General features: G+C 37.1%; 2 protein-coding genes across 2 annotated transcripts; both read right to left on the reverse strand.

Moving 5' to 3' along the window:
* Positions 1 to 12,909: 12,909 nt before the first annotated feature.
* LOC117335065 (neuronal acetylcholine receptor subunit alpha-10-like) lies at positions 12,910 to 72,409 on the reverse strand. The gene is made up of 5 exons (XM_033894986.1): positions 72,187 to 72,409; positions 29,643 to 29,687; positions 27,374 to 27,483; positions 21,500 to 22,035; positions 12,910 to 14,395 (listed from the first exon to the last, which is right to left on the reverse strand). The coding sequence occupies exons 1-5, from the start codon at positions 72,400 to 72,402 to the stop codon at positions 13,719 to 13,721; spliced, it is 1,584 nt and encodes a 527-aa protein (XP_033750877.1). The 5' UTR covers positions 72,403 to 72,409; the 3' UTR covers positions 12,910 to 13,718.
* Positions 72,410 to 106,641: 34,232 nt separating this feature from the next.
* Positions 106,642 to 116,953, reverse strand: LOC117334771 (cell surface glycoprotein 1-like). The gene is made up of 4 exons (XM_033894570.1): positions 116,884 to 116,953; positions 112,283 to 113,378; positions 107,903 to 108,761; positions 106,642 to 106,686 (listed from the first exon to the last, which is right to left on the reverse strand). The coding sequence occupies exons 1-4, from the start codon at positions 116,951 to 116,953 to the stop codon at positions 106,642 to 106,644; spliced, it is 2,070 nt and encodes a 689-aa protein (XP_033750461.1).
* Between the last annotated feature and the right edge of the window lie 27,226 nt (positions 116,954 to 144,179).

A 144,179-nucleotide genomic window follows, 5' to 3' on the forward strand; every position in this document is an offset into this window, starting at 1 on the left:
GACTTCTAGTGGTCTGTATGGCAGTGCGTAACGCTCGGTAGACGTGACATACAGTACACTGTTTATGTTGACTGGTGTCCTATAACCAGCTGTGATGTCACCATGTCAGACAAAGGTATCACCTCCTCAACAATACGTCACTTGATTACATGTCGTTGTCAGGGGCGATAATTCATAATTTGTTCTTGTGAAATGATGAATCGGAGTGCTTTCAGATCACAACTGAACCATTGTCACCGGGACACAAGGACTGAATGTTAGGTGTCGGTCGTTATGTTTGTTTTACATTACTGTTTTACTCGGGAAAAGTTATTTTCACACAAAATAAATCGGTGATGCCAAAACCGCTTTTACGTCATTTAACGGAAACTGCAGAGCAGCATTTTCCCTATTGGCTCATATGAACATTAGTTTAAAAAAAATTCTTTCTACAACGAAATTTCAAACTTCAATTAGAGTGTGCCATGAAGTATTGTCTATACTACTGGTCAGTAACTTAAGCTATACGACATTTATAAATGACAATGTCAAGTGAAATTATGACAGCCCAACAAATTCTTCTATGTCTGTCAGTTTAATACGAAATCGCGTGTAATGGTTATTTCGAAAATATCATAGAGCTTTCAAACTTGGTGTAAGTGAATTCGGAGGACCTACCAGATGTACAGGCGAGTAGTTAAATGATAATTAAAACCGACTCAGAATTATTTTGGATTGTAATGTAACAAATAGACGTCTATCTTAACTAACCGTACCAAGTTATAAGCATTTGATTGACACAAACGACCAGACTGAGACTAGGCTTCGAAAAGGCGAGGGTCCAATCGGGCCAATGAGAACAAGCAATGTTGAGTAAGATGAATGGTCAAGTGATATATTTGGATGTCACTTACGGTAAGAATTGTAATGAAGACTTTTACTAACTGTTCATATCTTTTTCTCTAACTAACAGCTATAGACTCGTTTGTTTTAGCGTTCATAAAAATAAATGTACCACTGGTTTGTCTTAATTATGGTGTTACGTTAGGGCCGGATTTCCAATATCGCTCTTTCGACTTAAACGTGAAGGGGCGAAAACAGGGAACACCATACGCAATGCCTCATTAAACAAACAAGGATGCTGAGTATTGCTAGAGATATATAAGCCCCCTACCGGCCCCCGCTAAAACGAGCAACAGTGACCTAGACCCTGAATACCAAAACCATGAAACTTGAATCTGATCTGTAGCTAAACCTACTTAGATTACATACCAACTTTAACCATCATAGCTTGAAGCATTGCTGAGAAAAGTGCAGAAAACTGAGTGGACGGACGGACGGACGGACGGACGGGGAAGAAACCTACATGTATAGTCTCCGCGGTTTTACCCGGAGGGGACATATAAAAACTGTTGTCTGACATGCATTGACACGTCTACGTTCACTACAGATAAACATTTTCCACAAATATCCCTGATCAGTGCAGACATAACATCTCCATTCAAGGAATCCCTTGTATGTAACGAAAACACGATGACCTTACTTCCTCCCGTCGTCTTAGACGTAGATAGATACTCATCAAGGTCACGGTTCTCTACTCTATAAAAATAGTATCTTATAGACCCGAGGCCGAAAAATCTGAGAATGGATATTTGGATTTCATTCAAGGACAGCTATGCTCGTTATATACATTCAAAGAATAGCTGTTACCAAAACATTAACGTAGAACAGATAGTATCATTAACGTAATATGTATCAGCGGGTTCCGATTAATTCACTGGCGTAAGACAGCCGAAGTAGCTTTAAAACATTATTAATGAACATTTAATAATCTATATGTGTGTGGTTACATACCGTACTCGTTTGAAGCAGTAATTTGATCATTGTGAGGTCATGCCAAGGTTGCGTAATTTCCCTTGGTACAGAAATATTCTTTATATAATTTTCATTTTCAATGTTTAGAACACCTTTGTATGATTAAAAAAAATCCTCACATATATTGTTAACTATGAAAAAAAATCGTTATCAAAAAGGTATCACTGGGGTCAGATAAGCATCAATGCAGTTGTAAATCGGAGGACATGTTCAAAGGACAGCGGAACAAAAGTTTTATCAACTGTGCGTTGACATGTGCGAGGTGAACCATAATATACAGGAATGATTGTGACATCAAGATGGAGGTTATAGAATAACTGTCATCGAGTTGGAGTTAGATACTAAATTATGTATCATCTCTACCTTTCTACCATCAGTGGAAAAATTTAAATACGATACGTGAGGTCCTTTACAAATAGTACTTCAATAAAGGGAGATTTCAATCTCTCTGCGTAGGATCCCGAGTAACGATATAAACAATATTCCTAAACTATTTTTGTAAAGAAAACCAGTTATACAACAACCAGGTGGGACATCTATAGGACCTGAAAGTTTACCGAGATGACCACAGGAATACCCGATAGAACTGAAATTTGAATGGATGTCCCTCCTGGTAATAAAGCGATGCGCCACCAAGCAAAAAATTACGTAAACTTGCCTGCAAAAAAGAAATAGAGAAAGTTTACTATATTATGGCAGCAAAAAGAGACGCGCATATTTCCCATAGGTTATAACTAGTTATATAGAAAGGGCCAATGGCACCACCAGTACAAAGCAACTAAAGGTCGAAGGTATGACACTTGACGATGCTGATCAGATCAAAGATGGATTGGCAAATTATTTCCAAAAAATTAGCCTTACCGCTGCAACATGATCTATTCCATGAAGGACATTAGAGATATTTGGAAGGGGAATATGATAATAGGATCATTGAAAGGCAAACTCGACATCATACAAGCCAGCATGGCTGAAATCAAAACTGTACTCTCTAGGTTACACAACAAGGCCCCCAATACCCATTCTATGGTATGACTGGAGAACATCTCTTTGGTTTGGTTTATTTTGATTACCGTCCTATTAACAGCCAGGGTCATTTAAGGACGTGCCAGGTTTTGGAGGCAGAGGAAAGTACCCGGAGAAAAACCTCCGCCTACGGTCAGTACCTGGCAACTGCCCCACGTAGGTTTCGAACTCTCAACCTAGAGGTGGAGAGCTAGTGATAAAGTGTCGGGACACCTTAACCACTCGGCCACCTGGCAGGGGGAATATACTGTATACCATTAAAGTGAAAATTGACTCAATGCTACAGATGAAGCAGGTACCAGATAATCCCAAGCTTGGCCTTCTTACTCCAGTACAAAGACAGGTACCACAGTTCAGCCAGGATACTATCGAGGGATTACAGTTACCCTAGTGACACTAAAGATACAAGAACACGTGATAAAGAACAGGCATTACCCTCTGACAACGATGAATTACTGCTCACTACCTTAGACTCACAGAAGATGTTCGATGTAGTAACCCATGATCTACTGTAGCATCAAGAGTGATGAGGATCACTCTCAGGAGTTATCTAAACAGAACGCTCGCTTTAATCGCTACAACAATCCCTTACGACTACAGTTAGAGGGGACATACCAAGGAGCCATGATCGGAACCATACACATTCCGCACGTCACCTGTACTGAAGACCTTATCCTACTTTTGCACACAAATGTAGAATTGAGGGAAATGGTCAACACAGTGGAATAGTTCAACAATAGAAATCGATATCTAATAATTATACCACATGAAACGTTTTGTCTTCCAGTATCACTCCAGCCGAAACATCATTCGGCAAATCCTCCAAAGGAATGGAAATATCTGCTGAAGGAACATATCAGTAGAAAACTGTGGCATAACACGATTCACTGAAAGAAAATTCCAACTCCAGGAGAAGATCGAGAGGACTGTTTACCTTGTCATAGCATGCCTACACGGCAAGACTGTAGACTCAGCCAAGCATTAAATTAAAGGATTCATTTGGACATCACTAGAATCCTCTACGGCCTGTAGCCGCAGCTTCTAAACAAGACAAATCTGCAAAAGCTAGACAAAATCAGAGGAAGCGTATGCGACAAATACATCAGCTCGTTGACAAAACGCAATCGCTGACAGTTCCTGGCCATGTTTGAGTCATCCCATCACGGCCTCTCATCTGTTAAGCTACACACCAGAGACACACAAGTGGAGACGCCTCTTCAATGACGTCATTAATGCAAAAGTGAAACCTGATTGGAGAAAAAAAGGTCAGGGGAAACCGGAAATATTTAAACCCTGAAGTTTTAAAAGTTAGAAGGTCACATCAAATGTATTCAACGACAAACCAAACCCACACAGAGAACAAAGAGATAAGAGCAGAAACAGGCATCAATTCGTACTGGACCTACAGTCAAACCGAGCTAGATAAGTGATTCGTACTGGACCTACAGTCAAACCGAGCTAGATAAACCAATTTGAAGTTGATTCGTACTGCAACTTATGTGGCTCCCAAGCTAAAGCAATACCCCACTTCATTTCTGGATGCAAGAGACTGGGGGACATCAGACATAACTTCAAAAGAACTCACCAAGTTCATTGGACCAACAAAACAACATCTCCTGGAGGACCCAGCTAGCTTCATCCCTGATCAATGTATACACGGTAAAGACAGAGACGACCCGGTACGTTATAATCTAGAGAGAACTAGGTACTCGGCTTCACTTTATCCCTGAACAATTGATTATGTTAATCCCTCTCCTCTCCCAAGTGATTTGATCAATGATCCTAGCTACTCATGACTGGAATATCATTCATGATGGTCGAATGATATGGATACACTTGTAAATATGTCCACATCCTCAATGTAAATTACGTGTGCATAGGCGTGTTTAAACGTATTCTAAAGAACCTCGCTAAACCAACCATCTGACCTCTTGGGCGTCTTGGGTACTCCGCCCAATAAGCGAAGGAAACTGAGCTGGACATGGCACATATAAAAGTAACGTAATGTTGGACAGTAATTCCGGATTCGTTATTCGGAATAACGACTTGCTGTCAAACTTTACCCTGCTACTGTATACGAAGTGACAAGCCACAATACAGTAACGTCAAGATTAAAACAAAATCAGAATAAATACAGAAGTTTTAAAGATTTTTTTTCAGTTTTGACCAGATGAACTTACCAAGTTAATTATTAACATAGAAATATAATACGTGAAGGGAAAAGCTGGTGTTACTAAACAAGTTTATGTAGTTTTCAGTACAAATGTATACTTGTTATTAATTACACGTGTATAGTATTGAGACAAATGTGTATGTAGTATTTGTTAGTTTAATAAGTCATCGGTAGTTTGTTTGATAAGCCATTGGTAGTTTGTTTGATAATCCATTGGTAGTTTGTTTGATAATCCATTGGTAGTTTGTTTGATAAGCCATTGGTAGTTTGTTTGATAATCCATTGGTAGTTTGTTTGATAAGCCATTGGTAGTTTGTTTGATAAGCCATTAGTAGTTTGTTTGATAATCCATTGGTAGTTTGTTTGATAAGCCATTGGTAGTTTGTTTGATAATCCATTGGTAGTTTGTTTGATAAGCCATTGGTAGTTTGTTTGATAAGCCATTAGTAGTTTGTTTGATAAGCCATTGGTAGTTTGTTTGATAAGCGAAAGGTTGTTTTTTTCGGTATGTGCTTCTAAAAATATATCAATTATCTTGTGTTTCTATGCGCATATTAATTGGTAATTAAGTTATTATTTTCACCCGCACAAGGCAGGTTCGTTGTACTTTTATATCAAAAATCAAAGTGCATTGTTTGTAGTACAATGTTCTATGTGCGTTTTATCTTGAACCTTTCAAGGACAGATAGATCGCATTCGATAGTATTTATCTAAGATATCAAAGCAAGAAAGTATTCCAACGTTTTTGATTGGGAGTGAGATTAAACGGATAGCCATGATAATAACTAATCCATTGATTCTATTAATCTGTAAGAACAGTCTGAGACCAGTTGTCTCCCCTTACATTAGCCAGTATAGCAGCGTTGTGGATATTAGTGTTTGTTTTAATTTGTATATGTTAAAGTTCTCACAGCACCCAGGATCATATGTTTATATAATGTCCGTCAATCAAGTCATTTCATTAAGCGACTGGGCGTGGTTTTAAATGATGAATCAGGTTACCAATGATGTATTCAAACACTCTACAGGTATACTGTAAATACTACACAGGTATACTGTAAATACTCTACAGGTATACTGTAAATACTACACAGGTATACTGTAAATACTACACAGGTATACTGTAAATAATCTACAGGTATACTGTAAATACTACACAGGTATACTGTAAATACTCTACAGGTATACTGTAAATACTACACAGGTATACTGTAAATACTACACAGGTATACTGTAAATACTACACAGGTATACTGTAAATACTCTACAGGTATACTGTAAATACTACACAGGTATACTGTAAATACTACACAGGTATACTGTAAATACTACACAGGTATACTGTAAATACTCTACAGGTATACTGTAAATACTACACAGGTATACTGTAAATACTCTACAGGTAAACTGTAAATATTCTAGCGGTATACTGTAAATACTACACAGGTATAGTGTAAATACTCTACAGGTATACTGTAAATACTCTACAGGTATACTGTAAATACTACACAGGTATACTGTAAATACTACACAGGTATACTATAAATACTACACAGGTATACTGTAAATACTCTACAGGTATACTGTAAATACTACACAGGTATACTGTAAATACTACACAGGTATACTGTTAATACTATACAGGTATACTGTAAATACTATACAGGTATACTGTAAATACTACACAGGTATACTGTTAATACTATACAGGTATACTGTAAATACTACACAGGTATACTGTAAATACTACACAGGTATACTGTAAATACTATACAGGTATACTGTAAATACTACACAGGTATACTGTTAATAATATACAGGTATAAGGTAAATACTCTCATTTATCTGCTAGTAAATCATTTGTAATAATAATTTTCTATTTTTAATCCACAGCTCATCAACCATTTCGAATCATATCAAAGATTCAGAACTTGATTTATAACTTTACCAATCATAGATTAAAACAATCACAATTTTTCAAATATAAACCATACGATTCTTGTTACGTTCGTCAACGCACAATAAATGACTTCGTCTACCAATAATGAAATACTTCATCAACTAATACTAAATTACTTCGTCTATATTTGTTAAATCACTTCGTCAACCCATGCTAATTTACTTCGACAACCATACTAAATTAATTCATTATCTTATCAAATAAATTGATTTATCTACATTTAAATTTTTTTTTTTGTATATTTGAAAATTTAAAGGAAGGAAAATATTTGCTTTATATTTTAGAGAGGTGTAATTTGATTCTGTTTTAATTTAACTATGGACAATCAACTACGATTCTGTCGTTGTCATTTGACGAATGAAAATCCGCTGCTATCTTGTTGCAGTACGATTGACAATCCACTGCGATTTTGTTCCTGTAATTTGACTATCGACAATCCACTGTGATTTTGTTGATGTTATTTGACTATCGACAATCCACTGTAATTCTGTTGATGTTATTTGACTATCGACAGAGCACTGTGATTTTGTTCCTATAATTTGACTATCGAGAGAGCACTGTGATTTTGTTCCTGTAATTTGACTATCGACAATCCATTGTGATTTTGTTCCTGTAATTTGACTATCGACAATCCACTGTAATTCTGTTGATGTTATTTGACTATCGACAATCCATTGTGATTTTGTTCCTGTAATTTGACTATCGAGAGAGCACTGTGATTTTGTTGATGTTATTTGACTATCGACAATCCACTGTAATTCTGTTGATGTTATTTGACTATCGACAGAGCACTGTGATTTCGTTCCTGTAATTTGACTATCGACAATCCACTGTGACTCTGTCTCTATAATTTGACTATCGACAATCCACTTCGACTCTGTTTCTGTAAATTGAATATCTAAGAATTAAATTTTTCCATTGAGGAAGGTTTATTAATGAGTCTTTGCTATAATTACGTGATGAACATCGCGGGAGAACACTTCGTCATGTAGTTATTAGAAATATCCGTCCCGTGTAAAATAACAAGACTGAGTCGTTACTGTGTGATCATAAACAATAGCATTGTTCTCGGAAATCATAATTATGTAACGTTATAACAATGGTAATTAGACCCTCAATAATTAAAACGGTATTTGATTTATTTGAAAGTTCTGTGAGATATTGATGGCAAACACAAATACCACAGCGCTACAGGACGACTATTCCAGTGGTGGTTAGTGATAAGGGATGTTCACGACTCTATGAACGTTTAGGGGGATAAACACTGTTATCGATATAGACATGTACCTAATATAGTGTGTGTATGTCATTCTGCATTGGGGCTTACAACGATACAAGGGAGACAACTACGTAACGTTGGTAAAAAAAACCTACACTTGTGGGCTGCCACGTTTTTATTCTGATGATACATCATCGTAGTCATTTACATGTTTAGGTTTCTGTAGATGTTGATCACAGAAGCAGTCGTAGGTTGCTGAGAGATCATGATTAAAGAGCATTTTATTTGGATTTTGAACACGCTGGGATTACACTCGTTTGTCATTTGACCCTAACGATAATTTTACAATATAACACAGGATATGGTGTAAAACATGACAAAAGACAAACGATCTAGTATGTTAGATTGCGTTTTATTTTCTGTGGTATTACAATTTGTAGACATTTGTATGTAATATGTTTACCGATACTACAATAGCTATTGTTTGACGGGGTTAGAGACACTTGTGTGTATTAGATTTACTGATCATACAATAGCTATTGTTTGACGAGGTTGTAAACATTCGTATGCAATATATTTATCGATCATACAATAGCTATTGTTTGACGTGGTTGTAAACATTCGTATGCAATATATTTATCGATCATACAATAGCTATTGTTTGACGTGGTTTTAGATATCTGTATGTAATATATTTACCGATATTACTATAGGCTTAATAGTTGAATTTCGTTAATCTCAGAATTGGGACTTTACAAAAAAAATCAGAAACTAAGTGAATATGGATGAAATGAAGAAATACGTAATACTTACATCAATTGTCCTGTTTCGGTAATTCGGAAATTTTCTTTTAATCAATTTAATAATGCATTACACAAAATACATATGTGTTATCAATTAATATAAATTGGATACATTGTACCAACATTTTCAACTGTCGTTAAATAACGAACACAGAATCCACCTTAGTTAAAAATTAAATAATGTAAATTATCGTTAAAAAGAGTCATCAATGGTAAATATTTAATAATTAAGGATATTTAGTTGTAAATGTAATCATATAGATACCCAACAAACAATGACAGTCCGTGTAAGTATATATATATAGTAACACACGTGTACTACAACCAACATATTAAGTACACCAGGGAACAAAAGCAAACAAGAGTAGAACGAAGTCTGTAGAAACAAGTGGCAAGGTAAACATAACGACAGACTGATATTCTGTTTGTTTACATACTGATATTATGTTTGTTTATACTGATATTCTGTTTGTTTATATACTGATATTATGTTTGTTTATACTGATATTCTGTTTGTTTATATACTGATATTCTGTTTGTTTACATACTGATATTATGTTTGTTTATACTGATATTCTGTTTGTTTATATACTGATATTATGTTTGTTTATACTGATATTATGTTTGTTTATATACTGATATTATGTTTGTTTACATACTGATATTCTGTTTGTTTACATACTGATATTCTGTTTGTTTACATACTGATATTATGTTTGTTTATATACTGATATTATGTTTGTTTATATACTGATATTATGTTTGTTTACATACTGATATTATGTTTGTTCATATACTGATATTATGTTTGTTTATATACTGATATTATGTTTGTTTATATACTGATATTATGTTTGTTTATAACTAATATTATGTTTGTTTATATACTGATATTCAGTTTGTTTATATACTGATATTATGTTTGTTTATACCGATATTATGTTTGTTTACATACTGATATTATGTTTGTTTACATACTGATATTCTGTTTATTTACATACTGATATTATGTTTGTTTACATACTGATATGCTGTTTGTTTATACTGATATTATGTTTGTTTATACTGATATTATGTTTGTTTATACCGATATTATGTTTGTTTATATACTGATATTATGTTTGTTTATATACTGATATTTTGTTTGTTTATATACTGATATTATGTTTGTTTATATACTGATATTATGTTTGTTTATATACTGATATTATGTTTGTTTATATACTGATATTCTGTTTGTTTACATACTGATATTATGTTTGTTTATATACTGATATTATGTTTGTTTATATACTGATATTATGTTTGTTTATATACTGATATTCTGTTTGTTTACATACTGATATTATGTTTGTTTACATACTAATATTATGTTTGTTTACATACTGATATTCTGTTTGTTTATACTGATATTATGTTTGTTTACATACTGATATTCTGTTTGTTTATATACTGATATTCTGTTTGTTTATATACTGATTATGATTATTTATATACTGATTATGTTTGTTTATATTCTGATATTATGTTTGTTTATATACTGATATTATGTTTGTTTATATACTGATATTATGTTTGTTTATATACTGATATTCTGTTTGTTTATACTGATATTATGTTTGTTTACATACTGATATTCTGTTTGTTTATATACTGATATTCTGTTTGTTTATATACTGATTATGTTTGTTTATATACTGATTATGTTTGTTTATATACTGATATTCTGTTTGTTTATATACTGATATTCTGTTTGTTTATATACTGATTATGTTTGTTTACATACTGATTATGTTTGTTTATATAGTACCAAGTAACATTGTGCGTTGTTTATGACCCTCATAAAATAAATACATCAGCCAAAGTAATATAAAATTAGGTTTTCTGTGTGATAAGCTTCCGGACAACACAAGATATAACATGATAATTATTCGTCTAAAACAAAACTATATATAGAATACTGATACGATAAAGATTGATCACTAATGGTAATATATCTTACATAGGTAGAAATTCTAAATATAGACAGCTATGCTGAAATCACAATGATGTACAATAATAATGTTTGACCATCGCGTCAAACTGTTAACTATCACCTTGCTTTGTACTTTAAACTGGCTGTCATACATTTATGTTAATTTTATTTAAAAGAATATGTCATTTGGCGTCCGAAGTATAAACTGTCTGATTGAGTTATGTATATTCAAAGAGCAATATTCACGATTGTTGCCATTTCATGAAGTTAACAGCGAGTCTGACATCACTTTTGTCAATTATTGTAGACTGTAGTTAGTGTGTATTAGGCTCAGTGTCGCTATGTGAATACATTTTTGTAAACAATAACATATCATACTTTGTAGTATTAACATTTTATATTTCAAGTACTATTATCGACACCCAACAAGTGTCGTATTTAGTGAGTTTAACGTGCTTGTCCAGACATCTTAGGACCAACAAATACCACCTGTTGATCCAGTATTATAAATATTTGTTAATTTTAAATGTCACATTTCGTTATTATTTCACAACAAAATAAATCAAATCAACTTAAGATATTTTGGTTCATATAGAAGCACGAGAAGATTTGTATAGTGGAGGGAAACCGACAGTTGAACCGAAACCTGTTCAGGAACCGAATAAAATACCTGTTTATTTTAGTTTAAACACATTTTATTTGAAAAATTCGAATGAAATTGGACACAAGTTATACAACTTTGTAACGTCCTCTTTCATAAACTATTATACAATGGTAAATAAAATATATACCTGTTGCCCGGAGGACAGTTGAACACGTCGTACTGTACCAGTCGGCGTTTGCTTTATCATATATTTTACTGACATAGTACAACGAACAATCGTACAGTGAACAGCTAAACATCTAACCATTGTCATAATAAACAAAATAACACTACCTTATCTAATAAATCAGCTAATAGAATTGACACACTACATTGCTAAAAAATAAAAAGTGTGTCATTTGTAACAGTTTTATATCCCTAAATAAACTCGAAGTTTGATAAGTCTTAAATATACCTTGTAATCAGTAAGTTAGAGGCATAACGCTTAGATCGATATCACAGAATGGATCACTCCATGGGCGCTTTGGCGCTTGCATCACATCTTCGGATCATCACTTATTATCAACACAGGTTACACAAACGCTACATGTAAAAGGATTACTGTATGTTGAATCTCCCAATATTGTTTTGATGTTAATTTCTGAAATACAACCCTAACATATCGAGTCAACGCTGTTGTAACAGTAATGAACATCTGTTAATTGACAACGCCGATTGTTTGTTTTCTTCGTGAGCTGTAAGGCGTAAATACCATTACTATTACGATTGGTATATACTGTTGTATAATCATATCACTATTGGTAAATACTGTTGTATAATCATATCACTATTGGTAAATACTGTTGTATAATCATATAACTATTGGTATATACTGTTGTATAATCATATATCTTTTGGTATATACTGTTGTATAATCATATATCTATTGGTATATACTGTTGTATAATCAGATATCATTTGGTATATACTGTTGTATAATCATCTAATCATATATCTTTTGGTATATACTGTTATATAATCATATCACTTTAGGTATATACTGATGTATAATCATATATCATTTGGTATATACTGTTGTATAACCATATCACTATTGGTATATACTGTTGTATAATCATGTATCTTTTGGTATATACTGATGTATAATCATATATCTTTTGGTATATACTGTTGTATAATCATATATCTTTTGGTATATACTGATGTATAATCATATATCTTTTGGTATATACTGTTGTATAATTATATATCTTTTGGTATATACTGATGTATAATTATATATCACTATTGGTATATGCTGTTGTATAATCATATATCTTTTGGTATATGCTGTTGTATAATCATATATCTTTTGGTATATACTGATGTATAATCATATATCTTTTGGTATATACTGTTGTTTAATCATGTATCTTTTGGTATATACTGTTGTATAATCATATATCTTTTGGTATATACTGTTGTTTAATCATATATCTTTTGGTATATACTGATGTATAATCATATATCTTTTGGTATATACTGTTGTTTAATCATGTATCTTTTGGTATATACTGTTGTATAATCATATATCTTTTGGTATATACTGATGTATAATCATATATCTTTTGGTATATACTGTTGTATAATCATATATCTTTTGGTATATACTGATGTATAATCATATATCTTTTGGTATATACTGTTGTATAATCATGTATCTTTTGGTATATGCTGTTGTATAATCATATATCTTTTGGGTAATGAATACGTACATTATGATAATACTTCGTTATCCGTCTACTTTAATCTTCTCAGCTCCGCTAGACATTCCGGAGAAACATATAATTCTACCGGAATCGCCCGCTAACGTTCTTCTTTAATTCACTTACACAATTTGAACAACAGGCGAATTCTTTCAGTGTGAATTATTCGTTTATCTTAGATAACATATATAATATCATATCTAAAAACTCTCCTCTATTTCTCCACACAATCTTTCACAGGTGTTTCTAGATACGTTACTTGATAAAGGGACCGATAACACACCCCTTTTGATTAACACAAAGAGGAACCAAAACAAAAACTCAAATGGTGTACGAGTTAACAAAAGCTGTGAATGCGTGTGTTAGAGTCCGCCTGTCATAGAGTAGGTGGTGAGAGGAATGATTATGAGTATGATAAGTGTCGATATGAGCGTGATCCCGAGAAAAGTCCACAGCAAGGCTTTGTCCACCACCGTGGCCACTTGTTTCCACTCGTCCAGTACCTCCGCTTCAAGGTCTTGCTGGTCATTTTTAGCAAGCATACACTGTAGATATTTCAGGACGTCCTCCATGATTCCTTTCTTACCGTCATTCACGCCGTCGTTATTCCCGTTATGATCATCGACGTACGAATTTCGATTCGACATGTTCAGACTCCCTCGTAAATCCGCGAGGAAGCTGCTACCCCTAAGATCGGCTATGACGCTACCAGCCTCGCTTTGAGATGACACATATGAATCGTTCGGTTGACAGCGCCGTCTGTTATTGTCTTTCGTTGCTGCAATATCATTCATGAGTTTAGAGAGTATTTCTGATTCCTCCGGTCCATGAATATCCCCACCTCTATTTCTCCTGCCGAGATTGTTCTGAGTTTTAAGGCACTTACATTGCATGAGGCCACCGAGGAAGTCCAGAACCAACCTTCTCACCCACTTGGGGACACGAGGTTGATGGGGGGCGCAGTGATGGATTTTCAGCACAAACACCGTCAGGATGACCGAGATGGAGGCTAACGCCATTGACACAGTGAGGTAAATACCTTGATAGGAAATAAAAATAATAACGTGGTTAGAACAAATAAAATATTAATCGATACTCAGCTTTAATAATTTTGTATCATATTCAACAAAGCGATACATCTTATTTTGTTGTTATATGATAATCATGTGGAATGCGTTTTTATTTATATTTTTTTCTCAATATATATACCAAGTTCACGAACAAGTCCTATCTAAACAATGACCTTTTGAACCTTAAGTACAAATACATATTAAACCATAACACAGACCAGCGATTCTGTAGATACATTATAAGGATATTCGATTTTTTCTTTGGAATACTTTCTGCGATGAATTTTAATTAAACGAAGATAAAGTCTCAGTTTTTAGTTTTCAACAGACTACTACATTTAGCTGGCTGACATATAGGAACTATGAATGGCGATAATGAAACCACGAGCCACATTAACGAGCAATGAAAACGCTTAACCTAATATAGTCTATGCGTATAGTTAGTTGAGTTATATAATTTTCACAACACCTGCAAGTGTTTTCCCGTACAAGACATAAAGTACGGATCATTGGCCGCACGACAACAGTTACAAATATATAGAGTTATGGTTTTGCGTTATTATAAAATTAATAGTTGACCTGATACAGACTTGTCTAGTTTTACCCCCCAAAAAAAAGCACTAGAAGGATCAAACAGTTGTTTCATGCAGTTTTATTGCTATTTCAGCATGAGTATCACTCCAGCCAAAGTGACCCGATTGGCTGTACGTAAGATTCTCTTTGCTGCGTGCTTAGATACTTTGCACTTAAAATAAAAGGAAATGGAAGACCAAAACGTATATAATTGACAACTGTACTATCCAACGTACTTCCCCGCGTCTATTAGTGCTCGTCTGTACGTTTAACCCACTTCAGAGCTCATCACCAGACCGTCTCCATCAACAGCGAGCAAAACGCTTCAGAGATGCAGTATGGCGTCGAATTATATGCATATTAAGTTCAATTATATCATTTCCACTAACCACTGCGACCCGATCTGATGTAAACACTAGTTCGCGTGGCCGCTTCCTTTGGTGATGTTAACAGGAAATGCTATTCCGAAGTTAATTGGTGTTTTTAAAGATCGTCTGATGGTAGAGGAGCAACCAATTTTCCTTCGTCCAGTGCGGAATCAAAACTGTGATGAATGCAAAGGTGAGCTTAAGCATCGTTATAGCCCGCTTTGTAAAGAGGATTGCGATTCTGCTCGCAGGTCTTATCTCATGATGGCGTGGCCTCGCTGGAAACCTTAGGCGTCGTGAATATTTGCGCGTTTACGACAATTCCTTGTTCCCACAATGAGCTATACGGATGGGGATTATAATTACATAATAGCTGGATTGTTACGATGCCCGTGTGAGATACAAAACAATAGCCTTAACTTTCCCTTCCGTAATGAAATGGTTGTTAACTGGATTGGTTCCTTAAAAAACTACGGTTTACCTTATTGCGTAGTCTATTAGCACATTGCAGTACTACCGAAACCCATTGATCGGCTCGCGAGTCGCTTAAACTCAGCTGTGTACATGTACTTTAACAACCTCAATGCTTCATCACATGAGGCAGATTCACGTCCGTTCATTTGAAGAGTAAGATTATATATACCTGATTAAATTATGCTGATACAGAACTATCGCATGAAACCTAGAAGGCATTACATCAATCTAACAATTAGGTTCTTCATACGCTAAATAGTATCAAAGGAAGATAACGAATTCTCTATGGGCCTTCTCATCTTCATTTTGTTATCTAATAATACTGTCATTTATATCTTTTATTAATCTATAAAATTCGCTATAATTGAGCCGGATGTGACGTTACTTCTCGGTTCATTTAAAGCGTGAAAGGTTTTGATTTTCCCCTATTGTCTGCTGGCTGATAGTTTAGTTATTTTCTCTTCGAAAGTTTAGAATGTTTCTTCAGTCATAATGCCGGCATTTAGATCTGATCTTGTCCTGTTGGTATCATTAATACATCAATTATTTTATAATAGTTTTTATTCTTTTACACGATTCATTTAAATTCCTGACCGAGGCAAAAGGGGCGGTAGAGAGCACATCTATTAGTCTCTAATTGCCTTTAAGGTGCTTTGGTGACATTGCAGAATTATCCATGGAAATTCAAAATGCTTAACAGGAGAATTGATATCCTCGTTACCCGTACTTCTAGGTTAATGCCATTAACTTATTCAAGTTAAGAGTCTTAACTAGACTAAGATATACCTGTTATCATTTTACCCTGGTATTTCAACCCGGAGACATTTTGAACGGAATCTATATTAATATGGAAAATAGGAATATTTACAAAGGGAATACATTAAGGTGGTGTAGGTTTTCCGGATGGGTAAAGGGCTTATACATCTTTGACAACAACTACCATGTAAATTTATGTCACCTGATGCACATTGTATCACGTTCTCAGAACGAGAATCGGCAGATTAATAAACATTTAACACGCTAACTACAATCACACAAGGTCATATAAACTCCCTATAAGATCAGGATTTCGTCTAAAAAACTTCTCCTAGGTCTTCATCAAGCTACATATAGAAACCCTGTGTCCAAGTATAATAAGACAGCAATCGACAGAAATCTTGATTGAGAGATCAAGCCCTGGAGTATCAAAACTTGGAAGTCACCATAGTTTTGAAAAATAAAGGTGATTTTCAATCTTTTAAAATTCCTCAATTGTTAGCGAATTTGTTCACATTAACACAGATTTGAAATCATATATATCACACCTGTGTTCGTAAGATAAAACATGAAGTTTCAAATTTCAATATAATTAAGTTAATACACGAGTCAGATCCGAACACTTGATATGGAACTGCATCATGCATGCCTCAAATCGCTCTGAAATCTAAGACATCGTTCATCGCTTTCAACGCTTAAAACATTAGCTCAGATAAATCGGAGTTTTGGGTAGCTTGTACCGCACACGTTCCAGACTTCTTACATTTGTGCCTTGCCCAAGCTGGGACCCCCATCCTTTACAGATGTAACAGAACGTTGTAAGAGATTGATTAGAGAATAGGTGATTTAGAGAAAGTCCCACACTGCGTAAATGTTATTCTGTACGTAATCTGACACATCGTCCCAGCTACCAGGACCTCTCTGTAAAAACACAGGGATCTAGGCTTAAACTCTTAACATTTCATTGCAGCATATCTGCTGATGTTCGCTTTATTGATCTACCTATCAACATGTTTACTGCCAAATTACGATCGACTGCGTCCTCGCGATCCAGGGGCACGATACGCCATTGTCATAACAGGATATCAAATGTGCCAGATTTGAAATGTTTAATAGTTTAACTGTTTTGTCGATGTTGTTACGACCTCTCAGCGTCCGTCCCTATCACGACTTATGCTATAGGAGAGATAAGTGGGACTACCTGATACCGTTACCACGCGAACCGCATAGCTCCGCGGAGGAATTCATGATTGGTCTTGGACAACAAATCGCGCGACAATGATAATACCTACATTTCACTAACATGACCGTTACATATCTCCATATAACTTTGATGTGGCTTTTAATGGAGACATAAAACATGACCACACATCGTGAAATTGTATATTATTAAAAAATTGTCCATTGAGAAAATATGCTTAACATCTCTATATCCCTATTTCGATTTTAATCAATTGTTTGATATAATCGTGTTAACTGTTTTTTTTTTTCAGTTTTAAAATCTGTTTATTCATCCATTTGCATATTATAAGTATACATGAAATACATGGGAAAAACATCAATTATAGATACAGTTTTACAGCAACACAATATCATTTTTTGAGAAGAGCATCAAGGGTGACAATGATTTGGTATACATAATTCATAAAAGTAACGTGTAAACTGTCTTAAACCATCTGAAATACACATTTTCAAATATTGCCTGAAATATACATGTTATTATAGGATACTAACAGAAACATTGCATTATATTTTCTATAATACAGCTCTATTGTATTCATAAATAAATGGTCTTGAATTATTTCAGCGACAAACAAAAAACAAAAAGCAATGAAACATGAAAATCGTAATCTACGTTTTCATAAATATTTACATTTTTACATAGGATAACATGTTTCCAAACTTGTCAAACCCCATCTAATTTATTTCAATTCTTGACGCAGACATCTGCGTTCAAGACAATATTTGAAAATAAAACAATAATATTTCACAACTTAATAACTTAGGATGAATAATCGGAAACATCGTCATCTATTCACTACAAAACAATAACTGCAGGAAAGTGATGGGCATCAATATAATTTATCTGTTTTATTAAGACTCTAATTTTATTTATTCCTCTGACATGTCTGTCAACCAGTCAGTGAAGATCAGTACAAAATAAAACACAGCTCGTAAGTAGAGTGCATATATTGACCTTGGAGTCCGAAATCGAGAAATTACCCCTATCTAATATCTAAACCAATTACACCTGAAACTCCGGATAGTGGCAGGGTCATTACCGAGGAGCCTGGTAAGAGAGCAGCTGAATTAAATACAATGATCTTTACTACCCGTATACAATTTTTTTCATTATTCAACATATTTTAATTTACATCCCTCGTGAGGAAGTTTTACGCGTCCCGAAATCGATTAATTTGATTTCAAACTCAAAAATAGCCCATATTCATGAGATGTTTTAAGTCCTACACGTAATCACCTATACGTAAATACTTAATGTTTTACCTTTATTTGTTTATCTCCAATAGAATGCATAAATATCCCACGGGAACATCATTACTGAGACAAAACTGACAGAAATACGAAATAAGATATCAAACATTTGTATTTTGTTATGCGGCCCATACCATCTAAATTGTTACGAGCAATCGGAAATGAAGGACATTCTATTTACGTGGTACTATAACACACATAGCACTCCGGTTTTATCGGTGTTCACGTCTTAAGAAAACACCAGTTACGTACTGTACTTCTGAATGACTTTATATCATGTCTTGTGACGCAGTGTAACAATGTGAAATCTCTGGGCTGTCTTGGCTTTCACAATAGATGGTAGATTTTCGGTGAAACACTGCACATTGCTGTAGTCATTTAATTAATAAAGCGATCAATTAAGTGTCATTAGTTGCAGTGGCGGTCTAGACTTCACTATATCTATATAAATCATACAACTCGGCCGAACTCCGCCACATTAAATGCTCCTTTATCTGTACTGCGGCTGCAGACTTCTCCAAATGAACGAGCTCAGGTCTCCATAATATCTATCAGGTCAGGTTAACGTGAGCGAACTTCTCTGTAACATCTCTTTAGGATCTCAGAGGACGCCCTAATCGATGACATGTCTCTAATATAGCTATTCGATGCGCTGAGTTCAAAACTCTTCGAATTTCTCACACACACACGTCCCGTCCAGCTTCCTTACGCTGTGTAGACACTAGGTATTCTGTCTCCCCTCTTAGAACGAATCCAACTTTACGTGAATCATAACTGAAACTGTTTATGTCTTTAATCTAGAGCTGTTGCAACTATCTACTTCTATTTTGGATACACCCCATCCCGTGAACGGTATTCCTATTGGCCTTGTAATAACACAATTGTCAAATTTAACACGATATATTTTATATCATACATATTATTGTTTCTTTGCTATACACTTGTATGTTCAGCAATCCTGGATAATTAATGAAAGGTTGTCAACAGTTGACACTATGCATACACAAGGGCATTAATACGCATATAATTTGCATAAATAAAACTCAACAGAAACATTAACTTTATTTATCTTACATCATTGGAAACACGTTATCCTATCAACAAGTTGTTTACCCGGATGGAAGAGCACGAGGGGTCTTACTGAGGTATGAAATCGGAGTGCCCTGGGAGAACCACGTGATCTGACAAGTGACCCGATACCTTTTCATGTCCGATCCAGAAATCGAACCCCGGTCGCCGAGGTCAAAGACAAGTGTGTATCAAGGTGCCATTTGACCACCCAGACCAGTGATGCTAGCATATATAAGGCTGAATAGCAGCTCGCTACTCAAACGAACTGACATAGCGCTGGCACAAATCCCGTTTTTATATTCCAATACGATCTAGAGTTCATATTCATATGAATGCAGCCTAATTGATAATGAGAGTTTAATGCTGGAATATAATGTGAAATATAGACCTTCTGTACTATATAATTTTCTAATATGCAAATATATGTATTACTATTTAAGAAAAATTAAAATCAAATATTTGTTATGATGTTGTTTTATTAGACTTGTTGGTTTTCAAATAGATATTTTTATAGGTGAATTAGTTTAGTTTAACAATATTTTATTCAATATCCATGCTAGTATGCATACATATTTTTATAATTTGGGATCGGAAAACAAGCTTAAAGCTTATATTAATTCCTAACTAATTTAAGACAGTGTTTAGTTCATAATATATATAGCAAAACAAGTGGTACTATAGAAATCATTTCCTATAGCAAAACAGTTATTGTCTTTGTTTAGGTTAATAGAAGGAATTGTTAACATTCGAAAGGGGACTAACTCCGGCCTTTGGGAATATCACCTTTCTCAGGTTTATGATTTCTTTTAATAAACTAAGTCAATTATTAAATAAGATACCCCATCCGACTATGCTATTGTATGTTATAATAAAAGATACAGGGACAAACGTCAGTATGTTAGTTATGAAGGTCATCTTTGAAGTCCACGGTTAAAACCCAATTAGTGACGAGTATGTGGGGCTTTATGCTCATCGCCTGATAGGATTATGTAGTACGGGTATTCGAGCTACAAATGGTTTCTTGACAGGTCGCTGTGTATAACGTCTAGATACATTTGCTTTTTGACTATACCTACCACAATACATGTACATAACTGATTTTTTTTAAATTCTAGGATATCAGATAGATTTGTTTACTTCCGAAATATTACCCATGTGTTAGGCCATCATAGATGAACAGCAAAGCTTTATCATTATGAGGCACGCCACACAAAAACAACCTTTTATGATCGGCAAGGAGGATACAATATATTCTTAAATCTGCTTGTTTGTGGCATGCCACACATAAATTAATACTATAAAATATTAATAGCACGAGACACTGGAAGCAATACCTACCTATTAACGGCACAAACTCGGACGTCGGAGGCATGCTCTCCGCCACCAGTAACATGAACACGGAGTAGGACAAAAGGACAGTAATGCTCAGGCTGATTTTCTCCCCGGCGTCAGGCGGTAGACAGAACGTCAACACGCTAAGGACATTGAGCCAGAAACATGGGAAGATGATATTGAGGATGTAGTAGAGGATTCTTCTCTGTATGACGATGATGACTGTGACGTCAGGGTATATATCGTTACCGATTGGGTACACTATTTCGTTACGTGTGATAAAGTATTCTTTCAGCATCCATTCTCCATTGGTGGTATAGGTTGTGAGGTCCACCAATCCACTCATATTGACAAGGTCTACCTGAGCTTTAGGGTACGTCCAGGACCCGAATTTTAGTTTACATATCTGACTGTCGAAAGGGAAGTACGTGATATCAACTTTACAGGAACTCCTTAGCCGTGTAGGTGGCGACCAGAAAATTTCTCCGTTATATTTCACCATGGCGTTGATAGGCATAAACCCAGAGGTGTAGTCATCCGCGCTGAAACAATACAACATTAGTATTTTACACGTGCATTTGTCGTTGTTGGTAGCTGACATGGGATGTTAAAATACGTTGTTCCTCGTCTACCTGTTCAGACCGCCAATTACAACATAGTATTGGTATACATTTTGGGACCAAACCCTGCAAGCATCCTAGCCGTGTTTTTCTTTTTATATGAGGCGAACGTTATTACTAAACTTAATAGCGTACGAAAGAAACATCATCTTTCAATTTTGTATTTCTGTATCAATCATATACCCCATACACTACAGACATGTTTGTATCAATCACATACCCCATACACTAGTCATTTCTGTACCAACCACATACCTCATACACTACAGTCATTTCTGTACCAACCACATACCCCGTACACTACAGTCATTTCTGTACAAATCACATACCCCGTACACTACAGTCATTTCTGTACAAATCACATACCCCGTACACTACAGACATTTCTGTACCAATCACATACCCCATACACTACAGACATTTCTGTACCAATCACATACTCCATACACTACAGTTATTTCTGTATCAACCCCGTACACTACAGTCATTTCTGTACCAATCACATACCCCGTACACTACAGTCATTTCTGTACCAATCACATACCCCGTACACTACAGACATTTCTGTACCAACCACATACTCCATACACTACAGACATTTCTGTACCAACCACATACTCCATACACTACAGTCATTTCTGTACCAATCACATACCCCATACACTACAGTCATTTCTGTATCAATCACATACCCCATAAACTACAGTCATTTCTGTACCAATCACATACCCCGTACACTACAGTCATTTCTGTATCAATCACATACCCCATACACTACAGACATTTCTGTATCAACCCCATACACTACAGTCATTTCTGTACCAATCACATACCCCATACACTACAGACATTTCTGTACCAATCACATACTCCATACACTACAGTCATTTCTGTACCAATCACATACCCCATACACTACAGACATTTCTGTACCAATCACATACCCCATACACTACAGTCATTTATTTACCAACCACATACCCCATACACTACAGTTATTTCTGTATCAATCACATACCCCATAAACTACAGTCATTTCTGTATCAACCCCATACACTACAGTCATTTCTGTATCAACCACATACCCCATAAACTACAGTTATTTCTGTACCAACCACATACCCCGTACACTACAGTCATTTCTGTACCAATCACATACCCCATACACTACAGTCATTTCTGTACCAATCACATACTCCATACACTACAGTCATTTCTGTATCAACCACATACCCCATAAACTACAGTCATTTCTGTATCAATCACATACCCCGTACACTACAGTCATTTCTGTACCAACCACATACCCCATACACTACAGTTATTTCTGTATCAATCACATACCCCATAAACTACAGTCATTTCTGTACCAATCACATACCCCATAAACTACAGTCATTTCTGTACCAACCACATACCCCATACACTACAGTTATTTCTGTATCAACCACATACCCCGTACACTACAGTCATTTCTGTACCAATCACATACCCCATAAACTACAGTCATTTCTGTACCAATCACATACCCCCTACACTACAGTCATTTCTGTATCTACCCCATACACTACAGTCATTTCTGTATCAACCACGTACCCCATAAACTACAGTCATTTCTGTATCAATCACATACCCCGTACACTACAGTCATTTCTGTACCAACCACATACCCCATACACTACAGTCATTTCTGTACCAATCACATACCCCATACACTACAGACATTTCTGTATCTACCCCATACACTACAGTCATTTCTGTACCAACCACATACCCCGTACACTACAGTCATTTCTGTACCAATCACATACCCCATACACTACAGTCATTTCTGTACCAATCACATACTCCATACACTACAGTCATTTCTGTATCAACCCCATACCCCATACACTACAGTCATTTCTGTACCAACCACATACCCCGTACACTACAGTCATTTCTGTACCAATCACATACCCCATACACTACAGTCATTTCTGTATCAACCACATACCCCATACACTACAGTCATTTCTGTACCAATCACATACCCCATACACTACAGTCATTTCTGTATCAACCACATACCCCATACACTACAGTCATTTCTGTACCAATCACATACCCCATACACTACAGTCATTTCTGTACCAACCACATACCCCATACACTACAGTCATTTCTGTACCAATCACATACCCCATACACTACAGTCATTTCTGTACCAATCACATACCCCATACACTACAGTCATTTCTGTATCAACCCCATACACTACAGTCATTTCTGTACCAACCACATACCCCATACACTACAGTCATTTCTGTACCAACCACATACCCCATACACTACAGTCATTTCTGTATCAACCACATACCCCATACACTACAGTCATTTCTGTACCAACCACATACCCCCTACACTACAGTCATATCTGTACCAATCACATACCCCGTACACTACAGTCATTTCTGTACCAACCACATACCCCATACACTACAGTCATTTCTGTACCAACCACATACCCCATACACTACAGTCATATCTGTACCAATCACATACCCCGTACACTACAGTCATTTCTGTACCAACCACATACCCCGTACACTACAGTCATATCTGTACCAATCACATACCCCGTACACTACAGTCATTTCTGTACCAACCACATACCCCATACACTACAGTCATTTCTGTATCAACCCCATACACTACAGTCATTTCTGTACCAACCACATACCCCGTACACTACAGTCATATCTGTACCAATCACATACCCCGTACACTACAGTCATATCTGTACCAATCACATACCCCGTACACTACAGTCATTTCTGTACCAACCACATACCCCATACACTACAGTCATTTCTGTATCAACCCCATACACTACAGTCATTTCTGTACCAATCACATACCCCGTACACTACAGTCATTTCTGTACCAATCACATACCCCATAAACTACAGTCATTTCTGTACCAACCACATACCCCATACACTACAGTCATTTCTGTACCAACCACATACCCCGTACACTACAGTCATTTCTGTATTAACCACATACCCCGTACACTACAGTCATTTCTATACCAACCACATACCCCGTACACTACAGACATTTCTGTACCAATCACATACCCCATACACTACAGACATTTCTGTACCAATCACATACTCCATACACTACAGTCATTTCTGTACCAATCACATACCCCATACACTACAGTCATTTCTGTACCAATCACATACCCCGTACACTACAGTCATTTCTGTACCAACCACATACCCCATACACAACAGATATTTCTGTACCAACCACATACCCCGTACACTACAGTCATTTCTGTACCAATCACATACCCCATACACTACAGTCATTTCTGTACCAATCACATACCCCGTACACTACAGACATTTCTGTATCAACCACATACTCCATACACTAGTCATTTCTGTATCAACCACATACTCCATACACTACAGTCATTTCTGTACCAATCACATACCCCATACACTACAGTCATTTCTGTACCAACCACATACTCCATACACTACAGTCATTTCTGTACCAACCACATACCCCATACGCTACAGTCATTTCTGTACCAATCATATACCCCATCATATACCCCGTACACTACAGTCATTTTTTTACCAATGACATACCCCGTACACTACAGTCATTTTTTTACCAATGCCATACCCCATACACTACAGACTTTTCTGTGTCAATTACATACGTTACAATGGTGCAATGGTGTTTCTATTCAGTGTCTTATTTATACGATCGTGTCATTATTAAATAAACATGTAAAACATCATAGCAAACATCTTTAATTTTCACTGGTAATATAAAATAGATACCTATAGAGAATACCATCTCTCATTTTCCATCGGTAAACAGTCTACTCTACCGGAGTGTGACCAAGTCGTTCACTACCTTGTAGACCAAATCGTTGTCACCTTTGACATATGGAGTTTCAAATTGCATTGTCCGTAACTATTTACATATCTACAAATACGTGGTGCTTGGAATTTTATCTTAACCTTTATCGACTATTATCTATTTTAAGAAATTTACTCCATATTTTATTATTGCTTCCATCGACTGTTATTTCTTTTTGCAAATTTTACTTCACATTTTGTCTTTTGTCGACTTCCTGTAGCCATAAAGTGACCGCTATTTTCCCAAACTATTGGTAATTATAAGTTACTATACGAGAAATTGGAACATAACAATGATTCTGCCTCCAAACTTAGTGATGGTGACGGCAAGTAGAGAGTTTCTGTAAATACACTGGAACTGTTCTATTTATTTCCTTGTATGTGTAAATCAAAATGTTGTACTGTGACCTGCAACACACAGGTAGTCAATGAATAAAACACGGGTGTGATGTGCTCTTTTCCAAAGCACCTGTTACCATAAGTCACAGTACGAGAGTTTGGATCGAATAACAAGGATTCTACCTTAGGTCACAGTAATCGTGAAGGCTGGTTGAGAGAGTCAAGTTCCTGTAAATACCCCGGAGCTGTTCCATTCATTGCCTTGTATGGGTAAATCAAAATGGTGTTCTTTGCCATAAACACCCAGTTAGACAATATAATGAATAAACCATCAACTTTTATTCATTTAGCAATTTTTACTCTACATTTCGTCATAGTTTTCATCAAAGTTTATTCATTATGTAGCGCGTTGTTTTATCATTCCCTCCTACTTAATGGTCAACTCGATTCTTTTTGTACTTTTCCTCCGTTTCATTTCCGTAATGCTGCTTGCATACGCAACATATCCGAAAATACGTCGTAAAATTAGAAATGGCGTTTGTTTTGTGTTAAACATGTGTTCATGACAGGCGTTACCTCGGCCCTGATAACAACGTGAAATTGTTCGTAAAAACGGAAGCAAAAAAAATATAAATTGCTTTGCGCTTTTATATTAAATGCAAATCTGTTCATACGGTGGTGACTCGTCAATTATTCAAGACAGAAACAAGTTTTAATACATCATCGCCGTTCAGCATATTGTGTTTTGGTATAAGTCGAACTAAACAGTACATAGTTAATTCTTGGTAGTACCAGGCGAGGATACACTATACTACCACATGAAGATATTATATCTCTTTAAATACCTACCTGATAGATATTTAAGATGAAGGAAATATCATTAACGATGTAAATTATATATGTTAATTGATACTTAATTATATCTTTATTACAATAATGTGATTTGTGTTTAATTAGATATTGTGTACAATGAGTATAAATGATTTACTTACTTATTGTAAAGTACAACATCAGGCAGCCATAATTTTTTGGCAGGAAGGCGTATAACCTCGAGCCCATTGTAATCCTTTGTATCCCAACTAATTCGTTCATCTATCCATGTCTGTAAGTAAAGCGTACACATTACTTTAATTCGTTATTATAGTAAGAAAGTAATATCCTCAAAGATATGCGAGCTATGACCTACCACATACCAGTCACGACGCTGTGTCGTGGTATGTACTAGATATGGTGAGTTATGACCTACCACATACCAGTCACGACGCTGTGTCGTGGTATGTACTATGTATGGTGAGTTATGACCTACCACATACCAGTCACGACGCTGTGTCGTGGTATGTACTATGTATGGTGAGTTATTACCTACCACATACCAGTCACGACGCTGTGTCGTGGTATGTACTAGATATGGTGAGTTATGACCTACCACATACCAGTCACGACGCTGTGTCGTGGTATGTACTATGTATGGTGAGTTATTACCTACCACATACCAGTCACGACGCTGTGTCGTGGTATGTACTAGATATAGTGAGTTATAACTACGGTGTTCATTTTACTTTGGACGTTTGATTGATTAAACCCATGTTCTGTCCTAAAAGGTTGACGTAGGGGCGTTCCTCCATGGCGAGTGTCCCAGATTCTAATATAGAGCAGTTAACGCCCACTGGTACTATTATTAGCACACTAAATCGACATCGAACTTCAGCGATGTCGAAGATATCAAAATGTTTTTCAACATTTAACAAAGAATTTCCGGGTGTGATAAAATATTGATAGTTTCCTGTCACTACAGCAGATAAGTAATTTGTAGATTTTCTTATTATCGAAAATAGAAATTTACGAATTATGCAAATTTTCGCAAAGTAGATAAATGTCTTACCTTAAACAGAGAAATTGTACAAATTTAACAGCTTCCTTGTTTATAGATATACTATTCAAAAGTATCACGTTTTCAATATTTTTTTTTGCAAACTGATTATTGGTTACTAAGACCTGATATCACCACTAATTACTAAAAGAATCTTATCTGTCGGACAACCTGATCACATTTTCTTACTTTTCATGATTTTATCTTTTTCTCATATTCAGCCATGGTGTTTACGACTTTTACTGTTTGAGAACTACGGTTACGATTAGTTGTTAGCATTTCTTGATTTAGAATGATATAGATGATAGTTCTTTCTACCACAATAGGAGGGTATCTTTCAACTCCAAATGCATGAAATAGTCATAACAACTGTTGAATATCATTCAGTTTATACCACACGTGGTATAAACTCTAAATGCGTTTTGATTGGTTGGCACGATGACCTTTGACCAGAACAATTTTTTTGATCACGTGGTCTATGCGTTATGATTGGCTAACACTTGAAGACCGCTTAACATGGTCCTGGAAATGATAACGCAAAAGAACTAGTTCGCAGTTATTTTTGCCGTATTTTAGGAAATACATGTATATATAGATTTTTATTCATTTATTTTATTTTTATTTTTATTTGTTTTTATTTTCTTTTATTTTATTTTATTTTTTTGAAAAGGCTAAAATTGCTTATTATTAGTTATACTATGTAAAAGATTGTGATATTTCGATATATGGTTTTGAAATTGTCAGTTTTGCATATTGATTACATTTTGATTTAGATCATATCCCTACACCACAGCTGATATTGTGTAAAGAACACATTTTGACACAAAACAGGTCAATTTATCATCAGAATAGTTTTTTTTATTGTGACAGAAACAGGTCATACCAACTCGTGGTTGTTGTAGAAGGTATTCCTTTCGCTAAAGCTCGTATTTTGTAACTTTTGAAAAATAACTAATGAGAGTGAAAGAAATTCCATATACAACTACCACTCGTTGTACAACCTCTATGTAACTGGTGGTAATATATACAGCTAAGTAATGATTCTGACTAGTGAAATGCTATAGACATCTTCTCATTTGTCGTTCTCGAGTTCGTCTGGACAAGGCCGGATGGTTTATATTTAACGATAAAGACAAACCATTTTTCAATAGAGCAATTTCCATTGTAATTGAATTGGAGAGAAAATATGAGAGAGAAGGATGGAAGCGAATGTTAATTTGTTTTCTGGTATTAATACAGATAAATCGATATACATACTGTCTGGAGTTCCACAACTGGCATCCCCTTTTATCAAATATACGTATCGGGTTACAATGCCTGGCCGCTATTTGATTGAACATTTTGATTGATTGATTTAGTGTATTGTGCAATATATGTATAGATTTACTTACATGTTGTAGCCAGGCGTTTGTGATCAATAGTTGGTTCTTCTCGTCCTGAAACATATCAGTTAAAGGTTTATATAGAATATAAAACCTTATACGTAACACAATAAAAACTCTGCTCGTCCAGGGGAAAATCATCAAATGGTTTGTTTACAAAATGTAACGCTATTTGTCATGAAATAGACAAGTGTGTTACACAATACAGGGTAAAATAACCCCACCTGCTGACATAACTTCAACTCAATTACGATATCAGGAGGGCCTTCATAAAGTATGCGAGATAATGTGACAGTAGACGGCTCGAAAAGGAATTACAAGTCTTAGGACCAATGATAAAAGATCACAACAAAAACAAACAGAAATTACAGGTCATAGAACAGTAATAAAAGATATAATCAAAACCAAACAGGAATTAAAAGTCTTAGAACCAGGGATAAAAGATCCCAATAAAAACACACAGGAAATACAAGTCTTAGAACTAGGAATAAAAGATCCCAATAAAAACATACAGGAAATACAAGTCAAAGAACAGGAATAAAAGATCCCAATAAAAACATACAGGAAATACAAGTCTTAGAACTAGGAATAAACGGTCACAGCAACAAAAACGTAAAATACAAGTCTTGGAACCAGGAATAAAAGATCTCAACAAAAACATACAGAAATTACAAGTCTTAGAACCAGGAATAAAAGATCTCAACAAAAACATACAGAAATTACAAGTCAAAGAACAGGAATAAAAGATCAGAACAAAAACATACAGGCAATACAAATCTTGGAACCAGGAATAAACGGTCACAGCAAAAACAAACAGGAATTATAAGTCTTAGAACCAGGGATAAAAGATCACAACAAAAACATACAGGAAATACAAGTCATAGATCAGGAATAAAATACCACAATGAAAACAAACATAAAATACAAGTCAAAGATCAGGAATAGAACATCACAATAAAAACATACAGGAATTACATATTTTGCATGAATTAGTTACTAACGCAACACAGATTTACTTGCGACAAAGAAAATAGAATGTTTTCATCAAATAGCAAACGAATGTTAATGTAAAACAACAAAAAAAAAACAACAAAAAAAACAAACAAAAAAACAACAAAAAAAACTTGTAGAATAGTCAAAATATATCGTATCTTAGTTCGATTAACACGTCATTGTTGATATATATAACAAATAGTATTGACCTATTCCGTAACCCTATATAACTCTGTTTTGTACTTCTGATGTACAATTATTTTCGTACAGCATGGTCGAAACAGTGTATAAAGTAACAGTTTGTTTTGCTTGTGAAAACTGCACAAAAAGACTCGATCAGCACTCATACAATGAATACATCTATCAAACTATTATTCCATGGGACCTATTCCCCAAGAAATAATTAGTTCTGTTTATACCAAAAAACAATCGTTATGAATTATTAAGAAACAATAATTTTATTTTATCGTTACTTCCAATGTCAAAACAAACAGATGTTGTGTAATAAGACATTTCATATATAAATATCAAAGCCGATTTGTATGTCAAGCCATAACAACACTGTCATATTTCTATGTAATCATTATCAATGCCAAAGACTGTTAAACACTTCGCGCCACAGGTAAAATGAAATCAAGTCCATGAAGCTCGGGAGGAGTGAATCAAATAAAGTATTTATTTTCCCGACAACCCGATTTATGATAACTACTACGTTTTGGCTCTAAATGTCCTTTCTGATACATTTCTGAAAGCAAACGAAACATGCAAGCAATACGATTACATTCGCTGTCAAAAAGCGTTTGAGAAACGTTGATACAAGTGTCTAAAAGAAACGAAATCAAATCAAAATAATATTTCTATAACTAGACCCAAAACAGATATTACATGTAAGATGTCAGATCAGCACGTGGTGTTTATATGACGTAGTGCGGTACTACAGAACACTGACAAGTACGACGTCGGCATCACGTGACACGTTTTTAAATGACGTAACACAGTACTACAGAACTCAGACATAGAGGATTGAAGATATATATACGGCTACTATTTTAAAGGCTCCTTAAACCGTAATAATTGAACGGGAGTTTTTTTTCGGCGGATGGCCATTACTGGAGACGAGCCGGACTTGTACTCATCTACTCTGACAATGACAAGGAGAGCAATTCCACAGTCACATGAATAATTTAGAGTAAAGCATTATTACCCTGGAATATATCGCCTGCTGTCGCTGCCTGTATTAAAAGGCAAGTAGTATACATGGACGCGAGTCTACAACTTAAAAGTTCCTCTTCAAAATGGTCGTTCGATCATAGTGATATACTGTTAGAGTGACGAGATAAATTTCGATAGTTACCAATATGTCTGTATACTCCCATTTTCAAGCAACATTTGATTCCATAGAAATGTTACCAATCAAACACAGAAACATATTGGAACCTGTTCAAGTAGCAAGCTAGTCGGTTTTCTGGACAATAGCTTCTCAATAGAATGTTCACCGCTGTGTAGATGTCCAGCCAGAGTATCACAGTGTAACAACCTTCTGAACCTTTATGAATGATAATTCTATGACCAACGACAAATGCTATTGAAGCTGTGAAGATAATATTCTTACATATAATCATTGTTGCAAAAGCACAAACCGTAAACCTTTTATTCTTGCGTGTATCTATGCATAAAATATTATTCGTATTCTTTTCGCAATACATGTACTTTCAAAGACGCATACTGTTTTTTACCACATTTCCGCGTTGATAATAATCATAATTTGTAATCAATAGTTACAGTTAAATTAACACTGAAGTGAAAACGGCGCGGCCTGACCGATACCGTTGTGGTTTGTTATCAAATAATGTCAAAATGTATAGCTGGTTTTAGATATAAAATTCTTAAACAATTGCTACTGTTTCCGCTTTGATTTCACTTTTATTTACAGACTGTTGTCTTTGAGAAAGTAGATATCTACCTTTTGAGAACATCTGGTCTATATTTTGCTTGTTCACGGTGTTTTTCTTTTTTTATTCATTTATTTTTATTGTTTTATTTATTCATTTATTTATTTTTTGAGTTTGCCTGTAAATATGAGTTATATATAAAACTGCATTATACAGCTGTTTCCACGGTCTGGAAGTCGTTAGGGATACCTAAAACCAAAAACATTGTTATCTAGAAGGAATGTTACTAATATCAAAATCTGCCTAAACGTTGAATAAAAGGGTGCCAAAACTGAGTATACCACATAGTTATCTGAGAAGGATTTCTTTCCTTAATACGTACACGTGTTACTATCACCTGTAAATATAATTTAGTAAAATGTACAGTATATCTATAATCATATATTATGAAGTTAAAATCCATCTCTCTTTTTATGTGACTCGCTAGAACAGCATTTATCATGATGAAATAATGAAATTAAACTAAATTGCATTTAGTTCTTAATCTGTCTGAATGTCTTTTCCTAAATGCAAACATTTTTTTATTTCTATGAAATACTACATGTAAAACGCCTTGTTGTGTTATGTTTCCAATAGTGAAAGAGCGACGTTTACAACATTCGAGGTAAGATAAAGAAAAATGTTTTAAATTTACAACGCCAGTGTCATTGACAATTCATCCAAATACTGCGCTTATTTAAACATTCTGTCGATCCCGCTGATCATTTTGTCCTTGACAGTCATTTAGTGCATAACACTGCCATGGCCATTACAAAGGCAATCGTACCAACAATCACGAATATTTATGTCTTGAAAAGCGGAAGTAAATTGCTCGCACCGATGATTTGAAAATGGAATGTGATGTAGAACCTTTTTCCGATCTGAAAACAACATAACCGAGTCGTTAGACCTCGCCATCGACTCATTGTCTTTCAAATCCAAATGTTACAAACATTGTGTTATCGTATTTATGTTGTCTTAATACTGCCAACAGCTTTTAGGAGCTTTTTGATAAAGCCAATTAGATCTCGTGTCGATACCTGTTTATGGTGCCCAGATGAGCTGCCACAATATGCCTCCAGTATACACGCGTAAAGAGCGATGAGCTGTGTTATAATGTTGCATTTTTTGTTCATCTGCACTCGAAGTAGAAGAGAGGGGTGCATATTTCTTAATTTTTTGTTCATCTGCACTCGAAGTAGAAAAGAGGTATGCATATTCCTAAATGTTTGTTCATCTGCACTCGAAGGAGAAAAGAGGGATGCATATTCCTAAAAAAAAAAATCATCAGTACTCGAGGTAGAAAAGCAGGATGCATATTCCGAAGATGGAACCCCTGGATTTAACGAATTGAAGTGTTGTATTCGAGTATAATTAATACTTTATCAAGGTATCAAGGCATAGATTTATGTTACCGATATGGTTGTAAACAAACCGGGTCTTACAGTTTGATGGTAATGTCGTATTCTACAAAGACGAATGTTGCGTAGGTTTCATATTCTCGTATTCTATCGAACAAAAAGTTGATACAGTCAAACCTCTTGATTATCTCGCAGTCGAGTATGTATTCGTTATAACTGGGTATATAATAAAGTCCTTGTTTAAGTGTACGTTTACTGTTTATAATCATAGTTTACTAATGTTAGGAAATGAACGAACCAAAGCGGCCTTCATTCGTAGAATAACATATCTCTGTTGAATTGATCAAAACAACCTTTATTTGTAGGGTAACATATCTCTGTTGAATTGATCAAAACAGCATTCATTCTTAGTGTAACATAAAATTATTTCTGCTGAATTGATCAAAACAGCATTCATTCTTAGGGTAACATCAAATTATTTCTGTTGAATTGATCAAAACAGCATTCATTCTTAGGGTAACATAAAATTATTTCTGTTGAATTGATCAAAACAGCATTCATTCTTAGGGTAACATAAAATTATTTCTGTTGAATTGATCAAAACAGCTTTCATTCTTATGGTTACATATCTCAGTTGAATTGACCAAACCAGCCTTCATTCGCAGGGTAACGTATACATTGTATCAGTTATGACAGGGTGTCATTTATACAACAGGATATTCAAACTACATTATGTATGTCCATTTTGTAATCAGATTGTTGTGTACTGTAATTTAGCACCAGATTACTATACAATCTGGCTCGACAACATGGCCGGATTGGACTTCATCTCAGTGTTATTCTGGGGGATACTTTGACCGTTGATGTCGATACGTCGATGATATGATAATCTAGAACTTGAACACACTATAGTCAGTTGTAATCTGTTTGGTGTCCCGTCTACAAGATCTGTTACCATTGATGATACGTCTGAATTTTAACACTGTTAAACTCTAGTATCGTTGACTAGGTCAAAAAGGACGAAACAGCTTTTGATGATATTAGTATCACTGACGAGGTCTAAAAGGACGAAACAGCTGTATGATGTCCCTAGTATCACTGACGAGGTCTAAAAGGACGAAACAGCTGTATGATGTCCCTAGTATCACTGACGAGGTCTAAAAGGACGAAACAGCTGTATGATGTCCCTAGTATCACTGACGATGTCTAAAAGGACGAAACAGCTGTATGATGTCCCTAGTATCACTGACGAGGTCTAAAAGGACGAAACAGCTGTATGATGTCCCTAGTATCACTGACGAGGTCTAAAAGGACGAAACAGCTGCATGATGCCATTAGCATCGCTGGCTAAGTCTAGAAGGACGAAATAGCTGTATGATGTATCTAGCATAAATGGCGATGTCTAAAATGTCTAGAAGGACGATACAGCTGTATGGTGTCCCTAGCATCACTGACTATATCATATGAAATATAAATATCTATCCAACACGTCAGTAGGACGTGTGACATTGGTCTGATCTCAGTATTTTGGCAAAATCTTATCTATTTCACTTTACTTCCCGAGCTATGCACATGATGAGTGCTTTAAGACTGCTTGAACTATTCTAAAATTCGATTCTGTATTGAAAAAGAGCTATTGGCGAACACTTAAGGAAAAAGGAGTACAAAACTATTAACACTGAAACCTTAGTTCCTGCTCTAAAATGTGCTTTAAATCTCTCCTGATGCTTTTCATCGAATTTCCCGTCACTTACATGAATAATGTACGGTATTTACTTCCGTCTTAAATGTCAATAATACAGCTGATGTATGTTAACAGAGGAAGTCCTTGTCAGGTGAGAGTAATTCTATTATACCCTAAACTTGTTTGGAAATAGATTACTGCGCTGTTATACATATCAGAGTATGTAAGGTCTTAGCTAAGGTCCGTCGTAATACACTCAGTACGAGACATAAAGGAGAAAAACTAACAGTGTAAAACATATATAACAATGTACAGGACATAGAAAGGCCGCTTTAGATTTTGATGAATTGTTCATAAATAGAAAATTACTGATGATCATCCATTATATTGTTTTTACGAATGTGATTGACGGAAAAGATTGTGACTGCGTTAAAGTTCTGTTGAAGGTAGCGGGATTAATTATAAAAATTCTCTTAAATTGACATACTATGATTACGTCTAACCTCGTAGACAAACGTGTGTGTCTTAAATTGGTTGATCTTAGAGTGTAAAATGTCATGTTTTCTGATAAACAACATCGCGATTATTTCCTGAAAATAACTGTCACAAATATTTTTTGTTCCTACCTTTTCGAAAATCGTTCATTCAATTTACTACATTATATTTTATCTGTATGATGATTATATATCTTGACTCGTATGGATAAATTGCGGATGTGTGAACCGTTAATTGTCCCGACAACTCAAGGAAATCGTGCAACTGATTACAAATATAATTAGGTGTTTTCTGATCGTCTCGGCAGTAAGGTAAGGTTATAAATCGTCTGACAACATTTTGTTTTTCAAAGTATCTTCAACAATAAAATGATCACGGCTACAAAGTTGCAAAGTAGCACAATATTGCAATGCAACCATTACTTGCAAGTGTGGAAGTAAGTTATGGTTTATTCCCGTCATGGGCCAATGCATTCTTTAACAATATCAGTTATTAAAAGAATACTCTCCCTATCAAACACGTCTGATCAAGTTTAAAGGCATCAACCTTTTGGAGTTGGTCAAACCTGCCTCTTAAATGTCTCGTATTAACGCCCTTACAAACTACTGAGGATAAGTATGCTGCCCGTAGTGACGGCCATATTACGAAAGTAAGCATTCTTTAAAGATTTAAGACATGTTAAAAGGTTGTTTAACGTTAAGAACATGCTTATGTATTAGGAAAAACCATGCAAACCACTTAATGAGACAAGCAATATGCTAAGAACAAAAGACAATCTGATTAGCAGATTTTATTGACTTAAGCATTCTTAACAATTTCTGAACTTTAATCATATGAGTCATGATCTTTGTTAAGATTTGTAAGAAGAATTTTAATCTAAACTTCATGCAAGAAAAATACGCAATTTCGTTATTGCTATCGGAATCTCCTTTGCGGAAACATGCTAGGTTTTGTCTCAGAATTACTTCAATCAGTTCAACTAGCTCGAACATTTTTGTGCTTCTTAAAAATGACGCCAGAACTAATCAAAACTATTCTTCTTTCATTTATAAAGTATCAAATATAGAAACAATCGAAGATGTTACTTCCGAATAGCCAATTGTGTGTTCGAAGGGTGAGGACCATTATTATCAACCTTTACGGTGACTTTCCAAGGTCGCAATAAAAACGAAACAAAGAAACTATGTTACCAGTTACGTGTAAAAGTGACTTCCCCTTGTTAAACCAGGCAGAGCGCGTAATAATTTGTGACGAAAATAGTTCGGAATGATCAGTGAGGAAGCAGTTCATTGCCGCTGATGGTAACGATTTCTCTATAATTTATTTCAAGCAAGAATCTCCAACAATATAAAAACATGAATCACATCACGGAATTACAAACAATACTTCGAGGAAGAAGATAGATCATCGCTTGTTATTTTAAGAAGGAATCATTTGGCCCAATCCGAAATCCAAAACTTTGAATCATACTTCATTGTAAAATTGATAAAGACTTAACCTGCCAGTTTCTAGAAATTGTACACTGAATGGGTTTAAATGACTGTCGAAAAAGAATAGACCCCTAAATGTCATTAAGATGACGACCAAATATTTCAACAACTGTAAACAGACTCCAATTTTGTTCCGAGGTAAGGATCATGTTGCTTACGGCATTTTTATTTTATTAAAAAGCCATTTTTTCAAAATGACACTAATGTATATATCACGGTCAACCGGTGCCACCGAGCTTCGTACACATCCAGTTCGGTAAATAATCTCTCTATCTTCTGTCTCGACAGGGTAAATCATCTCTTTATCTCCAGTCTCGACAGGGTAAATAATCTCTCTATCTCCCGGCTCGACAGGAGTAAATAATCTCTCTATCTCCTGGCTCGACAGGTAAATAATGTCTCCATCTCCTGGCTCGACAGGTGTAAATAATCTCTCTATCTCCAGGCCCGACAGGGTAAATAATCTCTCTATACCCCGGCTCGACAGGAGTAAATAATCTCTCTATCTCCAGGCCCGACAGGGTAAATAATCTCTCTATCTCCTGGCTCGACAGGAGTAAATAATCTCTATCTCCTGGCTCGACAGGGTAAATAATCTCTCTCTCTCCAGGCTCGACAGGGTAAATAATCTCTCTATCTCCAGGCTCGACAGGGTAAATAATCTCTCTCTCTCCAGACTCGACAGGGTAAATAATCTCTCTATCTCCTGGCTCGACAGGGTAAATAATCTCTCTATCTCCAGACTCGACAGGGTAAATAATGTCTCTATCACCTGGCTCGACAGGGGTAAATAATGTCTCTATCTCCTGGCTCGACAGGAGTAAATAATCTCTCTATCTCCCGGCTCCACAGGGTAAATAATCTCTCTATCTCCTGGCTCGACAGGGTAAATAATCTCTCTAACTCCAGGCTCGACAGGGTAAATAATCTCTCTATCTCCCGGCTCCACAGGGTAAATAATCTCTCTATCTCCTGGCTCGACAGGGTAAATAATCTCTCTATCTCCAGGCTCGACAGGGTAAATAATCTCTCTATCTCCAGGCCCGACAGGGTAAATAATCTCTCTATCTCCTGGCTCGACAGGGTAAATAATCTCTCTATCTCCAGGCTCGACAGGGTAAATAATGTCTCTATCACCTGGCTCGACAGGGGTAAATAATGTCTCTATCTCCTGGCTCGACAGGAGTAAATAATCTCTCTATCTCCCGGCTCCACAGGGTAAATAATCTCTCTATCTCCTGGCTCGACAGGGTAAATAATCTCTCTATCTCCAGGCTCGACAGGGTAAATAATCTCTCTATCTCCCGGCTCCACAGGGTAAATAATCTCTCTATCTCCTGGCTCGACAGGGTAAATAATCTCTCTATCTCCAGGCTCGACAGGGTAAATAATCTCTCTATCTCCAGGCCCGACAGGGTAAATAATCTCTCTATATCCTGGCTCGACAGGGTAAATAATGTCTCTATCTCCAGACTCGACAGGGTAAATAATCTCTCTATCTCCAGGCTCGACAGGGTAAATAATCTCTCTATCTCCCGGCTCCACAGGGTAAATAATCTCTCTATCTCCTGGCTCGACAGGGTAAATAATCTCTCTATCTCCAGGCTCGACAGGGTAAATAATCTCTCTATCTCCAGGCCCGACAGGGTAAATAATCTCTCTATCTCCTGGCTCGACAGGGTAAATAATCTCTCTATCTCCAGGCTCGACAGGGTAAATAATGTCTCTATCACCTGGCTCGACAGGGGTAAATAATGTCTCTATCTCCTGGCTCGACAGGAGTAAATAATCTCTCTATCTCCCGGCTCCACAGGGTAAACAATCTCTCTATCTCCTGGCTCGACAGGGTAAATAATCTCTCTATCTCCAGGCTCGACAGGGTAAATAATCTCTCTATCTCCCGGCTCCACAGGGTAAATAATCTCTCTATCTCCTGGCTCGACAGGGTAAATAATCTCTCTATCTCCAGGCTCGACAGGGTAAATAATCTCTCTATCTCCAGGCCCGACAGGGTAAATAATCTCTCTATCTCCTGGCTCGACAGGGTAAATAATGTCTCTATCTCCAGACTCGACAGGGTAAATAATCTCTCTATCTCCCGGCTCGACAGGAGTAAATAATCTCTCTATCTCCAGGCCCGACAGGGTAAATAATCTCTCTATCTCCTGGCCCGACAGGTGTAAATAATCTCTCTATCTCCAGACTCGACAGGTGTAAATAATCTCTCTATCTCCTGGCTCGACAGGTGTAAATAATCTCTCTATCTCCAGACTCGACAGGGTAAATAATCTCTCTATCTCCAGGCCCGACAGTGATTAATGATCGACAGTGGATACTAAACACGCGCACCTTAATGACGTTTTAGGTGTGGATTCGTATTGCACTTAATAACTAATTAATTGTTAGTATTCTCATTCATCACATATAAATTGAGTATAAAATCCAATAAAGGCACTAATATTTTCTATAAAAGCCGGTAACTTTCTGTTTTGATATTAAATAATTACCTCGTTAAGGTTTGTTTGACTAATCAACGTGTACTTTGTTTGCGATATGTGTAGTAATGACGTCATGCATATGCTGTTACAACAGCGAGAGTCTTGTCACTTTTCTTCAAATGTTCTTATTATACACGAAACTTTCAAATAAAGCTGATTTTTATACCATACAAAAACAACTTTTTAAGGATTTTTATCAGACACTACCTTGTAACATAGTGTATTCCTTAAGACACGCGTTAGTCGAGAATGGGCACGTGACCGGTTGATATACGTCTACCAAATTTAATCATACTTTAAAAAGTTTTAGAAAATAAGATCTTCTCTGTTTTGAGTATAAAAAAGCAAATTAAACCATTCTACCAGAGTAAGACATTCTTTGCCGAAATCTCCATTTGGTTGTTAAGATCACACGATTTAAGACGACAGTAATAACAATGTGTGTCTGTCATCAATCGACAAACACTCATTATCAATCAAACCAGCTGTGAAACATTACGTAATACGTCTGAATTGTGATAGCAGTTTTATGTGTCCCGTTATCTGTGTGTCCCTAATGCTAGCTCGGTGTCGTCGTCGATAACATCCATGTCACGTGATACCGTCGTGTTGTAGTCTGGGGAAATGTGTTACTACCAGAATATATGCTGTCGTCGTTTCTAAAAAGCGTCAAATAAATTGTTAAAGTGTTTTGAATTTCAGGTATGATCTATGCCTCTTACTATAGAGTGGTAGTTGGCTTGAACTGGTATCTATAGTTGAAACTTGTTGGTAGCCATCGACACAAAGACTTGTCTGTACTGTAATTTGGACACGAAGACTTGTATGTATTGTAATTTGGACACGAAGAATTGTCTGTGTTGTAATGGGGACACGAAGACTTGTCTGTACTGTAATGGTGACACGGAGACTTGTCTGTATTGTAATGGGGACACGAAGACTTGTCTGTGTTGTAATGGGGACACGAAGACTTGTCTGTGTTGTAATGGGGACACGAAGACTTGTCTGTACTGTAATTTGGACACGAAGACTTGTCTGTACTGTAATGGTGACACGGAGACTTGTCTGTACTGTATTTTGGACACGAAGACTTTTCTGTATTGTTATGGGGACATTAAGACTTGTCTGTATTTTAATGGGGACACGAAGACTTGTCTGTACTGTAATGGGGACACGAAGACTTGTCTGTATTTTAATGGGGACACGAAGACTTGTCTGTACTGTAATGGTGACACGAAGACTTGTCTGTATTGTAATGGGGACACGAAGACTTGTCTGTGTTGTAATGGGGACACGAAGACTTGTCTGTACTGTAATGGGGACACAAAGACTTGTCTGTACTGTAATGGGGGCACGAAGACTTGTCTGTACTCTAATGGGGACACGAAGACTTGTCTGTACTGTAATGGTGACATGAAGACTTGTCTGTGTTGTAATGGGGACACGATAACTTGTCTGTATTGTAATGGTGACACGAAGACTTGTCTGTATTGTAATGGGGACACGAAGACTTGTCTGTACTGTAATGGGGACACGAAGACTTGTCTGTATTGTAATGGGGACACGAAGACTTGTCTGTACTGTAATGGGGACACGAAGACTTGTCTGTACTGTAATGGGGACACGAAGACTTGTCTGTATTGTAATGGGGACACGAAGACTTGTCTGTGTTGTAATGGGGACACGAAGACTTATCTGTACTGTAATGGGGACACGAAGACTTGTCTGTATCGTAATGGGGACACGAAGACTTGTCTGTGTTGTAATGGGGACACGAAGACTTGTCTGTATTGTAATGGGGACACAAAGACTTGTCTGTGTTGTAATGGGGACACGAAGACTTATCTGTACTGTAATGGGGACACGAAGACTTGTCTGTACTGTAATGGTGACACGGAGACTTGTCTGTATTGTAATGGGGACACGAAGACTTTTCTGTATTGTAATGGGGACACGAAGACTTGTCTGTATTGTAATGGGGACACGAAGACTTGTCTGTGTTGTAATGGGGACACGAAGACTTGTCTGTGTTGTAATGGTGACACGGAGACTTGTCTGTACTGTAATTGGGACACGAAGACTTGTATGTACTGTAATTGGGACACGAAGACTTGTCTGTATTGTAATGGGGACACGAAGACTTTTCTGTACTGTAATGGTGACTCGAACACTTATTTGTTTTGTAATGGTGACACGAGGACTTATTTGTTTTGTAATTTGGACATGAAGACTTATCTTTACTTTAATGGGGACAGGGAGACTTGTCCGTATTGTACCCGCTGTGGTAATGTAATACTGTTATCGTTCATTTTTGCCATTCTGTAGATTAAGAATGGTTAGGTCTTTTTTGTTCGCGTTGTCAATGTTATACTAGTTTTCATTCCATTCTTTGACAGTTTGAATGTTTATTAATAACATAATTGCTATAGATATGACAATACATCCAGTATTGTTAAGTTATTTTCAAATTGTATTTCAGGATCACGGACCGAACAGCGTCTGTTGAAGTGTCTTTATCATAAACAAACAGGTTTTATCTGCGAAAAGTTTCGGAGAAAAGTGATAAAAAGCGCCATCCATCACACCTGTCTAGAAAGGCTTTATCACGCCACGTCCGTCCCGACATAATAGTTGGTTACGTCATTATAGAGGTAATTGGACATGGTTTTCTTTAACATCATTAGGACGTATTTAACTTTAAAGCAAACTCAGGATCTTCCTGCCATTTTTTGTTTTTGTTTTTTGTTTTTGTTTTTATTATTATTATCATTTTAACAAGCTAACCGGTAATAAGTATTTATATATTTAAAACAAACTACGGTATATATCACCTGTGTTCATTGAAGAATAACACAATCTGTGTAAGATAGTTTTTTATTCGGGGAAAATAAAGTCTTTCTGCGATAAAGCACTGGACAAAGTCTGAGTGCATAGAATCCAACAAAAAAGTGATGTGCATGATTTTTTTTTTTTTAATCTATTTATAGTAACATTGTCTTTGACCTTTGACTTTCAAGCAAATACGTTCTTTAGTAGCAGTGATCTTGACCATCGGGCCCTTATAAGTTATCCTTGAAAGCAGGCACAAGGTAGAACTTGATAACTTCTAATAAGCATAATCAGCTCAGATGAATTCATAATATATTGTACTTCAACTGATTTTCAATTTATAGAAATAGTGACATTGACCATTGACCTGCAGGCCTGAAAGCGTAACAAGGATGGATAGTATTGCAACAGCAATACAAAGTCCCCTGCCTGAGCTAGACGTGCACCTATTCATTTTTGAAAATGTACCACTACATGTCATACTGATCATGTATACCAAGTTTCGTTAAAATCTGAGTAGTACTTTAGGAGGAGTTGTCCGGACAAGCCTCAACCAATGAGAAGCCGGCGGCCATTTGAAAAATGGATTTTCGAGAACAAAAATGTGGGATGCACAACTACATGTTATACTGATTGTGTATACCAAGTTTCGTTAAAATCTGAGTAGTACTTTAGGAGGAGTTGTCCGGACAAGCCTCAACCAATGAGAAGCCGGCGGCCATTTTGAAAAATGGATTTTCGAGAAAAAAAATGTGGGATGCACAACTACATGTTATACTGATCATGTATACCAAGTTTTGTTAAAATCGGAGTAGTACTTTAGGAGGAGTTGTCCGGACAACTGTTGCGTGACAGACAGACAGACAGAGAGACAGGCGGACGAACGGACCGACGGACGGACAGACGGATGGAGGGTAAACCTAAAGTCCCCCCGTTTTTCAAACGGCAGGGGACTAATTAAGGTATTGTGCAGCAACCAAAGAAGATGCTCTATGGACCTGTATCAATGACCTGCTTCTCTGGACCTCTTGCCTATTGAGAAAAAGTGTTTCAATATTTTAGCATGTTTGACTCCTGTGACTGTGAATGTATACATGTCAAGGTCATTCATTTTAACAAATTTTACCACAGCATATATATATACTACAGGCCCAATATCAGGTCACTTGGCCTCTGGGTTATTGAGTAGAAGATTTTCAAATGTTTGCATGTTTGGCCCCTGTGCCCTATAATGAAGGTAAAGGTAATTCATTCAAAAAAAACTTGGTAGACTTTCTGGCATGTGATTGAGTTGAAAATAGACGGACAGACAGAGACCATTTCATTTTAGGGCACCACATCTCGTGACTTTGGACCATAACTACAAAGTGTGTACTGTTCATTTGAATGGAAGAATCCCCCTTTTGGTCCCATTTCTCCCCCTTAGGAGCATGCAGAGTGCTGTGAGAGAAACTTAAGTCTCTTAAGAACATTTAGTCCAGCTAAGTAATGCTCCAGAACAAGTTTGAAAACATTGTGATCTGACAAATCAGCAAATTCAAGATGTCCAACACCATCAGTATGGGAAGTTTTAAAGAAACTCAAACATTCAACATAAAAGGAAGTGACAGAGCATGTCTATATGTTTTATAGCCATGCAAAATATTGATGTATTGCAAAAAACAAAAAAGAATTCTGCAAAACAACCAATTCTCAAAATTCACCTAAATATGACCATATTTTACCCAAAGGAAACTGGCATGGGAACATATAGAAATGAGAAGAAAAATATTTAACAGAAAGAAATATAAAGGAACCTTTTAAGGGACTTTAACTTAAGAGATATTATGAAAAAAAAATCAGAAATATACAAATATGAAAGTGGGAACCTGACTATATAAAAGTTATATCTGATTGATAAGAATAAGTCCCCTATCCCCACAATGGAAAGTAAAACAACCATAATTAAATCATGGAAACAGAAATGACTTTGTAAAGTTTTGAATCTTCTGTAACTTTAAGATTTCTTGAACTTGATGAATTTGAGAAATGAAGTCAATGAGACTAAACAAGATAAACACTTCCAGATACATATGTATCATCAGATGTATATTAATTATGAAGTGCAGAACAATGGGGAAAAATGAACGATAAACTTCTAGAATAGCTAGAACTGTATAAGATATATATAGGAAAGAAAATAAAGGGACACAACTCTTCAAGTTAGTGGAAATCCAGCCCTGAATTTAATATGTGATGATTGTCTTTTGAGAATGTGTTCCTAAACCAAAGTCAAGAGAGCTAGTATGTGTCTAACTTCCGGTGTTTGGGCCAGAGGAAACTCTGGCTACTCATTCTCATCAAGGGTCTTTGACGTGTTAGAAGGTGAGATTACCAGATCTAATAAGAAAATCTGATAAGTATTGCAGTGTTTTTGGATGGATCCACCAATGTTTAACAAAATTGTTTTTGCATTATTAAAGCAAACTTATATATTTTCTGTAATTATTTTCATTACAGTTTCGGAATTGAAGGAGATGCTTATGTTTGAGTTGATCCAAGAGATATATTGACACAGTATTCTAAAAAATATGTATATTAATCATAATTGTCACAGAAAAATGTCAACACACAATATGATGTGGAGTGCATTGGATGTTGAAAGCTTAATTCCTGCTCTGTAGTCAAGTTGTCAAGAATCATATCCTTTTACATACAATGTATATACTATATATATATTTGACTTTAATAGTTGTAGTGAGGATTTATAACAAAGAAAAAAAAATTCTACAGAGAATAGTATGGAAATAGAGATGAACTAAATTCAAAAATGTAGACAATACAATCTGGTAATTTGTGTAAAATGAGATTAATTTTACATCTTCATAATGTGTTAAATTTACAGTCTGTCAGAACTGACAGAGAAAAACATTCCATACATACATATGTTTTCTTCTGCTTTTACTGTTGTCATTCCCTGTTGTGTCCAGTATGTAACATCTCATCTTCAATAACCAAAGTTTTATTTCTAAAACCATATTTTCATGACTTAGCCTTGATAGGCCAAATAGAATAAAAGCTTTGTTTCTACTAACCCATTATAACCTTAAAAAGATTTCCCCCAAATCAGTTTTTTTCCTAAATTGCAAATATTTGTTACCTTTGTGTAGTTGATTCCTGTTTAACTGTCAGTAATACAAATTTACAGTGTATATGTAAATTAATTACACTTAAAATATAGATATCTCCAGGTTTTCCATACATTGGTTATATCTGTTGCTTAAACAGTTCAATGAACTGTTACATTGTTCTATTTAAGATTTTCCTGTGTTGAATTGTTTCACTATTTCAAATTTTCCTGTGCTGAATTGTTTTTGCCAGATTGTTTAAAACAAATCCTACCCACCAATTAACTGGGTACCCTCTTTTGCATTTACCTGTTTGTAGAAACAAACAAGCTTTCCAATAAGTGTGTCTTTTATAAGAGTATCTAATGAAATTGTGTATTACATATGGGTAGACCATGGGTTCAAATTCATGGCAAGTCCCTGGAAGTGTAAATAGTAATGACAGCACATAGTACTGAGGTGATTTGTGCAATATGTAAGATTTTTTGCTGAAATTATTCGGGGAAAATTTTCTGTATTTATATCAATTGGGAAAGATTAAATTGACTATATTCTTAATGTAAATGGCAACAAAGGAAAAGACTAGGTGGCCAGTGCTGATACAATCATAAGTCAAAAGACGGTTAGATACAGAGGTTCGATAATAAACTGTAATGTGTGTTTTCTTTTCTTTTGCTGGGTGTCTTCAGCAATTTAGGTTCGCTTTAGGGAGTTAATCTCAAGTTGGCATAAGATCCACAGTTCCACACTACCAAAAGGAGACAAACATGAACACTGCAGACTCCCAAAAACATGTATTAATAATTATATAACCAGACATTTATTTTGACTCAGTGGTAGAGTGTCTGTCTTAAGTTCGGAAGGTCCCGGGTTCGAACCCTAATCTGGTTGCTACATTTTCCCCTTCTCCTAGCCTGTAACAGTAATTTTCCTGAGGTCCCAACATCAATCCGTACATATAGTGCAGGCGTTGAAATAAATTTAATTGATCTGGTAATACAAAATAACTTTTCCCAATAGTGCTATGTGTTATCAACACCAACCCCTGTCCTCAGTGCCTTAAGCAATGTCAGTCGGGGCACAGGGCCTCGTCACAATCTTTTCGTTTTGTAAACACTTGAAGCATTTTGATATATATCTCTGTTTACCAATACCCTATGAATCATGATTAGCCTGAGACACACTTGATATGTCTCTTTAACCTGTAATAATTCATAACCTGCGGCAGCCAGATTATGAGTCGTATGGTAAACAGACAAGTGTTCAAAAGGTGAATGTAGTTACATGGCCCTGTGATCGGGGTAGTTAATTATATAAATATTCCAAACCAGACCAGTCAATTAAAAAAAAGGTAATTACACTGTACTGTACAGAATTACAAATATCCCCACATAGATCAATGTCGCGGACAAGCATTTATATAGACAATGGTTGTGAAGATGAAGTATTTAAATGACCATGTGCGTAAACTGTAAAACGAAAGTAGGTCTAGCTCAGCAACAGACACTGCTATTTCGCAATGACTGTTCGTTTTATTTGATACGATAGCTATGAATTAAATAAGTGTTACCTTTCGTTGTATTCTAGCACATTGGTGTCTCAACAAATACGGAAAAAATCCAGTCATATTCGATAATCTTCTGTTTTTATTATCGTCAAGTTTCTGTCGTTTACAGGTGATTTACAGGTGAACATATCTTCCGGGTCACGTTCTGAATGCATGCGCTTCCGTTTACGTCATCAAATTCATTTCCCGCGAATATATTGGGGAATCTAATTTCCCTTTAAAATGAAATGAAACGAAAGAAATAAAGATTATCTAAATAAAAGAAAAGTTATCAGTATTGAGTAGAAAATTGAATTCACTTTGTAAATAATTATTTCAATTCGCTTACCTCAATCATAACCAATCAAAATAAAAATGATTTAAAATTTACTTTTCGTTTCCTTGATAATCCTAAAATTTATGATCACAATATCATTTAGAAGCTTTGCAGTACTGACTCTTTCAAACGCACAGATGCTTTGATTTGAGCAAAGATGGCGACCTGAAGCTGTGAGGCGGTTTGGATTGGAATCAAAATGCGTATATTTCGGCAAGTAAACATCGTACAATGTCCCCGTGTGGTCAGATCATCTAATTTTTTCATTATGTATTCAGAACAGTTGTTGTTTAGTCGCTACGGTTATTAACATAAAAATTCGGATTATTATATAAATACTTATTTAAATAATAATAAAAAAGCATGTAGAACATTGTAAGATACATGCCTTTAATTCAATTTGAAATACATCATGCCCTTTTTAAACAAAAACGAGACCTGGTGGTCCAATGTAACGTTATACCTCATGACGAAATAAATTCAGATGAAGCTTCTGAAAAACTGATTTGGCAAAATAAAAATAACATATAAGTGTTATAATATTGTAAAGGAACATGAAAAAGGAAGATGTGTTTTATGGCGGGAAATGGCGCGGAGGAAGGAGCGCAGGAAATACCTTTTCTGCGACCATATCCTGTCATAAACACCCGGCTCACAGTTTACCATTTTTAGGCCGTCTAATAAATTGTAACAAGCTTAATGAGATGTTAAAGCATCACAAGCAATCTTTCCCCGTCCGTTTGAATGTTTTAATGCCAATACTGCTTTAAAAGGAGATACTCCCCGCGTCTCTATGACGTCACAATGAACATAGTTACTCTCCAAAGATCATGAAACTAAGGTAAAAGAAAAGTTAATGCGATCATTTTGAACATAAATTACATTCAAAAGTTTTAACGGTTCTCACTCAAAAGGGGACAAATTGAGTAAACAAAAAGATAAGTTTGTAGGCTGTTTTAAAAAGCACATAAATGTATACATAACTACCATGTGACAATGTCTCACTTAACACTAAGAGGTAATATTTCTATATTATCTGATAACACTGACATTCGTATACATGTTCACATTGGCAGTTTATTATCGCCGCGGAATGACGGGGTGTTTTAACTGTTGTGGCCGAGTAGTAAACTATACATGTTAGGCAAGTTTTTCGTTCAACTTACATATTTCATTTACAACGAGAACAAATTAAGTTAATGCATTATGCATTTTACTCCGTCAGAAAAGGAATTAAATTTCCAAACGTCGCTTTAATAAATCTGTCATCAGTTCCTCTCTTATAGAATTTAAGATCATTTAATACCAGTTTTGTGCTTTCATATAATTGTGACAAAGATATGGTTCATTGCTAAGAAAGAGAAAACAATTTTAAAGGAAAAATTATTGTTAAAAGTCACACAAGTGAAAACTAATTATTTAAATGCGTACTTAACACATAGATGTCGAGTTAAACGGATCCTGAAACGGTTGACCAACCCCACAACAGTTAGGGTCAAACGAGAATACGACTAGGGAGAAACCGGGAAACAGGAGACAAATATTGTAACCATGGTGGGCTCAGATCTTATCTTAATAAAAGTAGGCCCGAGTCTGGGATTCACCACCGATTTTTCTGTATAAACATGGTTCGTATGAATATATAGAAATTCAAAATCACTCCAGCACTATTTGTGATTATATCTATCGTAAACAGCGGACTACTGGGTAAATTAGTAGATTTGTAGACTACAAGTCGTAACCATGTAGATGGGAGAACATACGTTGATATCGGATATAAAAAATTCTATTTTAAAATTCATTGTTTTATTGCAAAGTAAGTAAACAAAATTGGAAAAGATTATGTAGACAACTTCCGCTTTATCCCGGTTATTGAGTTTTGATAACAATGGATACGTTGTTTCCTTTTGTCAATGGTCATTTATTTTTGAAGTCAAAATCAAAGCAGACCAAGACAGTTGACATTTAGCAATGGCTGGATGCCTTTCTGATATTTATTTCTGTCTTCATAACAAGTCACCACCAGGAGGAGACTCGGAGTCTTCAGTAATAACACGAATACTGTAAGGCTTGGAGAAAAGTGTATTGGTAATTTAGGGTCGAAATATTATGACGAACAGTTTAGGTTAAGGAAAGCTTCTCGCCCTGAAATGCATTAAGGTAATGTTAATGTTGATCAAGATATATGGCTATTATCCATGCACTCAAGTGATATCAGTAGCGACAAAGCTTGTAGTGCACAAATCGCAGGGCAGCAACAAATCTCATGACCTGACATGCTACACTTTTAACTTCGAGGGGAATTGTACTAAGGTACATTGTTCCTTTGCTCAAAAATGTCTAAAATGTTCTCCAAATCATCCCCAAATAAAATGTATGGTTAATGTAAATAAACAAAGTTCTAATTTTAGATCCGGCACGACAGGGACTAAGTCAACATTCCAAAGCATTTACGTCAGCGTTTCCACTGTCATTTGATGTATTTTTGAGTAATGGAGAGTTGGTGTATCATACTGGGAGTCCACACGTGTTATGTAGTTCAAATATCCGCTTTATTCATTCAGGTACAGCAATTGGATTAAAAGGAGTTGTCTTGGAAAACTGATCAGCTTGATTGGGGAATAGTTTTTTGCTTTTAACTACAAATGCTAATTCATGCCCCGTTCAGCTTTTGAAAGCCATCCGAAGATTAGGCCAAGATCTACGGGTCCGCTTATTTGACATTATGAGGGTTTACTTGTTACGTGTTAGTAATTTCTCTCTGTATTGAGGAAATTCTTGCGTGCCATCGGAGTGGGTGGTTCAGTTTACAATACACATTCCTTCAGGGTTGGGATAGCAACTACAGTTCCTTTGGCCAGATTCTTGGACACTCAAATCATTGAAATTGGCAGATTGGAGTAAAAGGATAATAGTGGCTATATTAGGATATTTTATTCTCTCTCAGTTGAGCTTGTAATCTTGTGAATCTTTTATTTTGGTCTTATGACAATAAACAAAGTTCCTTGTAACACTTATTTAGTGTGGTTTCATCTGGTTAATACAGTTGAGAGGTTTGGTTGATAACAATGCTTGTTTGAATATTGTACAAAATAGATTGGTTTGTTAGGATAGCTGGTAATATTTTATTTCACCTTGTGTATATTCAACAGCTGGTTTTCAGCTTAAGTCTTCAGCTGTTCGAGTAGATGTTTGGATATCGGGATCGTCAATCATTAAAAGAGCTTTTGTATGTGCGAGAGATTCTCAGAGGTGACTGATTTGGCCCTAAGACGTCAATCAGCTAAAATTTGGTGGCAAGTTTAAGGTGGAATGAAAATTGCAACGATTCCAGGCAAAATAAAACAAAGGTTGACTTTTGGAGGCCCTCCTCTCAAATTTTGGCGAAGCACTGTGGTGGCGATGATTTAGGGGCAATGAATTATTGTGTATTGCCAAACAAAATATTGGCTATTGTGAAAAAATAGACAATGCTCCCGTGTGCCGAAAAGGTTTAGTAGCAAATATGTTACCGCTTACCATGGGAGAAATGAACGTTGCCTTATTTCACGTGCAAAAAATAGATGTTATGTGAATAGTCAAATTGGGACAGGTGTAATAGGCGCAGGGGGTTGGTATTTTATATACCCTGAAATATCTGTCAACACACTTGGTTAATTATTACAGGACGGCTATCTTAACCACATCTCCGCTAGGCCGTAATAGCGGACGTAAAACCCGTTAAATTAAATAATAAATCTTAACCACATGGGTCATGATTTATATGTATATCGTCTTCAACAAGGTTTCCAAAGTTTGCTGTTAGAAAAAAATCATTATGGTACCTCTCCTGAATCTCAGGAATTTGGCCCTTGGTTGATTCTATAAGTATGAAAATAATATAGCTATAGTTTGTATTCATGGAAGTTTGTTTGACTAAATGAATCAGTATTAATGTTTTGTCTTTACAGCGATTGCTGGTTGTCATATTCACCCTAATTTAGCTTCGTGACTAATCTGGTCACTCTGACGAATCTGACCAATCTCAGCGTCTGCGACTAATCTGGTCACACTTACTAATCTGGTTAATGCATGTATTTTTGTTACAAATCTGGCTACCTTGATTAATATGTTATGCATTTTAGCGTTCGCCCCTGTGAGGAAGGCTTTGGGTTCTGTTCCCTGGCCGAGACATACCAAAGTCTTTAAAAATTGTAGTTCCTACTCCTGCTTAGCGCTCAGCATATTTGGAGTAGGACGACTGGTTCGCCCGTTGTCAGTATAATGTGACCGATTGGGGTGTGCTGCTTGGTGTCTTCGGCAGTATGCTTCAGTGAGGTAGCACTATAAATCGGCAAAAGTTCCGGCCTATCACAAGGAGACTTAACACGAACATCCCGCAGCCCCACAAAACACACATATGCACTCACCACACGCATGCATGTCACACGCACGGGAGGCCGTCCTTAAATGACAATAGCTGTTAATCCAAACCAAACTTTTTGTGACTAATCTGGTCACCTTGACTAACCTGGTAATACATTTATTTTTGTGACTAATCTGGCCACCTTGACTAACCTGGTAATACATTTATTTTTGTGAATAATCTGGTCACCTTGGCTAACCTGGTTAAACCTTTATTTTTGTGACTAATCTGGCCACCTTGACTAACCTGGTAATACATTTATTTTTGTGAATAATCTGGTCACCTTGGCTGATCTGGTAATACATTTATTTTTGTGACTAATCTGGCCACCTTGACTAACCTGGTGATACATTTATTTTTGTGAATAATCTGGCCACCTTGGCTAACCTGGTTATACATTTATTTTTGTGACTAATCAGGTCATCTTGACTGATCTGGTCAATCTTATCTTCTGTGACTAAGCTGTTTATAGATTTTGTTTACGAATTAACTGGTCACACATTGACTTTTTGTGTCCAATCTGGTCATGGAATTATACTTCTGGGACTACATCACAGTGACTGTTATATATAAATCGGGTTATTCATTCAATTGTTTTTATTTAACTGTCTTGGTAATGTCTTCACATGTAGGTGTTCCTACCGTCACATATGGTAGCGGTGACTGGTATCTGCCTTCAGTTTCTTCAGTCCTGTGTACCAGACATTTGGCGACATTTTGAACACCTGAAAAGCTACCAACAGACTTTGTAATTTTACTAACTAGCAATAAGCAAATGATCATTTTCTCTCGGCTGCTGTTCCCAGACTTCTATAGGCCAATTCAAAAGTTGTTGTTTTTTAAAGTTAACATGTCTGTTTACTATTTGATAAATGAATTTAATCGAATTACGGATTAAATTAGGTTATCAAATTTAAGTTCACCGCTATTGGTTCTGATCATTATTGTGTCCTTGCTTCTAGTTAAGAGTTCTTCCCCTTTACGGAGCTCTTTACTTTCTTCAACTAGTAGACCTAGAAAAGCTTGAAAGTGAATTCAGGGAGCAAACATTTTGATCCCCACCATCTCTCCTATTATTTGTTTAATAAGATAATAGAATTGAGTCTTTTTGGTTTTGCATTTAAGACACTGCTGTCGTTTTTGTTTCCTTTTGCAGTGTGACTCTCCTCATGGCTCCACCACTCATCATTGCTACCTACCTTGACATTCCTTTGCTGGATTGGCGGAATTTTATGAACACTTGAAATCCTTCCACTTGACATTTGATTTTTCTGACTAGAAACAAGTAACATATCATTTTCCTCTGTTCCAAATATCATAGTTAATCAATTTTGTTATCAATGCTATTACCCATGGGTTTTTGTTTCCAGAGCTCACGAGGGTTTTTAAGCCATGGCATCTACAGGCCAATCAAAAGTAAAAAAAAAAAAAAGTAAATTTGTATTGTGTATCATTTACTCTTTGATAACTAAATATAAAACATTCATGGTATCCATATGCCTTTGGGAATTGCCGATTAGTAATGATAAAGTTACATTAGGATGGTTTGGTTTGGTTTATTTTGTTTAACGCCCTATTAACAGCTAAGGTCATCATTAGGAATGATAAAGTTAGCCAATATGTCATCATGGAGCAAACCATTTAACTTTATGAGGTTTCATCTAATATAAGATACATTGTTAAATATTCATTAAATTCCAACCACGTCAAGTAATCAAAGAATATGTCGGTAGTCAAGCTTAACGAACCTAACATAGATCTCCTGTTTGAGATGTTGTGTAAGTTAAGGCGTATTAAAACAAAGCCACACTTTATCTACAAAACAATGTATATGTACTACATACAGTTGAATTAAAGGACGGATTTAAAAGTCCATCTGCTCACAAACCTTTTCATATCATACCATGATCTATCTACAAGAATGACATACAAAGGATTCGCTTGTTTCGTTATTTGAAAGATAATCATAATCCATGTACATCAATATATGTTAACGTATTCGCATAAACGTACAACAGAAACTTAAGACAATAATTGAACAGGTGAGTGTAGAGTATTGGCAAAGTATAATTACCTGACAGCTAAGTGTTCATATCGTTTATAAATATTCATGTGCTTGATAATGCTGATTAAATATTGTATTTAATTATCGTATCTGGAACATCTGGTCTAAACATCACTGAAGGTTCTGGAAATTTTGATTTACTTTTCAAAGACAAAAGCATCGCGATATTCGATTGACGAGTATTAATTCATAACACAGATGGCTTCCAATTCTGATTTTGTATTCGGAGGAAGCGAACTCTAGGTTGGATTACTTGGTTTGTTGATAAAGTAGGAAATGAGCTTTAATAATGGAGTCAGTTGAAATTTGAACATCATGATACGCCCACTGAAGACATGGTTCTATCTGCATGTTTCTTTCTTACCTACCAATGACTTATTAGTATATATACAATGTCTGAAGTATCTGTAAACCTTGAGAACACGATATCGTTACCATGACAACGCGTCTCATCAGTCTTCTATCCTTTGTCATTTTTTATTTTTATTGTGGTGGCAGACATCGCTGTCTTGTTTTATATGTTGTGTATCTACCTACAGAGAAACTTGTATGATCTGAGCATGTTTACTTTGCCGTCGTAATATGGTAGACCATTCACGATACATTATAATGTTAGCCATACACACCTCTTAACCACTATTACGACTTTCCATTTGTATACCATCCACGATTCATTCTAAGTTTAGCCACCCACACCTCTTAACCACTATTACGACTTTCCATTTCTATACCATCCACGATTCATTCTAAGTTTAGCCACCCACACGTCTTAACCACTATTACGACTTTCAAGTAGCAAGCTAATGTCACTTCAATTTATAATTACATCCTACATGATAGGGACCGAGAAATTGTAAGCAGCCTACGCTCAAATTCTATAACACGCTTCCCTCGGGGTTTTCTATTTCAAACTGTTTTCTCACATATAGACATGCTCAATAACATGTAAAGAAATTTACTTACGATGTATCACTTTAATAACATTTCGCTTCTCTTTTCTGAATGACACTCAAGTTTACTCTGCTGGCCCTGTGTAATGTAGACATTAGGTCAATGACACTCAAGTTTACCCTGCTGGCCCTGTGTAATGTAGACATTAGGTCAATGACACTCAAGTTTACCCTGCTGGCCCTGTGTATGTAGACATTAGGTCAATGACACTCAAGTTTACCCTGCTGGCCCTGTGTAGACATTAGGTCAATGACACTCAAGTTTACCCTGCTGGCCCTGTGTAATGTAGACATTAGGTCAATGACACTCAAGTTTACCCTGCTGGCCCTGTGTAATGTAGACATTAGGTCAATGACACTCAAGTTTACCCTGCTGGCCCTGTGTAATGTAGACATTAGGTCAATGACACTCAAGTTTACCCTGCTGGCCCTGTGTAGACATTAGGTCAATGACACTCAAGTTTACCCTGCTGGCCCTGTGTAATGTAGACATTAGGTCAATGACACTCAAGTTTACCCTGCTGGCCCTGTGTAGACATTAGGTCAATGACACTCAAGTTTACCCTGCTGGCCCTGTGTAATGTAGACATTAGGTCAATGACACTCAAGTTTACCCTGCTGGCCCTGTGTAGACATTAGGTCAATGACACTCAAGTTTACCCTGCTGGCCCTGTGTAATGTAGACATTAGGTCAATGACACTCAAGTTTACCCTGCTGGCCCTGTGTAATGTAGACATTAGGTCAATGACACTCAAGTTTACCCTGCTGGCCCTGTGTAGACATTAGGTCAATGACACTCAAGTTTACCCTGCTGGCCCTGTGTAGACATTAGGTCAATGACACTCAAGTTTACTCGGCTGGCCCTGTGTAATGTAGACTTTAGGTCAATGACACTCAAGTTTACCCTGCTGGCCCTGTGTAATGTAGACATTAGGTCAATGACACTCAAGTTTACTCTGCTGGCCCTGTGTAGACATTAGGTCAATGACACTCAAGTTTACCCTGCTGGCCCTGTGTAATGTAGACATTAGGTCAATGTCACTCAAGTTTACCCTGCTGGCCCTGTGTGATGTAGACATTAGGTCAATGACACTCAAGTTTACCCTGCTGGCCCTGTGTAGACATTAGGTCAATGACACTCAAGTTTACCCTGCTGGCCCTGTGTGATGTAGACATTAGGTCAATGACACTCAAGTTTACCCTGCTGGCCCTGTGTAATGTAGACATTAGGTCAATGACACTCAAGTTTACCCTGCTGGCCCTGTGTAATGTAGACATTAGGTCAATGACACTCAAGTTTACCCTGCTGGCCCTGTGTAGACATTAGGTCAATGACACTCAAGTTTACTCTGCTGGCCCTATGTAATGTAGACATTAGGTCAATGACACTCAAGTTTACCCTGCTGGCCCTGTGTAATGTAGACATTAGGTCAATGACACTCAAGTTTACCCTGCTGGCCCTGTGTAATGTAGACATTAGGTCAATGACACTCAAGTTTACCCTGCTGGCCCTGTGTAATGTAGACATTAGGTCAATGACACTCAAGTTTACTCTGCTGGCCCTGTGTAGACATTAGGTCAACGACACTCAAGTTTACCCTGCTGGCCCTGTGTAATGTAGACATTAGGTCAATGACACTCAAGTTTACCCTGCTGGCCCTGTGTAATGTAGACATTAGGTCAATGACACTCAAGTTTACCCTGCTGGCCCTGTGTAATGTAGACATTAGGTCAATGACACTCAAGTTTACCCTGCTGGCCCTGTGTGATGTAGACATTAGGTCAATGACACTCAAGTTTACCCTGCTGGCCCTGTGTAATGTAGACATTAGGTCAATGACACTCAAGTTTACCCTGCTGGCCCTGTGTAGACATTAGGTCAATGACACTCAAGTTTACCCTGCTGGCCCTGTGTAATGTAGACATTAGGTCAATGACACTCAAGTTTACCCTGCTGGCCCTGTGTAATGTAGACATTAGGTCAATGACACTCAAGTTTACCCTGCTGGCCCTGTGTAATGTAGACATTAGGTCAATGACACTCAAGTTTACTCTGCTGGCCCTGTGTAGACATTAGGTCAATGACACTCAAGTTTACCCTGCTGGCCCTGTGTAATGTAGACATTAGGTCAATGACACTCAAGTTTACCCTGCTGGCCCTGTGTAGACATTAGGTCAATGACACTCAAGTTTACCCTGCTGGCCCTGTGTAATGTAGACATTAGGTCAATGACACTCAAGTTTACCCTGCTGGCCCTGTGTAATGTAGACATTAGGTCAATGACACTCAAGTTTACTCTGCTGGCCCTGTGTGATGTAGACATTAGGTCAATGACACTCAAGTTTACTCTGCTGGCCCTGTGTATGCATTAGGTCAATGACACTCAAGTTTACCCTGCTGGCCCTGTGTAATGTAGACATTAGGTCAATGACACTCAAGTTTACCCTGCTGGCCCTGTGTGATGTAGACATTAGGTCAATGACACTCAAGTTTACTCTGCTGGCCCTGTGTAGACATTAGGTCAATGACACTCAAGTTTACCCTGCTGGCCCTGTGTAATGTAGACATTAGGTCAATGACACTCAAGTTTACCCTGCTGGCCCTGTGTAATGTAGACTTTAGGTCAATGACACTCAAGTTTACCCTGCTGGCCCTGTGTAATGTAGACATTAGGTCAATGACACTCAAGTTTACCCTGCTGGCCCTATGTAATGTAGACATTAGGTCAATGACACTCAAGTTTACCCTGCTGGCCCTGTGTAATGTAGACATTAGGTCAATGACACTCAAGTTTACCCTGCTGGCCCTGTGTAATGTAGACATTAGGTCAATGACACTCAAGTTTAATCTGCTGGCCCTGTGTAATGTAGACATTAGGTCAATGACACTCAAGTTTACCCTGCTGGCCCTGTGTAATGTAGACATTAGGTCAATGACACTCAAGTTTACCCTGCTGGCCCTGTGTAATGTAGACATTAGGTTAATGACACTCAAGTTTACCCTGCTGGCCCTGTGTAATGTAGACATTAGGTCAATGACACTCAAGTTTACCCTGCTGGCCCTGTGTAATGTAGACATTAGGTCAATGACACTCAAGTTTACTCTGCTGGCCCTGTGTAATGTAGACTTTAGGTCAATGACACTCAAGTTTACCCTGCTGGCCCTGTGTAATGTAGACATTAGGTCAATGACACTCAAGTTTACTCTGCTGGCCCTGTGTAATGTAGACATTAGGTCAATGACACTCAAGTTTACCCTGCTGGCCCTGTGTAGACATTCGGTCAATGACACTCAAGTTTACCCTGCTGGCCCTGTGTAGACATTAGGTCAATGACACTCAAGTTTACCCTGCTGGCCCTGTGTAATGTAGACATTAGGTCAATGACACTCAAGTTTACCCTGCTGGCCCTGTGTAATGTAGACATTAGGTCAATGACACTCAAGTTTACCCTGCTGGCCCTGTGTAGACATTAGGTCAATGACACTCAAGTTTACCCTGCTGGCCCTGTGTAATGTAGACATTAGGTCAATGACACTCAAGTTTACCCTGCTGGCCCTGTGTAATGTAGACATTAGGTCAATGACACTCAAGTTTACCCTGCTGGCCCTGTGTAATGTAGACATTAGGTCAATGACACTCAAGTTTACCTTGCTGGCCCTGTGTAATGTAGACATTAGGTCAATGACACTCAAGTTTACCCTGCTGGCCCTGTGTAATGTAGACATTAGGTCAATGACACTCAAGTTTACCCTGCTGGCCCTGTGTAATGTAGACATTAGGTCAATGACACTCAAGTTTACCTTGCTGGCCCTGTGTAATGTAGACATTAGGTCAATGACACTCAAGTTTACCCTGCTGGCCCTGTGTAATGTAGACATTAGGTCAATGACACTCAAGTTTACCCTGCTGGCCCTGTGTAGACATTAGGTCAATGACACTCAAGTTTACCCTGCTGGCCCTGTGTAATGTAGACATTAGGTCAATGACACTCAAGTTTACCCTGCTGGCCCTGTGTAATGTAGACATTAGGTCAATGACACTCAAGTTTACCCTGCTGGCCCTGTGTAATGTAGACATTAGGTCAATGACACTCAAGTTTACCTTGCTGGCCCTGTGTAATGTAGACATTAGGTCAATGACATTCAAGTTTACCTTGCTGCCCTGTGTAATGTAGACATTAGGTCAATGACATTCAAGTTTACTCTGCTGGCCCTGTGTAATGTAGACATTAGGTCAATGACACTCAAGTTTACCCTGCTGGCCCTGTGTAGACATTAGGTCAATGACACTCAAGTTTACTCTGCTGGCCCTGTGTAATGTAGACATTAGGTCAATGACACTCAAGTTTACCCTGCTGGCCCTGTGTAGACATTAGGTCAATGACACTCAAGTTTACCCTGCTGGCCCTGTGTAGACATTAGGTCAATGACACTCAAGTTTACCCTGCTGGCCCTGTGTAATGTAGACATTAGGTCAATGACACTCAAGTTTACCCTGCTGGCCCTGTGTAGACATTAGGTCAATGACACTCAAGTTTACCCTGCTGGCCCTGTGTAGACATTAGGTCAATGACACTCAAGTTTACTCTGCTGGCCCTGTGTAGACATTAGGTCAATGACACTCAAGTTTACCCTGCTGGCCCGGTGTAATGTAGACATTAGGTCAATGACACTCAAGTTTACTCTGCTGGTCCTGTGTAATGTAGACATTAGATCAATGACACTCAAGTTTACTCTGCTGGCCCTGTGTAGACATTAGGTCAATGACACTCAAGTTTACTCTGCTGGCCCTGTGTAATGTAGACATTAGGTCAATGACACTCAAGTTTACTCTGCTGGCCCTGTGTAGACATTAGGTCAATGACACTCAAGTTTACTCTGCTGGCCCTGTGTAATGTAGACATTAGGTCAATGACACTCAAGTTTACCCTGCTGGCCCTGTGTAATGTAGACATTAGGTCAATGACACTCAAGTTTACCCTGCTGGCCCTGTGTAGACATTAGGTCAATGACACTCAAGTTTACCCTGCTGGCCCTGTGTAATGTAGACATTAGGTCAATGACACTCAAGTTTACTCTGCTGGCCCTGTGTAATGTAGACATTAGGTCAATGACACTCAAGTTTACCCTGCTGGCCCTGTGTAGACATTAGGTCAATGACACTCAAGTTTACTCTGCTGGCCCTTTGTAATGTAGACATTAGGTCAATGACACTCAAGTTTACCCTGCTGGCCCTGTGTAATGTAGACATTAGGTCAATGACACTCAAGTTTACCCTGCTGGCCCTGTGTAATGTAGACATTAGGTCAATGACACTCAAGTTTACCCTGCTGGCCCTGTGTAATGTAGACATTAGGTCAATGACACTCAAGTTTACCCTGCTGGCCCTGTGTAATGTAGACATTAGGTCAATGACACTCAAGTTTACCCTGCTGGCCCTGTGTAATGTAGACATTAGGTCAATGACACTCAAGTTTACCCTGCTGGCCCTGTGTAATGTAGACATTAGGTCAATGACACTCAAGTTTACTCTGCTGGCCCTGTGTAATATAGACATTAGGTCAATGACACTCAAGTTTACCCTGCTGGCCCTGTGTAGACATTAGGTCAATGACACTCAAGTTTACCCTGCTGGCCCTGTGTAATGTAGACATTAGGTCAATGACACTCAAGTTTACCCTGCTGGCCCTGTGTAGACATTAGGTCAATGACACTCAAGTTTACCCTGCTGGCCCTGTGTAGACATTAGGTCAATGACACTCAAGTTTACTCTGCTGGCCCTGTGTAATGTAGACATTAGGTCAATGACACTCAAGTTTACCCTGCTGGCCCTGTCTAATGTAGACATTAGGTCAATGACACTGAAGTTTACCCTGCTGGCCCTGTGTAATGTAGACATTAGGTCAATGACACTCAAGTTTACTCTGCTGGCCCTGTGTAGACATTAGGTCAATGACACTCAAGTTTACCCTGCTGGCCCTGTGTAGACATTAGGTCAATGACACTCAAGTTTACCCTGCTGGCCCTGTGTAGACATTAGGTCAATGACACTCAAGTTTACCCTGCTGGCCCTGTGTAATGTAGACATTAGGTCAATGACACTCAAGTTTACTCTGCTGGCCCTGTGTAATGTAGACATTAGGTCAATGACACTCAAGTTTACTCTGCTGGCCCTGTGTAGACATTAGGTCAATGACACTCAAGTTTACCCTGCTGGCCCTGTGTAATGTAGACATTAGGTCAATGACACTCAAGTTTACCCTGCTGGCCCTGTGTAATGTAGACATTAGGTCAATGACACTCAAGTTTACCCTGCTGGCCCTGTGTAGACATTAGGTCAATGACACTCAAGTTTACCCTGCTGGCCCTGTGTAATGTAGACATTAGGTCAATGACACTCAAGTTTACTCTGCTGGCCCTGTGTAGACATTAGGTCAATGACACTCAAGTTTACTCGGCTGGCCCTGTGTAATGTAGACTTTAGGTCAATGACACTCAAGTTTACCCTGCTGGCCCTGTGTAATGTAGACATTAGGTCAATGACACTCAAGTTTACCCTGCTGGCCCTGTGTAATGTAGACACTAGGTCAATGACACTCAAGTTTACCCTGCTGGCCCTGTGTAATGTAGACATTAGGTCAATGACACTCAAGTTTACCCTGCTGGCCCTGTGTAATGTAGACATTAGGTCAATGACACTCAAGTTTACTCTGCTGGCCTTGTGTAGACATTAGGTCAATGACACTCAAGTTTACCCTGCTGGCCCTGTGTAGACATTAGGTCAATGACACTCAAGTTTACCCTGCTGGCCCTGTGTAGACATTAGGTCAATGACACTCAAGTTTACTCTGCTGGCCCTGTGTAATGTAGACATTAGGTCAATGACACTCAAGTTTACCCTGCTGGACCTGTGTAATGTAGACATTAGGTCAATGACACTCAAGTTTACCCTGCTGGCCCTGTGTAATGTAGACATTAGGTCAATGACACTCAAGTTTACTCTGCTGGCCCTGTGTAATGTAGACATTAGGTCAATGACACTCAAGTTTACCCTGCTGGCCCTGTGTAGACATTAGGTCAATGACACTCAAGTTTACCCTGCTGGCCCTGTGTAATGTAGACATTAGGTCAATGACACTCAAGTTTACCCTGCTGGCCCTGTGTAATGTAGACATTAGGTCAATGACACTCAAGTTTACCCTGCTGGCCCTGTGTGATGTAGACATTAGGTCAATGACACTCAAGTTTACTCTGCTGGCCCTATGTAATGTAGACATTAGGTCAATGACACTCAAGTTTACCCTGCTGGCCCTGTGTAGACATTAGGTCAATGACACTCAAGTTTACCCTGCTGGCCCTATGTAATGTAGACATTAGGTCAATGACACTCAAGTTTACCCTGCTGGCCCTGTGTAATGTAGACATTAGGTCAATGACACTCAAGTTTACCCTGCTGGCCCTGTGTAATGTAGACATTAGGTCAATGACACTCAAGTTTACCCTGCTGGCCCTGTGTAGACATTAGGTCAATGACACTCAAGTTTACCCTGCTGGCCCTGTGTGATGTAGACATTAGGTCAATGACACTCAAGTTTACCCTGCTGGCCCTGTGTAATGTAGACATTAGGTCAATGACACTCAAGTTTACCCTGCTGGCCCTGTGTGATGTAGACATTAGGTCAATGACACTCAAGTTTACCCTGCTGGCCCTGTGTAATGTAGACATTAGGTCAATGACACTCAAGTTTACCCTGCTGGCCCTGTGTAGACATTAGGTCAATGACACTCAAGTTTACCCTGCTGGCCCTGTGTAATGTAGACATTAGGTCAATGACACTCAAGTTTACCCTGCTGGCCCTGTGTAGACATTAGGTCAATGACACTCAAGTTTACTCTGCTGGCCCTGTGTAATGTAGACATTAGTTCAATGACACTCAAGTTTACTCTGATGGCCCTGTGTAATGTAGACATTAGGTCAATGACACTCAAGTTTACCCTGCTGGCCCTGTGTAGACATTAGGTCATTGACACTCAAGTTTACCCTGCTGGCCCTATGTAATGTAGACATTAGGTCAATGACACTCAAGTTTACCCTGCTGGCCCTGTGTAGACATTAGGTCAATGACACTCAAGTTTACCCTGCTGGCCCTGTGTAGACATTAGGTCAATGACACTCAAGTTTACCCTGCTGGCCCTGTGTAATGTAGACATTAGGTCAATGACACTCAAGTTTACTCTGCTGGCCCTGTGTAATGTAGACATTAGGTCAATGACACTCAAGTTTACCCTGCTGGCCCTGTGTAGACATTAGGTCAATGACACTCAAGTTTACCCTGCTGGCCCTGTGTAGACATCAGGTCAATGACACTCAAGTTTACTCTGCTGGCCCTATGTAATGTAGACATTAGGTCAATGACACTCAAGTTTACCCTGCTGGCCCTGTGTAATGTAGACATTAGGTCAATGACACTCAAGTTTACTCTGCTGGCCCTGTGTAATGTAGACATTAGGTCAATGACACTCAAGTTTACCCTGCTGGCCCTGTGTAGACATTAGGTCAATGACACTCAAGTTTACCCTGCTGGCCCTATGTAATGTAGACATTAGGTCAATGACACTCAAGTTTACCCTGCTGGCCCTGTGTAATGTAGACATTAGGTCAATGACACTCAAGTTTACCCTGCTGGCCCTGTGTAGACATTAGGTCAATGACACTCAAGTTTACCCTGCTGGCCCTGTGTAATGTAGACATTAGGTCAATGACACTCAAGTTTACCCTGCTGGCCCTGTGTAGACATTAGGTCAATGACACTCAAGTTTACCCTGCTGGCCCTGTGTAGACATTAGGTCAATGACACTCAAGTTTACCCTGCTGGCCCTGTGTAATGTAGACATTAGGTCAATGACACTCAAGTTTACTCTGCTGGCCCTGTGTAGACATTAGGTCAATGACACTCAAGTTTACTCGGCTGGCCCTGTGTAGACATTAGGTCAATGACACTCAAGTTTACTCTGCTGGCCCTGTGTAATGTAGACATTAGGTCAATGACACTCAAGTTTACTCTGCTGGCCCTGTGTAGACATTAGGTCAATGACACTCAAGTTTACTCTGCTGGCCCTGTGTAATGTAGACATTAGGTCAATGACACTCAAGTTTACCCTGCTGGCCCTGTGTAATGTAGACATTAGGTCAATGACACTCAAGTTTACCCTGCTGGCCCTGTGTAGACATTAGGTCAATGACACTCAAGTTTACCCTGCTGGCCCTGTGTAGACATTAGGTCAATGACACTCAAGTTTACTCTGCTGGCCCTGTGTAGACATTAGGTCAATGACACTCAAGTTTACTCTGCTGGCCCTGTGTAAACATTAGGTCAATGACACTCAAGTTTACTCTGCTGGCCCTGTGTAATGTAGACATTAGGTCAATGACACTCAAGTTTACTCTGCTGGCCCTGTGTAGACATTAGGTCAATGACACTCAAGTTTACTCTGCTGGCCCTGTGTAATGTAGACATTAGGTCAATGACACTCAAGTTTACCCTGCTGGCCCTGTGTAATGTAGACATTAGGTCAATGACACTCAAGTTTACCCTGCTGGCCCTGTGTAATGTAGACATTAGGTCAATGACACTCAAGTTTACCCTGCTGGCCCTGTGTAATGTAGACATTAGGTCAATGACACTCAAGTTTACTCTGCTGGCCCTGTGTAATGTAGACATTAGGTCAATGACACTCAAGTTTACCCTGCTGGCCCTGTGTAATGTAGACATTAGGTCAATGACACTCAAGTTTACTCTGCTGGTCCTGTGTAATGTAGACATTAGGTCAATGACACTCAAGTTTACCCTGCTGGCCCTGTGTAGACATTAGGTCAATGACACTCAAGTTTACCCTGCTGGCCCTGTGTAATGTAGACATTAGGTCAATGACACTCAAGTTTACCCTGCTGGCCCTGTGTAGACATTAGGTCAATGACACTCAAGTTTACCCTGCTGGCCCTGTGTAATGTAGACATTAGGTCAATGACACTCAAGTTTACCCTGCTGGCCCTGTGTAATGTAGACATTAGGTCAATGACACTCAAGTTTACTCTGCTGGCCCTGTGTAGACATTAGGTCAATGACACTCAAGTTTACTCTGCTGGCCCTGTGTGATGTAGACATTAGGTCAATGACACTCAAGTTTACCCTGCTGGCCCTGTGTAATGTAGACATTAGGTCAATGACACTCAAGTTTACCCTGCTGGCCCTGTGTAATGTAGACATTAGGTCAATGACACTCAAGTTTACTCTGCTGGCCCTGTGTAATGTAGACATTAGGTCAATGACACTCAAGTTTACCCTGCTGGCCCTGTGTAATGTAGACATTAGGTCAATGACACTCAAGTTTACCCTGCTGGCCCTGTGTAATGTAGACATTAGGTCAATGACACTCAAGTTTACTCTGCTGGCCCTGTGTAGACATTAGGTCAATGACACTCAAGTTTACCCTGCTGGCCCTATGTAATGTAGACATTAGGTCAATGACACTCAAGTTTACCCTGCTGGCCCTGTGTAATGTAGACATTAGGTCAATGACACTCAAGTTTACCCTGCTGGCCCTGTGTAATGTAGACATTAGGTCAATGACACTCAAGTTTACCCTGCTGGCCCTGTGTAGACATTAGGTCAATGACACTCAAGTTTACCCTGCTGGCCCTGTGTAGACATTAGGTCAATGACACTCAAGTTTACTCTGCTGGCCCTGTGTAGACATTAGGTCAATGACACTCAAGTTTACCCTGCTGGCCCTGTGTAGACATTAGGTCAATGACACTCAAGTTTACCCTGCTGGCCCTGTGTAATGTAGACATTAGGTCAATGACACTCAAGTTTACCCTGCTGGCCCTGTGTAATGTAGACATTAGGTCAATGACACTCAAGTTTACTCTGCTGGCCCTGTGTAGACATTAGGTCAATGACACTCAAGTTTACCCTGCTGGCCCTGTGTAATGTAGACATTAGGTCAATGACACTCAAGTTTACTCTGCTGGCCCTGTGTAATGTAGACATTAGGTCAATGACACTCAAGTTTACCCTGCTGGCCCTGTGTAATGTAGACATTAGGTCAATGACACTCAAGTTTACCCTGCTGGCCCTGTGTAATGTAGACATTAGGTCAATGACACTCAAGTTTACTCTGCTGGCCCTGTGTAGACATTAGGTCAATGACACTCAAGTTTACCCTGCTGGCCCTGTGTAATGTAGACATTAGGTCAATGACACTCAAGTTTACTCTGCTGGCCCTGTGTAATGTAGACATTAGGTCAATGACACTCAAGTTTACCCTGCTGGCCCTGTGTAATGTAGACATTAGGTCAATGACACTCAAGTTTAATCTGCTGGCCCTGTGTAATGTAGACATTAGGTCAATGACACTCAAGTTTACCCTGCTGGCCCTGTGTAGACATTAGGTCAATGACACTCAAGTTTACCCTGCTGGCCCTGTGTAATGTAGACATTAGGTCAATGACACTCAAGTTTACCCTGCTGGCCCTGTGTAATGTAGACATTAGGTCAATGACACTCAAGTTTACTCTGCTGGCCCTGTGTAGACATTAGGTCAATGACACTCAAGTTTACCCTGCTGGCCCTGTGTAATGTAGACATTAGGTCAATGACACTCAAGTTTACTCTGCTGGCCCTGTGTAATGTAGACATTAGATCAATGACACTCAAGTTTACCCTGCTGGCCCTGTGTAGACATTAGATCAATGACACTCAAGTTTACCCTGCTGGCCCTGTGTAATGTAGACATTAGGTCAATGACACTCAAGTTTACCCTGCTGGCCCTGTGTAATGTAGACTTTAGGTCAATGACACCATGTTAATGATTCTTTGATAGCTGCTGTGTTGAAATACATCAGAAAATATTTCTGCCAAACACAGAATGAGACGAAAAGGTGACTTGTACACAATGTACCCGAGCCTTCATCACCTTGCAGTGAGATGAAGTAAACTTTGAGTACATCTGTCCAGGCTCAGAGAACATTGTAATCACATAATGTTGCTAACGGCACGGAATTGCATACATATATGCAAAGGTTTACTATTTGCGGGAAAGCATTCACCATCTGACGAAATATAACGTGTTGGACCCGTTTAAAATTTAGAAGAGTTCGGAGGAGTGAACCATTCACTACACTTCTTTATTCTCCTATTTGGTAAAATAGTTTTCCTTTATACAGAAATCATTTCAGTTTGTCTTTGGTTTATGAATAATACATACACAATACATACAACAGAATAGTTATACGTGTCTTCAAGTTTCCATGTATGTGTATCGCCTACTACAACAAGTACAGAAAGTTCCGACAACTTTACAAAATGCCAACAATTGTTACTTCTGCTGAAATTTCTCGAAAGAAAAAAAAGCAAAGCTCTCTAGAGCTGAAATGCCACAATGTTCGGAAAAGACATCAAACATCTCTAGAGTTGAAGTAGTCGTAATGATTAGAAAATATCCCCAAATCTCCCATAGCTGAAAAGCCCTAATATTCAGAAAATATTCTCAAACCTCTCTAGAGCTGAAGACGTCACAATGTTAGGAAAATACCCACAATCATTTCTATTGCTGAAGATGTCACAATGTTAGGAAAATACCCACAATCATTTCTATTGCTGAAGATCTCATAATGTTAGGAAAATACTCACAATCATTTCTATTGCTGAAGACGTCACAATGTTAAGAAAATACCCACAATCATTTCTATTGCTGAAGACGTCACAATGTTAAGAAAATACCCACAATCATTTCTATTGCTGAAGATCTCATAATGTTAGGAAAATACTCACAATCATTTCTATTGCTGAAGACGTCACAATCTTCAGGCAATAACCGCAAACATTTCAATAGCTGATGTATTCATAATATTCAGGAAAAAACCCCGCAAACCTTCATAGAGCTGAAAAGTCACAAAACACCCTCTAGCGCTAAGGTAGTGACAATGTTCTGAAAAAGCACACACATTTTTCTAGAGCTGCAGTGTCAAAATGTTTAAAAATACACTCAAACCTTAAAGAGCTGAAATTGTCATAATATTTAGAAAATACCCGTAAGCCTCTAGAGTTAAAGTAGTCACAATATTCAAAATGTTCATCCTGTAAACCTCCATATAGCGCAAGTTTTTACAATGTTTAGAAAATACCCTCCAACCTCTCTACAGCTAAGGTAGTTACAATATTTAGGAAAAAAGCCCAAATCTATTCTACAGTTGAAAAGCTAGAATGTTCAAAAATACCCGCAAACCTTCCTATAGCTGAAGTATTCACAATATTCAGTACCTTAAAACTTGTCTAATGCTGAAGAATCACAAAGTTCAGAATATACCGGCAAATCTCTCTAGAGTTGAGGTAGTTACAATATTCAGAAAATACCGACAAACTTTTCAAGAGCTGAAGTAGCCATACTGATCAGAAGATACATGCAAACATCTCTTGAGCCGAAGTAGTCACACTGTTCGGGAAATACCCGCAACGATTTCTGGAGTTGAAGTAGTAAAAATAGTTCAGAAATTACCCACAAACCATTTTAGAGCTGATGTAGTCATACTGTTTAGAACTAGACAATGTTGAGAAAGTACCGTTTAACTTTTTTTCTGTAATAGTATGACGAGAGAATATCCCTTTCCTTTCCCTAACTTAGTGTTCCTGGGTACATCGACTGTGTTAGAACTTCCCAGCCTTTATTTCATTAACGCATGCATCAAATTCTCTGCATGCTGCAACTGAAAGATTTTGGATGAGATTTATTGTATTTTATCTTATTTATGGGTTCAGATTTTTTTTTTCTTCGTTTAGCTATGTTGGTTTGGCTGGTGCAGATATGGTCTGGAGGATTATCAGAACTAGGGCCCACGCCTGTGACCTGGAGGATTATCAGAACTAGGGCCCACGCCTGTGACCTGGAGGGCTATCAGAACTAGGGCCCACGCCTGTGACCTGGAGGGCTATCAGAACTAGGGCCCACGCCTGTGATCTGGAGGGCTATCAGAACTAGGGCCCACGCCTGTGACCTGGAGGGCTATCAGAACTAGGGCCCACGCCTGTGACCTGGAGGGCTATCAGAACTAGGGCCCACGCCTGTGACCTGGAGGATTATCAGACCTAGGGCCCACGCCTGTGACCTGGAGGATTATTAGAACTAGGGCCCACGCCTGTGACCTGGAGGGCTATCAGAACTAGGGCCCACGCCTGTGACCTGGAGGGCTATCGGAACTAGGGCCCACGCCTGTGACCTGGAGGGCTATCAGAACTAGGGCCCACGCCTGTGACCTGGAGGGCTATCAGAACTAGGGCCCACGCCTGTGACCTGGAGGATTATCAGAACTAGGGCCCACGCCTGTGACCTGGAGGGCTATCAGAACTAGGGCCCACGCCTGTGACCTGGAGGGCTATCAGAACTAGGGCCCACGCCTGTGACCTGGAGGGCTATCAGAACTAGGGCCCACGCCTGTGATCTGGAGGGCTATCAGAACTAGGGCCCACGCCTGTGACCTGGAGGGCTATCAGAACTAGGGCCCACGCCTGTGACCTGAAGGGCTATCAGAACTAGGGCCCACGCCTGTGACCTGGAGGATTATCAGACCTAGGGCCCACGCCTGTGACCTGGAGGATTATTAGAACTAGGGCCCACGCCTGTGACCTGGAGGGCTATCAGAACTAAGGCCCACGCCTGTGACCTGGAGGGCTATCGGAACTAGGGCCCACGCCTGTGACCTGGAGGGCTATCAGAACTAGGGCCCACGCCTGTGACCTGGAGGGCTATCAGAACTAGGGCCCACGCCTGTGACCTGGAGGGCTATCAGAACTAGGGCCCACGCCTGTGACCTGGAGGGCTATCAGAACTAGGGCCCACGCCTGTGACCTGGAGGGCTATCAGAACTAGGGCCCACGCCTGTGACCTGGAGGGCTATCAGAACTAGGGCCCACGCCTGTGACCTGGAGGGCTATCAGAACTAGGGCCCACGCCTGTGACCGGGAGGATTATCAGAACTAGGGCCCACGCCTGTGACCGGTGTAACAATATGTGTGAGAGACAGCTGTCAAACGTTAGAAATTAAAACACAAAAGGCAATATATTAGATATACCAATAAAAATGTCCGCTTCCGTGCATGTTTATACATTTGTATGTTGATGTGTATTGTGTTTTCCAATGACGAATCTTTAATGCATCAAAAAATGCCGAATCTCGTTCCTGTTTTCGGTATAAAATGCCGAATTTTGTTCGTGTGTTGGGTATAAAATGCTGAATTTCGTTCGTGTGTTTGGGAATAAAATGCTGAATTTCATGAAATATTCGTGACTATAATCTATATGGCTAGTAGCGACAGAACAGATTAGAATTGATGTACCGTGTAGAGTTGTGAAGACGTAGACACTGAATCCCATCCAATGACCGAGAATTAATTCGGATTCTGAAATCGCCCCAGTGGGTATTACAGAACTGTATACAGGTTGTAAAAATAGTCCAAAGATATACAATTGTTTGTTTCTACCTTTCGATTTACTGTTTAGTTCAATAAAATGAATTTTCACTGCCAGCAGATAACGTTAAAGGCTTACGGTTTGCGCGTTTAAGTATATATATCTTGGGAAATAAACTTGAGTGTGCTTTTCAATCACGCACAAAAACAGTTAGCACAAGCGTTAAGGTGCACACATGGCTGTTTAATTGTTTCTTATGGCCTCAGTATATGGTAAAACACTGTTAATATATTGATGTAATTACGATGTAACGTTGCCGACGTATGGTGATGCTGTTTGACTATTGTTTGTAACAAACGTGGTGGGTTAAATTTAAAAACTTTGTTTAGTTAAAGCTGAATACGTAGTACCCTATGTAGCGATCAATACACCGTCTGTAGTACACGACTTATTCCAGGAATAAATCTTTGTTTTGAGGTGTGGTTCAAACTAGAATGAACACTTGGTTTTTTAGATTCCAAATGAACCTTTAAATGTCCTTAATTCTACATTTAAATGAAGTAATGTATAGAACCTGCTCGAACTGCAGGCGAGGGTGTTTGTAGCTGATTTAACTGTGGTAGATTTCAAACTTTACGGTAAAAATTTACTTTGACTCTGACGATAAACCATTTTATGAAATCTGAATTTTTGACATGTTATCATTTAATTTAATATAATTTCACATGGTGTGTAATTTGATTCAATATTCTGCGTTCTATAAATGTTCTTACATGCGAGCCGTTAAAGCACAGGCACACATCGCAAAGTCGTATACAGGTGGTTAGACTCGGTAAAAACCAAACTAATTACTGGCTGGTGTGAAGATCAGGTTTTTGTTTGATTGTTATTTTCAAAACGGCATAAAATGCAACACCTTCTGCTCTGAACACAACACTTCTGGTTTTGATTTATAAGGAAAATACATTTTGAATTGATAAAAATATAATAATATCTTAAATGCGCGAAATGTTAAACGTAAAGGATAATTACCGCCCCTTCTATGTTTCAATATTTCTCTTGGCCTGTTTTGATTTCCATACTTTAGTTTAAAATACGAGTCCTGAAGTGAAACAGCTGTATGACACAATCTAGTGTCCATCATTCGTCATATAACTATCGAGACTTAATTCACAGTTAACTGTGGTTTTTTCACTTGAACAAAACATATTGACTCACATGCAGATCACTTCTGAAAATAAAAACAACTTCAATGACTTGAAATACGTCCAAATCAATTGACAAAATATGATAACTTCTTAAATACACAGACATAAGTTCAAATTCTGAAATACTCACCGACACGCTAATAAATGTTTACAGAAACTAATGAAACAAACTATGGATACTCACCATGTCCATAATCTGTATAAGACTGAAGCCGAAGCCGACGACGACATTCTCTGAGGAGTTGAACACGGGACGAACACTGTTGTCGTACGTGAGTTTGTTAAAAAGCTTGCCAACCAGTCTTTGTTCGTCGGGTAGACATTCCGTGCACAGAGCTAAACAAATAAACAACAAAACCGGTAACTTACTGTAGCTACCAGGTGGTTGGCATGGAAACATGTTTACATCCGGGTATTCCGCCCAGGACGTAACCTGTGCTCACAATTTACAGTCTCATTAAATACCGGTCGGAATAAAAGCCATTCTGGATACGCGGGGTTGTACTGTATACGGTCATGCAGGAGAATAAAAGTTGAATAAATATCAGCTTTCACTGTTAATGTGGCACATCCGATTTCAAATTATGGTTTCTTAAAATCCGCCAACAAATGGTATAAGCAGGTCCCTGTGAAAGGAGAGTTCACTTTGAACGTCAACGTAAAATGATAGTATATATCAGAGTAGTCAGTGTACTGTGTCACCCGCACACCATGTGACAAATAACCGGTTCTAATACGTATATTCCAACTTTGTCCGGTATACTAAGTGTCCGGAATGATAAGGTGACGATAAATTGAGGTAGCGGTAACAGTGAACTAACACAGTAACAGACAGAAGTTTCGGTCCCAACAACCGAGGATTTTTATCAACTTTTGTTTAAAAGGTTTTACTCCGTCAACAGTACGGAATACACAGGGTCCGCAGTAGTTACGACGGTGGGTGTCCGGTGGGTCCGGATGTTCGTCGTCCCTGCGTACGCTCGACAACACTAATACTCCTCACCGTAAGCAAACCTTCCGCTGGCTGGCCAAGCAAGCCACCAATATCGAGTGTTACTACTTTAAACCTGAGCGAAACTGATGTCAAAGTAGATTGTCGACAGGATAAGAAAGTTATGATTTCATTCGAGAGAGTTTCGTTATATACAGTGTTGGAATCAACAAGTACAGACATAAACTAGACATAATGTGTTGTGTTCCTTTTAACAGGCGTATAAAGCTACATGATATATCTACATCTTCTTTTGAGTTTCCTGTCACATTAGTCATAAAATAACTAATCGAAATAGCTGGGGTACATGTCTCTATCGCCTAGATGCCTTGTATACTGATGTGTCGCACCTCAGATTTGGTACCACAGATAAAATATCTGTCGATCGGACAAACATTACACAGGGTGACAGAGGGACACTGTCGAAATACATGTAACCGCCGTATATCATGACAAGAATTCGATAGAATCTGATCGACATGTCAATCAATCTGGACGTCCGTATTATCATACGGAGAACATTTACTCCATAACCTAAATAGGAACATAATCAACACATCAATGACATTTGGGTGTGTCACGTGACAACGCCATGTGACAACTGCTAATACCTATATCATTAGATGAAATATCTTATTTTAAAATATCTAAATGGACAGTTAATTGTCCGGAATATATTTTCTTCTGGAAATATCTATCCTGGGGGATGGCCAAAGCGCCAAAGGTCAAAAGGTCGAAATGCGTCATTGTAGAGTTAGATGTTAACATTGATGTCTATCCTTCGAGCCTTGATTTGAAAGTGATACACGATTCGCTAAGTTAATTTATAAACATGTTTCGTTAGTTTTGTAACCGTTCATAATTTGAAAAATAGATTCGTCGTGCCTTTCCTTTCGTGAACGTACTTGCAATGACCTACGTCACAGACCTTACGCTTCGGTGTCTAATTACCATTCCAAAGCATAAGTTTAATTTTATAAAGCAAGGAAATCTTCAATTGAACGACAAAATGATATTATTCATTTATTCTGCTGAATGGCTGCTTTTAAGTCTCGTGACTAGTGTTTTGATACGAGATCTCAGCAAAGCAAAGTACCATGGGTAATTACCTAACATTCATATCTCCGGGGCCGATTAACGGATCAGCTCCGACTCAAATTTACAAACGACTTGGGATCTGTTCCAAATAGATGGAAAATAAGATAACTGTGTGATTTGGTAGTGAAAATCACAAAGCTGAATATCATTAAACCGTGTTACGCTATTTAGGCAAAAATTACTGTTCTCGAAACAATCGACTGGGATTTGGTCGAAACAGTTTAGGACCCGGATGTTAGTGTGAATTATAGTAGTGTCTGGTTCGTTAGCTTCACGGCGCAGCACCACACAACACTCCTATACATGTACGGTAGTGCGTCGATAATTAAAATGTGATTTCGTCATTCCCAAATCACCGGAGTTGATAGAGATTTATTAATAGCTGTTTTTGGTGTATCTATCTTTATACAGACGATCAATAGAGATTTTCCCGTTAAGCTGTACATGGTATGGAGTAGTCCGGTTTATTTACATTTATATGAAACAGAAGCGTGTCACGTCTATAACAGTCCTTACGATGTCCTAACCATACCCCTGTAGTACTATCAGAATGGTGGTTTTATCATTTTCCCGATTTGTGCTGTTCAGAAGCATCTGGTACACATTTCCATAATTACGTGAACAAAATCAGATCATACCAAAATTGTCGCTATGTAGTATATCTTCGTATTCCCGCCAGTGTATATTGTTACTATGGAAATGACCTTGAACTTGATATTCAACAATATTGTCTCCGGGGCTTCAGCAATACAGTAACATTCTGATTTACGGGAGATAAACTGAGTTGAGGAACATTACTATCTAGATAATGTTTTCTAAGAACAAAATGTATTTGTCCATACTATAGAGTTGTCTCCCATTACAGTAATTCCCAATACTAAATAGAGTATAATGATGTCAATTTATACCGCTGACAAAAGTATAATCATTTCTCCCGAGCTGATTACCGTAAAGACTCTTATCAACTTGTGCTGGCACCACATCCGGGCACATCTGGTCGTAGTCAACTTAGTCGATCCACAAAATCAAAATCAAATACGGGGACGAATACACGTTCGCCAAATAATATTGTATTAGTGTCATTAGGTGATTATCAATACGTCACAGGGTTACGTCATCGGTTGTTGCGTTAATGTTTGGTCCAATATCGATAAAGAGCAAGTGACCACCTGAGTCCTCTACACAGACTACATATACTCCGGCCCAGTGCTAGGTAACAGTTGTGTTTGTTGAGAGCAGTTACATATACTCCGGCCCAGTGCTAGGTAACAGTTGTGTTTGTTGAGAGCAGTTACATATACGCCGGCCCAGTGCTAGGTAACAGTTGTGTTTGTTGAGAGCAGTTACATATACCCCGGCCCAGTGCTAGGTAACAGTCGTATTTGTTGAGAGCAGTTACATATACTCCGGCCCAGTGCTAGGTAACAGTCGTGTTTGTTGAGAGCAGTTACATATACCCCGGCCCAGTGCTAGGTAACAGTCGTGTTTGTTGAGAGCAGTTACATATACTCCGGCCCAGTGCTAGGTAACAGTTGTGTTTGTTGAGAGCAGTTACATATACGCCGGCCCAGTGCTAGGTAACAGTCGTGTTTGTTGAGAGCAGTTACATATACTCCGGCCCAGTGCTAGGTAACAGTTGTGTTTGTTGAGAGCAGTTACATATACTCCGGCCCAGTGCTAGGTAACAGTTGTGTTTGTTGAGAGCAGTTACATATACTCCGGCCCAGTGCTAGGTAACAGTCGTGTTTGTTGAGAGCAGTTACATATACTCCGGCCCAGTGCTAGGTAACAGTTGTGCTTGTTGAGAGCAGTTACATATACCCCGGCCCAGTGCTAGGTAACAGTCGTGTTTGTTGAGAGCAGTTACATATACTCCGGCCCAGTGCTAGGTAACAGTCGTGTTTGTTGAGAGCAGTTACATATACTCCGGCCCAGTACTAGGTAACAGTTGTGTTTGTTGAGAGCAGTTACATATACTCCGGCCCAGTGCTAGGTAACTGTTGTGTTTGTTGAGAGCAGTGTTCCATGGAATCACAGAATCGCCATATGTATGCAATATCTGGCTTTTATAAATGCAATACCCATACAATTATATTAAATGTTGTTGTAAATGTCTGCTTTCATCCCTTGGTAATGAACATAGACAATGCAATTTAAATAACATCAGATGGAAACTGTTCCAAACCCGTGTGAGTTGTATACGCCATAAGTGTTAACCAGTACCCGTAACAACTAACATACGAAGAATGGCCTAGGTTGTCTGAGACCCATTAATGACTAACAAATTATAGCGCAGAGTTAGGTGTCCGTCCAACCACACCACACGATATGAATTTACAACTTTCTGCCTACAATTTGTACATCAATTATGATATAGTAAATCTTTCCCAGACAAATCCCACCTGAAACGTTACCATAAAGTAAACAACAGCTTTGTCACTTCTAGGTTATTACATATGTCGGAAATGATACCACCGCCAAACGCTGAAAGGTCGCCAATAATATACAAACCAACAGCGGACCGGGTCATAAGGTTTAGCAATGCCAATGTTTAATATATACAGCCAATAGCAAGAGTTATGAATGGCGGTGCTGGCAGTCATTAGGGGTCGTACACGATATTTTTCCAATCTATAGATATTCGCCACCATGTCTGCTGATAAAACGGAGGAATCATGGGATTAATATCGCTTGAGTGACCCGGATGTACTGAGTCCCGATGGCGACAAATCTGCAGACATATTTATGTCCGTATCACAATAATCTTGTTTTATTACGTAGGGATATTCATTGTAGTCACTTAAGCTACTGAGTATAACGCCGATAAGGCTACCGAACTGCCCTGATAATATTGGCGACTGATACAGTACAAAACAGCATTGACAACAGTCAACAATTTTCAACTACTGGTGTAATATGTAGGCATTGATATGAAAAATCTGTCCGAAGAAAAATATAGTTTATACCCTCAACATATATCAAGACTAACTCCACAAGTATATGAAATTAAAATGAAATTATTTCTCATGATTGCAAAGAAGTTGCACTCATACAATACTGCCAACTACAATCTATATCAAAATGTAGATAAAAAAAAGAAGCTATGCTAGCCTAAGTGGGGTTGACATAAAAACCGCCATAAAGACCTTCATGGTACACCATATCATGAATGTCTTCCCCAATTGATGACAGTGTACTCGTGATATGCCTTACGAATTTTAAATACAGTATGGTTATCCTTTAAATGTCAGCTGTGGAAGTGTTATGACACCATCGACATAATATCGTTACGTTATTAGACTTTTGATGTCAGTATCATGGTTCAGTAGTAGTCTGGCCTGTACTATCATGTCACGTGGTATTTAATTATGATCTGACTCCATTTATCGCCTCAACCAACTATTGTAACATTTAAATCTGAAATTCTGATCATAGTCCTATAACTCCCATATATATGAAAAGTTTATCGATTTTATTCGGATTTCAATTTACTGCAGTATAAAGTAACACAGAATAATTGCGACATCTCGAAAACAGCGACAATATTGTGACAGATACCCCCCGCACCGCTATGTCAGGACTACTGGACCTCATCTATCAGTTTTGTCATCATAAAAGAATACCAGTATTTCTCTGCAGCATGTTAATCTATAACACGACCGAACACGACAGGGGCACCACTGACCATCCCAACGTCAGCACGCGACACCACTGACCATCCCAACGTCAGCACGCGACAGTCAACCAGTACGGCGAACCTGTTCGAATGACAAACCTTGGCCCGAAACAGTCTGACAGCACATTTATCGTCTTAGAGATGGAGAATATTCGTCACGCAATATTTCCTAAATGATTATTAAGCAACCCAATTGTTTTTAAAGGAAGATGTATCGATATTGGGTTACACTATACCGACCAAACTTACAACCCAACAGACAGCCGAGATCCAAGTGATACAGGCGGAAATGACGTCATTATTCGAGAACGAGAGGGAAACACAAACCAAAGTTGGCGACATCAACATTGGTATGAATAAGCATAGACAACGAAAATACTCGAAAGAAGCAGAAGTACCCCGAATAAACCTACAGGCAAATGCTTATTTCATTTCAGATATCAACAGAATAAATTTAAGAATTGAGAGAAAATAAATTGTATCATGGAAGATGTCTTTAAGATGTAGGTACGAACTTATAAACGGCTTTCACGTTTTTTTCCGGACAAAGTCAAGCAACGAGAAAGTAAAATATTAAAAACTTCTAAAAAGACGGTAGAAAATATTGCGGGAATTCCGTTTAGAAAGAAGAAAATGATATAGGTGTCACCATAAGAAATATGCTTGCATTCTTTGCTCATATATCCAGGGAATCGATAAAACTAATCATGTTATGTTGAGTATGCTTGGTAGGAGATGGACCGAAATACATTTTAAGTGAAAAATTATCTGTATAATGAAAAGTTACAGCCGACGGCAATTCTAGAGAAATAAAAACTGTATCTCTATAGATATGCCCCACTTAGTACAAATTAGCTCTAAACCTTAAACTTGGAGAACGACTGCCCTGTTTAAAGCAATGACCGATTAATTAAATACGAGATATCCAGATAATTTTCGGATTATACTTGACCTCACAAAATTAATAGTAAACACCAACACCAACAATTACATCACATCAAACAGAAATCCGAGTAAATCCGAGCTATGCCTTAACTATCACTGACCAACCTATGATCAGAAAAATAAACAATCTGTAACGACAGTTTAATAACTATCAACACATCGGGGTCATTCAACGACAATATCCTATCAACACATCGAGGTCATTCAACGACAATATCCTATCACAACATCGGGGTCATTCAACGACAATATCCTATCAACACATCGGGGTCATTCAACGACAATATCCTATTACAACATCGGGGTCATTCAACGACAATATCCTATCACAACATCGGGGTCATTCAACGAAAATATCCTATCAACACATCGAGGTCATTCAACGACAATATCCTATCAACACATCGGGGTCATTCAACGACAATATCCTATCAACACATCGAGGTCATTCAACGACAATATCCTATCAACACATCGGGGTCATTCAACGACAACATTCTATCAACATATCGGGGTCATTCAACGACAACATCCTATCAACACATCGGGGTCATTCAACGACAATATTCTATCAACACATCGGGGTCATTTAACGATAATATCCTATCACAACATCGGGGTCATTTAACGACAATATCCTATCAACACATCGAGGTCATTCAACGACAATATTCTATCAACACATCGGGGTCATTCAACGACAATATCCTATCAACACATCGGGGTCATTTAACGACAATATCCTATCACAACATCGGGGTCATTCAACGACAATATCCTATCAACATACCGGGGTCATTCAACGACAATATCCTATCAACACATCGGGGTCATTCAACGACAATATCCTATCAACACATCGGGGTCATTCAACGACAATATCCTATCACAACATCGGGGTCATTCAACGACAATATCCTATCACAACATCGGGGTCATTCAACGACAATATCCTATCAACATACCGGGGTCATTCAACGACAATATCCTATCAACACATCGGGGTCATTCAACGACAATATCCTATCAACACATCGGGGTCATTCAACGACAATATCCTATCACAAAATCGGGGTCATTCAACGACAATATCCTATCAACACATCGGGGTCATTCAACGACAATATCCTATCAACACATCGGGGTCATTCAACGACAATATCCTATCACAACATCGGGGTCATTCAACGACAATATCCTATCAACATATCGGGGTCATTCAACGGCAATATCCTATCAACACATCGGGGTCATTCAACGACAATATTCTATCAACACATCGGGGTCATTCAACGACAATATCCTATCAACACATCGGGGTCATTCAACGACAATATCCTATCAACACATCGGGGTCATTCAACGACAATATCCTATCACAACATCGGGGTCATTCAACGACAATATCCTATCACAACATCGGGGTCATTCAACGACAATATCCTATCAACACATCGGGGTCATTCAACGACAATATCCTATCAACACATCGGGGTCATTCAACGACAATATCCTATCAACACATCGGGGTCATTCAACGACAATATCCTATCAACACATCGGGGTCATTCAACGACAATATCCTATCAACACATCGGGGTCATTCAACGACAATATCCTATCAACACATCGGGGTCATTCAACGACAATATCCTATCAACACATCGGGGTCATTCAACGACAATATCCTATCAACACATCGGGTCATTCAACGACAATATCCTATCAACACATCGGGGTCATTCAACGACAATATCCTATCAACACATCGGGGTCATTCAACGACAATATCCTATCAACACATCGGGGTCATTCAACGACAATATTCTATCAACACATCGGGGTCATTCAACGACAATATCCTATCACAACATCGGGGTCATTCAACGACAATATTCTATCAACACCTCGGGGTCATTCAACGACAATATCCTATCAACACATCGGGGTCATTCAACGACAATATCCTATCAACACATCGGGGCCATTTAACGACAATATCCTATCAACACATCGGGGTCATTCAACGACAATATTCTATCACAACATCGGGGTCATTTAACGACGATATCCTATCACAACATCGGGGTCATTCAACGACAATATCCTATCAACATACCGGGGTCATGCATTGGGCAAATCTCAAGAAATACACGTGTAGACGTGTAAAAGTGGCGGGTCCGTGCGGCTTGTACAAGGTGTTAAATACGGGGTCTGTCGTTCAGCTGACGGGGGATGCTTCTTTGGCTCAAGCGGTAGAACCGGGGCTTATCACGCCCGAGAGCCGGCTTCGATTCTCGTCGGGGCACTCGACAGGACTGTATTTTCTCCTAATATTTAATAGTTATCAACAAATCGGGGTATTTTAATGACAGATTGTATACGTCTGTATATAGGATGATGTAATGTATATATCGCCAACTGCACATACAATGTACGTGAGAAACTACGAAAACTATATTATGTTATCATTAAATAATAATAAAAAATATATTACTGATAAGGTTACATGTGATACGCTATACTTGGTGACGTAAAACACATATTCCGTAATGGCGTAGATCACTCCATTACCACGATAATAAAAATCCCGTCAGACGTTTGGTGCTAAAATTAAATGATTCATGGATAATTATTTTCCTCGTTACTCGACCTTTGTTATGAAGAAATAGGTTGGTTACGATAATTGATAATAAAACAAGCTGTTGTTTCCGTGTATTTGTTAAATATGACCACTAGTCCTGGCGCGTGAGGATGGTTTAAATTGTTTCCTGGTTGGTCGATATAGTCGAGGAGAGGAACAAGATATACGGAGTAATGCGGTTCCCCAGTACGGGTATAAATTAAATAACCAATAAATATTTTATCAAAATTTCCATAAACATTCTATAAAGGAAAACTTAATTTTCCGATAGATCCAACATGAATGCGAGGAAAAGTGATGGAGCATTGAAATGTAACCTTGATCCCTCGATAAAAACAGAGCATGTCACCCATCAAATTACTATGCATCTTCCCGAACACCGTGGAATTGCTGTACACTTGTCAGTATGTTGGCCTCGCCGACAGATGCGTGGTAGGGAGTTCTCTCTCTCTAGCCATACGTTCCATGTCGAGCACTCCTCTACCCAGTCAGCCTATCAGTGATTTGTACTTTTTCGCACTTTTTCTGCTCTTTTTCGTTGATTTATTCATACCCATCTCTCCACGACTGTACACAATGTAAAAATGCAAAAACTTCTCGGATAAATCAATGACTCCGGAGAAGGGCTCACGCACATGTCCTGGAAAGGTGGTCTGTTACAAATCTGACTGTTGTTCCTCTGTCTAATATCACAGGCTTGTCAGACAGTCCTTTGGGTAAACTGTGTTCTCCATCTAACACAAGCACTGCTAATGCATTGATAAAACGAGAAATATTTGGAACTAATATGATGTTCTTTAGTCTGATATAACCTCAACCGCCCCTCAATAATCGGGTTTGGTTTGGTTTATTTTGTTTAACGTCCTATTAACAGCCAGGGTCATTTAAGGACGTGCAAGATTTGGAGGTGGAGGAAAGGCGGAGTACCCGGAGCAAAACCGCCGGCCTACGGTCAGTACCTGGTAACTGCCCCATGTAGGTTTCGAACTCGCAACCCAGAGGTGGAGGGCTAGTGATAAAGTGTCGGGACACCTTAACCACTCGGCCACCGCGGCCCCAAAGACAATATACTAGATAAGTAAATCATTAAAGAGCATGAAGGATCGACTTAAACACAATCGTTAATCATTCATATACCCGGTGCTTTCGTTATCAGTACCCCATTTCTTATTTTGAGAACATGACCTTGGATATGACATACAGTATCACAATGTCCATAAAAACAAAATGTATTCTCATTTTAGGAACTTTACATCACATGAATTTGACTTTGATTTACAAACCGGATGCCATCGTCAAGGTATCTTTAATATCTTGCCCTATATATATTATATGTTTTCGTTTTACCGTTTTTGTATTGAAAGGTGTTAAAATCTTTGTCTTATACAACCCTTTAATTGCAATTACAAGAATCAATATGGTTAATTGTAATGAATAAGGTATGATCCTGTCTCCGAATTAAAACGATAACTTTTTTTTAATGGACTGGAGTCATTTATTTGTAAAATTTTATTCAATTTTAGATAAGAATCCCTCTATCGTCACATCACGTTTGCTTCCAATTTTGCCTTCAAAGAGGACAGCCAAGAAGGAATAGCATATATCTTCCGTCCTAACAATAATCTTCGTATCGAAATGAGAACATTCATGTGTTATATTGAATACAATAAAATCTTTGTAAGAATTAAATTAGCTTCTCCAGCTTTTGACGCATCTGCAATAATTTATTCTTGCTTGTAACAAGCTGTTCCATTGGCTTAAAAACTTATGTTATCAGCCAATAACGTAATGCATGACGTCACTGTTTGTAACGTCGCTTTTGATTGGATGATACAGCGGCACGATAATTTCTAAGAGAAAAAGGTAGATATCCACATGGATTGTATATAGTAAATTATAAGAACTAGCCTTGATACATGGAGCTATCCAACAAAAAAAGGACTCTTATCATAACCGATGCGCGGTTTTGTAATACGTTGTACATGCTACAATGATTTGTGCCAAGTTGGGTTCTGAATTCTAATGATAGAGAAGCCGGATGTACAATTATGTAATTGACTGCAAATTATTCATCCTTATGCATTTCCACACTGGCCTTGATTCATACATTAATATCTCATTAATGGTGATATTAATGTAAATAAAAACATAAAAGGCGTCTCTTGAATATCTGGAGAAGTCGAACACCTGTTACATTACCTTGATGTTAATAAGCTGTTTTCTTAATTATCCGCGGCAATTAAAGTTTAGTGTTGATACTTTATACATTTAGATTTATACAATGAAGCTTTATAATGGCCAAGGACAAGAGGTGTATATCCCAATCAATACCAAATCGCCAATATCTCCTCGCTGTCGATCTTCCCATTTTACTTGTATAGACCAGATTGCGGAGGGCAGATATAATATACGAATATTACGGTATTTTGACTATTTCCTTATGGATATTATATCGATTTTAGCCAAATTATCACGATATGTATTTAACTTTAACATATTTTTCAGATTCTCACAGATTCCAGACTGCTTTGTCTTTACAAAGAAAACAATTACTGATGACGTTTATCGTAATTACTGATGATGTGTATCGTAATTACTGAAGACGTTTATCGAAATAACTGATGATGTTTATCGTAATTACTGATGATGTTTATCGTAATTACTGATGATGTTTATCGTAATTACTGAAGACGTTTATCGTAATTACTGATGATGTTTATCGTAATAACTGATGATGTTTATCGTAATTACTGATGATGTTTATCGTAATTACTGATGACGTTTATCGTAATTACTGAAGACGTTTATCGTAATTACTGAAGACGTTTATCGTAATAACTGATGATGTTTGTCGTAATTACTGATGATGTTTGTCGTAATTACTGATGATGTTTATCGTAATTACTGAAGACGTTTATCGTAATTACTGATGATGTTTGTCGTAATTACTGATGATGTTTATCGTAATTACTGATGATGTTTATCGTAATTACTGATGATGTTTATCGTAATTACTGAAGACGTTTATCGTAATTACTGATGATGTTGATCGTAATAACTGATGATGTTTATCGTAATAACTGATGATGTTTATCGTAAGTACTGATGACGTTTATCGTAATTACTGATGATGTTTATCGTAATTACTGAAGACGTTTATCGTAATTACTGATGATGTTTATCGTAATAACTGATGACGTTGATCGTAATAACTGATGGCGTTTATCGTAATAACTGATGACGTTTATCGTAATTACTGATGATGTTTATCGTAATTACTGAAGACGTTTATCGTAATTACTGATGATGTTATCGTAATAACTGATGATGTTGATCGTAATAACTGATGACGTTTATCGTAATAACTGATGACGTTTATCGTAATTACTGATGATGTTTATCGTAATTACTGATGATGTTTATCGTTATTACTGATGATGTTTATCGTTATTACTGATGATGTTTATCGTAACTACTGCAGACGTTTATCGTAATTACTGATGATGTTTATCGTAATAACTGATGACGTTGATCGTATTAACTGATGATGTTTATCGTAATTACTGATGATGTTTATCGTTATTACTGATGATGTTTATCGTAGTTACTGATGACGTTTATCGTAATTACTGATGACGTTTATCGTAATTGCTGATGATGTTTATCGTAATTACTGATGATGTTTATCGTAATAACTGATGACGTTGATCGTATTAACTGATGATGTTTATCGTAATTACTGATGATGTTTATCGTTATTACTGATGATGTTTATCGTAGTTACTGATGACGTTTATCGTAATTACTGATGACGTTTATCGTAATTGCTGATGATGTTTATCGTAATTACTGTTGACGTTTATCGTATTACTGATGACGTTTATCGTTATTACTGTTGACGTTTATCGTATTACTGATGACGTTTATCGTAGTTACTGATGACGTTTATCGTAATTACTGATGACGTTTATCGTAATTGCTGATGATGTTTATCGTAATTACTGTTGACGTTTATCGTATTACTGATGACGTTTATCGTAATTACTGTTGACGTTTATCGTATTACTGATGACGTTTATCGTATTACTGTTGACGTTTATCGTAATTACTGATGATGTTTATCGTAATAACTGATGACGTTGATCGTAATAACTGATGACGTTTATCGTAATAACTGATGACGTTTATCGTAATTACTGATGATGTTTATCGTAATTACTGATGATGTTTATCGTAATTACTGAAGACGTTTATCGTAATTACTGATGATATTTATCGTAATAACTGATGATGTTTATCGTAATAACTGATGATGTTTATCGTAAGTACTGATGACGTTTATCGTAATTACTGATGATGTTTATCGTAATTACTGAAGACGTTTATCGTAATTACTGATGATGTTTATCGTAATAACTGATGACGTTGATCGTAATAACTGATGACGTTTATCATAATAACTGATGACGTTTATCGTAATTACTGATGATGTTTATCGTAATTACTGATGATGTTTATCGTTATTACTGATGATGTTTATCGTAATTACTGAAGACGTTTATCGTAATTACTGATGATGTTTATCGTAATAACTGATGACGTTGATCGTATTAACTGATGATGTTTATCGTAATTACTGATGATGTTTATCGTTATTACTGATGATGTTTATCGTAATTACTGATGACGTTTATCGTAATTACTGATGACGTTTATCGTAATTGCTGATGATGTTTATCGTTATTACTGTTGACGTTTATCGTATTACTGATGACGTTTATCGTATTACTGTTGACGTTTATCGTATTACTGATGACGTTTATCGTATTACTGATGACGTTTATCGTATTACCCACCATGGAACCTAACATCAAGGACATTTCCATTATATACTAAACATATCGTGTGTTTTATTACAGTTTTCGACCCTGAATAACGTATCACTAAATGTTCAAGTTGGATGAGTTTTCCTACTGTCCACGTAAAAAGGGCCACACCTTAGCTAAAGAAAGTCCACGTAACGAGGGCCGAACCTTAGCTAAAGAAAGTCCACGTAACAAGGGCCAAACCTTAGCTAAAGAAAATCTACGTAACGAGGGCCAAACCTTAGCTAAAGAAAGTCCACGTAACGAGGGCCAAACATTAGCTAAAGAAAGTCCACGTAACAAGGTCGAACCTTAGCTAAAGAAAGTCCATGTAACGAGGTCAAACCTTAGCTTAAGAAAGTCCACGTAACGAGGACCAAACCTTAGCTAGAGAAGGTCCACGTAACGAGGACCAAAACTTAGCTAAAGAAAATCCACGTAACGAGGTCAAACCTTAGCTAAAGAAAATCCACGTAACGAGGTCAAACCTTAGCTAAATAAAGTCCACGTAACGAGGTCAAACCTTAGCTAAATAAAGTCCACGTAACGAGGTCAAACCTTAGCTAAATAAAGTCCACATAACGAGGTCAAACCTTAGCTAAATAAAGTCCACGTAACGAGGTCAAACCTTAGCTAAATAAAGTCCACGTAACGAGGTCAAACCTTAGCTAAATAAAGTCCACATAACGAGGTCAAACCTTAGCTAAATAAAGTCTAGAGTAATAGACATGATCACAGAATCTATACATTCCTTATAAGTACATGCGTGTTTTTTTTCTCTGCTGATATGTTATTCGGTAGTACATTTAGGATAATGTCCTCGGTTCTCATATATATAAAAATCTGTAGTTAGTTAGAAGTATTGATGGAATATAATCTGATAAAGTCATGACGACTCTGGAATTGATTTGATTTGTTTTTCGCTATATTAGACACATTGCCAACATACTGTCTGATTACACCGGGACTTGATATAACGTAAATAGAAATAGGTTACGGTAGAACGCGAGTAATGTAACACCGAACTTATAGATATAAACCAGTTAGAATTACCTAAGAATGGTCGGCACGCCGTCAAAACAGAAATACATTGTATAGGTCTCTTACTACATCGCTCAGACAAAATAAAACTGACGTGTACCATCATATCTACGTATTGGATTACTTCAGCTAAACTCTTCTGTTTATAGGCGGTATGTCAGGAAATCTCGTACTGACTCTAGATAACGCGAGATTTAAACACGCTGCCATCTTAAGTGACTGGTAGTATGTTTGTCGTAGAGAACGTGTGAATAACTAATGAAAATAACAAAGTTGTGAAAATGACGCTATTAACGTGAAATATTAAAATGTTAATCACAATATCAAATACACAAACATCTGTAAACACATCCATAGGAATATGTAGGGCGGTACGATACTAATATCATATAATAATATAAATACATTAACATCAGTATTTGTACAGTATCTATATAAATACATTGACATCAATACTTGTACAGTATCTATATAAATACACTACATCAATACTTGTACAGTATCTATATAAATACATTGACATCAATATTTGTACAGTATCTATATAAATACATTAACATCAATACTTGTACAGTATCTATATAAATACACTAACATCAATATTTGTACAGTATCTATATAAATACATTGACATCAATATTTGTACAGTATCTATATAAATACACTAACATCAATATTTGTACAGTATCTATATAAATACATTGACATCAATACTTGTACAGTATCTATATAAATACACTAACATCAATATTTGTACAGTATCTATATAAATACACTAACATCAATACTTGTACAGTATCTATATAAATACATTAACATAAATACTTGTACAGTATATATATAAATACATTGACATCAATACTTGTACAGTATTTATATAAATACATTAACATCAATATTTGTACAGTATCTATATAAATACATTAACATCAATACCTGTACAGTATCTATATAAATACATTAACATCAATACCTGTACAGTATCTATATAAACATATTAGTATTAATACATGTACAGTACTATATAAATACATTAACTTCAATACTTGTAGTTTCTATATAAACACATAAACATCAGTACTTGTACAGTATTTATATCAATTTATTAACATCAATACTTGAACAGTATCTATATCAATACATTAACATCAATATTTGTACAGTATCTATATAAATACATTAACATCAATACCTGTACAGTATCTATATAAATACATTAACATCAATATTTGTACAGTATCTATATAAATACATTAACATCAATACCTGTACAGTATCTATATAAACACATAAACATCAATATTTGTACAGTATCTATATAAATACATTAACATCAATACTTGTACAGTATTTATATAAATACATTAACATCAATACGTATACAGTATTTATATCAATACATTAACATCAATATTTGTACAGTATCTATATAAATACATTAACATCAATACCTGTACAGTATCTATATAAATACATTAACATCAATACTTGTACCTTTACAGTATCTATATAAATACATTAACATCAATACCTGTACAGTATCTATATAAACACATAAACATCAATACTTGTACAGTATCTATATAAATACACTAACATCAATATTTGTACAGTATCTATATAAATACATTAACTTCAATACTTGTACAGTATCTATATAAATACATTAACTTCAATTATTTTTTTTATTATATTTGTTTTATTTTTCCAAGGCATATTATACATAGGTACATATATATATTTTACTTCGGAAACATTTACATACTTACTCACTCACTCTACATTCTATCTTTTGACATTCAAATTTATGTACATATATTGCATCTATTCACTCAATTGTTCAGCTTTCACATGTACACTATATATTCTTCCAAAACCTTTCATATTTAACGTCATATGGTTTCACCCTCTCACCCTAACAAACATACACACCTAACATCAATGGTATAAGATAAAAACAAACACAGATACACGTGGACAGGATACAAATCATAACATTTATATTATTTAATCTTGAACAAAACGACAAAAATCCATATAGACATATACAGACATATATAAAGATGAAGAAGAAAGGAAGGAGAAGGAAGAGAAGATGGATGAAAGGTGGAAGAAAGAAAGGAAGGAGAAGAAGAAAAGGAAGGGAGTAGTTTGTAATATTTTAAAGTATTTTTATTCAAAGAGAGTACAAAAGAAAAAAAATAAATATCATACTTTACACAATTTATGCCAAAAGAGGAAAGGACTGGGTGGTAGACTTGTTACTAAAAAATGTAGATTAACTCAATTATATATATTTACTGCAATTGTCAGACACTGGGATTCCAGCAAAAGAAGAAGGTACCACATGTATGCGATTATTAATATTTAATACAAATAAATGTGTAATGTATAAGTCAATAAAACAGATTAAAAAAGTATTATTCCATAATCTGCAAAAGTTTATCCCATTTTCTCCATTCAGCCAAACATTTGTTTTTTCTTTTTCCCCTTTTTTAGAGCTACACAATTTTCTGACTTTATAATGATCATAGATACAATAGAGTAAAAAGTTGATATTTAAAGATTTATGCAGACATCTGTTTCTGTATATGTATTGTTTTATAATCAAAATAATTTGATTATCTACTTTAAAGGATGGATTTTTATAATCACCATCATATTTACCGAAAAGCATTGTTTTTTTATTTAGTCTAAAGGGAATAAATAATGCATCTAATAATATATCTAGACCTTCAAGAAGATTCTGAACTTGGTCACACTCCCAAAAAAGGTGAACAATTGATTCAATTTCTGAGTTACAAAAGTTACAGAATGGATTGTTTGTTAGTTTAGCCTTGAAAAGAAATGAATTAGTTGTTAAGATATGATGTGATATTCTAAATTGCAACCAGTGTAATCGTGAGTTTTTACTTACTGTAAAAGGAAGTGTATATATACTACACCAATCGTTTTAACTTCAATACTTGTACAGTATCTATATAAATACATTAACATCAATACGTATACAGTATCTATATAAATACATTAACATCGATACGTATACAGTATCTATATAAATACATTAACATCAATACCTGTACAGTATCTATATAAATACATTAACATCAATACGTATACAGTATCTATATAAATACATTAACATCGATACGTATACAGTATCTATATAAATACATTAACATCAATACCTGTACCTTTACAGTATCTATATAAATACATTGACATCAATACTTGTACAGTATCTATATAAATACATTAACATCAATACTTGTACAGTATCTATATAAATACATTAACATCAATACTTGTACAGTATCTATATAAATACATTAACATCAATACTTGTACAGTATCTATATAAATACATTAACATCAATACTTGTACCTTTACAGTATCTATATAAATACATTAACATCAGTATTTGTACAGTATATATATAAATACATTACATCAATATTTGTACAGTATCTATATAAATACATTAACATCAATACTTGTACAGTATCTATATCAATACATTGACATCAATATTTGTACAGTATCTATATAAATACATTAACATCAATATTTGTACAGTATCTATATAAATACATTAACATCAATATTTGTACAGTATCTATATAAATACATTAACATCAATATTTGTACAGTATCTATATAAATACATTAACATCAATACCTGTACAGTATCTATATAAATACATTGACATCAATACTTGTACAGTATCTATATAAACATATTAGTATTAATACATGTACAGTACTATATAAATACATTAACTTCAATACTTGTAGTTTCTATATAAACACATAAACATCAGTACTTGTACAGTATCTATATAAATACATTGACATCAATACTTGTACAGTATCTATATAAATACACTAACATCAATACTTGTACAGTATCTATATAAAACATTAACATCAATATTTGTACAGTATTTATATAAATACATTAACATCAATATTTGTACAGTATCTATATAAATACACTAACATCAGTACTTGTACAGTATCTATATCAATACATTACATCAATATTTGTACAGTATCTATATAAATACATTAACATCAATACTTGTACAGTATCTATATCAATACATTAACATCAATACGTATACAGTATCTATATAAATACATTGACATCAATATTTGTACAGTATCTATATAAATACACTAACATCAATACTTGTACAGTATCTATATAAATACATTAACATAAATACTTGTACAGTATCTATATCAATACATTAACATCAATATTTGTACAGTATCTATATAAATACATTAACATCAATACCTGTACAGTATCTATATAAATACATTAACATCAATATTTGTACAGTATCTATATAAATACATTAACATCAATACCTGTACAGTATCTATATAAACACATAAACATCAATACTTGTACAGTATCTATATAAATACATTAACATCAATACTTGTACAGTATTTATATAAATACATTAACATCAATACGTATACAGTATTTATATCAATACATTAACATCAATATTTGTACAGTATCTATATAAATACATTAACATCAATACCTGTACAGTATCTATATAAATACATTAACATCAATACTTGTACCTTTACAGTATCTATATAAATACATTAACATCAATACCTGTACAGTATCTATATAAACACATAAACATCAATACTTGTACAGTATCTATATAAATACACTAACATCAATATTTGTACAGTATCTATATAAATACATTAACTTCAATACTTGTACAGTATCTATATAAATACATTAACTTCAATTATTTTTTTTATTATATTTGTTTTATTTTTCCAAGGCATATTATACATAGGTACATATATATATTTTACTTCGGAAACATTTACATACTTACTCACTCACTCTACATTCTATCTTTTGACATTCAAATTTATGTACATATATTGCATCTATTCACTCAATTGTTCAGCTTTCACATGTACACTATATATTCTTCCAAAACCTTTCGTATTTAACGTCATATGGTTTCACCCTCTCACCCTAACATACATACACACCTAACATCAATGGTATAAGATAAAAACAAACACAGATACACGTGGACAGGATACAAATCATAGCATTTATATTATTTAATCTTGAACAAAACGACAAAAATCCATATAGACATATACAGACATATATAAAGATGAAGAAGAAAGGAAGGAGAAGGAAGAGAAGATGGATGAAAGGTGGAAGAAAGAAAGGAAGGAGAAGAAGAAAAGGAAGGGAGTAGTTTGTAATATTTTAAAGTATTTTTATTCAAAGAGAGTACAAAAGAAAAAAAATAAATATCATACTTTACACAATTTATGCCAAAAGAGGAAAGGACTGGGTGGTAGACTTGTTACTAAAAAATGTAGATTAACTCAATTATATATATTTACTGCAATTGTCAGACACTGGGATTCCAGCAAAAGAAGAAGGTACCACATGTATGCGATTATTAATATTTAATACAAATAAATGTGTAATGTATAAGTCAATAAAACAGATTAAAAAAGTATTATTCCATAATCTGCAAAAGTTTATCCCATTTTCTCCATTCAGCCAAACATTTGTTTTTTCTTTTTCCCCTTTTTTAGAGCTACACAATTTTCTGACTTTATAATGATCATAGATACAATAGAGTAAAAAGTTGATATTTAAAGATTTATGCAGACATCTGTTTCTGTATATGTATTGTTTTATAATCAAAATAATTTGATTATCTACTTTAAAGGATGGATTTTTATAATCACCATCATATTTACCGAAAAGCATTGTTTTTTTATTTAGTCTAAAGGGAATAAATAATGCATCTAATAATATATCTAGACCTTCAAGAAGATTCTGAACTTGGTCACACTCCCAAAAAAGGTGAACAATTGATTCAATTTCTGAGTTACAAAAGTTACAGAATGGATTGTTTGTTAGTTTAGCCTTGAAAAGAAATGAATTAGTTGTTAAGATATGATGTGATATTCTAAATTGCAACCAGTGTAATCGTGAGTTTTTACTTACTGTAAAAGGAAGTGTATATATACTACACCAATCGTTTTAACTTCAATACTTGTACAGTATCTATATAAATACATTAACATCAATACGTATACAGTATCTATATAAATACATTAACATCGATACGTATACAGTATCTATATAAATACATTAACATCAATACCTGTACAGTATCTATATAAATACATTAACATCAATACGTATACAGTATCTATATAAATACATTAACATCGATACGTATACAGTATCTATATAAATACATTAACATCAATACCTGTACCTTTACAGTATCTATATAAATACATTAACATCAGTATTTGTACAGTATCTATATAAATACATTAACATCAATACTTGTACAGTATCTATATAAATACATTAACATCAATACTTGTACAGTATCTATATAAATACATTAACATCAATACTTGTACCTTTACAGTATCTATATAAATACATTAACATCAGTATTTGTACAGTATATATATAAATACATTACATCAATATTTGTACAGTATCTATATAAATACATTAACATCAATACTTGTACAGTATCTATATCAATACATTGACATCAATATTTGTACAGTATCTATATAAATACATTAACATCAATATTTGTACAGTATCTATATAAATACATTAACATCAATATTTGTACAGTATCTATATAAATACATTAACATCAATACCTGTACAGTATCTATATAAATACATTGACATCAATACTTGTACAGTATCTATATAAACATATTAGTATTAATACATGTACAGTACTATATAAATACATTAACTTCAATACTTGTAGTTTCTATATAAACACATAAACATCAGTACTTGTACAGTATCTATATAAATACATTGACATCAATACTTGTACAGTATCTATATAAATACACTAACATCAATACTTGTACAGTATCTATATAAAACATTAACATCAATATTTGTACAGTATTTATATAAATACATTAACATCAATATTTGTACAGTATCTATATCAATACACTAACATCAGTACTTGTACAGTATCTATATCAATACATTACATCAATATTTGTACAGTATCTATATAAATACATTAACATCAATACTTGTACAGTATCTATATCAATACATTAACATCAATACGTATACAGTATCTATATAAATACATTGACATCAATATTTGTACAGTATCTATATAAATACACTAACATCAATACTTGTACAGTATCTATATAAATACATTAACATAAATACTTGTACAGTATCTATATCAATACATTAACATCAATATTTGTACAGTATCTATATAAATACATTAACATCAATACCTGTACAGTATCTATATAAATACATTAACATCAATATTTGTACAGTATCTATATAAATACATTAACATCAATACCTGTACAGTATCTATATAAACACATAAACATCAATACTTGTACAGTATCTATATAAATACATTAACATCAATACTTGTACAGTATTTATATAAATACATTAACATCAATACGTATACAGTATTTATATCAATACATTAACATCAATATTTGTACAGTATCTATATAAATACATTAACATCAATACCTGTACAGTATCTATATAAATACATTAACATCAATACTTGTACCTTTACAGTATCTATATAAATACATTAACATCAATACCTGTACAGTATCTATATAAACACATAAACATCAATACTTGTACAGTATCTATATAAATACACTAACATCAATATTTGTACAGTATCTATATAAATACATTAACTTCAATACTTGTACAGTATCTATATAAATACATTAACTTCAATTATTTTTTTTATTATATTTGTTTTATTTTTCCAAGGCATATTATACATAGGTACATATATATATTTTACTTCGGAAACATTTACATACTTACTCACTCACTCTACATTCTATCTTTTGACATTCAAATTTATGTACATATATTGCATCTATTCACTCAATTGTTCAGCTTTCACATGTACACTATATATTCTTACAAAACCTTTCGTATTTAACGTCATATGGTTTCACCCTCTCATCCTAACATACATACACACCTAACATCAATGGTATAAGATAAAAACAAACACAGATACACGTGGACAAGATACAAATCATAGCATTTATATTATTTAATCTTGAACAAAACGACAAAAATCCATATAGACATATACAGACATATATAAAGATGAAGAAGAAAGGAAGGAGAAGGAAGAGAAGATGGATGAAAGGTGGAAGAAAGAAAGGAAGGAGAAGAAGAAAAGGAAGGGAGTAGTTTGTAATATTTTAAAGTATTTTTATTCAAAGAGAGTACAAAAGAAAAAAAATAAATATCATACTTTACACAATTTATGCCAAAAGAGGAAAGGACTGGGTGGTAGACTTGTTACTAAAAAATGTAGATTAACTCAATTATATATATTTACTGCAATTGTCAGACACTGGGATTCCAGCAAAAGAAGAAGGTACCACATGTATGCGATTATCAATATTTAATACAAATAAATGTGTAATGTATAAGTCAATAAAACAGATTAAAAAAGTATTATTCCATAATCTGCAAAAGTTTATCCCATTTTCTCCATTCAGCCAAACATTTGTTTTTTCTTTTTCCCCTTTTTTAGAGCTACACAATTTTCTGACTTTATAATGATCATAGATACAATAGAGTAAAAAGTTGATATTTAAAGATTTATGCAGACATCTGTTTCTGTATATGTATTGTTTTATAATCAAAATAATTTGATTATCTACTTTAAAGGATGGATTTTTATAATCACCATCATATTTACCAAAAAGCATTGTTTTTTTATTTAGTCTAAAGGGAATAAATAATGCATCTAATAATATATCTAGACCTTCAAGAAGATTCTGAACTTGGTCACACTCCCAAAAAAGGTGAACAATTGATTCAATTTCTGAGTTACAAAAGTTACAGAATGGATTGTTTGTTAGTTTAGCCTTGAAAAGAAATGAATTAGTTGTTAAGATATGATGTGATATTCTAAATTGCAACCAGTGTAATCGTGAGTTTTTACTTACTGTAAAAGGAAGTGTATATATACTACACCAATCGTTTTAACTTCAATACTTGTACAGTATCTATATAAAACATTAACATCAGTATTTGTACAGTATCTATATAAAACATTGACATCAGTATTTGTACAGTATCTATATAAATACATTAACATCAATACTTGTACAGTATCTATATAAATACATTGACATCAATACTTGTACAGTATCTATATAAAACATTGACATCAGTATTTGTACAGTATCTATATAAAACATTAACATCAGTATTTGTACAGTATCTATATAAAACATTGACATCAGTATTTGTACAGTATCTATATAAATACATTAACATCAATACTTGTACAGTATCTATATAAATACACTAACATCAATACTTGTACAGTATTTATATAAATACATTAACATCAATACCTGTACAGTATCTATATAAATACATTAACATCAATACTTGTACAGTATCTATATAAATACATTAACATCAATACTTGTACAGTATCTATATAAATACATTAACATCAATACGTGTACAGTATTTATATAAATACATTAACATCAATACTTGTACAGTATTTATATAAATACATTAACTTCAATACTTGTACAGTATGTATATAAATACATTAACATCATTACTTGTACAGTATTTATATAAATACATTGACATCAATACTTGTACAGTATCTATATAAAACATTAACATCAATACGTGTACAGTATCTAGTAATACACTAACAGCAATGTTTATTGTACCGGTAAAGCCAATATGACTAATAGAAACTCTCAGACAGTCGCACTTGTTGACGTTCGGACGAGATTGATTGATACATATATATATGTATCTGTGATGTAGATGTTTTCCATCAGATATTTCCATAGTCATCTGCTCCTTACATAAAATTTGATTTTATCGATAATAGATCAAAATCTAACCAAATAAATCGTACATCTTCATTGACAAATATCCTATCCAACATCAAAGACATTCTCCCAATAAAAGTCCAACATCAGACGAACATTTCTTGTCCATGCCCTAAATTGCATGAATAAAATTGATACCACGTCAATGAATTTAGTCTGTCCAAGGCACCGGATATCCCTGATGTCCGATTTTACTGCGAGGACGGCGTTTCTACGGTAAACTGCGCGATAACGTTCCCTGTAGATAGGGAGTCAAGTGTAACAAGTTCTAGGCACGTACTAATTGTGGGCTTGACAAACCCAGACGGATCCCGTGATTACTACTTATAGTGGTGTTAGGAAACGATTAAAGATTACGCTGTTATTACTGACACAAGAATTGTACTTATTAAAATGATATATGAGGTTAAATTGGAATTTGTGATGCCAATTTACGATTTAATGTGACGAATAAGTGTAGATATACAACCAAACAGGTAATCAGTTGTTAATACTAAGACAGGTAATCAGTTGTTATATAATAAGACAGGTAATCAGGTGTTGTATAATAAGACAGGTAATCAGTTGTTTATAATAAAACAGGTAATCAGGTGTTATATAATAAGACAGGTAATCAGGTGTTATATAATAAGACAGGTAATCAGGTGTTATATAATAAGACAGGTAATCAGTTGTTATATAATAAGACAGGTAATCAGTTGTTATATAATAAGACAGGTAATCAGGTGTTATATACTAAGACAGGTAATCAGGTGTTATATGATAAGACGGGTAATCAGTTGTTATATAATAAGACGGGTAATCAGGTGTTATATAGTAAGACAGGTAATCAGTTGTTTATAATAAAACAGGTAATCAGGTGTTATATAATAAGACAGGTAATCTGTTGTTATATAATAAGACAGGTAATCAGGTGTTATATAATAAGACAGGTAATCAGTTGTTATATAATAAGACAGGTAATCAGTTGTTATATAATAAGACGGGTAATCAGGTGTTATATAATAAGACAGGTAATCAGTTGTTTATAATAAAACAGGTAATCAGGTGTTATATAATAAGACAGGTAATATGTTGTTATATAATAAGACAGGTAATCAGGTGTTATATACTAAGACAGGTAATCAGTTGTTTATAATAAAACAGGTAATCAGTTGTTATATAATAAGACGGGTAATCAGTTGTTATATAATAAGACAGGTAATCAGGTGTTATATAATAAGACAGGTAATCAGGTGTTATATAATAAGACAGGTAATCAGGTGTTACATAATAAGACAGGTAATCAGGTGTTATATAGTAAGACAGGTAACCAGTTGTTATATAATAAGACAGGTAATCAGTTGTTAGATAATAAGACAGGTAATCAGTTGTTAATACTAAGACAGGTAATCAGGTGTTAAATAATAAGACAGGTAATCAGGTGTTATATAATAAGACAGGTAATCTGTTGTTATATAATAAGACAGGTAATCAGGTGTTATATAATAAGACAGGTAATCAGTTGTTATATAATAAGACAGGTAATCAGTTGTTATATAATAAGACGGGTAATCAGGTGTTATATAATAAGACAGGTAATCAGTTGTTTATAATAAAACAGGTAATCAGGTGTTATATAATAAGACAGGTAATATGTTGTTATATAATAAGACAGGTAATCAGGTGTTATATAATAAGACAGGTAATCTGTTGTTATATAATAAGACAGGTAATCAGTTGTTATATAATAAGACAGGTAATCAGGTGTTATATACTAAGACCGGTAATCAGGTGTTATATAATAAGACAGGTAATCAGGTGTTGATACTCAGACAGGTAATCAGGTGTTAGATAATAAGACATGTAATCAGGTGTTATATAATAAGACAGGTGATCAGGTGTTATATAATAAGACAGGTAACCAGGTGTTAATATTAAGACAGGTAATCAGTTGTTAATACTAAGACAGGTAATCAGTTGTTAATACTAAGACAGGTAATCAGGTGTTAAATAATAAGACAGGTAATCAGTTGTTATATAATAAGACAGGTAATCAGGTGTTAAATAATAAGACAGGTAATCAGTTGTTATATAATAAGACAGGTAATCAGTTGTTATATAATAAGACAGGTAATCAGTTGTTATATAATAAGACCGGTAATCAGTTGTTAATACTAAGACAGGTAATCAGGTGTTATATAATAAGACAGGTAATCAGGTGTTAAATAATAAGACTGGTAATCAGTTGTTATATAGTAAGACAGGTAATCAGTTGTTATATAATAAGACAGGTAATCAGGTGTTATATACTAAGAAAGGTAATCATTTGTTAATACTAAGACAGGTAATCAGTTGTTAATAATAAGACAGGTAATCAGGTTTTATATAATAAGACAGGTAATCAGGTGTTATATAATAAGACAGGTAATCAGTTGTTATATAATAAGACAGGTAATCAGGTGTTATATACTAAGACAGGTAATCAGTTGTTATATGATAAGACGGGTAATCACGTGTTATATAATAAGACAGGTAATCAGTTGTTTATAATAAAACAGGTAATCAGGTGTTATATAATAAGACAGGTAATCAGGTGTTATATAATAAGACAGGTAATCAGTTGTTATATAATAAGACAGGTAATCAGTTGTTATATAATAAGACGGGTAATCAGTTGTTATATAATAAGACAGGTAATCAGTTGTTATATAATAAGACAGGTAATAAGGTGTTATATACTAAGACAGGTAATCAGGTGTTATATAATAAGACAGGTAATCAGTTGTTATATAATAAGACGGGTAATCAGGTGTTATATAATATGACAGGTAATCAGTTGTTTATAATAAAACAGGTAATCAGGTGTTATATAATAAGACGGGTAATCAGGTGTTATATAATAAGACAGGTAATCAGTTGTTTATAATAAAACAGGTAATCAGGTGTTATATAATAAGACAGGTAATCAGGTGTTACATAATAAGACAGGTAATCAGGTGTTATATAGTAAGACAGGTAATCAGTTGTTATATAATAAGACAGGTAATCAGTTGTTAGATAATAAGACAGGTAATCAGTTGTTAATACTAAGACAGGTAATCAGGTGTTAAATAATAAGACAGGTAATCAGGTGTTAAATAATAAGACAGGTAATCAGGTGTTATATAGTAAGACAGGTAATCAGTTGTTATATAATAAGACAGGTAATCAGTTGTTAATAATAAGACAGGTAATCAGGTGTTATATACTAAGACAGGTAATCAGTTGTTAATACTAAGACAGGTAATCAGTTGTTAATAATAAGACAGGTAATCAGGTGTTATATAATAAGACAGGTAATCAGGTGTTATATAATAAGACAGGTAATCAGGTGTTAAATAATAAGACAGGTAATCAGGTGTTAAATAATAAGACAGGTAATCAGGTGTTAAATAATAAGACAGGTAATCAGGTGTTAAATAATAAGACAGGTAATCAGTTTTTAGATAATAAGACAGGTAATCAGTTGTTTGATAAGATGTAGGCGAAATCGATAAAATATGGGCGAAATCGATATGATGTGGGCGAAATCGATAAGATATGGATGAAAACGTTAAAGTATGGGTGTAAATCGATAAAAGGTGGGTAAAAATGGTAAAATAGCGTGGGCGTTATCAATAAAATATGGGCGTTATCAATAAAGTATGAAATATTGGCGTTATCAATAAAATATGGGCGAAATCGATAAGATATGGGCGTTATCAATAAAATATGGGCGTTATCAATAAAATATGGGCGTTATCAATAAAATATGGGCGAAATCGATAAGATATTGGCGAAATTTATTTAAAAATGTGGACATAATCGGCAAAATCTTTTTCAAACTCAGAACAAAAAACAGATTTACCTGAAGATTCTTAAAAAGTAAACTGAAAAGAAGACCTTGGCCCAGTCGTTAAAAAAGTTACAAGTTTAATCACATGATTAGTGATCATCTCATTTCTATATTTAAAACACTCCGTTTGTATATTCCTTAAAATAGACAGTTAAGTTTGTAAAACTTTGTCAAATACATTTTCAAAATGATTGATAGAAATCTGAAATTGCTGTTGAATAGTTATTTGCTTAATCACATTTTGAACAACTGGGTCCAGATTATAGATGGGTAAGCATTTTCTGTTTCATCGACAAAGCAGCTGTATTTTATTTTTTTATTTATTTTTTTTATTTTTTTTTTTTAACTTTATTTAGCATATTCTTAAATTGTATTAGAATTATAAGCTGTAATTCACCTAAGTGATATTTCTGCTAAATCATATCTGAGGGGTAAATTACAGCTCGTTTAGATTTCTTGAATGATTCTTTGATTGTTGTGGAACTGATGAAGTGGAATAGACATTTTATTAAAGGTTACTTAAATTAACGTTTAGTTGAAAGTTTGTTATTAGTCAAGTTAAGAAAACAGTAACGAGTATGTATCAAATAAGATATGTAAGCTAACTATGGATGATGATGCAGCATTACGAGTCAGAGAGCGGAGATGTTAAACCACACGAGACAATGGATCACTGCCACTGACATCCTACATTACAAACACTGTTGTGTCGGCACGACTCCTTGATCAGGCCTAATTGATAAATTGATACCACTAAACGCGCACTTGACATCGCAAAGACGCAGGAAATCTGTGATGTTTTGTGGTGAACAGCTCTTCTCGAACTCAGCCAATTTCACGCCATATATTGATGATTTCCGCATGTAAACTGTAGCTCCATTAAAAGTAGATGGTTTAAGAGGCATTCGTTGTCTGACGGCTTTGAGCCACACGTATAAATAGTAATTACCTGTTAACATTTTTATCTGAAACGCCGATTCCACGAGACAGGAACAGACTATAGCAAAACTGCATTATTCTGATGATCGAAATTGAACGTCATGTAAATAACATTCAATAATGTTCTTGCTAAATAGTTGTTTAATCATTGTCTATATCAAATTGATCCACACAATTAATAGTACACTTCATTTATCTAAATTTCGAGACAGAAAATGTCAAGTTATGACTACCAGGAAAAATCGTTACATCATTGACATGGTGTCCCTAGTGTCACTGACGAGTCCTAGAAGGACGAAACAGCTGTATGATGTCCCTAATATCACTAGCGAGTCCCTAGAAGGACGAAACAGCTGTATGATGTCCCTAATATCACTAGCGAGTCCTAGAAGGACGAAACAGCTGTATGATGTCCCTAACATCAATAGCGAGTCCTAGAAGGACCAAACAGCTGTATGATGTCCCTAACATCACTAGTGAGTCCTAGAAGGACGAAACAGATGTATGATGTCCCTAACATCACTAGCGAGTCCTAGAAGGACCAAACAGCTGTATGATGTCCCTAGTATCACTGACGAGTCCTAGAAGGACGAAACAGCTGTATGATGTCCCTAACATCACTAGCGAGTCCTAGAAGGACCAAACAGCTGTATGATGTCCCTAGTATCACTGACGAGTCCTTCCTAGAAGGACGAACCAGCTTGTATGATGTCCCTAGTATCACTGACGAATCCTAGAAGGACCAAACAGCTGTAAAATTCCCCTCGTATCACTAACGAGTCCTAGAAGGACGAAACAGCTGTATGACGTCCCTAACATCACTAACGAGTCCTAGAAGGACGAAACAGCTGTATGATGTCCCTAGTATCACTGACGAGTCCTTCCTAGAAGGACGAACCAGCTTGTATGATGTCCCTAGTATCACTGACGAGTCCTTCCTAGAAGGACGAACCAGCTTGTATGATGTCCCTAGTATCACTGACGAGTCCTAGAAGGACGATACAGCTGTATGATGTCCCTAGTATCACTAACGAGTCCTAGCAGGACGAACCAGCGGTACGATATCGCCCAATTCACGTTTGACTCCGCTTTAATTGTCCTATTTTTTAATGTGAGGTACTTGTATCTTGTTTTCTTTTGAACCATTAAATAACGACTGAACTCGAGTTGCAATCGATTGAAAGGAAACTTCCAGTGTAATTAAACTAATATTCGTATCTTATAAAAGATTCCCAGTGTAAATATTTAGGTTGTCCAAAATTTTGTCGGAACCTATGTGAACAGGAGAAAATCAGATTTGATAGCAAGTGTTGATCAAAATCACATATACAACTAACGTACTATTCATTCAAGAGAGTTTAATGTGAATAGCAACTAGGTCGTCCTAGACTTCCTAGGACGATGCTGAAGATTAATGTATGTTTGGCTTCACTCTGTCTGGCTATCCATTTGTTTATATAGTATAATCCGTATATAAACCTCATAGGATTTCAGTCGTACAAGAATACTGAAAGTCGTAAGTAAAAGGAGCATAACACAAGGGCCATGCTTACCTAAAGTACCGTAATCTCTTACAAGGTCATACAAATCTACAGGTATATTAGTGAATTCCTTAACGCCGATATACTTTACTTATTAATCGTCAACAGACACAGTTCAGCAGGGAACAGATATAAGATACTGAATTACGGTAATTGTTAGTTCCTACATCAAACTACATTTGGTATTTTAATCCATTTAGGTAACAGTGTAAATTGTATTCACACTATTGACGGATGTCGCGAGACAGGCGAAGACCTGGGCTTTCAACCATTGCTGGAAGTGCTGCAACAGACAGTGCGTCATTGATAAGATGATAGAGCCACAAACGACGCCATTGATGTACGGAACCCAAAGTATCGGAGAAAGCGACAAGCAATCGCCTGGAGCAGTACAGAGGACATTTGGACGATTGCGGTCTCTGTTGATGAAAGACCATTTAAAACGTTTTCGCAGACGCCATTCGGAAGGTCAGTGGAACATTAATGGTTCACCGGAAAGGTTGAAGCTTCACTGTAAAAATATTCCGTTGTTTTAAGTGCAGAAACGTACCTTTGTCTGGTGCTTGCTAATTGCTTTAATCTCCGTTGGAACATGTAATGAGGTCAACATATTCCAATAATATCTCATTCTGCCATACATACATGTACTAACCTCAAACAGGGAATTCGATATCGGCAATAGCAATAGAGAAACTATTAACTCAAAACATTTGACAATTATAAGCAAACAATGGCGCTAGTATGTTGGGTTGTGATGTATTTTCTAAAATATATTTACAATGGAACAAGCTGTTAGAATCTATTGAACGGGGGTGAAATATGACTAAAATGTAGATTTAAGAGGAAACGACACGTTCGTTAAATAATGAACTTAATGTCAGGAAAATTAACATGCGTGATCTTTATGCTACCATTTGCTTTTGTTGCAAAAAATAATATGCCTTCCATGCTAGTATTCTCAGTATCTAGACATTTTCAAGAAAACCTGCAAGATTTCAGAAAAAAAAGTCATTATTTCGAAATCAGGATAAAAATTCCGCAATTGTGTGTAAATGTTTAGTGTTTTACAGGGAGATAATTGTGTGTAAATGTTTAGTGTTTACAGGGAGATACTTGTGTGTAAATGTTTAGTGTTTACAGGGAGATAATTGTGTGTAAATGTTTAGTGTTTACAGGGAGATAATTGTGTGTAAATGTTTAGTGTTTTACAGGGAGATAATTGTGTGTAAATGTTTAGTGTTTACAGGAAGATAATTGTGTGTAAATGTTTAGTGTTTTACAGGGAGATAATTGTGTGTAACTGTTTAGTGTTTTACAGGGAGATAATTGTGTGTAAATGTTTAGTGTTTTACAGGGAGATAATTGTGTGTAAATGTTTAGTGTTTACAGGGAGATAATTGTGTGTCAATGTTTAGTGTTTACAGGGAGATAATTGTGTGTAAATGTTTAGTGTTTTACAGGGAGATAATTGTTTGTAAATGTTTAGTGTTTACAGGGAGATAATTGTGTGTAAATGTTTAGTGTTATACAGGGAGATAATTGTGTGTAAATGTTTAGTGTTTTACAGGGAGATAATTGTGTGTAAATGTTTAGTGTTTACAGGGAGATAATTGTGTGTAAATGTTTAGTGTTTTACAGGGAGATAATTGTGTGTAAATGTTTAGTGTTTACAGGGAGATAATTGTGTGTAAATGTTTAGTGTTTACAGGGAGATAATTGTTTCAGTAGAGAACACTACCTACAGAGAAGTTTATTTTCGGCCGCTGTTTTATTTCACCCAGATATGGAAATTCGAACATTTTTATCAATGAAACTATTTTGTCATGAATGAAATCATATAATCTTTCTTTCATTGATAGGTTATGATAAGTATTAGATAATGGAATAATAAAAAGATTAAATCTTCCTTACCATGAATAAAACAAAATATAACACCTTATTGTCATTTTTCTTTTATCACAAAAGAGGACTGATCGCCTTTATATATTCCATCCGGGTATTCTGATGTTTTCCTTGTGATAGAGACCAACCCCTGGCTACATTATCATTTCAGTACTCACAGGGGAGATAACTCTAACGACCTTTACTCACAGGGGAGATAACTCTAACGACCTGTACTCACAGGGGAGATAACTCTAACGACCTGTACCCAAACGTATCTGTGACGTTCGATTGGAAATCTTTTTCCCTGGAGGTAGCATTTTATTAGTTTTCCATACCACATTAAACAGCTACCATTAAAAAAGGAACACGGGGCATATAACCAAGTCATACGGAAGTGAAAGCATATTGTGACAAGTCACATTCTCAAAATGAGAACTAGGATGGCGACAACGAAACCATCAGGTATTTCAACAATCGTAAATCACATCTGAATTTATACCGCACAAGGAAATGGAATATTTCCAAACGAGACCATGACATCGACCACATAATAAATTAGATCTCAGGCAGCCATTTGTATTGTACAAAGCTTTCTTTTCAAAAGTTTTCAAATAAAAATCCTAACACGTGCTCTTTAATTTAATATCATGAACATAACACACAACACAACCTTATACAGAACTGGCGATCTAACAAGAATTCTCTGTTGAAATCATTCAAAGTCAAACGACTTAACATTTCAAGAGTACACATCTAACAGTTGGCATACTTGAAGATTTATTTTATCCTTAATACTACCGAGAGACAAGCTTCCCACATTTTGGTATATTTGAAGACTTACATTGTACTAAATATAATAAGACCACAAACCGTCCCCAAGTCTTCATCTCTAGTGTCTCGCGAAACCTGGTGGTGTTATTTATTGGTGCTAATTAAACGTCACACATACACTTGTAGGTAGCTGGTCATTGACCTTCCTCAAAATCCATCAAATCGTATATATATTTATATACCTACATACAATATCATATGTGGTGTCAATCATTGTATTGTAAAATGACCCATTAGTTCTGGTTCAAAAGAGTCCTTTGCGTCTATCGAATATTGGATTATATGTAAAGTATAGAAAACCTTGTCCATCTCACGCCTGGACACACGTAATGACGACCTGTCAATCATAAAGACGGTCTGATACCTGGACACACGTAATGACGACCTGTCAATCATAAAGACGGTCTGATACCAATACCCTAACTATTGATCATAACCATACATATCTTATTTGCTATTCACCATCTAATTCGCACGAAATAAATGGTTAATCGAAGAAATATGAATTCACAATTGAGATAATTTACTGTTTGAATAGTTCATAATTAGTACAAAGCCATATATATATAAACGTTTATATATTCTGACGAGTCATAAAATTGTCTTCCTTCGTCAATTGTGTTACTATGCTATATATCAAATAATTAGCACAATGTATCATATGCACTATGTGTTGGTAAAGATTTGAATTTCCTGTCGTATTCGTACTCAATGAATATTTGTTATATGTGTACAATTCGCATCCATGTATGTACATATATTGCGATCCAGGTATTCATATCATCTAATAGACGACTTCCACAATGATCATGTCAGGGTATCGGGCCGACCATCACTACGCCATTGAAACGTTCTTTTTTAGGATCGCCGATGAGGCGCAGCGGTATAAGCTGCGGGTATTTCTGACTAGGCGTTTGGGTGCCGTAGATCGAGGCCCGGTCAGGGCACGAGTCAAAAAGTTGTCTTCCTTCGTCAGGTGTGTTACTATGTTACACATTTATATATTCCGATATATACTAACCTGTCCTTCACATTTGTTTCCAGAAAGTCTTAATATAATTAAAAAACGAATATGTTCTAAAGTACCACAACAACAAACAATCACTTCAAAACATGAAATCGATATAACGACAAATAAATTAGTGCTGTTACCTAAAACATGTATTAATGAAACCATCGGCAACTTTCTAAGATAATTCCTTTAAAATCACCTACTTTGTAGATATCACACAATTCGGCACGTAAGAGACTTTGTACCCTTTGTATATGCGTTTGTAATGACTGGATAGTAAGCTCATGAACTGTACGTCCCCGAGATCTACTGTTACCCTGCTCATGAACTGTACGTCCCCGAGATCTACTGTTACCCTACTGGTAAACTGTACGTCCCCGAGATCTACTGTTACCCTACTGGTAAACTGTACGTCCCCGAGATCTACTGTTACCCTGCTCATGAACTGTACGTCCCCGAGATCTACTGTTACCCTACTGGTAAACTGTACGTCCCCGAGATCTACTGTTACCCTACTGGTAAACTGTACGTCCCCGAGATCTACTGTTACCCTACTGGTAAACTGTACGTCCCCGAGATCTACTGTTACCCTGCTGGTAAACTGTACGTCCCCGAGATCTACTGTTACCCTGCTGGTAAACTGTACGTCCCCGAGATCTACTGTTACCCTGCTGGTGGACTTTACGTCCCCGAGATCTACTGTTACCTGCTGGTGGACTTTGTCCCCGAGATCTACTGTTACCCTGCTGGTAAACTGTACGTCCCCGAGATCTACTGTTACCCTGCTGGTGGACTGTACGTCCCCGAGATCTACTGTTACCTGCTGGTGGACTGTACGTCCCCGAGATCTACTGGTAACCTGCTGGTGGACTGTACGTCTCCGACATCTACTGTTACCTGCTGGTGGACTTTGTCCCCGAGATCTACTGTTACCCTGATGGTGAACTGTACGTCCCCGAGATCTACTGTTACCCTGCTGGTAAACTGTACGTCCCCGAGATCTACTGTTACCTGCTGGTGGACTTTGTCCCCGAGATCTACTGTTACCCTGCTGGTAAACTGTACGTCCCCGAGATCTACTGTTACCCTGCTGGTGGACTGTACGTCCCCGAGATCTACTGTTACCCTGCTGGTAAACTGTACGTCCCCGAGATCTACTGTTACCCTGCTGGTGGACTGTACGTCCCCGAGATCTACTGTTACCCTGCTGGTGGACTGTACGTCCCCGAGATCTACTGTTACCCTGCTGGTAAACTGTACGTCCCCGAGATCTACTGTTACCCTGCTGGTAAACTGTACGTCCCCGAGATCTACTGTTACCCTGCTGGTGGACTGTACGTCCCCGAGATCTACTGTTACCCTGCTGGTAAACTGTACGTCCCCGAGATCTACTGTTACCCTGCTGGTAAACTGTACGTCCCCGAGATCTACTGTTACCTGCTGGTGAACTGTACGTCGTGTTAACATGTTATAAAGAATACCCTGTCTGGGAGTTACGTTTCCTATTACTGATTCACAATCACTCCGCAGCACGGGTACTTCATTGTTTTACATGTGGTGATACAATGCCTTTCTTGAATGGCTATAACCACATAAACTGTCCTTTGAATTACGACAATAGGGACATTTGACACGTGATCAGTCGAGACATAGAAGCGATGTTATCATATTGTCATCTCATTGGAAGAGATGGTTATAACGTTTTGTGTTCCATCAAATTCTACATGGAACTTATTGATTGTCAATAATATTGGTCCACTCGACTGATTAAATCGTATGTGAAACTTAGTAAATCAGTTTTTCGTCTTTTCATCTGAGACATTCCATAACTGCCAATATATCGAGAGAAAAAAACTTAAAATCGCCTACGTCTGCCAAAACGATAGCACTGCCTTATATATTTAAGTCTATCAAATTTGTTGAAATTATAGAGCTTAATTCCAGATAAATGGTCATATACATAGGCCTAGATATGTGTACCGAAATTCATGTATAATGGTCAGATACATAGGCCTAGATATGTGTACCGAAATTCATGTATAATGGTCAGATACATAGGCCGAGATATGTGTACCGAAATTCATGTATAATGGTCAGATACATAGGCCGAGATATGTGTACCGAAATTCATGTATAATGGTCAGATACATAGGCCGAGATATGTGTACCGAAATTCATGTATAATGGTCAGATATATTGGCCGAGATATGTGTACCAAAATCCATGTATAATGGTCAGACTCATAGGCCGAGATATGTGTTCCGAAATTCATGTATAATGCACAAGAATTCGAATTAATGTCATGCCGTCATGACATATTTCATTTACAAAAAATAGAACACACACTCGTACATGTCCTCGGGAACTAATTCCATTGGAGAGTTATGTTAAAACTGTGGAATTTTTATACAAATCACTACGATGAATTCTAAAGGGTGTGTTAGTATGCCGAGCATGTCAGCGTTCCCTAAAGAATAATTCTATTAGAATTTCCTACTCCACGCACTGCAAGACGAAAACGGAATTAGAATAAAGCTTTTTCATTATTTTTATCAAAAGCATGAATCAATTCAACAAAAAGTAAAACATATTGTTCAAAATTGTTTGAATTCTGGTAAAATAAGCTTCTGGTATTGATTACAAATAATGAATGCAATGACCTTCGGATAACAGAAACATCAAGTTTATGGTGACTCTCATAAATGTGTCATTATCATTTTTGTCAAGATCTTGGCAACACAAAGGAGCAATGATGAGAAATAGTAACATTTCGTAGAAATGACTTATTTTAGGATCAACATCTAGCATGTTCAATCGCTTACCTAGGCAGTCTTAACTTGATCAATCGATCCTGTAGGTCATGTTTGTCGCAGGTATCATTTATTGAAAAAAATCCTATTGACATATAAACAAAGTCATATATGGTCATCGTACATATTTTAGCGAGGCATTTCGCTAAATTATTATTGTGCTTATTATCAATTGATATGGCTGCGCCTGCTTATAATATGTTGAGCACTTTGAATAAGTAGGTTTATAAAAATGGAGAGAAACCAGAGCGACTTGAAAAGAACGGAATAATCTGAAAAAAATCCCTTTAAAACATTAAATAGATGTTTGGTTTTGGTTTATTTTTGTTTAACGTCCTATTAACAGCCATGGTCATTTAAGTACGTGCCAGGTTTTGGAGGTGGAGGAAAGATGGAGTACCCGGAGAAACATCCCCGGCCTACGGTCAGTACCTGGCAACTGCCCACGTAGGTTTCGAACTCGCAACCCAGAGGTGGAGGGCTAGTGATAAAGTGTCGGAACACCTTAACCACTCGGCCACTGCTCATGGAGAAAAGAAGAAATAGGTGTCTTTAAAAACAACACTAGAATTAATTACAGACACAATGTTAAATAAAAAACGCAATATGTCCAGACCAGAATCCAACCCAGTGTATTATGACTAATCCCCATGCCTTCCTTAAGTCTCTGTAGGAGGCTAACCGGGATTAATGTCCCAGTTTCCCTATCAGCCAATGAATCCTCTCCTGTACTGATACGTAACTAGCAATTCATACAATTAAACGGACCACAACATTACTATTTCTGATTATTTTTGTTGTGGTTTATCGTGAGGAAAGGACAGAAACCATATGGCCAATAATGCCGGCTCGTCATGGTTGTTTCCGTGGTCGGATCCAGTGGACCGATAATATTGATTAGACGTTACATATCAAAGCTCCATGTGCTTTATACTTAATTGGCAGATCGGAGTAATAGTGGACATTTACGTGTAATTTATATATTTACATATCTACATAGCGTGATCAAGTGCATTTTCAAGATAGCTTTGTAAATAACTTGCCACCAATAGCTACACAGCAAGATGTAATTATTTGATATGAGGATACATAGTTATGTAACATACTTTATACAGTCTACATATGTACTTATGTTGTCCTTTGTTGATGATAGTCCTTCAACGACATGGAAGATATTTCCGGAACTTACTAAAGAGGATTGTCTCAAAAATATTTAAAAAAAACTGTCTTCTGCGTCTTTTGAACGTCACATATAATTACTAATACGAGGGCTGATTGATATGTTGTGATCCTCGTATTGAAGGATTTTAATTTTGCCGGACATATTGTATTATTTTTCAACATAATCCCCTTCAGTATCTAAACACTTTTGCCAGTTGTGTTTAAGGGCCTCAATGCCACTTTTATAGAACTCCTTTTCCTGGCTGTTCAGAAAGTCATGCACTGCATGTAGACGTCATCATCGGACTGAAACAGGATGCCTGACATAACTGGTTTTAGTTTGGAAATAGATGAAAATCTGATGGAGCGAGATCTGATGAATAAGGCAGATTCTCAATCCATTTAAAGCCACAATCGTGAATGGCAGCCATGTTAATGACAGACTTGTGTTTGAACAGAAGCATTGTCCCGATGGAATAACAAACCTTTAGTGAACTTTCCGCGGCGCTTAAGTTTAATATTTTCCCGTAACTTCCTCAGAAGTGAAGCATAGCATGTGCCATTGATTGTTTGTCCCTTTTGAAGATGCTCTATCAGCTGAATACCATCTGCATCCCAGAAAACTGAGGCCATAACCTTCCAACTGATGGAACTGTCTTTGCCTTCTTTGGTGGGGGAGGTCCATGGTGCTTCCATTGTTTCGAATATTGTTTTTGCCTCTGGGGTAAAATGATGGACCAATGTTTCATCCATAGTGACAAATTTCTGAAGAAAGTAGGCAGGATCTTCCACAAAAAGGTTAAGATTAGCACGCCATAATGTGCGCCTGGTGGGCTTCTGATCAACTGTCAGAAAATCTTGGTACCCATCGGGCCGAAAGCTTTCTCATTGCAAAAACCTCGGTCACAATGGAATGCACTCTTTCCTGTAAAAATGCCAACTCTACTGGCTATATATCGTTGCTTGACTCGTCTGTCAGTCATAACAATGTCACGAACTTCATTGGCCATTTCTGGGGTTTCAACATTAACACCCTTCCAGGACAGGGGTCATCCTCACTTCCAGGACAGGGGCCATCCTCACTTCCAGGACAGGGGCCATCCTCACTTCCATGACAGGGGCCATCCTCACTTCCAGGATAGGGGTCATCCTCACTTCCAGGACAGGGGCCATCCTCACTTCCAGGACAGGGGCCATCCTCACTTCCAGGATATGGGCCATCCTCACTTCCAGGATAGGGGTCATCCTCACTTCCAGGACAGGGGCCATCCTCACTTCCAGGACAGGGGCCATCCTCACTTCCAGGACAGGGGCCATCCTCACTTCCAGGACAGGGGTCATCCTCACTTCCAGGATAAGGGCCATCCTCACTTACAGGACAGGGGCCATCCTCACTTCCAGGATAGGGGTCATCCTCACTTCCAGGACAGGGGCCATCCTCACTTCCAGGATAGGGGCCATCCTCACTTCCAGGACAGGGGCCATCCTCACTTCCAGGACAGGGGCCATCCTCACTTCCAGGACAGGGGTCATCCTCACTTCCAGGACAGGGGTCATCCTCACTTCCAGGATAGGGGCCATCCTCACTTCCAGGACAGGGGTCATCCTCACTTCCAGGATAGGGGCCATCCTCACTTCCAGGACAGGGGTCATCCTCACTTCCAGGACAGGGGCCATCCTCACTTCCAGGATATGGGCCATCCTCACTTCCAGGACAGGGGTCATCCTCACTTCCAGGACAGGGGCCATCCTCACTTCCAGGACAGGGGTCATCCTCACTTCCAGGATATGGGTCATCCTCACTTCCAGGATAGGGGCCATCCTCACTTCCAGGACAGGGGTCATCCTCACTTCCAGGACAGGGGCCATCCTCACTTCCAGGACAGGGGTCATCCTCACTTCCAGGACAGGGGCCATCCTCACTTCCAGGACAGGGGCCATCCTCACTTCCAGGATAGGGGTCATCCTCACTTCCTGGACAGGGGCCATCCTCACTTCCTGGACAGGGGTCATCCTCACTTCCAGGATAGGGGCCATCCTCACTTCCAGGATAGGGGTCATCCTCACTTCCAGGATAGGGGCCATCCTCACTTCCTGGATAGGGGCCATCCTCACTTCCAGGATAGGGGCCATCCTCACTTCCAGGACAGGGGTCATCCTCAAGGCTCTGTCGGCCGCGCCCCACCTTTTCACTGTAGCATATGACGGGACATATTTCCCTAGTGTTGCTACCATATCATTATGGATATCCTTAGGTGTTACACCTTTTTATACAAATATTAGATCACTGCTCTTTCACATTTTATATAAACCGGAGTTTACTGTATTAATCATAATGCGAAGAGTATTAAAATCGGTATGTGGTTAAAAGTATATCTAAAATATTCTAAAACTTTAGGGTTTTTTTCTCTAAATATCATACCCGTCTTTGTCAATTTAAACACATATTTCACGAAAAACCTTGTTAAACTCTTGAATGCTGTTATCATTAATCACATGAAATGATTTAATGGGTTTTATCGTTAGTTAGTTTTCCCTTGTGAAAACGCTGATTATAAAACAATAAGCCTCGTAGATATGATATTTTTGTCCACGATTCAACACTTCATCCGAAAATACTCTAGTATTTCCAGACGACCAGGAAATGACAACCAGGTAACGTTAAAACAGAAAGCGTAGACTCTCAAGGGTTTTTTTTTCTGGAGATCATGAATACGATAAACTTTGAAATCGGCCGAGAAGAAGTCAAGTTATTACTTATGTGATATGGGTCGTCTAGACGTACTCTCAGCGACAAAGTAAAATTCTGTCTTTTTGAATTATATAAAGATTGGAACAAAATGTCCGGGGAAATTCAAAACAATATTTTTGCATTTCTTTTCCACGATATCGCAAACATAAAACATACACAAAACAAAACTGAACAGACAGAAAAAAAACTTACAACAGACAAATCACATCAGAGAGCGTTACATTATGATGTTGGATGTACAGAATCATGTAAGGGACAAACGTCAGAGGGATCTGAGGTGAATACATGTCTTTGTGTAGTTCCTATAAATGTGTATATTTCTGTATGTTCTTGTTACACTTATTAGGTTATATGTAACAATAGTACTTTTCTAATGTCATTTGCGTGTTTTCTGAAGAAAAAAACGTTTTGAAAAGGACGAGTAAAATTCTTATTTGAATTAAGATTGAATGATTGTTAAAAAAAAACCCACAAGATGATAACGTCATTCAACACAGATTCACTTCATAAACTAATGAAAATAAAACTGCTTCCTACAGCTCTTTGGTCTTTTAGAGCTCGTCAGTGATGCTAATGCCACCATACAGCTGTCATTCCGGTACTCGACAGTGATGTTAGGGACATCATACAGCTGTTTGGTCATTGTATGACTCAAAAAATATGATAGGGACATCATATAGGTGTGTTTTCATTTTAGGACTCGTCAGTGATACTAGGGACATCATACAGATATATGGTAAGTATAGGACTCGTCAGTGATACTAGGGACATCATACAGATATATGGTAAGTATAGGGCTCGTCAGTGATACTAGGGACATCATACAGATATATGGTAAGTATAGGGCTCGTCAGTGATACTAGGGACATCATACAGATATATGGTAAGTATAGGGCTCGTCAGTGATACTAGGGACATCATACAGATATATGGTAAGTATCAAACTCGTCAGTGATACTAGGGACATCATACAGATATATGGTAAGTATAGGACTCGTCAGTGTTACTAGGGACATCATACAGATATATGGTAAGTATAGGGCTCGTCAGTGATACTAGGGACATCATACAGATATATGATAAGTATAGGGCTCGTCAGTGATACTAGGGGTCAGACAGTCACAGGACGCAACATTGAAAAACAGAAAGAAAGAAAAAAAGACATGCAAAGAAAAAAGGAATTCTGCCACAAATCGATAGAGCGGAGGCCCATAGAGAGGGACCAGGCGTTCCGAAAGGAAACGCGTCTTCTTCATGGACGAATAAATGAAATACATATCCATTTTGATGTGGGACCTTCGAAACCCTACCACTGCGCGTTCTAACTACACTTGGCTCAACTGTCTTTGACACGTTATTGCTAGACACAGTGACACTAACAGGCTTCCCCGGGGTGCCAACTACCATCTGACTAGAACTATTTTTAGCAAAGGATTTTAGCACAGTTGGTCTATATTCAGGAATAGTTTTACAGGATTGGTATGACGGCCTATAACCAGGAATGGTTTTTCAGGATTGGCATGACGGTCTTTAACCAGGAATAGTTTTACAGGATTGGCATGACGGCCTATAACCAGGAATAGTTTTGACAGGATTGTTAAGACGGTATTTTGACAGGAATGGTTTTGACAGGATTGGTATGACGGCCTATAACCAGGAATGGTTTGACAAGATCGACATGATGGTCTATAACCAGGAATGGTTTGACAGGATTGGTATGACGGTCTATAATCAGGAATGGTTTTGACAGGGTTGTTAAGACGGTCTTTTGACAGGAATGGTTTTGACAGGATTGGCACGACATTTTATATTCAGGAATTGTTTTCATCTTATCTAAGCGACTGTATTAAGTAGTCGTTAAATTAAATATAGCTGCAAAACTCTAAAAGTAATTTATAACACAATATTGAGTTTTAGAAACCGTACATATTGTTGTTGTACATTCAATTAAAAACTTGTTATGGACAATTTGACATCTGGATTGGAGATATTTGGAAACAACATGGCCTTGTTTTCTCTAACGAGAACAGACAGGACGCTGTTGGAATACCTAAAGACATATTCAAAAGGAATCCATTTGGACTCTCGGGTCGGGTTGAATTCAGGAAATAACAACTCATATATATGTGAAATATTGCGTACAGTTGGCTAAATATAATATTATCATATGATTGTTCTGATTTACCATATAATAAGACTGTGATAAAAAATGTAATAACAGCGTAATATCACAGTGATGACGTCATAGAATATTATATGACGTCACTATTGATATAATTGTGGCCTCACATAAGTGTCTTTGTGGAGAAGCACGTAGTCCAAGTCGAAATAAGCCTGTCCTATACAGACTAAGAGTTATGTGATAAACAGAAGCTTACACTAGTGACTATGTCTGATATAATCTATTTAATCTTACACGAGTGACTATGTCTGATAGAATCTATTTAATAATCTTATATGACACTCACCTAAAACCCCATGACATATCAAATTATTAATCCAATTTAATTATATTTGACTCACTCATTTTAACTCACTCTCTATTAAGAGAGAAACTAATAGATAAACCAGGTGTTGTGTAAATACTCATCTTGTGGATATAATTATATCACATAAAGAGAAAAAATAATTAATAAATAATTACCTAGAAAAAAATGAAATCAGAAATATAATAATGCCTGTCTTTTCTATATATTTATGTTCCAAAGACTTCCATATTTATCAAAGTCAGAATATTATTCAAAACAATAAATGTTCGATAACAAACAATTAAAGCAATAAATATCTATTCAGTCATTAAATTAGTTGTTTCAATGTAAGTTAATCCTTCTGATAAACATGACTTACCTATAGATCTGAGAATGATCCAAACATAAGCGATGTTTTTCATTAAAAGTGTCCCGCCCGGACTTTCCATGACCTAGTGTCCAAGCGTCGTACGTCATTAGGTTTACACTCCCTAACAAACAATGGCCGACCATCACATGGCGAGAGGGAGGAACATGACCAAGTCGTAATTGGATTTCCTCCCAGCGCAGTAAAACACACCAGCTTCACCCCTCCTTTCACTTCCGACGGTTATCTACAAAATATATATGGTGGACAATATCTGTGATTACTTTTGAAATAATTTATCGGTATTTGTGAACAAGGGAATTTATTCTGAAGCGTTGAAATTAGACAAATACCGCCTGATATAGAGTGTGTCATATATCGAATTTATTACACCAATCTCATAGAACGACGGTTATATATCGTCACACACATTCTCATATATACTCGTTTACGGGGAATACTGTTTGTATGAAAAATATGTTCCAAGATAGAAACAGATTTCTATAGTAATAGCATCTGTCGTTTTTTTCAGATTTGTGCTTAAAATTAGGTTTCACTGAACGAAACATTATTGTGTTGATTAATGAAACAGAATTGAAACTGTTCGACTGAGTGTCGCGGTCCCACGCTAACAATACTTGTCGGTATTGATCATACTGTTGTGAGCCAAAGAGAGCATTCTGATAATGTCTAACGGATTCTGTACGAAATGCGACGCCATGCAATTCCAAGTCCCCGTTGGGACCATCCTGGTTTGTCCTGATTGTATTTTCTCTTAGAGTGTAATTTAAAAACTTCTTATAAGTGAGGGAAAACGATTTCTGAAAAATGGAAACTGTAAATGCATAAAATTGTCGAAGATAAATTGATCCTCGCTTTCTTGAGATATCGTTACAGCTGGGAGTAGGAGAGAGCTTTCTACAAATTGTACCGCGCTGTGTTCCCGGACTCCCCAGTTTATTTCCAGGTATCTTTGGTACCTAATATAGGAAACCTAAATCCAATTCTTCCTACTTGATTAATTTATTTTAAATGATTTTTTAGACAAATGCTCGATTGTAAACATATATGTACCATTATACTCACATATACATGTATTAACCCTTAATGACCGATATTTAACACCTAAACACATTCTTCTAACCAGTCAATACAAAATGGTGCTATGATTGAACAAAGAGCTACTTTACTGACTATTAATTAGAAAACAAGAAAAACACAGAAAGCTAGTACGGTTAATCACCGTAACTAAAGAAAACTGGACAGAATAGAAAAAAGGTAACGAAAAAGTTGTTAAAGAATTTTAAGTAACAACTGAAAATGCACATCCACAAAAAAAAAATCATGGTTTCGGTCAACCATGAAACGACAATTCAGGGTGGCGGTCATCAAAGTATTGACATTTAAGGGTGGCGGTCAACGGAGAAATGACCATTCAGGGTGGCGGTCAACAAAGAATTGACCAATTAGGGTGGCGGTCAACAAAGAAATGACCATTCATGGTGGCGGTCAACGAAGAAATGACCATTCATGGTGGCGGTCAACGAAGAAATGACCATTCATGGTGGCAGTCAACAAAGAAATGACCATTCATGGTGGCGGTCAACGAAGAAATGACCATTCAGGATGGCGGTCAACAAAGAAATGACCATTCAGGGTGGCGATCAACAAAGAGATGACCATTCAAGGTGGCGGTTGACGGTCAACAATGAAATGACCATTCAGGGTGGCGATCAACAAAGAGATGACCATTCAAGGTGGCGGTCAACGAAAAAATGGCCATTTAGGGTGGCGGTCAACAAAGAAATTACCATTCATGGTGGCGGTCAAAGAAGAAATGACCATTCAGGGTGGCGGTCAACGAAGAAATGACCATTCAGGGTGGCGGTCAACAAAGAGATGACCATTTAGGGTGGCGGTCAACGAAGAAATGACCATTCAGGGTGGCGGTCAGCAATGAAATGACCATTCAGGGTGGCGATCAACAAAGAAATGATCATTTAGGGTGGCGGTCAACAAAGAGAAATGACCATTCATGGTGGCGGTCAACGAAGAAATGACCATTCAGGGTGGTGGTCAACAAAGAAATGACCATTTAGGGTGGCGATCAACAAAGAAATGACCATTCATGGTGGCGGTCAACGAAGAAATGACAATTCAGGGTGGCGGTCAACAAAGAAATGACCATTTAGGGTGGCGGTCAACAAAGAAATGACCATTCATGGTGGCGGTCAACGAAGAAATGACTATTAAGGGTGGCGGTCAACGAAGAAATGACCATTCAGGGTGGCGATCAACAAAGAAATGACCATTCATGGTGGCGGTCAACGAAGAAATGACAATTCAGGGTGGCGGTCAACAAAGAAATGACCATTCAGAGTGGCGGTTGACGGTCAACAATGAAATGACCATTCATGGTGGTGGTCAACGAAGAAATGACCATTCAGGGTTGCGGTCAACGAAGAAATGGCCATTTAGGGTGGCGGTCAATAAAGAAATGACCATTCAGGTTGGCGGTCAACGAGGAAATGACCATTTAGGGTGGCGGTCAACAAAGAAATGACCATTCAGGGTGGCGGTCAACGAAGAAATGACCATTTAGTGTTGCGGTAAACCACAAAATGACCATTCAGGGTGGCGGTCAACAAAGAAATGACCATTCAGGGTGGTGGTCAACGAAGAAATGACCATTCAGGGTGGCGGTAAACCACAAAATGACCTTTCAGGATGGCGGCCAACCACAAAATGACCATTTAAGGTGGCGGCCAACCAGGAAATGACCTTTCAGGGTGGCGGTCAACGAAGAAATGACCATTCAGGGTGACAGTCAACAAACAAATGACCATTCAGAGTGGCGGTCAACAAAGAAATGACCATCCAGGGTGGTGGTCAACGAAGAAATGAACATTCGGGGTGGCAGTCAACAAAGAAATGACCATTGGCACGAAAAGAGCACCCAAGATCGCCTTACCACACAGAATGACCATTGTCCAAGGAAAGAATGCATAAAACCTATTCCTAGATCAACCATAAAATACTTGTTACAACAGAAAATTTGGTATTCATTGAAAAGTATTAATACCATCTCGGTCTGTCTGAAATAACCGTATAACCGTCTCTGTGACGTCACTTCCCACATCAGTCTCAGTAATATCACAGTCCAGATAAAGCACTATACCTAGTTATGAACGCCATCAATATTTCGCGACTAGACGTTACTTTGAGGACTGTCACAACGTTCCAGGCAGGCCTTGCGTGCTACTTTACGGGGACCATTTTTCCTAACCGGAACTGCCCACAGATGGCCCTGACATGGCAGTATCTCCTTTACAAGACCTCGCTCGAACTTGCCCACATTTGTGTACGGAAATCCTTGATGCTAGGTGCCAAGTTTTGAACATGCTCCAAACTTGTTCCGGGTGAGTTTTTCCGCAGATGGCGCAGAACACCAGCTTGAGGCCCGTATCGGCCACAAGTCACAGGCAGTTGAATCGCTTGAAGAAAGTAGGTTATCTATATGGACCTGTGTCCATGTCGAGTCCGCGCGTGTCAGCTGCGGGCATCCTGCGGATATGAAGTGGTCTTTTGCTGGCAAGAAACGGTGTTGGTACTGCCAACGTACGTCTGGCCTGTCAATTTACGGGTATGGAGCGAGAAATACGAGGAAAGCGAAGGCGTGTTGAGGGCCAGTTACTAACTTCCTGCTAGTAATTTGAGGTCAGGCAGCGGCGAAATTGTTGGTATTCTGCGAGGTCTGCTGCTATATAAATGATCCCGTTAGAGGAATTCCTTCAATTGTCAGCCTGTTTGTGAAGGAACAGGACATCTACGCAGGATGACTAACAGGTCATACATCCAGTAATAATTGGGTATACTGCAGGCGAAACTGGGCTGACATTTCTCCTCTGAAGGAACATGACAGGGGTAACGAACAGAAAATCGACACACTATCACAGCATGTCGACTCATGAAATCTGGGCGTGAAAATTAATCAAATTGTTGATGACTCTCATATCTAAACGTAACGTCGCGAGGACTACCGAACAATTCTATCTTCGTAGACTAAATCCTGTTAGGAGCACAACTTCCTCTTACTGACTCACACAACTAAATCAACCAATCAAGAGTTTCTCCTAATTACAGTTCCTATCTAAAAGGTGTGTTGGCTAATCACTGAGCCATTTAGGAATTTTAGTGACAAACTGATAACATAATTTGTATGAATGGAATGGGTAGGTATTGAACTTTGAAAAATGTAAACGTTTACCGGTCAGTTCTGTCTTTGGTTTGGGGGTTTTACTTGTAAACTTCCGGTTGTCAACATTTTGTAGCCTTTGCAAGGTATCTGTGAATCTAGACAGCTGTCAGAGGTGGTGATGTTCAAATATTGAAGTTATCAGCTAAATTGCTTAGTAATAAAATATAGTAAATGATTTAGTTGTGCGAGGCCTTTCTTAATCCGGAAATAGAACGATTGGTAAAATTTAATATAAGGGTCGTCATTGATAAGCGGAAGACTATAGATAAACTGAGATTCAGTCACAAAAATATACAGAATGAGAAAATACAGGGTCCATCAAATAGCATTGCTGGTGTATAAATATTACCACAAAATTTGTGTGCTAATAGACGGCCAACGAAAATGATCTCTGAGAACCATATACTGGCCTTGGATAGGTTAGGGAATAATTCGGGTCACCAAATCAGCTCTGGTCAAGCGAGTTAGTGGTCAGTAGGTTAACTGTATATAATATTGGTGTCATCTGGTCACATGTCAATAATAAGTGTATAGATAACACCACATGGTCGTTAAGGCAGAAGAACCTGTTGAATATTCATGAGGTCGTTCACACACCACTAGACTTGAAGGATCTCGTACAAAGCCACATCACATATGGCCGACCATGATTTACATGTTAGGTATCGGTTATGTGTCAGAGCTGTTCGGATTCCGTGATGGTCAACCTACTGTATAATCTCGGTTTTATGTGAATATCTGTCTTTTTTTGATGATGTAAAAAGTGGTTTTGAAATTCTGACTTTATAACTTTTACTTGAAACTAAAAGCCGCCATGACTAAGAACATCTCGACCTTAATAAACATCTTTTTGATACCTGTATATGTTTGTACACTAAAAAACGTCCAGTCTTTATGTTTCAATAAACCTGATCTCGAAGCATTGATTTGTTTTGTGGTTTTTTGTCTGGGCTTATCGCCTCTTGAACAGCCAGGGTCGTTTTGAGGTGGGGTCCTCTTCAAGTAGTCGGTGACTCCCTCACTGACCAACATACGGGTGTCCGTCACATGTCATCCAGAGCAATTACAGTAAAAGTGTCCTGTCTGAAGACACAACCACGACAGCACAGTCCGACACGTTTCTCGACTTTCAGAAGAAACGTTGAAAAGTCGCCCCGTTCTATATGTGACTGACACCAGTGTGAGTCTCGTTGTCCCCCACGTTCTATATGTGACTGACACCAGTGTGAGTCACGTGTTCCCACACGTTTTATATGTGACTGACACCAGTGTGAGTCACGTTGTCCCCAACGTTTTATATGTGACTGACACCAGTGTGAGTCACGTGTTTCTCTACGTTTTATATGTGACTGACACCAGTGTGAGTCACGTTGTCCCCAACGTTTTATATGTGACTGACACCAGTGTGAGTCACGTGTTTCTCTACGTTTTATATGTGACTGACACCAGTGTGAGTCACGTGTTTCCCTACGTTTTATATGTGACTGACACCAGTGTGAGTCACGTGTTTCCCTACGTTTTATATGTGACTGACACCAGTGTGAGTCACGTGTTTCTCTACGTTTTATATGTGACTGACACCAGTGTGAGTCACGTGTTTCCCTACGTTTTTTATGTGACTGACACCAGTGTGAGTCACGTGTTTCCCTACGTTTTATATGTGACTGACACCAGTGTGAGTCACGTGTTTCCCTACGTTTTATATGTGACTGACACCAGTGTGAGTCACGTGTTTCCCTACGTTTTATATGTGACTGACACCAGTGTGAGTCACGTGTTTCTCTACGTTTTATATGTGACTGACACCAGTGTGAGTCACGTGTTTCCCTACGTTTTATATGTGACTGACACCAGTGTGAGTCTCGTTGTCCCCCACGTTTTATATGTGACTGACACCAGTGTGAGTCAGTTATTCTTTTACATTTTATAAGTGACTGACACCAGTGTGAGTCACGTGTTTCCCTACGTTTTATATGTGACTGACACCAGTGTGAGTCACGTGTTTCCCTACGTTTTATGTGTGACTGACACCAGTGTGAGTCACGTGTTCCCCTACGTTTTATATATGACTGACACCAGTGTGAGTCACGTGTTTCCCTACGTTTTATATGTGACTGACACCAGTGTGAGTCACGTGTTTCCCTACGTTTTATATGTGACTGACACCAGTGTGAGTCACGTGTTCCCACACGTTTTATATGTGACTGACACCAGTGTGAGTCACGTGTTCTCTTACGTTTTATATGTGACTGACACCAGTGTGAGTCACGTATTCCCTATGTTTTATATGTGACTGACACCAGTGTGAGTCACGTGTTCCCTACGTTTTATATGTGACTAACACCAGTGTGAGTCACGTGTTTCCCTACGTTTTACATGTGACTGACACCAGTGTGAGTCACGTGTTCCCCTACGTTTTACATGTGACTGACACCAGTGTGAGTCACGTGTTCCCACACGTTTTATATGTGACTGACACCAGTGTGAGTCACGTGTTTCCCTACGTTTTATATGTGACTGACACCAGTGTGAGTCACGTGTTTCCCTACGCTTTATATGTGACTGACACCAGTGTGAGTCACGTGTTTCCCCACGTTTTATATGTGACTGACACCAGTGTGAGTCACGTGTTCCCACACGTTTTACATGTGACTGGCACCAGTGTGAGTCACGTGTTCTCTTACATTTTATAAGTGACTGACACCAGTGTGAGTCACGTGTTTCCCTACGTTTTATATGTGACTGACACCAGTGTGAGTCACGTGTTCCCCTACGTTTTACATGTGACTGACACAAATGTGAGTCACGTGTTTCCTCTAAACTTTAATCTTTTTACTCGTTCTAGTGTTTGTCTACGGCCACGAAATCAATTTAAAATGTGCTGTCAAAGTGTATTTTTTATGTAGGAGTGTCGAAGTGTGCAAATACATAGAGACGGCTTTGGTGTCTGAAATGAATTCCCGCGAGAGACAGTAACACTACTTTGTATGGTTCAGGCTCCGGGCCTTGGTACCTAGAAACTGTTTGAAATGTACATATATAGGTCTGCCATTCACGCTACAGCGAGACTACCTCCACGAACATCGTTACCCTTCCAAAGAAGATACAATGGCACCGCCGACAGATCGATAACAATGATATTACGTGCATCACCATATTAAGCCCGACAGACTTCAGGATTCATTGCGATTTTCGGTATAATGATCCCGGTTATTTGGTTAACTTAATTGGAACCTTGTTTCATATTTAGCAACAACGCTAATAAACATTACTGTGTAATAAATCAAGCACTCCCTTTCCCTTCAAAGCTACATCATTTATACCAAACGAATAATGTAAACGCATGCGTATTTCGGCTCCTAACGGCTTAAACACCAAATGGTTAAATGTTTATAGCGTTGATTTATATCATTAACAACATTGAAACAAGAATATTGTCATTACTGTCTATCATAGGCCATTCAGACTACCGACTTTATATCAGACCAGCACTTGTTTAAGATAAATACCAGTGTCGGTGAGTAGTCGGAACAACTGAAATAGGAAGGAGTTATGAATAATACTCCGACCGTGCCGGGCTTCGAACTAACGACCGTTCGCTGTCAGGAGCTCGAGCTAGTGACATTTTGCTCTCAGGGCAAACATTCACGCTAGTCTGAACTAGTCAGATTTGACCTTATACTCTCACGTTTACACTATCATGGTATGATGGTTTGCTTTGTTAGTTTCTACTGTTTATCGCTAGTTCATTAACGGGCGGTGTCTGTTAGATTAGGACATTTCACATCTCTCCCGGTCTTTAGTTTAATAGACCTTTCCATATAAGTTTATTTCAGTTATCGCCCTTAGTACGGCGATAGTGGCGCCCGGAGTAAGGCAATTTCCGGTTTAGGTAACGAAGCATGGTACGAGAGAGGCAGTCATACTATTTTTTGCCAAATACACATTTATTTTTAAATATTGAGAGTTTCATGTGGTGTTGCAGGCTTTTGAAGGAGCCATGCACAATTCCTTGTACATAACAATCATTGCTGAGCGTCAAGCCAGGAACACCATGTGCCAGATTTAAAGATTTCCGTACGCTATGCCATGTTAAGGTATATGACCACACTTCTGACATAAATCTCCGCTCAGACTTATTTTACCTGTAAACGAACCAACACTTTGGTTTATTTTGAAGAGTTTGTAGGCCTTTGTGAATACAAGAGTGTTCCATTTTCAAAAGAAGCAGAGGTAAAACCATAGCTAATCTCGCAAACACTCCGGTGTTTCTACTAACTATTTCAATAGCAAATGATATTTACTGAAAGTCTGGTCATAAATCTTAACAGAACAAATAGTCTTCATCACAGGGGCTCAAGTCAAATGCAAACATGAGGTTGTGTCAGGGGGGTATTAGGAGAACATATGAAAGTAAGAAATAGAGAGGAGAGCAAAGATGACATTACAAATTAATCGTCTCCTAAACATTACAAAACATTATCCTCTGTTATAGCAGCAGGCAAGGAGTTAAGGGAGTTTGTCAGACCTTGAGATGTGTAGTTACAAGGCTTTTATGAGTTTCGGTTACCTTGGGAGGTTAAGTTACCGGATGTCCAAGGTTAGGCGGACAAGAGGTCTCGCAATGGTAGGAAATTAAACTACACTTTCGCGGCATGTTGATACTCTATGATCTTTGCTATCTGTGTCTGAATGCATGTGTTTCGACCTGATAAGATCGGCCACGTTTTGTATTGCTCACAAATATATTCTACAGCCTTCTGAAGTTTAACAATAGATGTTTCTGACGTCATGAATGTGACTCGTAACTAAACAACACAATAGTAAAGGCCAACATTTATAAGTCTATATCAACCTTCGGTCGACAGAATTCAGAGATACCAGGGTCATTTACACACAACGACATTTTAACGGGGGGAAATGCATCTGCTCAGTGGTAATATATTGTTGAAAGCAAACTTCCTTTAAAGATCCAGTTTTTTATCTGTTTCAATGAAATGTAATTTGACTGATGCGTCTAGTTGACTTATAAATGGTTTCGATAGGAGTTTCAGTATACTTACGACCACTGTTTTCTCCAGCACTACACTCAGGAAAACCACAGACACAAGATTAACACGATATGAATTTTATTGTATGGAGCGCATAATCGTCGACAAATTTCTCCATACGTATAGCTATAGATGCCGTCGACTCAAATTCTATACAGATTCGTCAATTTCCAATCTTATCTATCCTGTATTTATAGGAAATGAAAAAAATGAAAATAAAAAAAAATAAAACCCTGTGAACTGTTGACCCGACAGTCACATGGCACACGACCTGCACGTGCAAGCCTCCTATCGGAAAGTATGACACTGAAAAGGAAATGATTATCGATTCATTCTGTCACGTCCAACTCCAATGATTATATCTGCTGGACAGAAGTTAGTTTAGTTTGATTGGCGATACAGGATATCAAGATCCTCTTAACTGGACTCGGACATTATGTTATAAAACATTTACAAATATACAGTAAAGATTTGGACTTAATGTCATGTAAGACAAAGTATGCTAGCTCTGTAATTACAAACCTTTTCCTGGTCATTCTTATCATTATTAAGATTGTTTAATGTATAAACAGACGGTGCTCATACCACCCCTCCGTGGAGATTGTTCCATAATCGTACAACGCGATGAAAAAACATTTTCCTTCCTTATATGAATATTTGAGTCTTTTGTGTACAGTTTCTTATAAATAACCTTCGTAACAATGTACCATGTCTTTCAGAATGATCTTGACACACTTTTAAGAAATCAGTGTGAGGCCTTTCCGTCGTATGCACCTCTTAATCTTGTGCGTCTATATAACGCTAAGTGTTAGTAATTTTAGTCTCTTCCGTCTGTACCGATATGGCAGATCCCTGAACCCTGGTATCTGTTCAGTTACTCCCCTTTGAACCCCTCCCCAAATATCAATGCATTGAATCTACGTATGGGTACCAAACTGAACTGGCGTGTTCTAATTAAACTCTAAATGAAGAGTTCTATATAAATGCGGGAATGTTATGAAAGGTCCGACGTATTACAGAACATGGAGTTCGCCTTTCTAACCTGTGCCCTTATTTGGTCTTCAAAGGCAAAGGCATTGTCTATAATTACTTCTCATCCTTCTCATGGAATACGACATACACCTTCTAATTCTACATCAGTTTAAGTTATAGGCGTTGAACACAATATTTACTTTGTTATATTTGTCGATAATCTGACAATAACGAATTTCCTATGTGCACCCAGGCTAGGGGTCATCAAGTTGTTACCAAATCTGGTTGCTTTCGAGATTAGTATTTTGATGAATTAATTAATCTTACAGACAAAATCATTAGGTTTATTTATTCACTTTGGTATCGGAAAGCATCACAAAAATCCAAATGTATTTCAAATAAAAAAAACATGTCGATAGCCTGGTTAGTTTTAAACACTAAGTCTCTATGAACATATTCTTTGAAGATGATGCGGATTTTTTCGCTGACCTTGCAACGATGTTTCCGATAATGAAAGGTCTTAAAATACTAATGATAAAATCGCCCCCTAGGTTCCGGATACGAACTGTAGTCGGATGTATTTTTTAATGAATCACACATCATTTAATCAATATTACGGAACCACAAAAATAAAGAAATTAAAAAATATAAATGTGAAAGTATATTTGAATTTTTCAGTGTATTCAAAGGCCTTATTACTTACGTGGCAGCCCCGAGCTTGTTTGTTATTATAGGTAGGTGTCATTTTTAATTATCTTTCTTGGAAATAGTTAGCGATTCATAACGCAAACAAATCTGAGGTAAATAACTGCGGATAACTTATAAATAACTACAGATGACGTATCAATCACGTGGCATGGCCTTAAGTCACGTGACACAGTCTAAAACGCGCCTTATTATATCTAAGACTATGTTAATCTTTATCACGTGTCAAGACAAGAAACATTCTTTGATCTCCTGTAAATAAAGTCACGTGACATAACCTAAAAAGCTAAAATCACGGTGATAGCGTTGAAATTTGTTTTATTTTCTTGAATAACGAATTATCGGACAATTCAAACATTGTTTTTTGTTTGTTTGTTGTTTGTTTGTTTGTTTGTTTTTTGGGAGTTTTTTTTTTCTTTTCTTTTCTTTTTTATAAGAATCTGAAGTTGAAAAGAAAACCACACGTCAATCTATATTATATCAGTCAAGTCAGTTAATGTGTTGCTGCCCGTGGATCGTTTATCTAGATCGCTGTGAATTATACCGGAGATAACGGACACAAGAAATAATGTAGTTTTACACGTTATACTGGTAAAACTTGATGTGTGAAGCTTACCCTTACTTCCATTCCTGTCGAGATTTATATCCTCGATGAAGTTAATTTTCTAATTAAAATGTCAAAATGTTATCGATTTTCTTTCAAACTAAATTCTATTACCACAAGATAGATAATTCACGACGCTGCTTTCTTCAGTAAATGTTCAATACAATAACTGTTCATACATGTAACAGTGGTTTGGACAGAACATACGACGTGTCCAACAAGGAAAATGCCAAATACATTTTTGTATATCGAATTTATCCGTCTGAATAACAGCCACACAGGCCGCCCCTTTCTACCACACAGTAATGGAGTCCGGGTGCAATATCTTTAAAGACCTCATATGCCGATAACCAGCAAAGGCATGAAATATCGGCTTCAACTATTGAATAATCAACTCAAAAAGTTTTGATTGGTTGATACGGTGACCTTTGACCGGGATTATTTTTAAATCACGTGGATCAATGCGTTTTAATTGGCTAATACTTGAAGGCCGCTTCACGGGGTCGTGAAAATGATGACACACAAATAGTTCACCATTTTTTTTGGCGAGTCATTTTTTTTATAGATTTCTATCAAATTACCGCTTTGAATAATAAACTTGCTAATTATTTGTTTTGAATAACTCTAAATTGTAAAACCTGCACATATTTCCGAAAATGTCAGTTTCGCATATCAATTAGCGGCATTTCATTTTAGGTCATATCCTTCCACCAAACTGTTGTTGTGATAGAACTCAAGTTGAAACAAAACAGGTCATTCATACTAAGAAAAGTTTTCTATTTTGGTAGAAAGAGGTCTCTTGAAATTTTACTTTTAAAAATTTCCTAAACTAATATCTCACCGTTCTGAAAATGAAATGTGACGAATGTAGTTTTCGTTTAGAACGGGAATGTTTCGAATTTTTAGCGGAATGATTCCTTCATTAAATTAAGATTTAATGTAATTCTACAAAAATGATTCAATATCGAGCGTTTATCATCATCCTGCACACGTCGCTTGTAGCAGTTTGGAAGAAAAACATAGAACATGAATGTTTAAGATGAAATCCCCGCCCGATATTTGTTGGTTTTAGTGAAAGGAAAGGAATCTATTACTTGAAAACCATTAATATCAACATTTACGACAGCAACTCTATCTTACATACGTCATACTTGAGGTATGGAAATCTTGTTCACACAGACCCAAAGTCTCTTACGAAAATGAGTTATGAGTCCTGTTTAAGTGTTTCCGTCAGAGGCCTCACATGTACAACTAAAGCAGTGTGTCACATTTATTGTCATTTTATAATAGAATTAAGTTAAAGATCATTACAAAAATACAAAAAAATACAAACAATATACAAGGGCGTCAACACACGAGGATACAATATACCACAGGGTCAACATACAGCGATACAATATACCACATGGTCAACATATAGGGATACAATATACCACAGGGTCAACATACAGGGATGAAATATACCACAGGGTCAACATACATGAACACAATATACAACAGGGTCAACATACAGAGATACAATATACCACAGGGTCAACATACAGGGACACAATATATCACAGGGTCAACATACAGGGACACAATATACCACAGGGTCAACATACAGGGATACAATATACCACAGGGTCAACATACATGGATACAATATACAACAGGGTCAACATACAGGGACACAATATACCACAGGGTCAACATACAGGGATACAATATACCACAGGGTCAACATACCGGGATACAATATACCACAGGGTCAACATACATGGATACAATATACCACAGGGTCAACATACTGGGATACAATATACCACAGGGTCAACATACAGGGATACAATATACCACAGGGTCAACATACAGGGATACAATGTACCACAGCGACAGCATACAGGGACACAATATACCACAGGGTCAACACACAGCAATTCAATACCACAGGGTCAACATACAGAGATACAATATACCACAGGGTCAACATACAGGGACACAATATACCACAGCGACAACATACAGGGATACAATACCACAGAGTCAACATACATGGATACAATATCACAGTGACAACATACCGGGATACAATATACCACAGGGTCAACATACAGGGATACAATATACAACAGGGTCAACATACAGGGATACAATATACCACAGGGTCAACATACAGGGATACAATACCACAGGGTCAACATACAGGGATACAATATACCACAGGGTCAACATACAGGGATACAATATACCACAGAGTCAACACGACCATACAATATACCACAGTGTCAACATACAGGGATACAATATACCACAGGGTCAACATACAGGGACACAATATACCACAGTGTCAACATACAGGGATACAATATACCACAGTGTCAACATACAGGGATACAATATACCACAGAGTCAACACGACCATACAATATACCACAGTGTCAACATACAGGGATACAATATACCACAGGGTCACATACAGCGATACAATATACCACAGGGTCAACATACAGCGATACATTATACCACAGGGTCAACATACAGGGACACAATATACCACAGGGTAAACATACAGGGATACAATATACCACAGGGTCAACATACAGCGATACAATATACCACAGAGTCAACATACAGGGACACAATATACCACAGTGTCAACATACAGGGATACAATATACCACAGGGTCACATACAGGGATACAATATACCACAGTGTCAACATACAGGGATACAATATACCACAGGGTCAACATACATGGATACAATACCACAGCGACAACATACAGGGATACAATATATCACAGGGTCAACATACAGGGATACAATATACCACAGAGTCAACACGACCATACAATATACCACAGTGTCAACATACAGGGATACAAATACCACAGGGTCAACATACAGGGACACAATATACCACAGAGTCAACACGACCATACAATATACCACAGTGTCAACATACAGGGATACAATATACCACAGTGACAACATACATGGATACAATATACCGCAGTGTCAACATACAGGGATACAATATACCACAGGGTCAACATACAGGGATACAATATACCACAGTGACAACATACATGGATACAATATACCGCAGTGTCAACATACAGGGATACAATATACCACAGGGTCACATACAGGGATACAATATACCACAGTGACAACATACATGGATACAATATACCACAGGGTCAACATACAGGGATACAATATACCACAGGGTCAACATACAGGGATACAATACCACAGGGTCACATACAGGGATACAATATACCACAGTGACAACATACATGGATACAATACCACAGCGACAACATACAGGGATACAATATACCACAGGGTCAACATACATGGATACAATATACCACAGCGACAACATACAGCGATACAATATACCACAGGGTCAACATACAGGGACACAATATACCACAGGGTCAACATACATGGATACAATTATACCACAGGGTCAACATACAGGGATACAGTACCACAGCGACAACATACATGGATACAATATACCACAGCGACAACATACAGCGATACAATATACCACAGAGTCAACATACAGCGATACAATATACCACAGGGTCAACATACAGGGATACAATATACCACAGGGTCAACATACAGGGATACATTATACCACAGGGTCAACATACAGGGATACAATACCACAGGGTCAACATACAGCGATACAATATACCACAGGGTCAATATACAGAGATACAATATACCACAGTGACAACATACAGGGATACATTATACCACAGGGTCAACATACAGGGATACAGTACCACAGGGTCAACATACAGGGACACAATATATCACAGGGTCAACATACAGGGATACAATACCACAGTGACAACATTCAGGGATACAATATATCACAGGGTCAACATACAGGGATACAATATACCACAGAGTCAACACGACCATACAATATACCACAGTGTCAACATACAGGGATACATTATACCACAGGGTCAACATACAGGGATACAATATACCACAGGGTCAACATACAGGGATACAATATACCACAGGGTCAACATACAGGGATACAATATACCACAGGGTCAACACACAAGGATACTAAATACAACAGGGTCAACAAACAGTTTTATGTTACCCTGCTAGGTGACCTAGTCACAGACGTTTTATGTTACCCTGCTGGTAAGTATCTATCTGAATTAAAACATCTAAAAATGGTAACGAAGTATCGCTACACTCCATGGTATAACGAATTGATGGGTGAAGAGTATTCAACATTTGACGAAATTCATCTACGTCCTTACCAGGAGGCCATATTATAAAACAATCATCAGGAAACCTTAAAAAGTTATTCTTGACATATTCAGTAAAAGTTTCTTAACTTAAACTTATGGAAAAATTTCTACTGATTTGTATTGCAAAGCTACTGATGCACATAATTATCTTAATTTTAATTCAAATCATAGTAAACATACCAAGGTGAATATTCCTTTTAATCTTGCCTCAAGGATTATAACAATTGTCAGCGAGAAACAGGTACAAGATATTAAACTTAGTCAGTTGAAACAATATCTTAAAGCTCAATGCTATCCAGTTGAGGTGATAGAACATGGTATAAGAAAGGCTATTGAAAAGGGACCGTTTACATCCCGTGTACGCACAGAAAAGTGTAACACAAGATTGATTCCTTTTGTTTCAACTGTTAATCCACGGAATTTCAATGTGTATTCATTGATAAAAAACAAATGTGAGGAGTTAAAGCAAAGTAGCAGCCGTATGAAAAAGATTTTTGATAACCACACTATTTTACATAGTAGACGGCAACCTACAAATTTGAAGCAAATGTTAACACGTTCTAGGTTTGATAATTCTGGTTTAAGTCCTGGGGTATCAAAATGTAAGACACCTCGATGTGCTACTTGCCCTATTATTATTGAATGTGATACGTATAATTTAAAAAATGGCTTAAATTTTACATTAAAAGCTAATATGAATTGTAAATCTAAATGTGTTATATATGCCGTTATCTGTTCCAATTGTGGTGATTTTTATATTGGTCAAACTAGTAATGAATTTAGAACAAGAATGACTGTACATAGGCAACAAACTAAGACCGACTCGTTGCGAAATTTACATGTTAATAAGCATATTCATGATTGTGCCGGTGATCATTTTAATGTGATACCTTTATACCAATTACATTCGACTGACATGGTTTTATTAGAAAAGAAAAGGACCAAATTATAAAAATATTAAAACCAAGCCTCAACAGGCCATAGAAAAATTGCTATAAATGTGTAAAATGGCGCCACAATTTTAGCTTGTTTTGAAACGTTGTACATGTATACCATTGTGACGTCACATTATTTATGACGTCATAAAGTTGTCTTTTCAAAATAAACACTTTCCTGATGAGCAGCAAGAGCTGCGAAAGCGCTTGAAAGTCAGTCGTCGAGTTTTTTTATTATTATATCTTTATTCTTACTTCCACTTGGAAACAAACTATTTTTTCACTTATACATGGAGCTCGCTGCAAAATGCAAGGATATGAAAATAAGATCTGACATCAACGACAACGGCCAGGTATATTCCCGTCTAATCCAGGTAATGGCACGCTCTCAAAATGAGAAACAGGATGGATATAAAGGAACAAACTGGCATATCGACAAGTATCGTACACGTGTAACTTTTAATCACGCAAGGAGATATTTTTTTCCCAATGAGGTCATGGTATCGGTTATAGTGCTAGTGACTAGTGGATGTCTATCGGGGAAATTATAACAAGCCTTCGGATGTGAAATTAGGTTGGACACTCAATGCCTCAGGTAGGGGAAACGAGAATGCTGTTAAATACGAATAATGTTACCACGGAGAATATTAAGCATACATACTGGGCACGTTACTATAATAAAATAATAATTTAATGGGAGGGGCAAAATTAATAACGCTTATGTGGACAAAGACAAACGGTGTGTTCATAAAATGAAAAAAAAATATGATGTCAATGTCGATAAAAATATAGAAATTCGCAAAAAAAAAAATAACGGCTTTGTTTCTGGATTTGTCCAGATGTACCACATGTGGCACATGGCCTTTTTTCAGTTGATATATTTCTGATATTTTTATACTGAAATACAGGTTATTTCGGTTTTAGTAAGAGGATATTAAGCTACTTCGCAAGGCTCTTACTCTGAAATCACTGTACATTTAATGGCAAAAGTAACGATACGTCACAAAACATACTGAATACAAAACCAGCTACACGTAACCCTAGCCAGTATGTGATATAGTCCTACTATATAGGGTTCTATAACAGTCTATCCTGAACCCCAAATCGTTCGTGTCGAGGGTAAAATCAAAACGTTTAAATGCTGTTTTCATGTCGTTTGTGTCTGCAAATGTACTTAATACTTGTTCGGGGATTAACGCCGCACAGGTGAGCGCGAGCAGGAAATAAATCATACCAAGAGCGGTTAGGGTTTTTTGCCATACATGTGCGTTTATAACATCAGCGTAGAAATAACTTTCTACAGAACATCTTTATACGTTCCCTCTGCACATTGTACGCCAGTAGGTCATACACCGATACCGAGGCGCTTTTAATATCATCTAGTACGTAGCATGTTAAAGAATATATATCATATATTTTGAGGTCATAGTCTGTCTGTGAACTCTGCTGGACAACCTTATTACACTGTATCGCTGGTCACAAAGTCACTGGATACCTTAATACCATTGCTGGGGTAGCATAGGTTTTACTTGAACAAACAAGGGAAAGCGAAGCGAAACAGTATACCGTAATTGTCATAAAAACTTATATGAATAAAATATACGGACACTTCCACACAACACTTACTAGACAACACTGTATCAATGTATGGCCGGATAAAAACACTTACAAGACGACACCGTGTCAATGTATGGCCGGATAAAAACACTTACAAGACGACACCGTGTCAATGTATGGCCGGATACAAAACACTTACAAGACGACACCGTGTCAATGTATGGTCGGATACAAAATACTTACAAGACAACACCGTATCAATGTATGGCCGGATACAAAACACTTACAAGACGACACCGTGTCAATGTATGGCCGGATACAAAACACTTACAAGACGACACCGTGTCAATGTATGGTCGGATACAAAATACTTACAAGACAACACCGTATCAATGTATGGCCGGATAAAAACACTTACAAGACGACACCGTGTCAATGTATGGCCGGATACAAAACACTTACAAGACGACACCGTGTCAATGTATGGTCGGATACAAAATACTTACAAGACAACACCGTATCAATGTATGGCCGGATACAAAACACTTACAAGACGACACCGTGTCAATGTATGGCCGGATACAAAACACTTACAAGACGACACCGTGTCAATGTATGGTCGGATACAAAATACTTACAAGACAACACCGTATCAATGTATAGCCGGATACAAAACACTTACAAGACGACACCGTGTCAATGTATGGCCGGATACAAAACACTTACAAGACAACACCGTGTCAATGTATGGCCGGATACAAAACACTTACAAGACAACATCGTTTCAATGTATGGCCGGATACAAAACACTTACAAGACGACACCGTGTCGATGTATGGCCGGATACAAAACACTTACAAGACAACATCGTTTCAATGTATGGCCGGATACAAAACACTTACAAGACGACACCGTGTCAATGTATGGCCGAATCAAATTTCTTACAAGACAACACCGTGTCAATGTATAGCCGGATACAAAACACTTACAAGACAACACCGTGTCAATGTATGGCCGGATACAAAACACTTACAAGACGACATCGTTTCAATGTATGGCCGGATACAAAGCACTTACAAGACAACACCGTGTCAATGTATGGCCGGATACAAAACACTTACAAGACAACACCGTGTCAATGTATGGCCGGATACAAAACACTTACAAGACAACATCGTGTCAATGTATGGCCGGATACAAAACTCTTACAAGACGACACCGTGTTAATGTATGGCCGGATCTAAACACTTACAAGACAACCCCGTGTCAATGTATGGCCGGATACAAAACACTTACAAGACAACATCGTGTCAATGTATAGCCGGATCTAAACACTAACAAGACAACACCGTGTCAATGTATGGCCGGATACAAAACACTTACAAGACGACACCGTGTCAATGTATGGCCGGATACAAAACACTTACAAGACAACACCGTGTCAATGTATGGCCGGATACAAAACACTTACAAGACAACATCGTTTCAATGTATGGCCGGATACAAAGCACTTACAAGACAACACCGTGTCAATGTATGGCCGGATACAAAACACTTACAAGACAACACCGTGTCAATGTATGGCCGGATACAAAACACTTACAAGACAACACCGTGTCAATGTATGGCCGGATACAAAACACTAACAAGACAACACCGTGTCAATGTATGGCCGGATCAAATTTCTTACAAGACAACACCGTGTCAATGTATAGCCGGATAAAAATATTTACAAGACAACACCGTGTCAATGTATGGCCGGATACAAAACACTTACAAGACAACACCGTGTCAATGTATAGCCGGATACAAAACACTTACAAGACAACACCGTGTCAATGTATGGCCGGATACAAAACACTTACAAAACAACACAGTGTCAATGTATAGCCGGATACAAAACACTTACAAGACAACACCGTGTCAATGTATGGCCGGATACAAAACACTTACAAGACAACATCATGTCAATGTATAGCCGGATACAAAACACTTACAAGACAACACCGTGTCAATGTATGGCCGGATACAAAACACTAACAAGACAACACCGTGTCAATGTATGGCCGGATACAAGCACTTACAAGACAACACCGTGTCAATGTATGGCCGGATACAAAGCACTTACAAGACAACATCGTGTCAATGTATGGCCGGATACAAGCACTTACAAGACAACATCGTGTCAATGTATGGCCGGATACAGGCACTTATAAGACAACATCGTGTCAATGTATGGCCGGATAAAGAACTTACAAGACAACACCGTGTCAATGTATGGCCGGATACAAAGCACTTACAAGACAACACCGTGTCAATGTATGGCCGGATACAAAGCACTTACAAGACAACATCGTGTCAATGTATGGCCGGATACAAAGCACTTACAAGACAACACCGTGTCAATGTATGGCCGGATACAAAACACTTACAAGACAACACCGTGTCAATGTATGGCCGGATCTAAACACTTACAAGACAACATCGTGTCAATGTATGGCCGGATACAAAACACTCACAAGACAACACCGTGTCAATGTATGGCCGGATACAAAACACTTACAAGACAACGCCGTGTCAATGTATGGCCGGATACAAAATACTTACAAGACAACATCGTGTCAATGTATGGCCGGATACAAAACACTTACAAGACAACACCGTGTCAATGTATGGCCTGATACAAAACACTAACAAGACAACACCGTGTCAATGTATGGCCGGATACAAAACACTAACAAGACAACACCGTGTCAATGTATGGCCGGATACAAAACACTTACAAGACAACACCGTGTCAATGTATGGCCGGATACAAAGCACTTACAAGACAACACCGTGTCAATGTATGGCCGGATACAAAGCACTTACAAGACAACATCGTGTCAATGTATGGCCGGATACAAACACTTACAAGACAACACCGTGTCAATGTATGGCCGGATACAAAACACTTACAAGACAACACCGTGTCAATGTATGGCCGGATCTAAACACTTACAAGACAACATCATGTCAATGTATGGCCTGATACAAAACACTTACAAGACAACACCGTGTCAATGTATGGCCGGATACAAAGCACTTACAAGACAACATCGTGTCAATGTATGGCCGGATACAAAACACTAACAAGACAACACTGTGTCAATGTATGGCCGGATACAAAACACTTACAAGACAACACTGTGTCAATGTATGGCCGGATCAAATTTCTTACAAGACAACACCGTATCAATGTATAGCCGGATAAAAATATTTACAAGACAACACCGTGTCAATGTATGGCCGGATACAAAACACTTACAAGACAACACCGTGTCAATGTATGGCCGGATACAAAACACTAACAAGACAACACCGTGTCAATGTATGGCCGGATACAAAACACTAACAAGACAACACCGTGTCAATGTATGGCCGGATACAAAACACTAACAAGACAACACCGTGTCAATGTATGGCCGGATACAAAACACTAACAAGACAACACCGTGTCAATGTATGGCCGGATACAAAACACTTACAAGACAACACCGTGTCAATGTATGGCCGGATACAAAACACTAACAAGACAACACCGTGTCAATGTATGGCCGGATACAAAACACTAACAAGACAACACCGTGTCAATGTATGGCCGGATACAAAACACTAACAAGACAACACCGTGTCAATGTATGGCCGGATACAAAACACTAACAAGACAACACCGTGTCAATGTATGGCCGGATACAAAACACTTACAAGACAACACCGTGTCAATGTATGGCCGGATACAAAACACTAACAAGACACCACCGTGTCAATGTATGGCCGGATACAAAACACTAACAAGACAACACCGTGTCAATGTATGGCCGGATACAAAACACTAACAAGACAACACCGTGTCAATGTATGGCCGGATACAAAACACTTACAAGACAACACCGTTTCAATGTATGGCCGGATACAAAACACTTACAAGACAACACCGTGTCAATGTATTCTTAATAACTATGCACCAAATTATCTTACTAACATTATCCAACCTTTTATAAATGTAAATAATACTTATAACTTCAGAAATAATAGAGTTTTTAATATACCGCAGTCAAGAACTACTAATTATATGAATAGCTTCTTTCCTTCTACAATGGTTAAATGGAATGAACTTGATCCCTCTTTACGAGACTCTATGTCAATTTCAACATTTAAAAAGAAGCTTATAAAAATACCTAATACACCTGTCTCTAATACGTTTATCAATTGTGTTCCGAGAAAACTTAATATCATTTTATGTCAATTAAGAAATTCTAAAAGTGATCTTAATTTTGATAAATTTCAAGATCACCTAATTGATGATACTTCTTGTAATTGTGGTGCACCTAGGGAAGATCTTACTCATTTTTTCTTTCAATGCCCTTTGTATGATAATATTAGACATTACATTTTTAGTATTCATGACTTATTAGGCTACTTAGATTTGCACTGCCTATTATATGGTATCAATAATGATTCTGACCATTTAAATAATACCATCCTTATAAATGTTGATTCTTATATAAGATTATCAAAGCGTTTCTGTACTTACTCGTGAAAAATACACATATATGATATAATATGATATTTGTATATTAATAATGAAAAATATGTTAAATGTATATTAACAATATTCTCAATGGGAATTACATATAAAAGTGTGTAAGTGGGTGTGCGTGTGTGTGAAAGCTGAATTAGGTTATAGTTAGAAATGTACATCTCTACCGGAATAGAAGAAGACTGATATAGGCATAGCCTGTTGTCTGATTCTTTTGTAAATACTCATTTAATGACTGTAATTAATGTACTTTGTTAAAATGTATTTACAATAAAATATTTTTGAAATTGAAAATGTATGGCCGGATACAAAACACTAACAAGACAACACCGTGTCAATGTATGGCCGGATACAAAATACTTACAAGACAACACCGTGTCAATGTATGGCCGGATCTAAACACTTACAAGACAACACCGTGTCAATGTATGGCCGGATACAAAACACTTACAAGACAACACCGTATCAATGTATGGCCGGATACAAAACACTTACAAGACAACACCGTGTCAATGTATGGCCGGATACAAAACACTTACAAGACAACACCGTGTCAATGTATGGCCGGATACAAAACATTTATAAGACAACACCGTGTCAATGTATAGCCGGATACAAAACACTTACAAGACAACACCGTGTCAATGTATGGCCGGATACATAACACTTACAAGACACTACCGTGTCAATGTATGGCCGGATCTAAACACTTACAAGACAACACCGTGTCAATGTATGGCCGGATACAAAACACTTACAAGACAACACCGTGTCAATGTATGGTCGGATACAAAACACTTACAAGACAACACCGTGTCAATGTATGGCCGGATCTAAACACTAACAAGACAACACCGTGTCAATGTATGGCCGGATACAAAATACTTACAAGACGACACCGTGTCAATGTATGGCCGGATACAAAACACTAACAAGACAACACCGTGTCAATGTATGGCCGGATACAAAATACTTACAAGACAACACCGTGTCAATGTATGGCCGGATACAAAACATTTACAAGATAACACCGTGTCAATGTATGGTCGGATACAAAACACTTACAAGACAACACCGTGTCAATGTATAGCCGGATACAAAACACTTACAAGACAACATCGTGTCAATGTATGGCCGGATACAAAACATTTATAAGACAACACCGTGTCAATGTATTGCCGGATACAAAACATTTACAAGACAACACCGTGTCAATGTATGGCCGGATACAAAACATTTATAAGACAACACCGTGTCAATGTATTGCCGGATACAAAACATTTACAAGACAACACCGTGTCAATGTATGGCCGGATACAAAACATTTACAAGATAACACCGTGTCAATGTATGGTCGGATACAAAACACTTACAAGACAACACCGTGTCAATGTATAGCCGGATACAAAACACTTACAAGACAACACCGTGTCAATGTATGGCCGGATACAAAACATTTACAAGATAACACCGTGTCAATGTATGGTCGGATACAAAACACTTACAAGACAACACCGTGTCAATGTATAGCCGGATACAAAACACTTACAAGACGACATCGTTTCAATGTATAGCCGGATACAAAACACTTACAAGACAACACCGTGTCAATGTATGGCCGGATACAAAACACTTACAAGACGACACCGTGTCGATGTATGGCCGGATACAAACGTTCTATTGGCTGTGGAACCCCTTTCTCTGAAATCTGAATCTCAAAACAAACCCGCCACGGCCACAATATTTTACCTTTGACTAATATCGGCCACTTCCATTATATGTAGGTAGGTATTACACGTAGGTTTCGAACTTGCAACCCAGAGGTGGAGGGCTAGTGATAAAGTGTCGGGACACCTTAACCACTCGGACCCCAGAGGTGGAGGGCTAGTGATAAAGTGTCGGGACACCTTAACCACTCGGCCACCACGGCCCCTGGTCCTCTTCTCCTCCTACTTTTACAATGGTTTCCATGCAGATCTAGAAAACGTCGCCAGTAAAATGTCTCAAATGTTCAAATTTAGCGTGATCGAGTGTGTATTACAACTTTGTTAAAAATCGATTTCCTTTTATTTGATTAAGTACACGTAACATTTTGATCATGAGAAATTTTACAAATCGAAAAGTTTTGACAGTTCGCAATATCAAAGACTACTGATTAAGAATGTGGTTTGGACTTGTGAAAATTTCAATTAACTTTCAATCAATTCTGTTTAATTCTGGAGCTTGTGTTCTTACACACACTATCGTCATGGTCAGACACTGAATCTTTACCAAGTTTACGTCAGAATAACTTGTATAATTTGTTATTTATTTATTCATTAATTTGTTGATTTTTGTATATCCATTTATTTATGTTCGTCTTGCTTGAAATTTTTTTTTCGATCATATCAACACATAATATAAAACTTCTTTTTTAAATATTTCATATTTTTTATTAATACGCCATTTATTATTATTATTATTATTTCTTTGCCTTATATATGTTGTTATATATGATGTGAAGATATTCATGTATTATGTGGTAACATTTACAGGAATGAAAAGGAAAATATTTGGTAAAATTCAAATGATATATAATTCATTAGTTTTAATCTACAAATTCACCATTATATATTTACGCTGTGAAACAAAGATGCACGTTTATTGATAACCTAACCTTGCTCCTTATATCAAGCGGAATGGAAACTGAACGGCCCACAATAAGCTTAAAGGCTAATATCGGGGTCTGTAGTTACCAAGGGGTGACCACTGCCAAGGCAATAAGTCAATATTCTCACGCCACGGGTCAAAAACAAATGTATTCTTCTCAAAACGTCGTTATCTCAACAACAACCTCGTTGCGTACGTCAATATGATCAAACCTCATATAGACTCGTGTCACACGCAATAGCTCCTCCCTGTACGGAATCATTCAGTAAATAGTCGAGGGACTAATTACCGTGATACAGGCGCGCAACAATATCCGGTTATGTTAGGTGTGAAGTAAGGTGACTATACGTTAGGATCTCGCTGTTGTGTCAAAATAATTGATTTGTAGACATCGTCAAAATAATACACCAACCTGCATTAGAAGAGACCCTGATATGCTAGTCAGTATTCAGCTATACCGCTCCCTCTGTGTACGGAACAATAATGTTCACCTTGATTTAACGACAGGCAAAGCGTATCACTATTTCATTTCTGTACAGAAGAGCAAGGGTTCTATGTATTCTCAGTCGGTCAATAGACATAACCATGTTTTGTTTACAGTAGATTTCTTTAAGGATGCCATCGTAGTATTGTTAATTATAATCAAATTGACCTCACTTAATTATGTAAAAATCGAATGACCTTCATTAGTTAAGGTTGGTCTGAATAGATCAGAACAGACACGTTTAATATATCTCTAATACGTACTCATTGTTAGATCTCGGAAATTGCAGCTAAGAGCATAACGCTGTTTAAATGAGCCCATCTGCGAAAAAAGATTTGATATCCTCATATTACATTATGTATAAAGAATGCATGATGAAAAAGCTCGAAAGAAAATATATTGGACTCACTTTTACAAAAACTCTGGCAAACTGTTTCCAAAACATATTGGATCAACATTCCAGGCCTAACTGTGTTCTCATGCAGACAAAGCTCACACTTTATATTAAAACATCTAACAATAATACAGTCTATTCACACAAATTACGTCAAACATCATGCTCATTGAAGTCGTACCTTCCCGCCTTTAGTTTATACCTGTGAATTAGTATCGATCATTAACTTACCTTACTGGTGTCAGAAGATCGGATTTGTGTCTCCTGTCAAACATTCCAGTGCAGAATCATTACGTATATCCGGTGTAAACCGCTCAACGGGGTCATGACCTTCTGAGTCTTCATCGCGTAATTCGAGTTCTTTTGCAAGTAGAATAGCGCATCACATATATTCCTAAATTATCTGCGGTGCAGTGCGAGTTTCTCACACCGATTTTTCTACCAGCACTTTTTCGTCACGTGAGAAATTTCTCGTTTGCAGTATTCAAAACTTGACATCTACTGACCACGTGATCAGTCACCTTAGTGATCTCCTAGAAGTGACTTTGTACATAAATGAACACGTGGACAGCATAACAAGGCGGAACAGACTGTGTATATCACCTTTAGTTGTCATCCGCTTAAGCGTCCTATTGACTTTGACTAGTAATGATTTGTTTCCGAGCAGTGATAGAGGAACAAAAACGGTTCTCAGGTTTCTCTTTAGCGCCGATACCATTGACAGGTGAGCGATCGATACGACTTTAGAGTTTTCTACATAAGTAAACTACACCTAGACCTTACAGTTAGTTAAAATGTATCTTATGTTCAAATAAGTCGCTGACCTTTTCTCCTAGC

Source organism: Pecten maximus, chromosome 9 (assembly GCF_902652985.1).
Source record: "Pecten maximus chromosome 9, xPecMax1.1, whole genome shotgun sequence".
Taxonomy (NCBI): domain Eukaryota; kingdom Metazoa; phylum Mollusca; class Bivalvia; order Pectinida; family Pectinidae; genus Pecten; species Pecten maximus.

What these genes read in the sequence shown, in the direction of transcription:
- LOC117335065 (XM_033894986.1), bottom strand. Translation starts at nt 72,402, where the DNA reads ATGTTTCCATGCCAACCACCTGGTAGCTACAGTAAGTTACCGGTTTTG. An exon ending in TTATACAGATTATGGACATG is followed by an intron (nt 29,688 to 72,186) that starts GTGAGTATCCAT and finishes GATATGTTTCAG; the next exon opens with GACGAGAAGAACCAACTATT. An exon ending in GATGTTGTACTTTACAATAA is followed by an intron (nt 22,036 to 27,373) that starts GTAAGTAAATCA and finishes GTATTGTTTCAG; the next exon opens with CGCGGATGACTACACCTCTG.
- LOC117334771 (XM_033894570.1), bottom strand. Translation starts at nt 116,953, where the DNA reads ATGGAAAGTCCGGGCGGGACACTTTTAATGAAAAACATCGCTTATGTT. An exon ending in GATCATTCTCAGATCTATAG is followed by an intron (nt 113,379 to 116,883) that starts GTAAGTCATGTT and finishes GCCCCTATCCAG; the next exon opens with GAAGTGAGGATGGCCCCTAT. An exon ending in CCCCAGAAATGGCCAATGAA is followed by an intron (nt 108,762 to 112,282) that starts GTTCGTGACATT and finishes CACGACGTACAG; the next exon opens with TTCACCAGCAGGTAACAGTA.